Source organism: Vigna umbellata, chromosome 6 (genome assembly GCF_029865625.1).
Source record: "Vigna umbellata cultivar VRB3 chromosome 6, Vumbellata_1.0, whole genome shotgun sequence".
NCBI classification, from domain to species: Eukaryota; Viridiplantae; Streptophyta; class Magnoliopsida; order Fabales; family Fabaceae; genus Vigna; species Vigna umbellata.
Window position 1 is genome coordinate 35,437,812 of NC_142170.1, and position 128,380 is coordinate 35,566,191.

The window sequence follows — 128,380 nt, forward strand, 5'->3', positions numbered from 1 at the left end:
GGATGATTAGGAACTGGTATTGATACAATGCTGTGATAATTTTGAATGCTTAGAAGAAATGAATTCTGTTAAATAATTTATTAGGAAATAACCATGTGAATCATTGAAGTTTATAACCTATGAAGAGAACTAAGGTAGTCAAAATCTGAATTTTGTATTCCAGGCTGTTAGGATCAATTTAGATAACTTGGGTAAGTTAATTGTGACTCATTAGGAGTGTTAAAAGTGTTAAAAATAATTTATAAATGGTAGATTCATAATTGAGTACCTAAGTTCATGAAATTGAGGGTTTAGAGTTTAAATCAACATTAAATCACTAGATAATAAGATTAGGAAGTATTAGAATCAGTTATACAAGTTTTTGTCGTCATATAGATCAAGTTTGGAGTGTTAGAAACTCATTAAAGTGTCTAAGATGCACCAAAACCAGAAAAATCACGTTGCTGTCAAAAACTGATAAGAATAATCGATTATCTCACTTGATAACCGATTATTTTAGTCACAGAGTTGTATCATCTTCAAAACTCTCGCAAATAATCGATTATCACATATGATACTCGATTATTGTCGCCGGAAAATCATTCAGGACAGTTTTGGGTGGTTTTCGGGGTTTCGGATGTCCGTTTTGGACGTTCTTTAGGTCGTTCTTTAGGTCGTTCTAGGGGGTTTTGATCCTTCCGGAGCTATTGGTGAGGGTCTCCAAGCTGTTTGAATTACTTAAGTATTGAAAATTAAAAGTCCTAAAGAAATTTGTGTTAATAAGTGATGGTTTTGTGAAAGTATGTAATGTATGAGTTGTTTTTATGACATGGTTGATGTTGTATGATGGTGTATGGGTTTGGTATGAGACCATATAGTAAGAATGCACTTGAATGACTATGAAAGTTTATGTTTGATGAATCAAAGTGGTTTATGAGGTACATTATTGATCCAAGAGGAATATCATGTGATTTAAAGTGGTCGGATTGAATATGAAATTAAGATCTCTCGGTGGGATCAGTTAGTGTATTGAATGAATGTGAGAGGCTTCCATATGGGGGTTATCCCTAACACTCCAACGGTCTTTCATTCTCACTTAGAGAGGATTGACGCGTGTGGTGGGAGGTCCTAGGGTATGCGCTACCACTGAAGGTCTATTCCGCAGTAACGGACTAGCCTTGTGTATGGTCGGATGGAACCCCTCGGCAATGGCTTTGCAAAGCAGTAGGGGCCATCACAAGTGCACAAGCCGCCCCAGCTCTACATACATTCTATGTCCGGACGTGTCTAGGAGTCTTAACATGATGGGATGCTTGCTTTAATGAGGTTTGTGAAATAAATATTTATGTTTATGATGACTTACATGTTTATGTGTGTATGGATGTTCTTGGAAATGCTAGGTTGAATTGAAATTATCTGTATGTTTGTTTGAGACCTAGCTCACCCTTGCATTGTATGTGTTTGTCTTCTCCCTTGCGATGATCATCCAATCCTTTGGATGTAAGCAGTAGGTAATGATGTACCATTGGAGCAAACTTTGGAGGTTGAAGAAGACCCAGTCCCTAATACTTAGGCCCTCTACTAGTTCTTAGTTGATTAACGTATTATTTTGAAAAACTCCTAGCTTTTATTTTATATAGTTCAACACTTTTAGAAAACTTTTTAGGTCTCTTTAAAATTTCAATAGCCTTGTATTTTAGAGAACTTTGAAAACTTGTACTCAAGTTTGATTTTCGTTTTAATTCTCTATATCTTTTGGATGACTGTATACATATTTAAATACTATTATCTCTATCTCTGCTTTTACATATTATAATAGCTAAATCCTATTATATTATATGTGTATATGATATTTTGGGATGTCACAAATTATACATCACATTGTTTTTTATGAAAAGTAAATTTTTATGATAAATATATTTTGAAATGATTGGATCAAGGAAAATTCGACTAAGATAAGGGAATTTTGGTATTTTAAAAATTATAATTCTATTTTCTTTTCTATAAAAATATTAAGTGTAAAAAAGTGGAGCGCAATTAGAAGCAGGGGAAAAAGTGGAAAATAAAAATATAGGGGGTGAAATCATGTAAGAGTGGGGTGCAGGGCAAAACGTTGGGTCATCTTCAAAATTGAAACCCACGAGGATTTCTTTCTTCATCATCTCCATCCCCACGAGCCAGCCATCGCCGCACGTCCCACTTCCGGTCGGCGCCGTCGGCGGAAACGCCGGCAACCATCAGAGGCGTCGCCGGCGCAGTGGCTCTTTCTTATCTTCGCGGGCATTGCGGCGTCAGCCCCAATATTAGAGGCTCCTCCCTAGCAAGAGCCAACACCGGCAGCGGTGATCGCCACCGGTGTCGTCGCCGATGACGGGCGACACTTGTCCTCTCTTTCTCCTTCGTCGATTCCTTTCTTTTAAGATGCATCGCAAAACCTAAATCAGAATCAGGCAACCCCTACGACTCCACACTAGCCCGCCAGAAGCCCAGCCACAGCCGCGACCCTGCCGCCAGAAAATGGAGATTGGTGTTGAGTGGTTGAAGATGATGGTGGACGGTACAGTGGTGAGTTTTCGTTTTGGTTCAGTGTAGGTAGAATATGAGCTTGTGTGTGGGTGCTGGAAATTGGTCTTTGTTCTTGGTGATTGGTTCTTATTTCTGTGGCTTTGTGCAGTGCAGGTTGAGGATGATGGTGTCATGCTTGAGTTGGGATGGAGGTTCTAATGGATGAATGGAGTGATTCTGTTGGTGAAGATGAAGATACTGGTTCTGTAGTTTTTCCTTTCTGTTGTGTTTTTCTGGTGAGTATTAAAGAAAGTTGATGTGTTGTCATTGAATTTAATAATAGCTTATAACTTAAATTTCTTATATTTTCTATTTCTACTTCACGTTTTTTATTTTTTTTGCGTTTGCTACATAATTGGGCCGAAGGCCCAAACAAAAAAATACCCTAACCCACACTGTGCCATACATAAATTCTCTCCAGTGCAGCAATTAGGTTTCATATATATTCTCTCCTTTCGCAGCAGTTGGGTTTCTGCTCTGCGTCTACCATCAATGGTATCGTCTTTTTTCTTCTACTCTGTGTAGGTGTGATATGAATCTGATTCTGATGGTGTTTGGATTTTGCATGAGTGCAGGGGAAGGGAACAGGGAGTTTCGGTAAGAGGAGGAACAAGACCCACACCCTCTGTGTCAGATGCGGCCGTCGCAGCTTCCACCTCCAGAAGAGTCGCTGTGCTGCGTGTGCTTTCCCAGCAGCACGCACTAGAAAATGTAACTCTTTTACTTTTTAAATTTAGGGTTTGTGTTAAAGATTTGGTCTTAATTGGTCGATGGTTTCAGATAACTGGAGCGTCAAGGCCATTAGGAGAAAGACCACTGGAACTGGAAGAATGAGGTATCTGCGTCACGTGCCTCGCAGATTCAAGAGCGGCTTCAGAGAGGGTATAATCGGTTAATTATTTGAGTGTTTAATTTTGGGTGTTGTTTTAGGGATTTTGCTAACGTTGTGATTTTGAATCAGGTACCGAAGCTGCACCCAGGAAGAGAGGAGCGGCTACCACTGCCTAAGCTGTCGAAGGTAGCAATTTTTCTGGATCAGTGAATTGTAGGAGTTTTTAGGCTTCCATGTTGTTCGAAACCCTGAGAAACAATATTTCTGTCGTTTTGATCTCATTTCATATATATGGATTTGTATTTCAACTTGATTATGGTAAGGAGATTTTGATTTGATAGTTATTTTACGTCTATACTTTAGTTTTCAATTCAGGCCTTAATTTTGAATTTGTTGTTGGCAAAATTAATTATTTTATGCTAACAAGGCTAATAAGATAGTTTGCATTACAGCACTGACTTATATTTTGCATACTACAGGAGAATTTTAGAATTTTAGAGTAGAATATACATTATTAGTTTATTGGTTTGGGGTTTTATGTTATTTGAATAGGCTTGCCATCCAAGCCAGCTAGAATAATTTCAACAATGAAGAAATGCAAGACATGTCGCACCTGATAATTCGGGTGGGAAATGACAAAACCATGAATGTTCAAAATTCTTTGCAACTTTCTGTCCTGGTAATGTTTCCTTCATAGAAGAAGAGTATGAGAATATTCAATTTTGCGATATATATAATGTAATGATAAGTGATAGTCAAGATGACTCAAAAAAAGAAATATTTGCCTTAGTTATAGGGATATTTGTTATTTTTGCTTCTCTATTGAAAAGTTTACTCTTGACAAGTCTTGTTGGACACAATTAAGGAAAATGCATTATTACTAAATTTTATGGGTTGCTTGACTTGATAATTATGGCATCATGTCCACCATAACCAACAAGCATTATTTTCTTTTTAAATTCGTCTCTCTATCCTTTTCTTGAAATATTTGTACTCAACTTTTTTAATATTCATTGTTTGACATTCTCTTTCCTATAAAATTGTAGTTTTCATTCATAATTTCCTGAAATAAAGATGATAAACGTCTAAAGATGGGATTACCTCATGTCTTTTCTGTATTTCCTTACCAAACTACGCTTACCGTATAAGGGATTATTAGGTTTTTTACGACCATCGTCAATATTGATGTTAAATAGGTCGTTTTACTCTAATATTGTGATGATTTTTTTTTTCGTTTCCTATTTTATATTATTTTTTGATGATAAAAATTGAAAGAAAGTACGGCAATTTTTTCTTTTAAATTAAAGAAAGTATAAAAATAACAGTGTTAAGGGATCCGAGTTTTGCCTTCCTAAAGTTATGCCTAGACAATTGTACTTATTTAAACATTCAAGTTATGTGAGCATATCATATCTGAATTGTTCGAATTTCGAATTATCATGCTTTTACAAATATTACAAATATCTCCAATTTTTCCTATATCCTTGCACATTAAATTTTTAGTGACATGCTACAGAAGTGGCAATATATAGATTCTGTAGCTTTATAAATTTAATGAAGTTTAGAAGAAAATATTCGCGGTTTGTTATGACTAATTAATCAGCTGTCACGACTTTTATATTTTATCCAAGGCTATGTAAATGGTTGCTAACATAGCATTCTAACGAGCCACGCAAATGATACTGTGCATTGAAAGAAATTTCAGTTAGTTTTTCTGCGTCTCCACACATTTCTTCCTACATTTTCACATTCCAAAAGTAATTTCAAAACTATTAGGATGATGTTTTCATTTTCGTTTTCCAATTTAAAATTTTTCACTTTTGTCTCATTTTTCAAATTCATTTTAACGGTGTTGTAATAGCTCATGTCCCAAATAAATAATTATGAAATTTGAATTTATCCCCTTCTTGACGTTAAGCCCAAGTGCCCAACACCTCCCTATATTTCTCCCTACATTCCTATATTAAATAAAATCCCCATTTTGAAAAACTCCGATTTTGTAAAATCCGTACGCCATTTTATTTTTGCTTAAAGAAATTTTTGAAATCTAAAAGCCAAAAGTTGTCCAAAATAACTTCCGAAATGTTTAATTTGTAATTTAATTTTTTCTTAATAAAGTTTTGCTTTTGAATTGCATCAATTCAGAAGTTATTTATTCTTTGAGATTCACCATTTCGAAAGCCATTTTTTTGAGAAAAAAACTATTTGCATGTCGTACACTCTAGAAGCCATTTTCAAAAGTTATTCTTCACTTTCAAATTAAAAACACTGAGAAGGAAAAAGTGGGATGTCTTTCTATATGGGGTGCAGAAAGAAATAGATGAACGAAGAAAGTGTCATCTATATGCGTGTACATTATATTTCGAGGGTTACTCTCTACACCACCTCACATTGCTCCCTGCACTACCACATCTTTTTAAAATTTCAAAATTATCTTTTATATTTTAAAATATCCTACACTCCCACCATTTTTCTTAAATGGATGTCATCCGTTGAAGAAAATTCTTCAACGGATGTGCCATATCCGTTGAGGTTTTTGTTTTTTTTTTAGTTTTTAGTTTTTCAATATATTATATTTTAAATTAATATATAATATTATTTAATTTTTTTAAAATTATTACTTAATTATTTATAAATTAATTTTATTTTATTTAATAAAATAATAATTATTAATTTAATTTATGTATTATTATTTAAATAATAATTAAAATATTTTTTACAAATCTATTAAAACGGATGTGGTGACATCTTTTAAGTTTTTTTTGTAGCTTTTAGTTTTTTAATTTATTGTATTTTAAATTAATATATAAATATTATTTAATTTTTTTGAAAATTATTATTTAATTATTTATAAATTAATTTTATTTTATTTTATAAAATAATAATTATTAATTTAATTTATGTATTATTATTTAAATAATAATTAAAATATTTTTTAAAAATTTATTAAAACGGTTGTGCTACATCGAATGTTGCCGTTGAAGTTTTTTTTTCTTTTTAGTTTTTAGTTTTTTAATTTATTGTATTTTAAATTAATATATAAATATTATTTAATTTTTTTAAAATTATTACTTAATTATTTTTAAATTAATATTATTTTATTTAATAAAATAATTATTATTAATTTAATTTATGTATTATTATTTAACTAATAATTATTTTTTAAAAAAAACTATTAAACGGATGTGTCACATCGGTTGAAGTTTTCTTTTTTTTTTTAAATAAAAAAATAAAATAAAATATAAAATATGTAAACGGATGTCTACATGCGTTGAAGGCGAAACGGATGTTGACATCCGTTTTATAAGAACAAATTAGATATGAAGTGGTGCCGAGAACATTTGATGGTAGTGGAGGGAGCAACACTCTTATATTTGACATTTGGTATTTTCTTTTGTTTTCTTCAGTCCAATTATATAGCGATTCCATTAATAAATCGACTTTTACCTGGTGCACCTTTACAAATTTATCCGTGCATCCCTTTTATTTTTCAATGTAATCACTTTGTCATTTGTAAAAGTAACTAATACATATTTTGAAATTAATTTTTTAAAATTGAATTTTCAGAGCAAACTTTCTAAACCGTATTTACTGTTATTGGGGATTAATTTTTGGAAACATCCCCACACGAATTAAATATTCTAGAATAACTCTATAGATGAAGTTCTATAACCAAAATTTTCATGAATTTTAGCTAATAAAAATTATGATATAAAGGAATATACTATATAGTACAATGTTAATGTTATATTATTTGGGTGTTGCTCCCTCCACCACCACAGCCTTCTCCCTCTACCTCTCCTTTACTATTTTGCCCCTCAGTAAAATTTTATTTTTAGAATTATTGTTTTTTAATTTTACTCATTTATAACATATTTCACTGATAACCTACATAGTTCCTTGTATGAGTAAAATATTTTTCTGCAAAGCTCAGTGATCGTGAAAAGAATTATCAAGCAATCTTCCTCTTGCTTTCGGTGCAGTACGTGGTGCAGTGCGTTTGTGGTGTAATGTGCTTGTCGTGGTTCCTCTCCAGGTACGTAGTCATAATCCTTCCAATAATTCTAAACCCTAAACCCTAAACCCTTCCAATAATCCTTCCAATAATCTTTCCAATAATCCTTTAACCCTAAAACGTAAAATGAAAACGAAGCCTAAACGGATGACATCCTTCAACGGATGTCAACATCCGTTTAAGGCAAAACGGATGTCGACATCCGTTTCGCCTTAAACGGATGTTGACATCCGTTGAAGGATGTCATCCGTTTAAGCTTTGTTTTAATTTTATGTTTCTGTTATTATTTTATTAGATATTTTAATATTTTGATTTATTATTTTTGAATATCTTTTTAATGTATTTTAATAATGTATATTTATATTAGTTTATATTTAAATATTAAAATATTAAAATAATAAAAATAAAAAATTTTAACTTTAAGGATATAATTGGAATTAAAGATAATTAGGGAGGTGGAGGGAGAAGGCTGTGGAGGTAGAGGGAGCAACACCCATATTATTTTCTATGGATTAATTATGCACATGTTCGGCCTCAAGGCCCAATGTAGTTGCTTGTTAAAGTTATCCATCCAGACAACTAACAGCCCATAAACAAGAGATCTTAGGGTGTTGCTCCCTTCACCACCACCCCTTCTTTCTCCACCACCCCATTTCTGTTTTACTCCTCTCTTTATTTTTTCATTCCTATTTTATCCTTAGTAAAATTTTAGGATTAATATTTTTTAACCTTTACTCACTCCAATCCTCTACATGTATGCAGCGGCAACTCTTCTTCCTCTTTATCGTTCGTCCCCTCATTGTTTCATTGTGCTCTTTTTCACGTTTCACTTCTTCCTCTCATTCTTTAATTGTGATAGAATTGTGGTATCAGAGTGTGGTGAACTTTCATTAGCTGGTGTGCTTAGTGAGAGATTGCAAGTGGTGGTGGAAGCAATTGATTAGCCGTGCCAACATCAGTGTGTGGTGGTGCTTGAAGGATTCGTCGTGAATGTGCGTAATAAATCCTAAAAAAATAAGCGTATAATCTTTAAACGAATGTAAACATCCCTCAGCGGATGTCAACATCCGTTTAAGGAAAAACGAATGTCGATATCCGCTTTGCCTTAAACGGATGTTGACATCCGTTGACGGATACTCACATCCGTTTAAAGTTACATGTTTATTTTCCAGTTTATTTTTATTAGTTTATTTTTTTATATTAATTTTGGAGATATTTTAGTAGTGTAATTTATATGTTTTGACGTATTATTTTTGAATATATTTTTGATGTATTTTAATAATGTATGTTTGAAGATCTTTATTGTTATTAGTTTATATTTACATTTTTCTTTGTATTTTGCAGTTATATATAATTAGATTTTTGTTTTAATGTTTTTGTATAATATATATTTTTTATATATGATTTTTGTATTCTTTAACAATTTTATAATTATATAAAAAATTATTTATTAGTTTAATTATATGAAATATATAATTTGCGGGGGGGGGGGGGGGGTGAGAATCTGAAAAGAGAAAGAAGGAGAGTTGGGAGGTGGGGCTGAGTGAAAAGTAAAAATGGATAAAAAGATAGGGTTTGAGTTTAAAGTAAATAAATAGGGTTAAAAGTAAAAAAGATTATTTTTGTAATTAAAATTTTTTTGCAAAAGGTTGGGGAGGTGGAAGGAGAAGTGGTGGTGGTGGAGGGAGCAACACCCGATACCTTAAAGGATCCAATCTTATGAAGGAATGCAAATTAGGAAATTTCATTCTGCACCTCCCACGTTTTCTTCCTTCATCCCTAGTCTTAATGAAATGATTTAGTTACTCCTTATTTAAAAAAATTGTACTCCGTGTTGTCTTAAAATTTGTATTACAGATTATGTGATCCGGAATATAAACTTGAATTACATATTATATAATTCATAATGTAAATTTATTTAGATTATACCATCTTTGTATTTTGAATCTTGAATTATCTTTTTAATTTATATTACTAACTATATAATTCGAAATATAAATTTGTATAAATTTGCATTACGAACTATACAATTCATAATGTATTTGCATTCTGAATTGTTTTTCAAATTTATAGATTGTACAATTCAAAATCTAAACTTATATTACATGACATTTCTATAAATTTGCTTTACAAGTTAGATAATTCAGAATGTACTTTTCATTTCAGATTATTTTTCAAACTTGAGTTATGAATTGTTGAATCTCAAATGTAAATTTATATTACAAATTCTACAATTCAAAAATGTAATTTAAATTCTAAATTGATTTCAAAATTTGTATTATTGATTATGCAATACCAAATATAAATTTGTATTACAGATTGTGTAATCTGAAATATCTAAGAACTATACAATTTAAAATTATAATTTCAATAAGGATATAATTGGATTTAAAAAATATGAGAGTGCAGGAAAAAAAACACGGGGTAGAGTAAGAAATTACCTGCAAGTTATTTATTGATAAAGATTTTTATGTGATGGTGGAAAATAAGAAAGAAAGAGGATTTTCTTCAAGGTGCATTTGTGATCGTGATTTAAAACTTATCCTTCCATTATTAATTATTAATAGCAAACTTAATACTTAGTTTTTAAAAACTTTATATTATGTTGTTTGCGTTTTAACTATTCTTTTGTTGCATGTTAATTATTTATCTCTCCGTTTAGTTTCAGTTTAGTAATTTTTTGTCAAATAATCGGTTCAAATGACTAAAGATGTTACAATTTGTGGCACTGTCTGCTATTGAATAAAAATTATTAATTAAATTGAAAACTAAAATGCAAATAAAATACTAAAATGAAATTAAAAAAATATAGAATATGCTTTCGTGAAAATGTAAAATTAAATGACCAAACTATCGATTTTACTTTTTCACATTGTGATTGCGAAATTGAACCAACAACTCATTTGTATGTATGTTATAAAAGTGTAGTTTAACAAAAGTAATATATCCAAATCAGTGTTGTCCTAAAGTAAATAGTTCATCATGGTTTCATATGTAATTGAATTACTAATAATTATACTTTTGTTAACTTTACTTTTATCTTAAACGAAAAGACTAAGTTATTAGTTGGATAACTTCAAATTAATTTAATTATGGCCACTTTGCCAATCAAATTCTGAGTAAATAGACTATGAAATGAATTTATTGGGCAAAGAAAGTGGTGGAAAAACAAGAACACAGATAGAAGATATGTACATGAAAGGAAGAAAGAGAGAGGCATCTTAACTTTATACTTGCTTCTACAGTTGCCAAAACTTTTTCGTGGTCCTTAAAGTATAACTCCCTTTTCCAACTATTGGCAACTTGTATGTATAATTTCCTTTAGGGTAAACCATAACCAATTACAACTCCCACTTACTACACTGTCGTTTTCTCTCTCACACTCACACACACCCAAAATATGCATTATTCCATCATCTGCTTTCATGCCAACTAGGTGCAGTGCCACACATTGATTTTACTATCAGATTCTAAGTTTTTATATGTAAATTTGCTTTCTCAATCTGTTTTGAATTGATCAATTAGTTAATATACATATAATTAATCTGTATTTGTTAGTTTTCAACAAGAGGGAGTTCAAAAAATCAGAACTGTATAGAACTGTATAGACAGACATGTTGAGCCTTGCTGTAAATTTTAAATCAACTAATAATAGAGTAAATTTGGATGAGTATGTTTTCTATGAGTGAGATTGTTTGTCTGATGTGGTTGTTATTAATTATACATACAGCTCCATGGATGTTGACAGATAGAGATGGAAGATGAGTGGGGATCCATTTTCATTTATCACATACTCTCACAATCACTGGAAATAAAAATCAGAGTAAGTGGATGCCTTGATGGTCTAAGCAGTGACCTCACACACAAAAATGGGACAAAATAATCAATCAAATGTATGTACCTGGAAGACCAAAATTGACAGGCCTTGCTTTGCTCACACAACACATTGTGTATAGAAATCTACAAAACATATAAGAAATAATGGAAAGAACAATCTACAAACAAAAGTTCAGGCAAATTTTGTACCAAAAAAGGTCGAGGCAAATTCCAGTTGACACATAATGATAAGCTGCTGATTCTTTCCCTCCATCACTAGCTAGGCATTATTTTAACTTGTAATTGGTGCCTTTTTCCGAAAGTTTTGCTACCCTTAAAAAAATTAAATAAAGGTCTCAAAAGGGTCTGTGTTTATACCTTTATTTTTTTATTTTTTTGAAAAGGAACTGATTAAAAAGAATGTTGGAAAAGTATAGTTCCTCCCAAACAGATAAAGTACCAAACCAATTTCATGGTTGAGATTCTTGACAGTGACACCCTCCTTTGCTCAACTTGCCAAAGTCATAATCACGAGTTTAAAGAAAAGATGTTACTGGACCCACCTTTGGAATGATTGGGAGCTTCAGGAAAACATAGAAAAAAGCCTCTTCTATTGAACTTAACCATCTAGGGTTTCAGAATTACAACCATTATTCACTGCAATTTTGTCTCCTCCTTCTCAGTGCTTTAACTTTTTCCCTTTTTCCTTTCTCTCCTCATTCTTTACCTCTGACCTAATGCTAACAGTATATCGTACATCCCATTTTGGACCTGTATATTTGAAACAAATCTCAATTCTTTATTAGGGTTTAGGATACTGCTATGTACTTATGTTTTGACTGATTTTTATAATTACATGTAGCATAAAAATTATTGTGAGACTAACCATGTAAAATTCCTATCACTTTATGCAGAGGTTTTGTAAGAAGGAGTCATGGTAAAAAATTAAAAAGAAATACGAAAGTCTATCCAAAATGAAGTACAAAGAGAAAAAAAAAAAACATATACAGTGTAATTTACAGAACAGAGCTTTCTGCCCCTTTCCTTCGTAAAGCAATGTTACTATCCTTGTCTCGGTTATATTTAACGTTGTCAGATCTGCTACCTTCCTTTGTGAACTGCTGCTGTTCTTTTTCCCATGAAAAGACAAGAGCGGTTTTATCTTGATGTTAAAGGAAACGGTGGACCATGTTGTACGATTCATATTTAAAATTTAGGTTAGCTTTCGAAGAATAGAAATTGGTTTCGAAATGCAGCTATATATAGTATGTAGAAAATGGCGAGTGATGGAATTTATTGGTGAATGTTGGGCTGAACTGAAGGTCAAGTTGCAATCTTGCTTCCCACTCCAAAAGATGGGAACCGTTTTAATATTGCGAAAGATTTTACAATGCTACTAGTTTTACATTTTTTGAATTTGAAACAAAATGCAAAAGTTTAACATGTGAACAGTTTGGGGGGCCGTGGTCACATTTACAAGTGGGACACACCCTTTGATTGTCCTCTGAGCCATGCGCAATCAATCCATTAGGGTACACCAACACGTTGCATTGGGATGTAGATTGTTATAACACATGTGCAGATGTTCTTGCATCAGTGAGTATTGCGAAGACCAATGATTTTTCTCATTGGATTTTTGTTCTGCCCTTGTTGGATTTTTCCTTTCCTTTTGCTAGGCTGTGCTTCATTTTCATGTGATGCTGGTAAAAGGGATCGATTTGGTCACCATCAATTGTCAGCCATGCAATTGTGATACTGGTAAAAGCCCTTATATAAATGTAAAAATAACAGAAGAGGAGCATCTTGTGATGTGAAGAAATGAGAGGATATTGTATTATTTAATTTATTTATGTGAGTGCATTTGATGCTTGATAGATACATGTCAGTGGAGCAATAAATAAGAGGAAGATGTGATGGAAAGTTTATATAGAGAAGAAGCATGGCGTTATCATAAATTGCATTGAAGCAGTGGTGTATTTGTCTGCATGTATGGATCCATGGTTGATATGAAGAGTGGTGGAATGAATGAGTGAATGATAATAATGATGGTATCTTGGATCACGAGCCTGCGTAGGTGGATTTGATTGTTTTTGAGAGAGCAGAGAGAGATTGTTCATATTTAGTTAGACTCAGAATATGTGTGGAGAGGTTGAAGCTCAGGCTCACCCTCTATCTATCTATCTATCACTGCCATTGTCCTTTTCTAGGACTGCACATTGTTCTGTACTTTTGTCTCTTCCACCATGCATGCACCATCACCTCACACCACCCAATGTCTTATGTGAAATACCTTTCCAGTGATTCTTCCTACACTTCACTGCCTTCATTCTGTACCCCCAATTTTACCATTTTACCCTTTATTAACAAAAAGTTAAAAATTAATACCGCACTTCGAAGTGCGTTTTAATTAATTTTTTTCTAACCGCACTTCGAAGTGGGTTTTTTATAATTAATTGTTTCTTTGCTAACCGCACTTCGAAGTGCGTTTCCTATTTTAATTAATTGTTTCTTTCCTAACCGCACTTCGAAGTGCGTTTCCTATTTTAATTAATTGTTTCCTAACCGCACTTCGAAGTGCGTTTTAATTAATTGTTGCACTTTAAATCCAAAATAATATTTAACATTACATATAATAATTATTATTTAATTCAATAAACAATTTAATAATTATTTCAATTTCATAAAAAATTAAAAAACTTAAATAAAATTAAATACATAATAAATAATATATTAAGAAAAAAATAATATGTTGAAAAATAACAAATTCAACAAAATTTAACAAACAAATAAAATAATTCAAAATATATTAAAACAAAACATTTTATTTAACAACTAACATAAAAAATTAAATTTATTATACTAACCTAATAAAAATAAAACCTAATAAAATAAATATATACTAACCTAATAAAAAAATTAAAAAACTAAACCCTAAAAATCTAACGCACTTCGAAGTGCGGTTTGTCTCAGCCGCAGATCGAAATGCGGTGGGTTTGTGCTTTTCGCTTTTGGAGGTGCAGGAGGAAGTTGCCGCAGTTCGAAATGCGGTGTGCAGGAGGAAATTGTCGCAGTTCGAAATGCGGTTTCTCTGTGAAGGGTATCATTGGAATTAAAATATGTTTTGGAGGTGCAGGAAGAAGACCGTGAGGTGCAGGGAGAATCACTCATACCTTTCACAACCCCATCAAAACGAATGCATGCAGCTTCATTACTTACTCAGATACCTTCCACTTTCTCACTTACTTTTATTATCTTCTATATTTTTTAACAAATTCATACTTTCTTTTTTTCCCTCTTAAATTTTTTCTATAATATTTGGATTAATGAGTTTTATTTGTATGTATAACTATTTAAAAAAAATAATCAGTTTGGTTTGAGGGTAAATAAAACTTGTAACCATGCTTATTATAAAACAATAACCATCGATTGAGATATATATATGAATTAAAGCAATTAAAATTATTCAAAATACAATAAAGAATGCATTGTATTCGATTAAAATACAATTTAAATATAACTTTTTATACTCTTTCTTATTATATAACAGTAGTTTAAGATTTTTTTTATCAAAATCATGAAAACAAAATAACATAAAAGATTAGTCTCTAGAGAAAAAAATAATAATCTAGTTGGTGATTAAAAAAAAAAAGAAAACAAAAAGTGCGTAAATGTTTGAAAAGTGGCGTCACCGGCATGGCAAGTTGCGAACTTGATTGTAAACTTGCCTGTTGCATGCGTGGTGTGACTGGGCTATGGACAAAGAAGAAAAAAGAAATCATTAATTAAATATTATTATTGTTATACATGTTTTAAAATTATTGAAAATATTATATGTGAAACCTCATAAAATAGTATTTTAGAGGTGATGGTAGTCTAAAAATAGTGAGACTCGATTATTTTAATATTAAATAATTTTATTATAAATAGTTTTGTTATAAACAAGTTTCATTATTTTAAAACGTACCATTCTCTAAAAGCTACTTTTCTAGAGTTCTTTACCATTTTTCTAACCTTTCTCACTCTTGGATCATCTGTTCGACGATCAGGAACTGCCTAGACGATCCTTGCGTCAAGGGCAACAATCTCTACCGATCAATTTCTTGTTTTGAGCCAGTAAGTTGTTTCCTCTTTTTCCTCCATACGTTCTTGAACTATGATCATGCGACGAATTTTGTTTGCATGTATCTATTAGCTTTTCTCTTCAATTCTTAGCTAAAATTAGGTTCTAAGGTTGATTTTCTATCACCAATTGGTGATTTGTAGGGTTTTCTAGAGTTGCCTTGCGGTGCAAGCATATGTTGGAGTTGCGTTGAGCTGTGTTGTTGACCAGAGGTAAGGGAAGCTAGAGTTTCTTTAATTTATGTTAATTGTGCATGTTAGAGAATGTATGAATATTGAAATATTTGAGTAAAATTATGTTCTATGATTTGGAAGTATAGAAATCAATTATGTGGTGGATGTTTTGTGTGATGATGATATATGTATGCTATGTGGAATCCGTTATATGTGTTTTGATGTTGGATTGTGTATTGATAAAGTGAAGTTTAATGATGGAATTATTTGGAAGCAAGTGTTAATCTTGGTTATAGGTTTTTGGTTAAAAATGAGGTCTTAGGAAGTGAAAATTGTGAGAGAAGTCTTGTGAACTGGTTTGAAGTATGTGAAGTCTGTTTTGAGTGTGTGGTGAGTGGTTAAGATGTTTAAAATGGATGAATTTGTGGGGAAAAGGTGTAATGATAGATAAGGTAGAGTTATACTTGGTTTAGATTTCATTTTGAGGAAATGGAGTACTGAAAATGAGAATTAGGGGATAGAGGTTCAAATGGTCAGTTGTAATAGTTTAATTAAGTCAATTGTGACTTGTTTGAAGTCTTACCTTGCTGAAAAATGTGTCAAAAGTGATAAATCATGAATTGAGTCCTTAGGTTGTTGAATTGTAAGTTTTGGGGTAGAAATTGGTTCATAAACACTTTAGATTGATGTTATGAAGGTTTAGAATCACTTAGTCAAGTCTAATTAGGTATATAAAATAATCTAGAGGTGTTAGAAGTTGGGAAAATAGATAGAATTGGTAATTGGGGTTTGAGTTGTATAATTCTGCAGATGCTCTCTGCCAGGGCATTCGCACAGCAAATAGACGCGTTGTGAGAATGGTTTGAGAGGGTTGTTCTTTGTTTGATGATCCACATGGCGAATTGGGGCGCTATGCGAGAAATTTAGGGTCTGATTCAATTAGGAGTTTATTAGCATAACGAGTTTAATTGTTGTGCGAATGATTATGAGGAGTGGGTCTCTGTTTGAGGATTCACACAACAAGTTGGGTCGCTGTGCAAGAAACTTTTAGATTCGCTCTGCGAATGTGTGCGCTGTGCGAATGATCCAGGTTTAGTTCACTCTTTTCTTTTAGTCTTAAGTTGTTTTAAATGAATTGTTGAGTGCAATATGAAATATGTTTAAGTTTGTCTTACATTACATAATTGGTTATTGTCACGAGTTATGTTGTAAAGTGAAAGTATGTGATTTCAAAGTATGGTTGATGGACGTAATTCCATGATCCTCACGGAGAGATTATATGGTGGTGCCCTATGTTGTGATCCAAAGTGAATTCTCTTATTGAGATTCAAGTATGTTTAGAATGAATGCAGGAGCTCAGTCTTGGGGGTTACCTTGAAACTCCAATGGTCTTTCATTCTCAAGTAGAGAGGATTGATCCATGTCGTGAGGAGTAGCAGGAGGTCCTAGTCTTGGGTGCTTCCAGTATGATCCAAGGTGAGTGATAACGGACTAACCTCGTGAGTGTGGTAGGGTGAAACCCATTGACAATGGCTTTGCAAAGCAGTAGAAGTCACTACGAGTGCACGACCCGCCATAGCTCGACAATCATTCTAAGTCCAGACAATCCATTCATAATAAGTGTTTTGCATAAAGGGTTTGATGATTGTGTAGTGATATGTGGTTGTATATAACATGTTTTAAATGAGTTTATATATATATATATATATATATATATATATATATATATATATATATATATATATATTGTTTCTCAATTGTAAACTAGCTTACCCTTGTATTTTCTGTGGTCTGTCTTTGTTTGTGATTTTTCTATTGCGATGATCACCTTAATGGTATGAGCTTAGGGATACAATCTTTCAGTTGACTTAGCGGGAGGTTGAGAGTGAAGCTTGCAGAGTAGGTTCTACTCTTATTCTTCAGGTGAAAAATTTTATTCTTTGAAAGATATGTAGTTTTGTTATATCATTGTTAATATAAGGTTTATTTTAGTAGTTTATATTACTAAATTGGATGTTACATTATAAATACAAATACTTCGAGTTAGAGATGCGTTATCGATTGATGCATAGTTTATCAAATTTAAATCTACTCCATTCCAATAATGCAACTATTTTATTATTATTATTATTATTTTTTATTATTATTATTTTAGTTGTCCATTCTTGCCAATCTAGACAATGTTGAATTTATTGCAGGCTTTTATAATGAGTGTACCTTGGTTTGGCAGTGGCAGTCCAAAATGTGCAAATTGCTTTCCGTCCACATTAGTGAACATTCAAAATGATATTTGAAATTGTTGATAGCGATTTTTTTGTTAATTAATTATATAGTATCACTTAGATTTTAGTCAACAAATAAGAATTTTAATACAAAAAGTCATCCGAGAGCTATCTAATCGAACCAATAGTTGATTAGTTTTCTATTAAAAGTTACTAAGTTATATTTCAATGTTAATGAAATTCTAAAACTTGAAATAAATGTTTGGCATTATTATTTTCTACATTGAATTCAAATTTAAAAAAAATAATTTTATTCAAGCAACAGAAATAGATGTTAATTACCATTAAAAAAGCAATGTAATTAATAATTAGCAGAGTAGCCTAAATTGAAAGTTTCGAAGTGAACGTGACATTTATAGAATTCGTAGAAATTGAGTTGCTGTTCTTACATTACATTAATTTGGTACGATTTTAGGGTCCTTTGTAAAGTATAAAGAAGATATTTTTACATAGTAGCTATACTATTTGAGTTTGGGTCAATGGATTTGAGTAACGTGCAAGTGAGGCTAAATCTTTAATGTAGCAATAACTCAGAAGAAGGCCAAAATACTGTAGAATCACAAATTCTACTGTAGTGTAAACGAGCAACAATTAATACTGAGTTACAACCTTAATTAACTTACAAGGTTTTTACCTTTAAGGTTACATAATCAAGGTATGCTTTCTTAAACTTTTTTTTTTCTTTGCAATAATCACTGTGATGGTAATTAATTGTAAGGCACACTTCCCTATCATCGTATGTCATAAATTCATCTTATATCATAAAAAATTAAATCATTTGAAAAATCATTCTATTTCAAAACAAAGATTTTTTAAATTTTAGGTTTGGCTAATTTTCTTTTGGGTATTTCTATTTGAGATGTTAACGTTGATATTCTTGTTGTCGTCGTCTTCTTTATCAAGGAATGAGTATGCTTACAATAACATTTTGAAGCTCATATAAACAAAAGTTGATTTTTTTATGTTTTTTTATTATATCTTTAAAATACATTAATTTTTTTAATATATCTGATACAACAAATAGAAAAAAAAAAACAGCAAAGTCTCAACTTACAAAAGTTGTAAATAAAATAATAAATTTGGATATCAATATATATATATATATATATATATATATATATATATATATATATATATTACAATTTTTGGTTATTTATAATATTTAAAAAAATTTCTCTTGATTAAATACGTATTCTTCTTAATTTGATATGAGTATACATTGATCCAAATCTTGAAAATCCTTAGTGTAAAGTTTTATATATGACAGATTTTTGTAATGAACAAACAGTTAATTTTAAAATATTTTTCATTGATTGATTGGGAAATTATACGTTTGTTTTCCTCCCATTAATATACCTAATTTCTATATTACGGATTCTTCCTAAATTTTCAAACAACTTGTGAATTTTTTTATAGGATAAATAGTCGATTAGTTTTTAAATAGATGAAACACTTTTAATTTAGTCCATAAATGTATAATGTTTTTGCAATTATGTCCAATGATTAAGTTTACTAATATTATTTTGTCATTAAAATATATTTTTAAAGGTCAATTCGATAATAAAATTAAAATTAATTATTAATAAATTATAATACTATAAACCATTTTTTTTACAAATTGAACAAATTAAATTAATTTTTGTTATTCTTTCAAGAACTAAATTATTAGAATCTCACACACTTAATAACTAGATTAATGTTTTACCTTTGTTTATAACCAGTAGAATCTCATCAGCCTAAAATTAAGTCTTTTAAGTTTTAGGAGTAAAAGTTGAGATCGGACCAGAAAATAAAGAGAAAAAGAATATTTAAAGCGAAAAGGAAGTAAAGTGTTTGATATCATCTTTGCCTTCCAATTGCTTGCAAAAGATGAAGTTTACATTCTGTTGCTTTCATGTTCTTTAGCAGATGCCTTACATTACTTTTTCTTTTTCTTCGTTTTAATGAGCCTTGTTTCACTTTAAGTACAAGATACGAGATTCTTATCACACCTTCAATTAACATTTCCGATTAATAAAATTTGTTCTAATAAACATTGAATTTGTATATTTCTTTTACAAAAAATAAAATTTTAAACTTAGTTTAATCTTATAAAATTAGTTTATAAAAAAAATTATATACTATAAAATTATTTTATTTTTAATTTTGACCAAACAAATAATTCGACAATTAATAATACAATAACAAACAATAAATTTTATTAAAATAGACTTTAATTCGTAATTTTGATATCATGATAAAATATAAATTTTAAATTTAAACTAGCTTTATATAATAATTTAAAAAATAAAATTTACACTCGTTTACCTATCAAAAAATCTTCTTATTTATTGCTTGTTGATTTACCTCTTTTTCTACCATAAAATATTAGTTTGTAATGAATTATCACAATTCCATCCACACGAGCTAACAAGTTGCCTTTCTTGTTTACAATTATTTTTTTTCATTATTTTTATAATTCTACCCATATGGTGTTACAGTGGGGGATTAGGGATTCACACCTTAATCAATGGATTATCCACAGTTTTTGATCTTAAAAAAAAACTTTCACGTGTACTTGAACTGATAAAAAGTTATTAAATGTTATTATAATGTTAGGAGGTCCAAGATAAGTTAATTAATGTGAAAACTTGTCGTTTACCCGAAACACAGTGCAAGGATGAAGGATTCTGCAATCGATATGCAAGTAGCGCGCATGACCATGTAAGGATGTTAAAGTTTATGAGCATTAAATTTATCGGTAATAAATTGGTAGAACAAGTTGGGAAAAGTTGCGAGTGGTTGATAAGGAACAAGGTGGTTGGTGCATGTTGTATCCGCTGTCGTTGGTGTTGCTGAGGAAAATTTGTTGTGTTGTGAATGTGTGAAGAAGCATTGGTTATTTAATTTGGAAGAAAAAGCGTAATGAGCATGTTGTCGTTCCTTTTAGTGAAATCACACATTTCTTAATAGTGAAGCTGCAAACTACAGATAGGAAAGAAGGCAAAAAAGCTGTTAGATGTCATTATCAAAGGCTTAAAAAGGTGTGGGTAGAAGAGATGGCAATCGAGAGTTACCTCTCTATCATCCATGACCTTAATTATATCTCACCACTACCACAGCGTAGCGTAGCGTAGCGTAGCATAGCATAGCGTACCATCCTTCAATAGACTCATTAAACAACTTGGAAGAGCTTGTGAGTATATATCACTGAGGAGAAAGTTGATGAGTTGGTTGAACTTGAGTTGGGGTTCGTAACAAAACACACATTTGTTTGTGTTTGTGGGGCTAAAAAACGACCAAAACAACTTTAATCTCTTGTCTGACCACACTCTGCCTCGCTTTGCAGAAGCATCAGCAAGCTCTCATAGGCCACACAGGTACCGTTTTCTTTTTCTCTCCCTCACTCTGCTTCCACCTATTCTATTCTATTCTTTCTTCCAACCCCATGTGACATCTCCTTAGCTCAAATCAAAAGCTGGATCACTCACACACTTCAATGTCCTATTGTAGTTTGTGTTTTTACCCTCTCAGTACGACCACTTCAAGTCATTGAAACTTTAAATAAATCTGCATACCCTTCACAAAATTTTGGGATGCTCACGTAAACAAACTCCAACAATCTTCTAATTTACTCTGTCCTTTTACTCCCCAAGCTCTGTCTAGATAAAAACCAGACACGTGAGTGAGTCACCAAGAAAGCCTTTAGCTATTAGCTTTTCTCTTCTAGTGTATGTTTCAATCCGTTTTGCTTGTGTTATCCGATAGGGAATCTAATGAGGTTGCAATTGCAGGTTTTGGTATTTTTGGGATCAGCAGCAGTGGCAGAAGCAGGACACTCTCCGTAGCTGCTGATGAAGGCTCAACAAGTAACCAGTTTTAGGAGTGTCAGGAACTAAACAGAACCAAAGCGTACTACAGTACTACCATGCGAAGTACCAACCTCAACAAAAACCTACAAGAAATCCATTACGAGTGTAAAAGGAAAGGAATCTGAATCTCGGGCTGTAGACACGAGAATCAAAAAGGGAGAGGACGTATTTTGAGCGTATAAAGTAGGGGTGTCAATTGTCTTCATCAGGTTGTGGAAACTTCAAAGGGGAGTAGCTATGCAGAAGACAGAGTAGAGAAGCCGAGGAATGGGGATGAAGAGCACTGGGGGAGAGATTGTTCAGGTCCAAGGAGGGCACATTGTTCGGTCCACAGGTAGAAAAGATAGGCACAGTAAGGTTTACACTGCAAAGGGTCCTCGTGATCGCAGGGTTAGGCTCTCAGCGCACACGGCAATTCAGTTCTACGATGTTCAGGATCGTTTAGGGTATGACAGACCGAGCAAGGCCGTGGACTGGCTCATAAAGAAGGCCAAGAATGCCATTGACAAGCTCGCTGAGCTTCCTCCGTGGCACCCTACTGCCAACGCTGCAGATGCAGAGAACAACCATACCAATGCAGGGTCTAGTGACATGGCCATTGCAGAACAATCAGAGTCTTCTGGTTACAATTTTCAGCTGCAACGGCAATTAGGTGAGGACCATGATAACCACCATTCAGTTTTCATCCCTGCACCTATTGACACTGATGCAATAGCCTTCTTTCCCACAACCACTGCCACCTCCTCCATCAATTTCCCAACCTACCCTCCTGACATAATCTCAAGAACCAACAACTCCACTGAGGATCTTGGCCTTTCTCTCCACTCCTTCCAAGACCCTGGCCTGATTCATGGCCAGTCCCAAGCAGATGCAAACCAAACACAAACACCTTCCAATCACCAAGCCCTCTTTTCTGGCTCAACTCAAGTGGGGTTTGAAGCCAATTACCCCAGGATTCTGACTTGGAACAGTGATGCAGGCACGGATATGAACAGAACTGGGTTCATGGTCAACTCATCAGCGCTTCTAGGCCAAGGTGTTTCTGCTGCATATTCCCAAAGGGGGACCCTTCAGTCCAGTTTCTCACCATCACTTCGTCCTTGGAGTGACATTCCCATGGCTTCTTCCTCAGAACATCACAAGTCACAGCCAATTCAACAGGCTTCCATCTTTGGCAGCAGGTTTCTGTCTGATGCATTGCCAGGGTTCTGCATCCCAGCTAGAATTCAAGGCGAGGATGGGAGCCACGGTGTAGGTCCCGACAAGACATCATCTTCTTCTCCTAATTCTCATCATCGAACACAAACGTGAACTGCCCAATGCTGCACCGTTCCTTATTTATCAAGTACTTTGCTGATTATCCATTTCTCTTTTCTTGGACAGTTATGGTAAACATTCAGAGAAAGAAAAAGGAAAGGGTAAAGGGACCACTTTATGTGATTTGTGCTAACATGTCATCTTTTTGTTTTTAATGGAAGAAAGAATGAAAACCGATCAAAGTCATTTCCCATGCAAAGCTGCAAATTGAGTAACAGAGTTATTGCCTCACTGACTATTATTCCTTTTTAAATTCATCTCATGGATCTTGCTATGCAGGAGCATTGTATACCAGACTTGAGAAAACGTGGGAAGATTAAGATGGAAACGTTTTGAATGATCTACACAAGTTGTCTGGTTGGGTTCAGCTTTTTTATGGCTTTCATTCCCCTCCTTATTGGAGCCATCACGTTGGTGCTTTATATATCTTTTGACAAAAAAGATATTTATGTATTATGCATTATTTCTACGTGACACTTTGCTGAATTTATATCACTTTAAGTTGGATTTCCTGGTTTGTAACTGATATGGCCTCGTTAATGTCAAGAATAGCATAGTTCATCTGATATAAAGTGAACAGAAGAGGTTTATGTCGATTTTTGGTGAACCCCACTTCAAGAAAAACTTAAATCGAGTATGGTTTTGATGCAGTAATTCTCCTCTGTCTAAGAAAGATAATTTACTTTCCTTTTTTCACCAACTACATTTAAAGGAACTCTTAAGTAGTCAAAAACACTTTCCCGAATCATGTAGCTTTATATTTCTGCATCTCCTTCAATTTCAACTAAAACCATCAAGAGGGAACTACATATGGCTTGTAATTCCTAATACAATAGGCAAAACTTGAAGTAAAGTAAATTTCTTATGGCAATTATATAAAATGTTTGCTTGCTTGATTTTGTCTGAGTCGGTTATTGCTTTGTGTTTATTACAAATGCAGACAACTCTTGTATGCACAAACAAAATTCAGCTTAGATTCCAAAACATAAACCCTCAATCCAAATCATACTATAAAGACCCCTATGACAAAAACAACAAGTCTTTTATCCCCAAAAGCATTTAAGATCCTACCTGTTAAAAGCAAACACAAAGACAACGTCTTCTTCAACTTTAGAGCCAACACAGTAGCAGCCAACATAAAAACAGAGAAGCCAAAATCACCTACCTCACAACATATCACCCTAGCAACCTCTAACAAAATCTCTGTCCCTAAATTAGCTTAATCAATTGCAGAAGATCTAAAAACTAACATCATGTTCACAATGAAGCACTTTTTCCTATAAACATTCAAGCCAAAACCCGCATGTTATCTTTTTGGTACCTAAAAAATATTAACTTGACATTGCTTCGATCGTAAAACTACTTACTGTCATTACCAAAAAGTAGTCTTTATGCTAATGTGTTTCGTTGCATAGGTAGCTTTGCCGTGTGGATGCTTAAGAGGCCTTTAATAGGCTACATAAGCACTTAATGTGCTAAATTAGGCTCTATTAAATGGATTTTTTGATAGATTAGAGGATGAGAAAGAGAGCATCGCAGTGAGATTTTCCAAAGTCAAATATAATAATTGCGTACACAACTTTGACAGATGAAAGTAATGCCACGTCAATGTGCGAAATTCCTCTGCATTCTTTCTTTCTTAGCTTCGTAGTCATGGATGGCATAAACTAATTATGGATAAATAATGAGTGTAGTTTATGTTTCATTTTTAAGTATAATAAGAACAAAAGAAATTATCGTCTTGTGATAACAACTTTAATTATATTAATATTTTGTTAATGATTAATATATAGTTAATGATGTGTTTAGTATCTAGTTTGTTTTATGTGTTTATTGCAGGAAAAATTAACATTAACAAATAATTAATCTGGAAGAAAATATTAAAGATTTTAAACTTATTAAAAAAAAGAATGAAAAACCTTCTCCAATCAAACTTATTAATATGTGATAATTACTAAACTGTGTTTATCCAACTATTAATGGATTTCAATCAAAATTAGTAAAATTAATGCTTTCATTAATATTGTAATTTATTTTCTTATTATACTGAAGAGAAAATATATCAATACTTATTTTATTAAAGTAATTATATACACTAATTATTTATGTATGGAATATTGCAATTACTTTTATGAGCCAGCCATATAAACTATTTATATATTTCTTAGAGTTTCCTAATCAAACTATTTGAAATCTAATTAGATAAATGTTAAAAGAGTCAGAAAGTGAAATAAATTTGAAAGTAGGGGTTTCAGACTTTAAATAGCTATGTATTGTTTGGGTAGTTTTAATGTTATTGGTCTTATTAATTAATCTCATAACATCGATTTGGAAGATAAGAACTTCTTATATATATTTTTTATGTTGAGGTATATATAATTTATATATTTTTAGTCTAAGACAATATATTAATTGATAATTTGATATCAATTTAATAAGAAATAAATTTAATAAATATTAAATTCTATTAACTTTAATGATGATTTAATGTTATTAATAAGTAAACTTTAAATTTAATTTAATTTTAGAAAACAGAAAAAATAAAAATAAAAATAAAAATGAGAGATTGAGTCACATGATTTAAATGCTGATCCTATCTAGCTAGAATCTTAATTATGATAACTTCACCTAAAGAAGCATGAATCTGTTACCCTATAAGATTATAGGACGGCAGAAGACAAACAACTTGCTGCCACGTTTTGTCACAATTTTGTATTACTCTCAAGTTCTTCATTAGTATAACACATGGAGGCGTGGGTTATAGATAGATTAATATGACTTTTAATGTAATTATTAAGATAATAAATTGTAATTATACTCATTCATTTTCATATAAACTTCTGAAACCTCAATTAAATTTCTCACATAAATCATTACAATTATATATTACTATGTTGTAATAATATTTATGCTTTTCTAAATGCGTGCCGATCTTAAAATAAGAATATCATATTATATTCCTATATAAAAACATATATTATCCCATATAAATGTGAGTATCTTGTAGTCAGACATTTTATATTCATATATGATTAGACACTAGTGTATTTAGGAAACATAACTTATGTCCCGTTTATAGGGATATGAAATATTTACAGAATGTTTGTATGCAGGGATTGTCAAAGGTGAACATATTAGAAAGAAATTTAGAAAAATGAGGAATTAAATATGAATAAAAACATGAAAAATAAAATAACTTTTGGTTCTCAAACTTATTTTATAAATGAATTAATACAAAACTCACAGGAAAAGAAATCTATGTTCTGAATGTGTCACATAATTTCTTAGCAAATTAGCAAAAAATTTCCCTATTAGTGTTAACACTCTGAATCAACGAGGAGTTAATATGATATCATGTAGTGTTGTCGATTAATTGGTTCTTTTCAACAATGAATAATCTATAGCTATGGCATGGAGTAAAAAGAAGGTGTCGTCTGTGATTATTTTTTTACATTTGTTATCTGTAACTCCAGGTAAATCAAATTATGTTGGTGTGAATGATTTATAAGTATTAGATGGAGTGCTTATTAGGTGAAATAAACCATGCTTAATAGTCTCTCTGCTACTTCTCCAATACAATACATTAATACAAAGTTACTTTAAATATTTGAAGAGACAACTACTGCAACCTGTCAAAAGTCTCTCCCTCGACTTTTCCTGTATAAAATTAATTTGTAATCTTAAATCTATTTTTAACTCTAAATAATTTAAGCTCCAAGATAGAAAGTCATTATCTTTTAACCACTTATTCTTCAGTATATATATAAAAGATTTTATCCAATATTAAAAGCTTTCAACTAAGGGAAATTTATTTTCTGTTTGAGTGCTCATTATCTTCTAAATGGACAAGAGTTGCATCGATAGAAAACATATTATTATTTAAATTAGTCAAATTAGAAGATAGTTAATGTTATAATGAATAAACATAATTAATGTACTTTGGTAGAACGTGTTATTTAATTATATTACTGTTTATGAACTCTTACTTAGATAGATATAAACTACACTACCTAATCTCATGTTAATCTTGAAGTCATAATTTTTTCCTTAGCTTAATTGTGACCATTATAGTTTATCAATCTTGCTTATAGGAATGTGTTCCAACTTATGTATGGGTCAAATATATGTCGACTTAATGTGTCGACATATACTCGACTTAACAAGTCAACATGTACTCGATCAGTAGCAGGTCGACATGTACTCGATCAGGAACAAGTCTTATATCATTATACTCGAAATATACTTAGATGTGTATAATACACTCTAGAATAAAAGTTCCAAATATTTTTTTTATCTTTTCATTGTTTTTAAATAATTATTTTAATTTTAACTTACTTTGAAACATATTACTTACTTTAAAAAAAGAATAATGAATATAATGTCGTAATAATAAGTTAAGTGTATAATGCAAGACATGGATACAAGAGATCATTGAAAGGATATAGAATTGAATGCAACAATTAATGATGTTACTAAAGGTGGAGTTAGTGCAATGAGTTTTCATAAGTTATCACACTAATGCAACAAAGACTTTTTATTTTAGTTAAAAAAGACATTTTATGCTGGTTTTGGAACCGGCATAGATAAAGACAAATAAGAAAGTTTTTACTTTCTATGCTAGTTGTAGAGCTGTCAAAATAGGTTAAAACTTGCGGATCAACTCGACTCACCACGAGTTTGGACCGGGTTGAGTTTGCAAAAAATGAAATTCTTTTATACGGGTCAATTTTCAACCCGGCTCACTTAGAACCCGGTTCACCCGTGGTGAGCCGGGTTGGACCCGTGGTGAGCCGGGCTGACTCACCAACCCACCTAGTTTAACTTAATTATTTATTATTTTTGTGTTTTAATATTATTAGTTAACATTTTTTTATTATATTATAAATGGGAATAACGAAAAAAGATGTTTCAAGAGAAAAAAATATTACAAATTTATCTATTCAAGTTTCTAATCTTATAAATGGATAAATGATACAAAAATTATTAATATTATAAACTTATTTATTCGCTTTTTGGGTTTGTTTTTGGATTATATTTGAGTTGTATCTTAATTTTTTATTTTAAATATTCTTTGGAGTTTAACATCATTTTAGAGTAAAATTATTTAAATTTGAATTACAAAAAAATTTTAATTTTTTTATTTAAGAAAAAACTTGTAATTAAGTGAGCCAACCTGTTTAACCCACCAACCCATGATGGGTCGAGCCGAGTTCAAACTTTTTCGGCTCACTAATAAATGAGCCAGATTAAGTTGACTCACTAAATGACCAACCCGTGGTGGGCCGGATTGGGTGACCCATTTTAACAACACTATTGGTTAGGCTACAACCCACATATAAAGTATTACTTTAATTCTATTCCTATATTCTCCAAGAAACCCCAACTCCACCATAAACGACACGCTATACCCCGACCTCATGCTCATTGTCGCTATCATTCACTCCCTACTTCGCTTTCTCTGCCTCTTTGTTTACATCCTTGAGGTCTGTGTTCTCACCACCACTTTTTTTTCCTTCAATACCACTATCGTTGTACACTTCTCCTCCAATGAGTTTTGGGACTTTGGCACCAACATAGCAAACACATTTTGATATTGTCCCAATAAACATCAATAACAAATTATGGTTTAAGGCTAACCAGAGTGAGAGCAACCTCTACGAGAACAAAAACAACCACTCATGATAGGAAGAAAGCAAGAATGACAACCAAGTACAACGAGAGGGAAAAGACAAAAGTTAATGCAAGCAAGAATAGTGGCGCGAGGAGGAGAGAAGTGTGAGGAAAGAGAGTAGTGCGAGGGAGGAGAGTAATGCGAGTATAACAATGAAGTGTAGTGCAAGGAGGAGAAGAGGGAAAAAGAAAAGTAAAATTCTATACCAACCATAGTAAATAACTGACACAATATCTATTTTTAAAAATTTAAAATAATATAGATGCTCACTTCCTATTTCGATTATAGGTATAATCGACATAGAAAGTCTTTTAATTTCTTACAAATTTGTTACTGTTCTCACTTTCTATGTTTGTTCAAGTATAATTGGCATAAAAAGTCTTCTACTTTATTATGAAATTGCTACCATGCCCACTTTCTATGTTGATTATAGTGATAACTGACATAGAAAAATTTATTATATTTACAATTCTGCACCATGTCACTTATTAAGTTAGGTGGATTATAACCAGCATAATAAGTCATTATAAAAAACTATTTTTGCACTAATGTTAGTAACATGTTTTGGACCCACCACAATTTAGTTAAATTATTGAATGCATATTTAGCATTGTATTATTGATAAACAACACTTACAAAACAGATAAATATAGGATATTTGTACTTAAGATAGTAGGTGTGTTGCCCACATCATTGATTGATTTTTGTGTTACTATCTAATGAACGAGAAACAAATTTCATTTGAACTCTATAAAGATCTAAAGGATATTTTCATATGGATGTGTTCATTTATGTCATTGTTAGTAACAAAGACATATCTTGTGACTTCCTACCTTCTATTTTAGTTCCACATGAATAAGAATATTAAAACTCTTTTATGGATGTATGAAGAATTGTGATGGATTATGCATATTATGATTCATTGTTGAGTAAAAAAAAAGTTTTAAAATTGTTTAGTTGTTATAACCGTTATTTTGTGACCTAAAGTGATTTTACAGAGGGAAATATTTTTTTAGATATAGGTAAGAAATATTATAATCTTTGGAAAATGCAACCTGAAATAAGTATGTATGTTCATGTTGATGAATTTTTGTTAATATAAATGTAAAAGTTTTAGAATGTATTTCTAAAATATATTTAGAATACATTTTCAAATAAAAAATTAATTATAAATTGCATAATTTAAAATTTAATTAAAAAATATATTTGAAAATGTATAATTAAAAAAAATTATATTACCAAATTCGAAAAACATACATAAAAAAAGCAAATGGAAAAGATAAGCAGCCAATGGGTTGAATAGTAACTCTCAAATTAAAAAAGATGAGAGGGCGAGGGGGTTGTGGGCTGCTACATGGAAGAAGAAGAATGTGCTAGAGAGAAAAAGAAAACGTGAGCTTTATTTATTTTCATTAAGGGTAGAAAGATCTTTATACAACCCATATGGGTGCAGCTGGAAAACATGTGGGTGCGGAAAAAACTTCCATTAAACTTTTTTATGTTATGTGGGCTTGAGGCCTTTTATATGTTTATTTCAATATTTATACCGTCGTCTATAAACTAGTATATGCTTAAATTAGTTATAGTCCATGCATTACATAAATAATAGGTTTCTTTTACCAAACTGATGCAATTTTATATCGTTTTGAAAATGGAACAATTTTAAAATTTTGTGCATTTAAGTAAATTATGCTTGGAAGTACAATTTCAAAAATGAAGAAATTATACTTCCAAAACCATAAATTTGGGGGAAGACAAATTTTTAAAATTGAAATCATATTCAGAAGCACATATTTATTTATTTATTTATTTTAGAAATAGGGTCTAAAATCATAATATCTATATATTTAATATTTCTTTTTTAAAATTGTGCATGATAACACGCTTTTGTTTTGTTGTTTTAATTGCTTTTGTGTTTTTCTTTTCAGAAAAAAGTCATTAAAAATGGTTTCCACTAAAACTTTGGACTAAATAACATTTCGCTACAATTTCTTTTCTACAACTCTTTGATTTTTTTTGAAATAAACTAATTGATTTTTTATTTTGAAAAACTTATTTTAAAAAATTATATGTGATTTTCTATTTTAATTTTCTATTTTTATTTAATTTATTTTACATAATTTTGCATAGTATAGTTATTTATTTTAATAATGGTATTAATTTAATATAATTTTTGAGAAGGTTTAATTATGTTTTGGATTCTTAATAAATTTGAAAACTTTTAATTGAGTTTCTATTAAATTTTTGTAGTATATTGAATCTTCAAAATTTTTAATATTTTCAATTGAGTATATGCAGTTAAATGTTTATGTTAACTTTGAAACTGATAATTATCTTACAATTTCACTCTGTTTAGATGTCACCTAATAATATTTTATCTCAATAGATGAGGACGATTCCAAGATTTATTGTATTTAGCGAAAATTGTTTTTAAATTTAAATAAAACTTATAAAATTATAATATTCAAAATAAAAAATAATGAAATAATGAAATAAATATAAAATTGTTAAATATAAGAGTGTTTCTTCCTATACCTTACTAAGTTCATCCTGTACCTCCAAATTTTTTTAATTCCAAGTGTACCCTGTCAGCAGCGTCAGTCAGTATTTTTTGTTTTATAAAAAAGATGAACCATTTTAAAACCTTCCACTACCGTATCTCATGCTTCAAACCCTACACCCCCTTTCTAAAACACTCTTCTTTTGTCTACGTCCTCATGTGCCACATTTGAAAACACCTTCTTAAAACACCTTCAATTGCACATGAAGTTTTATCTTTCCCTATGAACAACACAAACACAATCATGATACACCATTAGGTCCATTGATTAGCACAAACTAGTTAAGAAAACTCAAACACTATATGCAAGCACTAGTAAAAAAAATTTATTTTAACGCGCTATATACGCCTCGATTTTACTGAAACCGAAGCGTATAAAAGCGCGGTGGCAATTTTGTAAATTCTGAGTGATTATATGCCTCGGTTATTTTTGAACCGGTGCCTATGTCTTTTACTGTCTCGGGTAAAAGGACAACCAAAGCATAAAAGTCATGTCACTTCACCACTGCCAAGGAGTTTTTTTTTTCTGACAAAGCACTATTACCTCGGTTCAACTCAGAACCGAGGCATAATATGCGTTATTGCTTCATGTAGAGGCCCAACCGAAGCATAATGGGCTGCCCCTTTAGGTTAAAATCTGAAAAATCTGAAAAGGCTTTTATCTTTCTCTCTCGCATGGGATTTTCTCTCGCACGCCTCTCTCATCTTTGCCTCTCCGTCGAGCCACCAAGATGGTCTGTGCCTCCCTCCGCCGGTGCTTCTTCCAAGGACTCCACGGTGCCTCCAGTTCTCTCGCTGCTGCCGCTTATTCCTCCGACAACTGACACCGGTGCCTCCAGTTCTCACTACGGCTCCAGTTCTCTTTGCTCTTCCTCCGATTCTTACTCAAATCCTCCCGCCAGACCCTCCCAACCCATCATCATCCAACCAGTTTCCTACCCTGTCAAGCCCAAATCCCCGCCGCTAGAACCCTCGCCGGAATCCTCACCACCACCTGCCGAACTGCAATCCCTCTGCCCGCCGTCGGACTCGCAACGCGCATGGAGGCCAGATCTGTGGTCATCGTGAGCCTTCAATGCCAGATCTGTGGTCATCGTGAGCCTCCAATGCCAGATTTGTGGTCATCATGAGCCTCCGGCCACCATCGCGTGTTTCTCCCCCAACGGCGAGTGGGTCGCCTCCGCCGACGCCTCCGGTACCGTCACGATCTGGAGCACGTGAAACGATCTCCGACCGCATCAACCACCTTTAGTGGTCCCCCGACGGCCTCCGAATCATTGCCTGCGGCGAAGGCCTAGAATCTTCTCGAAACTTCTCTGTGTGTGTGTGATATTATGTTTGACTTCGCTTATACGTGTGTTGTTGTTGTTACTGAAACATGCTTTGAGTTCTTACTATGCTATGAACCCCCAAAATGAAGCCTTGAGTTCTTTGTATGCTTTCTGTGTTGTTGTTCTTACTGAAACAGGCTTATTGTTGGTTGACAGTGAAGAGATGATGGCTAAGCTTTGGGAACGTTAGAAGATCATTTCACAGTGAATAAATTAAAAAAAAAAACAAGTTACCGCCTCGGTTACCTAAAAACCGAGGCATAATTCATTCTTTTCTGACTCAGTTGATAACCAAGGCATAAAACCAATGTCTTATTACCTCGTCCGAATATGCTTCGGTTGTAAAACCGGTGCGTATAAACAAAACCAACCGGTACCATATCCTCGTAATGCGGTAGTGAAGCTAAAAAGAACCACATACAAAGAAAAAAAATGAATGAATCGAGAAAAGAGGTAGAAAACTAACCTACTCTATTGAACAAATTGGTTGAACATGAGTGAAGAGCTTGCCACGAGAATCACCTTTGCGGTCCTCAATCTTCAAATAGATAAACGAATAATAAGAAAACCTAAAGAGAAAGAAAATAACTTTAAGAAAAAAAGTTTTTAGAATAATAATGTATTTTAAAATAATGAAACTATTTATAAAAAAATTATTTATATTTTAAACTTTTAATATTAAAATAATTGAATTTAATGTACTAAATATATTATCTTAAATGTACTAAATATACTGTCAATTTAATGACATAATTTTCTAACCTCTTAATTAATATATATATATATATATATATGGGGTTTGCTAACGCGCGTACGCCTGTTTTTCAGTTGGTACATTTTAACAATGTGTACCGGGTTTTAGTAGACAAAAATATCCTTATATACCATGGATTCTAAGTTTTAAGGTTAAGGGTATTTTCATAATTTTCATTCTCAAAACTAAAAAAAAAAAAAACCCAAACCCTTACTCACCTCTCTCATTTCTCTCATTCTCTTTCATCTTTCTCACTCCAATATTTTCTCTGTCATCCCTACTGTAGCCCCAATTGAAAAGATCAGAAACATCCTACTGTAGCCCCAATTGAAAAAATCAGAAACACTTGCCGTTAAACAATCTTACAAAAAAATGATTTTATAATGAGTTTTGATCTTATAATTTTTGTCTTATCTAATTTTAGCTAATTTTCACAAGCATAAAGGAATTGGTAATTGACCTGGAAAAAATCAGAAATACTTGAGTTTTTATTTTATAATTTTTGTCTCATCTAATTTTATCTAATTTTCACAAGCATAATGACATCAAAGGAATTGGTAATTGGCCTCAGAAACACTCGTCGCTAAACAATTTCTTACAAAAAATGACTTTATAATGAGTTTTCATTTTATAATTTTTGTCGTATATAATTTCATCTAATTTTCATAAGCATAATGACATCCGAAAGAATTGGTAATTGGCCTGGAGGGGTTTTTTAGAGATGATGATTCAACATATGCAGATGATGAAATTAGAGAAATTAGTGAAGATGGTGAAATTGAAGAAATCTTGAATGAACCTTTGCTTGAAGGTGAATATGTCAATGACTCAACTCTTTACAAAGGCAAATTGTTTAAAGGCAAGTGTTTCTGATTTTTTCAAGTGGGGCTACAGTAGGGATGACAGAGAAAAGGTTGGAGTGAGAGAGATGAAAGAGAAAGCATTGAGAGGAATGAGAGAGATCAGTAAGGGTTTAGGGGTTCTTTATTTTTTAAGTTTTGAGAATGAAAATTATAAAAATACCATTAACCTTAAAACTTAGAATCCATGATATATAAGGGTATTTTTGTTTACTAAAATCCGGTACACATTGCTAAAATGTACCAACTGAAAAACAGGCGTACGCGCGTTAGCAAACCCCTATATATATATATATATATATAATGAATTAATTGTCTTAGGAAAACGATTTGTTTTTAATACATATTAAGTCAACAAATTAAATCTGTTTTAGTTGACATTCCAAAAATACCAAGTACTATATGCAAACGTTTTCTGCACGGAGTTGGTAATATATTTTGATGAAACAAAAATTTAATCAATGTAACCTTGGATATTTCAACAACTATTTGTTGAATTAGCTGTTAATTTTCAAATATTATATAAATATAGTTGAATACACGGCACAATAGTCCATTTTGATCACTCTTTCCCTATTAAAAAGAGGATTCAACACGTTTCAGCCTTTTGAAAATATATTATTAATTAAAGTATTCAGTTAAAACTTAAATAAAAAAAGGAAAAAGTTTCCAAAGGTTTAACCTTAATAACCTTAATTTGTGTTTTCCATAAGTGATATTTAAATTATATAATATAATCCAAATAACTAACGGAATCTTGATTTTATTTATTTATTTGATTTTTTTTCTAATTATAAAATAATACAAGCTGTGTTTTCTTTGCCTTATGTTGTCAAACTCTTTAAACTATTGTACGACGATTTACATAAAGTATTACGTTATTTACTAACTTTGTTTTAAAAAAATATTTTAAAATTTATCATACAATTAAAATTCTATCAGTATAAATCATGCATAAAAAATATATTAATCTAATAGGGTTTAATTATGTTTTGAGTTATGATAAATTTAATAACCTAGATTAGAACCTCTTGTATCTTTTACCATATACTTTATTTTACTTCACTAGCTTGAATGGTTATTAGAGCTACAAGATAACATTAATCTGAACTCCCACTTTAATGCGTACATTAATTAAACTAAATATTAATCCTCCTTGAATTAGTACCAACCATCATCATACAAATCACATACACAAATAATCCTTGCAACAACTTATAGGATCCAATAAAACATTCAAACAAAGTGAACATAGACATGGTTGAAACTCTGCTAGTCTCGCTTAACGAGGGTATCACTCACTTAGTGAGTAGTGCTTGGAGGTCCACTCTCCTAGCGGCAAGACTTCTCATCAATGAGTATATCCTTGCCCAAAGACTACACAATTGAGTAAATCATCCAAAGAAGAGTTGACACACCTAGCGACAACCGAGTCAATAAACTCTCTTACTCTAGACTCACTCAATGAGTATATCCTTGTCCAAAGACTACACAATCAATGACTCTATGACCTTGTCATCACCCAGTGACGCAACCTCTTGTCTAACGAGTCTACATAAATTTTCATAACATAATTCTATAAATATATGTTATTCCACCAATACCACTTTAGTCCAACAACACATACCAAGATAAAGACAAACCATTTCGAATTATACAACATACATTAACTTAAACATCACAATTCCAATGACATCAAGACAATATTTTCAAATTTCATCATACAACTCAGATTATGCAATTTAGGACCATAACCCCTCATGCAACCGATAAAACTCATCACACAACTCATTCAATAACGAAAATCACAATACAATCATACAATTAGTAACTTCAACATTTATATAATTTAGGAATATTGTGTGACCCAACCCAAACAACTCTAAAAATACCAAAACGTCTCTAGCTCTACATGATGCTCTATCTTCACATAGAAACATCACAAAAATGATCAGGATATCACTTATTAGTAAAAACTCATATTGATGACTTAAACAATATATGCAACCAAAAGAATGACAACATGCAACAACAAAACATATTGGACCAAGCGAAAAGGCGTAGAAAACTAACTTTTGTTATGAGAGAAACTGATCGGTCCAACTTGAATAGCTAGTTAGGAGGATCTCTCCAACTATCTCAAATCTTCAAACAGATAAACATACAGAAAAAATTCGTAAAGAGAAGTTAGAGAAATTTTGATGAGAAATTTCTAGAGAAATAATATGTTTTAAAATAATGAAAGTCATTTATAAAAAAAACTTTTTACTAAATATTTTTAATATTAAAATAATTAAGTATCTCTGTTTTCAAATTACTATCAATTCTAATATATCATTTTCTTGATCTTTACAATAAAAATGTAAAATATGTAACTACATAATTAAGAAATGTAAAATTATAAAATTATGAAATTATAAAATTACAAATTAAAAAATTATGAAACTAAACAAATTATGAAATAAAAAAATTATAGAATTATTAAATTAAAAAATTAAAAAATTATGAAATTAAAAAATTATAGAATTATAAAATTATAGGATTATAAAATTTTAAAATTAAAAAAATATAAAATTATAAAATTATCCAATTAGAAAATTTTAAAATTTTAAAATTATAATGCAATAAAGTTATAAAATCATACAAATTATAAAATTATCGCCTAGTGAGTTTACATAATTTTGCAGAACATAATTATGCTGATATTTATCATTCTAGTCCTGCAAATCAGTTCAACAACAATCACATATGTCAAAACATATCAACCATCAAATTATACACTATTCAATTGTTTAATTCATCCCAATTGCACTATCAACATGATAACATACCAAATACCAAAATACAATTCATGTAAACCAAATGAAATTCTAACTCAACTCCATTTGTCATATTTCATTAGATAAATAATCACATAAACCAAATATTATACAAGCATACAATTAACAATTACAAATTATCCATTTAAACATCATGCAATTAGTTTCTCTTGCTTGAAAGACAGACCAAACACTCTAGAATTCCTAAAACCACCTCCAGACACACATGAAGCTCTATACTCCTTTGAACAACATAAACATGATCATGACACAATTAGGACCACTGATCAACATAGAACTCAAACCCTACATGCGAACCAAAATGGTCCACATGCACAAAAAGAACATACAAACAAATAAAATGGGCAGAAAACTAATTTACTCTATTGGTGAAGCTGATCAGACATAAGTGGAAAGTTCGTCTCAAATATCACCTTAGCTGTCTTTAATCTTTAAAACAGATAAACGTAGATAAGGAAATATAGAGAAGGAAAAGAGTTCTAAATTTTTTTTTAGAAAAAATAAAAATTCATTTATAAAAAACTCTATTTATACTTTAAACTTTTAAGAATAAAATAGTTAAATATCACTATTTTAAACACACTATTAATTCTAAAACACAATTTTTATTATATTAAAAGTCTGGTGCATAATTTTCTTAAAATATGTATTTTAAAAGTCTAATTTGTTTAATTATATTTTTAATTAAGATGAAACACATTGCATTGAGCAACTTAGCATTTATCTACAAATAATAAATGGCCCAATAAATTGCATTAACTTGTACAAAGAAAATTTAAATAACATCTTTCTGGTCCTATAAATTTGATTTTTTTTTTCAATTTTCACAATGATTACTGTCTTTAAATTTTAAAATATTTAACTTCTTGTTTATTCTTAAAGTTACTTTTGTAATAATGTTGAACTTGTTTTAAAGACTAAAATTGAATTTTTTAATCAAGGTGAAAAAATATAATACGTTATAAATCAAAAGGTAATAAGAAAGAAAATTAAAGTTAAATTTGCAGAACTAAAATTATTTTATAAAAACAAACTTTTGTTTTTCTGTCAGTTTCAAAGACTTTAAATAGTCATAAAAGATGACTCAGTGCAAAGGTAGTTTATGTTATGTGTCCTGGCTTTGACTTTAAGATTCAAATATTCGTAAATTGGAGTACTAATTTCTAAGAAAATCACAAATGTTCTAACACGTGGAATAATGTGTACGTAGCCGTATTCCCACACACATAATCTTTTGGTCCACCACCTAAAGTAATTAAAGAAGAAAAAAACTTAAAATCTTATGGGTGTTACTCCCTCCACCACCACATTTTCTCCCTCCACCTCCCCAATCCTATTACATAATTTTTGAATTACAAAACTAACCTTTTATAATTACAAAAATAACCTTTTTACTTTTTAATCCTAATTATTTACTTTAACCCTAAAATCTATCTTTCTACCCCTTCTCACCCACCTCTCAACCCTCTCAGATTCTCACCCAAACTCCATCACATCCGTTTCTCATCTTCCATTTTTCCTCCATATATGTTTTCTTCCTCCTTCAGCGATTCGGTGGTGTATACTAATAACAATAAAGATCCTCAAAAATACATTATTAAAATACATCAAAATATATTCAAAAATAATATATCTAAAAAAATAAATTATATTATTTAAATATCTTCAAAATTAATATAAAAAAAACTGTAAAATATAAATCGTATAATCTTTAAACGGATGTCAACATCCGTTTAAGGGAAAACGGATGTCAACATCCCTTTAAGGGAAAACGAATGTCGACATCCGTTTTCCCTTAAATGGATGTTGACATCCGTTGACGGATGCTCACATCCGTTTAAAGATTATACAGTTTATATTTTAGGGTTTTATTACGCACCTTCACGCCTCTGAACCTTTCACGCCAACCAGCACCTTGAAGCACCACAACACTCACGGCTGAAGATGAATTGCTTTTCCCACTTTCAATCTTACTAAACACAAAGTCCACCACACTCTCACGTCACAATTCTATAAAAGAGAGAAGAAGTGAAACATGAGAGACAACCCAAGGGTAGTGAAACGTAAGAGACAACCTGGGAAAAATAATAAAGAGAAAGATGGAAGAATGATAAAGAGAATGAATGTCCACGTGAGATTTTAAATAATATTAACCTGAAATTTTAATAAGGGTAAAATAAGAATAAAAAAATAAAGAAAAGGGTAAAAGGGGAATGGGGTGGTGGAGGAAGCAAGTTGTGGTGGTGGAGGGAGTAACACCCAAATCTTATTTGGGTAGGTTTGGGATATATATAATTATAAAAATTACTACGTAGTTTACATTTTATAAGAATTAAATAATTTAAAATTCTCAAATTTAATCGTTTTAAAATTATTTGAAATTGGAAATTTTCTAAAGATTAAAACCTCTTCAAACCAAAAATTTGGATTTTGACGTTGAAATATTAAGAAAGGTTTTTTATGTATTCACGCGTATTATTAACTAAGTGTGAAATATGTTTAGCGTTCATACTTCAAAATAATACGTACAAGATTTTACGTTAGCTTTATCTTTTTTCCTTTTTTCTTTTTCTAAATTTGCGGCAGTCAACTTTCACAAGAACCCCTCCCTCCATTTTCCCTCATCCTTTTCTAATTAAACAGTATATATTTAATATTTAAAAATCAATAAATAAGTTTAATGAACAGTGGTTTTGTTCTTACAGTTACAGTTACATTTACCTAACGTTCTCTACACTCCCATTCCCATCGTTTTACTTTTTACCCTAAAGGGAGCAGCAATGTCAACGTTCAACAGTCAAAAGCCTTGACGAAATGTGAGTTTCTTGTTAGTTACAACCTTGGACTTTTGTAGCCACACAAGAGAAGAAGAAAGTAAAATATCCAATAGGAAAACACCATTTTTTTCCAACTGCAACACAACACCACCAACTCATTGTTCTTACAAAGTTCTCATATATAAATACCCAACCCAAAACACATTCTTCTCTTCAATGTTCATCACCAACACCTTCTCTTTCTTTCTCACACAGCCATGAGTTACTTCGACAACGATCACGACCGCAGTCCGTTTTTCCAGAACCACAATGACTTCAACCGGAGGATACTAATCACCGCCATAGTTTCCCTATCAGTCGTGCTAGTTTTAGTGTTTGCTCTTCACATCTACGCAAGGTTTTTTCTGCGCCGTCAAACTCGCCGCCGAAGCACCATATACCAACTCAGTCTCAACGTGGCTCACGCGCAAGCCCAACCGCCAATCGCCGGCCTCGACCCTGCAGTCATCACCGCTCTCCCCACCTTCCCCTTCAAACAACAGAACGACGCCGTTGAGTGCGCCGTCTGCTTGAGCGTTCTCGAAGACGGAGAACATGTCAGACTCCTTCCTAATTGCAAGCATAGCTTCCACGTCGGCTGCATCGACAAGTGGCTCGCCTCACACTCCACGTGTCCCATTTGTCGATCCAAAGCGGAACCGCTCCGACTTGAACCGGTCCAGCGCGAGGATCCCACCCGGTTGGCTCTTCCCACCGCCCCGGTATTGTTCGAAAACGTGGAAGGAACGTCCGACGGTGGTAATGGGTCGCCTAAAATCAACGGCTCCAATTCTAGGTTGAGTTCATTTCGAAGAATTCTCAGCAGAGAGAGATCGTTGAGGAGACTCCAACCTTCTGCGCATGATGATGTTGAACAGGACTTAGAGAGACAGTGATAGATTCATTATTGAGGTACTACCATGTACGTACATATGTATGTATTTGTTTTTTTTTTTCTTTTTTGATACTTTTTTTTTGTTCATTCATTTTCTCAACATAATACAGCTTGCATAAAATTGTCAAGGTTTGGAAATATGAGTGATTTTTTTAATGAATAATTTTGCAGATGAGAGTCATATACGAGTGATTTGGTTGTTTATTGTCTTATTATATATATTAAATTAATTAATAAACTTTGTAAAAAGGATTTGGTGTTTGGTAAGCCGAATTAGCGTGGGAGATATAATATTGGTAGATTAGGTGTAGTCCATGTGGGCTGATTAGAAAATTAAGATTAATTAATTTATTAATTAGTGATTTTTGTGTTTGTTTTGTTTCTACCGGTGCCTTATTACTACCATAGTCATATGTTTCGGTGGGAAGTCAAAAATCAAGATCCTCAGTATTTGGGATTCTTGTTGACTTGTTCCTATAAATGTAACTGCACAAACCTAGTCGTAATAGAATAACAATTCATACATTTGATTTTTTCTAAATGAAATTTAAATATCTTTAACTAAAATTGAAATACGATTGTAAGTTATTTTTTTTAATATGATTTTCACTTTAGAGAGTATGATTTTTTTTCAAAATTTTATAGACTTAAAGTAACATAATCTATTTCAATACTTAGTTTGTTGGTATAAATATTAAAGCATATATTTATGATTATAAGAATGCCATCATTTTAATTAAAAACATATATATAAAACAAAGCTTAATAAATTTTTTTATTTATAATTTTATGATAAAGAATTTAAGATTTCAAGAAGAAAAATTTTCATTGAATACTTGAAAAAAAGAAGAAGAAAATAGTTTATATATATATGTATGAATATTTATGTATGTTTACATATTTATGTGCCCCTTAACCATTTATTTGTAGTTCCATTCCTGATTTCAAGGTCTGCAGTAAGTAGGGTATCACTTATAAACCCAACAATTCTTCAAAAACTTGTTGGCTAAACTTTTAAACAGTAAAAAATCATTTATATAAGAAGGTTGACGATCTCAATTTATTCTTAACTTTTATAATTAATAATTATTTCAAAACTAATAACGCACATCATAATTTTTAATTGTTTGACAATGTTAATACTTCTATTATATATATGGATTTTTGTCTATTAAATTCATTGGATTTTAAGATGATGAAACCTTTCAGATATAATACTTCTCATTCTCATTATACTTAATGTTGACAAATAAATTTATTAGTTTGAAACTATTTTATCGATTCTAAAATTGTAATATATGAAATAAAAAAGTTGGATAAAGTTTTAAGAGAAGAAAACTATCTATGAAGAGAGAGGTTATCCCTGTGCCTCAACATCATCCGCCTCCTTTCTTTTTTTATTTACAATTCTACCCTTTTAGAAAGAATATTTTATTATAAAAAAGTTGACCTATTTAATGATTAAATTGAAGTAACAGCCCTACACTCCTTCCTAACTGAGTTCAGTCTTACCTTCAGATTATTTTGTAAGCCCTACACTCCTTCCTAACTGAGTTCAGTCTTACCTTCAGATTATTTTGTAAACCCTACACCCCTTCATCCCTTCCTCCTCCTTGTCTCTCCTTGCATCTCCTTGTCGCATTTCATTTTAAGCTCACATTTTTGTCCTTCCGCATTCCTCTTCTCCTCCCTCATCATCAACTTCATTTATTTTTAAGTTCTTCTAATACAACAGTGTGGATTTTCTTCTTCTCAGAAAGTTAACTTTAAGGGCAGATTTCCTTAAGGTCATTGTATGATGCATTGAGTGTGATAAAATATGTGCTTGTTTCATTTTTATCTCTCTGTTTCGTATTTGATCTCTTTAATTCGTTTTTGATGGGAGAAATTAAGGCCTTAACCGCACTTGAAATTGCGAACGCCGCACATGGAACTGCGGCCGCCGTACATGGAAGTGTGATTGGGAGGGATGAGAACCACACTTGGAGTTGCGGTTGACGGTCGCCGCAGTTGGACCTGTGGTAGGGTTTCGTGTATTACTTTATTTTCTTTTATTATATTTAATTAAATTTGTTTAAAATTTATAAATTATATTTCTTTTATTATTTATTATTTAGATTTTTGATATTTATTTATAGTATTAAATTTTTGTTTAAAAAATATGTGTATGAAATATTATGTTAGGATATTTAATTTATTTTGGTTAATATTTTATATAGTTTTTTGTTAATATTTTATATTTATATATTTTTAAAATTTTATTTTTAGTTATATTTTATGATTAAATAATATTGAATATGTTTTTGAAATATCTTTTCATTTTTATTTGTTTGTTATTTTATTTTAAAGTCAAAAAAATAAAAAGAGGGAAGGAGTGCATGTAGAACAACAAAATGATATTTAGGGTTACTGGTGATTACGAAATCATTAACTTATTATTAATTTTTATTGATTTAATAAATAATTTAATGAATAAAGGGCAAATGTGTAAAATGAGAGATACAGAAAGAAATGGATGAGGTGTAGGGAAGATGCTCCTAAGAAGATGTCATAAAACCAATAAGTTTATCTTTCAAACAGTTACCTTAGATAATTTGTGAATACTAATTGGATATAAAACTATTTTCTAAATTCAATATAAATCACTAAACACAAGTTTTAAAGCGAGCAGTAGAGCATAACCTATAAATCATCTTCTTCTTCTTTTTGTTAAAATCAATAAGATGTTTAATTAATTTATGACATTAAAATTATAAAATAAGAAAGAAAAAAAAAACATAATATGTTTTTAAAATTCTAATCCTAAATAAGCAATTATAATTAATTTAAACATAATCATGTTTCGTAAAAGATGCTTATTTTTCTCATACTAAGAAAACCTCTCCGCCATCTTCCTCCCTTCACCCGTTAACCTTAGAACCTTCACATCATCACATATTTATAAATCAAACTATTAAACAAAGCGAGTAAACGAGTTCCATAAGAAAAAATAAATGTGTTTCGACCGAATCCGTGAGGACCCTGTTAAAACACACAAGTTTGTTGGGCGGACGATAACGAACGGTGAAGGCTGGCGAACGCTTCCTCACTAACTGATGCAGATCGGGCGAACGTTTCTGAATCCCACGAGCTGAAGAAGGCCGGACATGCATGTGGCAGGCGACACAGTGGCGGACTGACGCTACTCCACGCTCTAAGTTGGAGGCCGGACGGGTTTGTCCCTATGCGCTCCCAGTGGGTGGTTCTCCTACTCCAAGACGGGTGGTCGGGTACCTGTCAAAGGCACTCCAACGCTCAAGTCAGTAATATGACATAGAAATATGTGATGCATGTGTTGCATCGTAAGGAAAGTTTTTTTTGGAACCCATACCTGAACCTTTATTTATACTGATTGTAATGGACTTTTACCTTAAATGGGCCTGATAACGACCCTTTTACCTTTAGTGGGCCTGATGATGATCCAATCACACCCTTTAACCATGTAGGTTAGGAAGGATGGCCGGCCAGGGATGTTAACCTAGGTGGGCGGCCATCTGGTTTTGCTGTCCGGTCGCATTGGACGTTCGGCCCGGGTGCTTGGTCCGGGTGGACGCTCGGTCCTGTTTGGGTGGACGTTCGGTCCTGGTGCTCAGCCCGGGGGGCGCTCGGTCCTGTTTGGGTGGACGTTCGGCCTTGGTGCTCGGCCAGGGTGGACGCTCGGTCCATGACTACGGAGTACCGGTCGGTACATTGGCAGGCGGCAGTGTTAACCGCTCGCGGATGTCTTTCCGTACGGCGCCCGATCCTGCTGGTACATAAATGGGCGTCCGCATTGACACCTTCTCGACAATCAGGAGGATGACATGGGCGGCCGGTCCGTTTGGCGACGTGTGTGTCTTTCCGTACGGCGTCCGGTCCTACTGGTACATAAGTCCCCCAAGCCCGAGCATAATTCTATTATGTGGAGGGGTTCTCTTAGACGGTTCTCATTAAAGGGAACGAGATCCCAGCCGTGCTTTTCCTTTTTAGGTCCTTTGTGCTTGTTTGTAAGTAGACGGGAGAGTACCAGTCATGCCTATTCAAGCTATTCGAAGCTGAGGATTTAGACCGAGATGTTGAGGCCCTTGGGCGTGGCCGCCCTGTTGAACGTTCGGTTTATTAGTGGTCGACCTAGGAGGGTGGTTGGGTCCCTGTGCAGTCGGACGTTTGCTTGGACGTTCACATTGAATGGTCAGTCCTGTTCGGTTAAATGGGTGAACGTTCGGCCTTGGTGCTCGACCTGGAAGGACGTTTGGTCCCATTATATTGGACGCTCGATCCTGTTTGCTTAAATGGGTGGACGTTCGGCCTTGGCGCTCGTCCAGGGAGGACGTTCTTGTGTTATCCGCTCGCTCGCTCTATGCCGGGAGGACCTGTCGGTACAAAATGCATTATAATAAAATAAAAATATAATTATTGAAATTTAAATTGCTTAGAACAAGTGTCAAAGTATTGACCGCAAATAACTATATTCGAAAATTAAAAGAAAACCACACTATAAGTCATTAATTGTAGATAGAAAATAACCTTAATGTATGTGTATCTATTGTTACTCATAACTCGAATAATCTCAAACTGATTGTCAAATATATCCATTTAAGATTCAATTAATTATTCAAACAGTTAGTAATAAGATTTAATAAAATTAGATCGAAATTAAACTGTTTTTAATAAGAAATATATGAAAAAACTTATAAAAAAGTTAAAGATATGATTTTTGAAACTTTTAATATTACACTTATTATAACATTAAATGCTAATGGTTCGGATAAAAAACTAACTTAAACACATAAGAGTATCTTTAATTGGTAATTGATACTACGGATCATTTGGAGCAAATGAATTTGGAACAAATAAATAGTAAGAAAAAGAATTGAAGGGTAAGAAAGATTGTTTGAAGTGAACAATAAATCTTATACACCCGAAATATTTTCAATTATTTTTTTAGTGTATAATTGTTATGTAATAAATTATAATTTTTTTTATTTAAGTATGAGGAACAAATATTTTTTTATATTTAAATTTTATTATTATTTAAATTATTTTAAAATTTCCTTTTAATTTAGATATTTTTTAATCATAAAAATTTATTTATATTATTTTATTAAAGATTATCGGAGTAGACAATAAAATCAACTTAGCACATATTTTTAATATCCAAATCGTGAGATATATTTCAACTTAATATAGACACGAAGAGTCAGAGAATAACCATAAGTAATATAAAGAACTTAAGTTAAATTAATATTAATATAAAAAATTGAAATTAACAATTTTAATTTATTAAATATCTTAATTTTTAACAAAAGTTATTGAATTTTAAAAAGAAAAGTCGGTGGTATACTTGAAAACAGAAACTTAAACATAAAAAAATATAAAATAAATTTTGAAAACCATAGTCACTTAAAATATCTATCCATAACTCAGTTCAATTGTATCAGTACGAGTAAAACTAACCTCTGCATATTGCATTTCAGAACAGAAGAATCATAGGACACAAAAATGGACTAATTTTCCTCCCAGAAACAGAGACCATAGTTCATAACACAACCTTACATTTACTCCCTTTGATTTAAATTAAGTACAAACGCTGATTTCAAAATAGATAGATCTCTATCCTTAAACAATGGGTAAGGATGAAACTATGGAGAATAAATGAGCGGCGATAACAAATGGCCAAAACCACCACCTCCGAACAACTCCACCGCACCCACTCGTGTCTTCACCGGGCATCGATCCCGTCGATGACGCGGATCCCGAGAGGCTTCCGTTGTTCACTATCGAACTGCATCACATTCAAAACAAGCCTTAAACTTTCAGAATCCAAAATTTTGAAAAACAGAAAAGAAAAAACTGAGCCCAATTGATCAGTGCTTCTGCTACCTTACCTAGAAGGGAACTTGCAATTACCGAAACCTGAAAAATTAAAATAGAAAAAGATGAGAATTTTTTGGAGGGGATTTGAAATTTAAGTAGTGAAGGATAAAAAGGATAAAAGGGGTGGAGGTGAGAACTGACTGGGGTTCAAGGAGGTGATGGCGGCATTGTTGCCGAAGTTACAATTCTCTTCGGCGATCTCGTGTTTTCGGAAATAATCATTGAAAGCGTACGACGCCGTATTCTGCACGCTGGAAGGGTCGAAGCAGGGTCCTCCTCCCTGGATCGATCCGCAATCGACCCCGCCGGCGCCGCAGGCCCACTCAACAGCCGACTGCAGCGCCGCGTCCTCCGCGTTGTTCTTGGCCACGCACCACACCTCCCGCGACGGTGTGTCGCCGCCGACAAAGCCGCATAGAAGGAGAAGAAGAAAGAAGTGACACGGAGGAAAAGGTTCTGTCTTGCGCATATTATTGTCGTGATGAACAGTGAATTCAATTCAACTGAATCAGTGAGGGATACCTTGTCGAATTTGATGTCACAAAATCAAACGTCAATCGTTGCAACTTGCATTTGCAAAAAATAAAAATAAAAAAATCTGTAACTTCTGGAGTTTTGCTGGATTTAAATTCGTCAATTATGTCAATTGAGATTATTTTCAACTTGTGTTAGTCAAGATTCTTTTTCGACCAATATCAATTAGAGTTATTTTTGTATAACATAGGATAGAGTTATTTATTGAGTAATATTCCACTCAATGTGAGGGTGATTACATTTTGCGGTTTATTGTTTGGAAAATTTTTTAATAATTTTTTTTACAACATAATATAATTTATTGTTAAAAAATTGTTAAAAGAGATCGTTAACGTATCATCATGGTCCTTATTGTTTTTATTCAAATAAACATGATCTATTTTTTTATTTACATTTGATAATTTTTTTGTTATTATAAATCATTGTTATTTCTTATTAAAAAACACAATAGTTTTTTATACTAATGTAAAAAAAAACTATTTTATTAACCAATGTTGCTAGAGTTGAGTTAATTTGTCTAAGAGGAAGTGTTATAATTGAGATGAAGTATAGATATTTTATTATTTAAGTTAAAAGTTCATGGATAGAAAAAATTAACCACTCAAACTTCATTTAAAAAGAATAATAATTTCTTTTTTTTCTTCTTTCTAGATTTTTTAAAAACTACTTTAGATATCTTAGATGGAGAGTAAAACACTTTTATCCTATCATAAATCCTTTTTGAGTTCTTTTCTCTTTTTAAAAGTTTTTTTTTCTTAAGTTGGTTTTACAGGAGAAGTTGCCTATTTAAAGTTAGAGCTTTGCATGTGAGGTTAGGACAAAGATGAATCTTTGTTAGTCTCAAAAATGAGATGTCTAGATTGATCATCAAAGTAGCTTATATACATGTTTAACCTTTTTCTTGAAAGTAGTGAAGTCAAAAACTTAATTTTGATTAACATTAGTAAAAAAATTAATGTAAAAACTAACCACCAATGTTTTATAATTAAAATGCAAAACTTGACGTCGGTTATGTAGTGGACAAATGTCTATTAAGCACTTGTCGTCAGATCTTTTCAATATGCTTTCAAAGGATGTTGATGATTCTAAATTCATCATCAAAGGACGTCAATCCTTCTAATATCCGACATCAACACGTTTAATTTTTTTTAAAAATTTAATGTGAAAACATTTTTTTTAATTGTTTCTTCGCATTCTCTCTTCCCACATCTGGTTAGCCGTTGCGGCAACTTAACCGAGCCTGGAAGATCTATGACTTGGTTGTCAGATGTTATAATCCAATGTATTATTGCGAGGATCACTTTAGTGATTTCTAATCTTTAAATAGATTAACAGACTATAAAAAAACTTAAAAGAGAAAAGAGAACTCTAAAAAAAATATTTTTATAAAAATAATTTTTAAAAATAATGAAACTCAATTATAAAAAATTTATTTTTATTTCAAATTTTTAATATTAAAATAATTAAGTCTTATTATTTTAAACAAATTATCAATTAAAAACATTTTTTTTCTAGATTGTTATACAGTGTGAATAAAAACACATTATATTATATATATATATATATATATATATATAATATATATATATATGCAATATTTATAAAGTATTTTATTATTAAAAAAATATTTCATAAATATTAATTATGGAATATTTCATAAATATTACATATACTATAAAAAAATTAATTTATATATTTTTTTAATAATAAAATATTTCATAAATATTATATATATATATATATATATATATATATATATATATATTTCTTTTGTTCATCTTTTTATATAATGGAAAATAGAGTTGACTTCACTAGTAAAAAAAAAGGTTTTCTAACACGGCTAATAGGTCTCAGTTTGCACAAACCCGAAGCAAATATAAATGCGGTGGCAGTATTACAATTTGAGCGAACTTATAGACCTCGGTTCAACAGGAACCGAGACATAATAACAATATTAACGGTTAGAAACTATCAAAAGCATATAATTTGCGTATAGCACTGGTTGGAGGAAGGAATCGAGACAGTAAAAGTTAATTACTTCAGTTAAAGGAATAACTGAGGCAAGTTACCCTACCTACTACTGCACACTTACCCTACCTACTGTTGCTCTTCTCTCTACTGCATCAAAAAATACTTCTCCACTTTTCTTCTCTCTCGCTGCATCCACATCCAAGAAAAAGTTCTCCACTTTTCTTCTCTCTCGTTGCAACCAAGCGACCCGCTGCATCCAAGCGCTCCATCATCGTCCCCACCACAGGTCGCCGATAGGTGGTCGTCGTCGCTACAGTGTTCTCGCAACGCAAGATCTAGATGTTGGTGCTGCCATCCAACCACTGCCTCTCCATCGCGCCTCCCCGTTGTTGCCTCACTGCTGCTCCCTCCCGCTACATCCACAATGTCACCGCCGCGGCCTCCCCGTTGTTGTCTCGCCGTCGCATGGTCAAGACAGTGTTGCCGCCGTCCGTCGAGCTCCCTCTGGTCATTGGCGGCCTACTTTATCCGGGCGAGCCTCTCGTCACCAACTTCATCCATTGGGGAGCCACGAAGCCCACAGTCGAGTGTGGGGAGGCTCGAGGTGGGGCTGAAAGCACCGTAGTGATCGCGAAAAGTAGGGCTGATGTTGACAACGTCAAGGAATGGGGCTTGAACCACTGGACCTCGGTGCGGATCGGCGGCAAGTAGAGAACCACCCGAGGACGGAGGCGTGAGGGTGGAGGGCGGAGGGGATGACAACACCAGGGAATTCATGGAAGGCGGGGGAGGAGAGGAAACCGATGACGATGGCGAGGGTTTTCTTGCTTCCTACTGATAATTTTTTGGGTTTTCTTGTGTGCTTCTATCCTCTGACATTCAGATTCAGATTCAGCCTCAGAAATTGAAATAGCACAGTTATCAATTGAGAATCTCACTTATTTGCTACCATATTATTTCACTTTCACTTTGTTAATTTCCTGATAATTGAAAACAAATGTGCAATTACCATTTCATTTGCAACCTGATAAAGTAAATCAGGCAAACCGTATGAATCGGGTCCTAAAATTTGAAAAAAAAAATGCTAATGCCTCGGTTATCTAAGAACCGAGGCATAATCCTATCTTGTTTTATCTCGGTCCGTGACCGAGGCATAAAGCCTACCCTTTTTATCTCGGTTGCAGAACTGATGCCTATAATCAAAATTAACCGGTGTCTTTTCTTATTATTGTATTAGGGCTTGTGGAAACAAATTGTATAAATAACAGATTTTTTACTGTTTGAATAGTTTTAGAAATTTATTACTTCAATGACGTTTTCATCAATGTACATAGAATTATACTGTGGCAAAAATAGTGGATGATTTTGGGATCATGTTAAAGTAACATATGCTCATGTTTTTGCTGTAGAAGCATGTATATCTAACTTTTTCACAATCAAATCTTAAGCATGTAATACAATACATTATTTGCGTCATTTTCTTACCACAGTTAAAGAAACACGGAATTTCGATATCTGGGAACAACCACTATTCTTCAAAGGCGTGGACTTCAGAACATGTAAAAAAGAAGAAGAAAAAGATAGGCTATCTTGCTTTTCTGATGTCTTCAATGAGAAAAGAACAGAGTTGAGGCCCGTTTTCTTTATCAGACGCAAACTGTACAGTGCCTAAGACTCTCTAAGCCATTCAGCATGGATCTTTCTTACTCATTGTTATTGACTACTAACTGTATGACAAATTGACCCAGTGAAAGATTTTTTTTTCTCACAAATATTCTTTTCAAAATCATCTTGTTTAAGACACGGCTGAATATAATCAGTTACTTATAAATATGTATTTAATTGGGCTGTTACATATTACAAGCAAATTATAATACTTAGCTTATCTCATATTTTTCTTTACAAGTTAGCATACATTATCATCTTATTAAAATGGATAAATATTTATGGAATTAGAAAGGTGGTATTCATTATAAGAAACTTTCAACAATGGTTTCAGCGTAAACTAAAACAGTCAGTTTTATCAATTGCACTATTGAAGAAGAGGGTTTCATTCTGCACCTCCAAGCATTTCATACTGCATCTCTGAGCTTTTTAGAATGTCATTTTATCCTTGTTTAAAACATAATTAATATTTAAACCATTTAAATGGTCAAAGATTCCCTGCACTAGTCAGTTTTTATTCTTCATGGTGTGGGCACTTTTTATTCTTCACGGTGCTTTCAAATCTCACTCTCACTTTCACTCTTTCTCATTTTCGAAGAAACCCTTGCATCTCATTTTCCAGACACAATTTTCGCATCTCATTTCAGTGGAGCACACACACAGTACAATTCCTCTTCTTTGTCTTCTTTATTGGTTGGACGCACAATCCAGGCGGCACACACAAACGCCACACCATCACTGCTTCCATAGGTTCGTGTGCGGTAACACTAATCTAAAAGGTTTATATTTTAATTGTTTTGAGATGAAATGGAATACTTTTATCGATAACAATCATTATTCAAATTAAATTATAATTAATAAACAAAGTGTTCGTGTATGGGTCGAATTACCTGAGTCTGTGTGTCATCCGCTGTCTCCGTTCGGTCTTTTCGCTATCCTTTCTTTCGCTGTTCAAAGTCTGTCCGTCCTGGAAGGGTACCTATTAAAGGTGCTCTCATGCTTAAGTCAGTAAAGATTCGATCGGTTGTTTAAGTACTGCAAATAAATGCGTAATTAATGAATCTGCCTACCTCTTACCTTTGACCTGTATTTATAACTTTGCTCATGGGCCTAGGATTAGCAAGGCTTTAATCACGGCCCAATCCAGAGCCCAATTCTCCAATCAGTGCTTTACCTTAATCACATCTGCAGACCTACCTGTCATGACTGTCCGGCCTGCGTGCTCCAGTCCTGCCGATCGTCCCATGTGTGTCGTCCGGTACACAAAGTATTTAATTAAATTATTTATTTCAATCTCTTTTTTTACGATTTTAAACGTAATCTAAACTTAACATTTGGAGTATTCTATTAAATAGCCCAACGAAAAACTCGACCATACTTATATACCACATTTGGTATTTTACAATTGTATTTTTGTCGTACTGAGATTTTGTATAGAATAAACAATCATTTATTTCATAATAAGAAATAACGTAAATATTATATGTTAATCCGATATCCACGTCCGAATATGTGATAATAGGGTATCCACGTATGATTTTGGTGCATTCGGATACTCTTATCCGATACTTTCATTTTCAGTTTTTTATTCAAAATTAATTTTATTAATTTTAATACATTCATAAATTATTTATATTAATTAGAAATTATATAATACATTATAAACTCATACATAAAATTAAAAAAAATTAAACTAATATAAGAAGTATTAAAAAAAAATTAAGCTAATATAAGAAGTATATAATGTTCATAGGTACAAAATATGAATATAATAAAAGTCATGTATCGGATATCTAAATCTGAAGCTTTCGTAAATCGGATGTCCACATCCGAGTCCCCTGCATCGGTGTTCCACAACTGATAAGTTCAATTTCGATTTTACATTTCATGCATGCAAATAGATTAATGGAAATAAAATACCAATGCAACCAACAAGTCTAACTATGCACACAGATTAAAAAAAAATACTAACCTCCCTCTTCAACAAGAACACAAAGAAGAATGAGCTAACACACCGAGTGCACCACCACAAAGCAAGTCAAGCACTCCAAGCCGCACTCGAATAAACCTTCTGAAATACTTTAGACAACTCCCACTCACAATATGAGCTGCAAAGTAAAAAGCTCAAGAGGAAAAATATTATGAAAGAGCTGTAGTTCAAAGGTGTAGGGAGTGTATGTTTTTTTTTATAAAGATGAAATGGGGTGTAGGGATGGGGATGCAATAGGGGTGCAGGAGTGAAGGGGTGTCCAAGTGCAGCAGGAATGCATGTTTGATGATTGGAGGAAAATGAAGGTGGAGTCAATGGTGCACACAAAAATTCTCAATAATAAAAAAATTAAACTTTTAAATCACTTATTAATTAAGGGCATTTTAGGAAATTGAATGTGCATAATAAAATGCTTGGAGGTACCGGATGAAACACTCATTGAAGAAAACTGATTAGCAGGATTTAATACGTCTTTTGTTCGTCGGGTCATATCCGAAGTCCAGACTTTAATTTGAAAAGGGCTCCATAAACATAGATAACTGTTACTTAGATCGAATTAAGTGACGAATGTCATCATAGAATCATTTGATTAATTAGATGGAGATATTATTTTTCTTAAAAATTATAATTATCTCAATTTAATTTTAAAATAACACAATTTTAATAAAAAATAATTTAATGTTTTAAATATATCAATTAAGTCATAATAAAATGTCTAAATTAATTTACAATATAAAAATAAAATTTACTTTGGTCATAATATAATTACAAGAGTGACTGTCCATTTAAGTTTGAGTAAATTTATTATTGGACATATATAAAAGTAAGATTATTTAAATAAGATTAAATTTAAATGAAAGTTAATTCGATCTAATTAGGCTTATATAATAATTTGGTTCATATTTGTGTTGAATTTGATCAATTTAATTTTAATATTCATTTTTTTAGTTATAATTTTTGTTAATTTTTTTTAATTTAACTATTTTTTTAATATTATTTAAATAATTAATCAATAGTGAATTATTATGATATATGTCAATTCATGGTTTTGTGTTTTTTTATATTTTTAAACTTTTTTAATTTTATAAAAATGTTCATATGTCAATCGAGCATCACACCACATATTATTAGCGGTGTCAGGTACAGTGTAGTGTGATATGTTAGTATCTTTTATTTTTTATATATATGTTATTTTTTTTAATTAAGTCATAATTATTTCTTTAAAATGAAATAATTCTGTTCTTTCTAAATTGAGAGAAAAATTTTATTTTTATATAAATATTATAATAATATTTTATTAAAATCATGTTTGTATTAAATATTTCTAATTTAAAGTTATAATTAAAATAAAATTAGGATGAAAATTTTAAAACTGATATTACTAGTTTAAAATATCAAAACTTTAAAATCACATTATTAAAAATCACATCAACTAAAATAAAAAAATCATACAATATTATATTAATCGATTATAAAATTATATTTAAAATAACAAATTTTTGATTTTCTTTTCTGTCTTTTTATCACAATAGCATAAAATATTAATTAGAGATGTCGTACGACATTATATTAATCAATTATAAAATAAATTTGTAAAATTTAAATATATATATATATATATATATATTTATATATTTTTTGAAAATTATTTTTAAATTTTTTTTTATGTTTCTTTTATCACAATAATAATTACACTGATTTCTTATAATATTGTAAAATGTATTAATATTAATATTTATTTTGATTCAATATTTTATATGGTTTCTAACCTCTTAGAATTTAAGTTTAGTCATTACTTTTAAAATTTTTATTTTAATTTTAAATCAGCTCTAATTGTAAATCAAAAATATAAATATTTATGTAAAAATTTAATTTGGTTTCAATATAGAGAAGGAATAAAATTGATTCATTTAAAAAAAAATAGAGATTGAATTGAACAAAAATAATGAATACATGGACCAAAATGAATATATGAAACTAACATGTGGCATTGTTATTGTCACGTGACACGATGTTGGATTGACACATGGACATATTTTTTAAATTAAAAAAATGAAAAATAAAAAATGAAACAAAAACAAAAACAAAAAGTGACATACAATTCTCGTTAATTATTTAAACGGTGCTAGCAAATAAGATTGTATCGAACAAAATTGACGAAAATTATAACCAAATTGAATAAAACTCAACGAAAATAGAAATCAAAATAGTATTTGTTTATTTAGCTTAAAATGATTGAAACTATTTTATGATAATATTTCAGTTTTAGTATAGAAACTTATGAATCGACATAAATATGGATTTTAAGTGACAAAAATAGTCGTGTTCGCGAGTTTACGCATATAAAATCTATATAGTTAGTATACACGAATATTTATTACTCGCGAGTAGTGAATATTTTAGTACTCATTTATAAATGGATGGGATACAATATCGTACTTCATGGACCTGCAAATTTGGACTACCTGCAAAAGATTAAAATTAATTTTAATTTTAATTTATATTTTATTAAGTTAAATTTAATTAAAATTAAAATTAAATTATATTTTATTAGGTTAAGTTTAATTAAAATTAAATTTTAATTTAATTTGTATCTTATTTTATATTTTTTTATTTTATTTTAAAAATTTATTAAATATTTCTCTTAAATATATGTAAATATTGTGTTTTAAAATATCTATATATTTTAAATTAGTTTTTTTGTCGGATAGTCGAATAGTGAATAAACAATATTCATACTTAATCCGAATTATTATCATCCTAACACAAACTAGCACCAATTCACCTCGGTATATAACATCATCAATCATACGCAGATCAATTTGATTAAGTAAAATGATGAGATTTTTGTATCACTAAAAACATTTAAAAGATGACCTAAATGAGTTATTTATTTTATTATGATCTTTTAATATCCAGTAATTTAAAAAACTATATATAATATACACTAAGGTCAATAGAATAAATATTTAGCTGTTCAATCTTTGATAATTCTGGTGGGATTCCGTCTTGAACTCACAGACAATAGGGTTGATTATCGTTCATGCTTGAACAAGTCATTTCCGAAGCTCCCTCTCATAATAATTTATACTTTATTTGCTTTACTGAAAAGTTAACTATATTTTCGTATCAATAAATTAGTAAAACATTAGACAATATGGATAAGCTCATAAAAACGAGATTGCCTTGCATATTTCGACACAACTGTAAACAAAATTTATATTCATCTTTATCAAATATTACCACTAAAAATAAGATTAATTTATAATATATAAATAAATTACTTTTAAATTTTTTAAAATAATCGACTCGACTTCATGATTTGTTGAATATGAATCTTGTTAAAATATGACAAATATTCTATTAGAAAATACTATGCAATCAAATATTGTGTTAGTTATAATTTAGGTATAATCATGCAAATGTCATTTTTTAATACTTATATATATATATATGGTACACTTTTGAAATAATGCATCAGAATTATTCTTTAAACTTTTTAATACAATATCAGAGTCAAACACTGATATCCTCTACAATATAGGAATCCATGTTTTTTTTTCATTGAATATTTCTGATAGCTCTTTTCGATAAAAATCAATCAGAGAAACATGATTCTAAGACTTCCGCAGCTTCCAAGAGTTATATTTCTATTGGTGCCAGATTTGTGACCAAGTCACGTATATCTAACTCTGCTCTTAATCTTTTTGTTGTTACTAAGGGTAGTGAGTGGATAGATAATTGTTACCGGAAATAACCAAGATGAGATTTCTAATTTACAATAATATCTTGCATCTGAATTTGATATGAAACAACTTGGAAACCTCAAATATTTTTTGGGTATTGAAGTAGCTAGATCAAAACATAGTATTTTCCTGTGTCAAAGAAAATATACTATTGATTTACTATCAGAAACTGGACTGCTTGGGAGTAAACTAGTTGATACCCCAATTGAACAAAATCATAAATTCTTTCAATGCTTAAATTCAGCAAGATAGAGGCAAATACCAAAGGCTGGTAGAAAAATTAATTTATTTGTCCCATACACATCCAAATATCACCTATGCAGTGAATGTTGTTAGTCAATTTATGTATGACTCACGAAAGCTTCATATGGATGTTGTTGAGAGGATTTTGAGATATTTGAAGTTCACTCCTGGAAAAGAAATTTTGTTCTCAAATCATGGAAACTTAAAGGTAAAAGGGAGTAACTTGGAGGAGTAAAAAAAAGCCTGTAGTAGTAAGATCTAGTGCTGAAGGAGAATTCAAAGACACAACACTAGTTGTATGTGAAATTTTGTGGATTAAAAATGTGCTATCAGATTTGGGCTTTAAACCAAATTAATCTTTAAGTTTGTATGTGATAATAAGTCGACTATAGCAATTGTTCACAATCCTGTGAAACATGATAGAACAAAGCATGTGGAGATGGATAGACATTTCATCAAAGAAAAGCTTGAAGCTGGAATAATTTACTTTCCCTTTGTAAGATCAAAATTGCATATGACTGATATTCTCACTAAAGAGTGTTAAAGAGAGTGTTTAATGAGTCTCTATTCAAATTGGGGATATGTGATATTCATACACCAACTTGAATGAGAATATTAAGATATGTCAAATATTCCATTAACAAATATTAGACAATCAAATATTATGTTATTTATAATTTAGGTATTATTATAATTTGTGCATTCATTTAATAGATGAGAAATTATAGGATTTTTGTATATATATATGATACACTATTATTTGAAATAATATTTCAAAATTATTCTTTAAACATTTTAATAAATCTTTTCAATTCTATAAATCGATCAAAACAGTGAAACTCACATACAAGGACCACCCATTAGTTGGCCACCACCCCCATATACTAGTATTAAAAAACTGTGCAAGTGTGGATGGTTTTACCACTTTCGTGAGTGAAATTGATCGCTAAATCTTTCTACCTGCTGGAAATAAATTTATATTTGAAGACTGAAATGGTAGAGAGAGATGTGGATGATGTATTATTAAAAGAAAATGAGATGTAATAATGAATACTAGAAGTAGAGGGTGATGTTGTAGTTGTTTGATGAGTTTGAGGCATGCATATGCATATGGGTTTGTCTTGTGGTTGTGGTAGAACAGTAAGCTAGATGCTAGAATAGTAAATGATGAGATGAGAAATGGACCGTACTGTAGAGCTCAAAGACCAACAGTAGTTAAGCATGTTCACAGCCACCTAATGTACCCAAAATTCTATAACGTTTTAAACGTACTAACAACCATCACATTGGTTTAATTTTAAAAGTTATAGCACATGGCCTTCAATTCACTCACTGGACCATTTCTAATTTCATCACTGCCAAAATGTCACATTCATGCCAGTATAAATGTCATAACATACAAGCCAAAAAGAAAATAGTCCATGTCAATTCCTTATAAATATGTATTAAATCTACTTCTAGGGAAGACAATCTGTACATTTGCATTTCGACTCTGCATCAACTCCCCCCTATATGCATCTTCTTGCTTTCCTATTCCTGGAAAAAATATCCTGCTTCAACTAGATTCGTCTTCCTGGATTAGCTTCCAATAACCTACATTAATGTCACATCATACAAATTTTTCCCACAAATTTTGTTACTCACTCAGGCTTCTTTTTTCTTATTGTCTTAAATTCAACTCAAATTTGAATAATTGTTTAAGAATCTTAAAGTTAATTTAAATCTCACATTAAATTAAAATAAGAATGATTAAATATCATATTAATATAATGTCATAACGAGTCAACTCGACTTCCCATAAATTAATTTACAATGTGTTAAGCTAAAATTGAGTTATTTGACACACATAAATTAATTTCAATTTACAATGAGTTAAGCTAAAAATGATTTACTTTTATCCAGTTCACCTTTGGTGATAAATTTTTTTTATAATTCAACTTGACTTATCAGATGCTAGAGGCTAGTGAATTAATTGTTAAGTATGACTCAACTCATTAATGAATGTATTTATTTATTTTATTATACATTATTTTCTATAGTTGTTGAAAATTATAATAATTTATCTAATTTGACAAACAAATAAATTAAATATTCGAACTATTTAAATATTATTAAACATTATTTTACTATTTAAAAAATTAAATTGTCAATCTACACAATTAGAAGTAGTGAATAATTATAAAAAAATAAATTGTGAAAAAATGGTAAAAAGACTAGTAAAGAGTTATTGTTGGTAGCTTATGATCAAACTCACCTTCAATCCGTAAACTCATTTAATTCACGAATTATGTGAGCAGGTCTAAATTAACCCATACTTAAAAAACTCAATTTATACCAACCCAATCTCACATTAACATGTAATAAATATTTGGTAAGTCAAACTCACTCGCATGTTAAAATCCATTTTGACTCATAAATTTATTATTTTAATCTTCTAAATTAAAAGTGAAATCATTTTTTACATATTGATGAACTTAGATTATATTAAAGTTGTCTCTATTTGATGAATCATATAAAAACTCATAAATGATATCAAAATGAAAATGATTGATTTGTGTTGACAGTGGTAAAATATTTATTTTCATTGCCAAGATATATTACCAAGAGCACCTTTGGATTCTTTCCCTATCAAAATGTATGGTACGATTTTTAATATTTGAGCAAAGTACACATTAGCTATTCATGGATTTGACACAAGTACATCGAGTAGTATATGAATAAAGAATACTGATAAATCTTTTATATTAAGATTTAGAGTTAATCACCATTGCTAATTAAGACTTTCTCTTTATTTTCTCGGTAGAGTCCATAGATCACAGTAATAAACAGCATTTTTTTGACAAACAAAGTACAAAAGAAAAGGAAAAAAGGTATAGCTTTGCAAACATAGAAAAAGAGAATAAGAAATGGATAAAAAAACATTGTGAGATGAGATTGAGATAACATACATGCACTTTCTCCAATGCAATTTCACTCACAATGTTTTACCTTTTGGCATAGGTGTGACGTAATTCAATCTCATAACACAGAAAGTTGTGAAACAGTGAAAGCAGAAAAACTACACTATTATATATATACATGAAAAATTGTGTGAAGTGAGTATTTACATTATGGGTTTCAGAAAATAATTAAGTGAAATAATAAAAAAGATAAGATAAGAGAAAGTAGAGAGGCAAAGCAGAAAAGCCATGACAGAGATATACAGGTTGATTAATTTGATGCATGATCCATGGGCAGTTGTGTTTGTTTTGGAAGATGCATCGAAAAAGAAGAAGGAAAATAGAAAAGAATGATAGAGAAGAAATAAAGAAGTGAAAGGAATGATGAAGATATACCACACTCCTATCTATCAAGTTAAAGCAGACAGACACAACTGTTTCTTCCACCCTCTCTTTTGATGCCACTGCTGCACATGTGGATCCCCTGCATTCTAATCATGCAAGCTTTCAGTGGTCCCCTCCTTTTAAAGTAAACACATCACGTGCCTGCGCTGTTTCACACCAGAAGCCTACCACCACTCACTCACTCACTCACTCACTCAAACTTCATCAATTCTCTAATCAAAATACTCAATGCACAACAAAAATTTAACCTTTCCTTTCTCCCATGCATCTCTCTCTTTATGTAAACAACCACACTCTCATCTCATAAATCTTCTTCAAACGTTCAGAAGTTGTACTTCCTTTTCTCTTTGAACATCACATAATGGTAATGGACCTGATTCTGCTGCATTTTCCATCTTCTTCAGCCTCTGCTGCTGATAAACTTGCCTCAGTCTCTCTATCTCCCTCTTCAGTGCCTCTTGATGAGCTGCGTTTGTATCATTTCTATCATTAATCAGTTAAACAATTTTAACTACTTGGAGACATCACACATGATCGGACACAGACTTAAATACGCGTGCACACGAAAAGCTTTCGCTAAAATCAATATAACTCTTGCACTTTCATAATTGGTCTTTCTCTCGCAACTACGTTAATAAAATAATTACCACTCTCTCTCTCTCTTTCCTTTACATTCTTAAAACAAATGTTTTTTCTTTTCCTCTTGGTTTTAAAACAAACACAAAGTTATACAGTAAGTTCATATTAACTTCCATGTTTCTCGAACCAATTTGATAACAAAATATGTTTTCAGAAACCAGAACTGCAGTTTCCAGTGATGGTACTGTTTCTCTTTAAACCACATTTCTCTGTTTCTCTCTCTTGGTATTAAATAGAGTTTTGAGAGAAAAGAGAGAGAGAATAAGATCACATGCATGAAGCAAGTATCAAGACAAGTAAAGCCACGAGGTTAGGTTCACTTGGCAAAATGAGCTTCTTGTGGACAAATACACTTTTCCAAACTATGAGGAATTTTTATTTCACTTACATGGAAAAAGTAAATGGAGAGCACATTGGATCAGACAAATAGCATGGATTCTAAATGCCATAAAGTAATAATTAATGCTTCCATCAACCTCATCTTTTAACAGGGTTGTTAGTTATGTCATCCATAATAAAAATTAGACTTTTAATTAAAGAAAAGTAATTACCATCTTTAAAGATCTTGTCTTGAGCAAGGGCAGCGATCCTTTGCTTGAGAGCACTGTTGTCCACATTTAGAAGCAAACGTTGGTGATCCAAAAATGCAACCCTTGGAGACAGCACTGAAACTTCAGCCTTCATTTGTCAACGGATTGGGAAAGGGTCAATATTTTATCTTCGTGAATGCTATTTCAACCACACGTATTAAAAAATGCTTCTCATAACAATAGAAAAATGTGAAATAAAATAAGTGGCAGGTGATGAAAACAATTAAGAAAAAAAGTGAATTTTTAATATAAAAATATTGAAGAAAAATTATGTTATTTATTATTATGGCATATAAAAAATTAACAAAAAAGTATTTATTGTGGCTATGAGGAAAAAAACAAAGATTTTTTTAATAAAGGCAAAGATTTTTTTATCAGCACCAAGCAAAGATTTATTGTAGTCACATCACGTTACGTCGCAAACCTGTAATGAAGTTGCACTTCTCTCAAGCTCTGATATGTATTGCAGCTTCCTCACTCGCGATCTTTGTGCAGATTGTCTATTAGCCAAGATTCTGATGCAAGACGACAATTAGAAACAGAACTCCAAAAATACAAAAATTCTAATTCATGGTTCATTTTCAGTTTCCCAAAAAGAACGAAACATTTTACAGAAGCCAATGGAAAAGAAAAAACACCGCTTAATTTTGCGAATCAATTCTCAAGTATAAGAATCATTTATCCACCTCAAAATTAGAATAGACATTCACCGCTTTCTTTCAAGAAAAAAATTGGTAGACATCTCTTTAGAAACTCCAGAAGAAAATAATAAAAAAGAAATAAATAATTGATATGACTGGTCGTACGATAAAGAGGAAAATAATACGAGAGATGAGAACAAGTTTGATTACTATCTGGGTGGTGAAAGACTAATTACTCGAAGAATTATTCTGGTAACATGAAGTTCAGCAAAATTTGTATGAGAAAAACAGACTGAAATTCTGTGTAATGGTTTAAAACTGGAGGAAGAAAAAATATGAATGGTTAATGAGAATAGTAGACGTACCTTTTGACTCTCTTGGGGTCACTAATTCTCTCATTGGAAGAAGAAGTATTGGTGTCATTTGGAGGCTGCGCAATTTCCTGCATGCATTGGCTTTCAACCTCGGCTGCTTCATTTTTCAGTTGGTGGTGGTGCTCCTCTTCCTCCTTCTGCAGCTTCCTCTCCTTCCGGCTGCTCTCTTTCTCATCATGGAAGAAGTTCTGATCGGAAGGGCTAGAAGGGTTAGAGGAGGACAAGGTAGTCGGTGGTGGCAAGGGGACCCCAGAGAGCACTACTTCATCCGTGAACATGGACATGAATTGTTCATCATCAAACCTGTCAAACTCATTGCCATTGCCATTACTATTGTTATGGTTGTTGTTCTCACCACACCTCATCGGTGCGTCCAAGTAGGTGATGGAGTCGCTCACCGACCGCCTGTGAGCGCCGCGGCGGGCGGAGGAGAAGTCGAGGAACTCGTCCACCCAAGAAGGGTTTTGATTTTGATGGGTGGTGGTGGTGGTGTCGTTGATAAGAGGTGGCAATGGCATCTTCTGGTGTTGAGAAGAGAAGTCCGGCCAACCCGGTGACAGGTTTGGGATCTTTGGAGGCAATTGCGCCATTTGAAACACACACACACACACCAAACCAGAAAGAAAGTGTTACCACAGATTAACCTCGGATGTTAATGTTGTTGCAGTTGTACATGTCCCTATGAAAAATATGCACATTATTGTATCTGTATATTGCATATGACATCATGCAGCAGAAGAAGAAGAGAGAGAAGAAATGAAACAAGGCTTTAACACATCTCTTTTATAAATATATATGCACGTTCCCAGCAAGCACAGGGGAATGTTGTTAGAGGTAAGAAAGGCACACGAACAAAAAACAACACAATCATGAACTTTCTTAAGTTTTGAAAATTAAAAAAAAAAGAAAAAGGTATAATTTTGAATAGTTATATTTTGTTCTGGGGTTTAAAAATGGGAAAAAAATCTCTGGGGTATCTGTATGTATGTGTTTGTGCAGTGGGGTCACATGGGGATGGGAAGGGATTGGACAGCTATGAACAGCTGGGAGGAGGGGTTGGGTTTGAACGGTGTTACTGGAAAGTCGCCAGTGGTTTAATAAGTAGTGGGAATCAGCCACCACGTGCCCTTGTGTCCGTCTTTTTAGTGGATGGATGCCCTTATTTTTCTTTATCTTTTTCACCAAAATATATATTTCGTTAAGGTATTTTGTATTAGCATGATGATGAATGAAAAGATATATTGTCTAGTTGAGGGGTTAGTGATAGAAAGAAAAGGCCATGTGCATGAGATTATTTAATAATGTTGCAGTGCTTATAATGCAACGTGTCTCATTAATCATTTCGTTAAAAGGTAATTAAGATAAGAAAAAGATGAAGGATCATGTTATCTTATGCTCCCATGTGAATTGTTTCCACGCACTATCCTTTCTTTCCTTTGTCCCCAAACCATTCTCACATGTAGGGTATATGCCTCTTCTCTCTCTCTTTCTCTCTCTCTCTCTCTCAACATCTAATTCTATGTGTTTTTATTCATTTATGAAATAAACATACCATAATACACATTTATCATTTATAATCGTAAGAGTAAAATATTTAAAAAAATTATTTTTTTATATTTTTAAAAAAACCAGAAAATAAAATGTAAAAAAAAAATAAATTAATATAAAAAAAATTATGTTTCAAATATCATTTTTGTTTCTTTCCCGATATCTTCTTCTTTTGAAATTAATTAATTAGTTTTTAATTAAATAAAAAAGTATTTATCAAAGCTTAATATGATTAGAACTATCTTAATGGATGAACTTTATATTATTAATACAATATATATGGTTCTTTATTAGGCCTTGCCTTCCCCTCCTACCTTAATCATTATCTCAATCCTATACTTTTATTTTTTTTTTTTGGTCATACCCCACCCTACAAATTAATACTATGTGCTTACTATATACCTACAAGTTATAATAATAGACTTCACACATGCATTTATGCCCTTAACCACTTCATAGCATTGCAATTCAAGCTAAGTGATAAAGATAACAAATGCACCCTAAGAAATTTATTGCATCGTAAAAAGTTTGGTACTAAATTAGTTTATGTTAGTTTATGTTAGTATATTTTGTTTATTAAATTATTGTATAGGGATAGAAGTTCTCTAATATATAGTATGACACAATTTTAAAGGTATGAAAAATTTGTTGCCTTATATTAAAAATTGATATGTACTGTAAATATATATCCATCGTTAATATAATATCCATATTAATTATATATATAGATAAAACTATAGTGATAAAAATAATCCTAACATCCAACATTTTTCCATCAATAACTTTCTTTGTATGTATATAGTTCTATTTCATCTTTATTTATCAAAACGAGTAAAATTGTAAGGATTAATACGACTGTAAAAAAGTCTAACTGAACCGAGTCAGACATTTGAAATTTAAGTTTGACTAATGAAAATAGATTGTTCAAAATTGAGTCTTTTATTTTTATTATAAGTTAAAATTTACATTTTTTTTTAAAAATAACACAAGTTTGATTCGCTATTTAGTAAAATTATTACTTCTTTATTTTTTTTCTTCTACAGCTGATCAAATTCTGTTAAATTATGGTTTTAATTTAGTAAGTTTAGTATTTAATAAAAAGTTTAATATTTAGATGATAGCATGCAAATAAAAATACCTATTTATGTACAAGAGAGCCTAACATTGTGTTTGGATATATGCGTGAGTTCTGCTTACATATTTTATGTGTTTTACCCAATATCAACCCAGAAAACTTTTAATTATTTACGATTTTATTACTGTATATATTTATATGGAATTATTTTGGTCAACCAACGTAAAATGATGTCATTATTACCATATTTTACACTAATATGTTAATGTACATATAATAATGTTTGTGAATATAAATCTATTTGACATGTACGTAAACAATTTTTTAAGATAGATTTTCAATGAAATTGAACCATATGTTTTTATGTATCTACAATTGCAATTGGATTGTATGAAATTTAACTGTGATAGTTGCATTCCTTTCATACTCCACTTTAATCATTACAATAAAATATAAATTTTAAATATTTATGTCAACTAAATTGTAACGTTATTTTAGAATCGATTAAGTCATTGTTACGTTAATCTTTGAAAATGAAAAGTCAAGAAAATGTAAAATTACTTTTAAATTGTTTATTTAAAAATATATTTATATTAGCATTAGTTTAACACACTAATTAAATTAAAATAAATATTAAAATTAAATAAAATTAGTATGACTTATTAAATGATAATTTTATTTATTTTTAATTATGTAATTAATGTTACTTAATAAACGATAATTAAAATAAATATTAGAAATGAATAAATTAGTGTGACATAAGGGATTTAACTAAACTAAGTTAATTGATAAATAAAAAAATATTAAAAATAAATAATATTAGTGTCGTTAATTTTATTTTATTTATAGTATTTACTTTTATTTAAGCTAGAGTCGACATTAAATTATATATTAATTCTAAATTTGTGTGTTTCTTTGCAATTAATATGAACTATAAATAATGTGTGTATAATCACACTTATTTTTTTTATTTATATTAATAAATTTTCTCGCACTTATCTTTAGAGACCCAATTTGGAAAAAAAAATAAGAAAGATATTTATTTGAAAAAACTCAACAAAAATAAAGAACACGAAAGTGGTTTAACCGTTATTATATTAGCGTTCGCACAACACACTATTGTTTGAAGTTCACCTGTTTAGCGTCTATGTTGGAACGGAAAATTGAAGCTCTAACATTAATTTTCCCTCAGTTACGTTAACTTTTGGCTAGTTTGCTTGTAATGAAAAGATACTTGGATGTGAAGTTAATTTTTTAATTCATATAATTATAAAAGCTTGGTTTACTAAAAGGTGTAAAATGAAAAAGATATATTTAATTTATAACGATAGTATGGTAGATAGAGAGATCCAATAAATATAATTAATTGTAGGTAGAAAGATCTCGAAAAAAAAATTGATGAACTAAAATTACTTAATTTAAAACTATAGATACTTAACTTCAGAAATCAATTCATAGCTAATATAAATTTTAAAGAATACAAGTTATCCTTAATTGACTAAAACTTCTAGAAACTAGCTTATTATCTAAATTTAAATGATTAAAAGTACTTTATTTGTTCACTTATTTATATATATATATATGTTTGCTAATGCGCGTAAACCTGTTTTTCAGTTAGTACATTTTAGTATTGTGTACCGGATTTTAGTAGACAAAAATACCTTTATATATCATGGATTCTAAGTTTTATTAATAATTTTCATTCTAAAAAAAAAAAGAAACCTCCAAACCTTTACTCACCCATCTTATTCCTCTCAACCCTTTTCTCTTTCATCTCTCTCACTCCAACCTTTTCTCTGTCATCCTTACTGTAATCCCAGTAAGAAATCAGGAAACACTTGTCGTTAAACAATTTGTCTTTGTAAAGAGTTGAGTTATTGACATATTTACCTTCAGGCAAATGTCATTATGCTTTTGAAAATTAGATAAAATTATATACGGCAAAAGTATAAAATGAAAACTCATTATAAAATCATTTTTGTAGAAAATTGTTTAACAGCAAGTATTTCTGATTTTTTTCCACGTCAATTACCAATTCCTTTATATGCTTGTGAAAATTGGATAAAATCAGATAAGACAAAAATTATAAAATGAAAACTCATTATAAAATTAGTTTTTATTAAGATTGTTTAACCGCCCGTGTTTCTGACTTTTTTCAGTTGGGGCTACAATAGGATGACAGAGAAAATGTTGGAGTAAGAGAGATGAAAAAGAAAGGGTTGAGAGGAATGAGGGACGTGAGCAAGGGTTTGGGATTTCTTTTTTTTTGAGAATGAAAATTATTAAAATACCTTAACTTTAAAACTTAGAATCCATGATATATAAGGGTATTTTTGTCTACTAAAACCCGGTACACATTGCTAAAATGTACCAACTGAAAAACACGCGCGCAAACCCCATATATATATATATATATATATATATATATAATATATATATATATATATATATATATATATATATATATATATATATATATATATATTATATATATTATAATATGAATTTAAGTCTAATTCAATTTTATAAAATAGGTTTGTAAAGTAAAGTTTACCTCCATTTAATATTATAAATTAGTCTTATTTTTAGTTGAGTGAGACTTTCAATAATTATCTCATGAAGTATTTAAATTATTATATCTAAATTAAAGTTTAAAACTTTATCACCTTAAAAGACTTCTAAGGAGGATGGAAGGAGAATGTCTACATAACTTATAACTTCAAAGCACTATGCATACAAAAACGATGTATTCTCATTCCTGCAGAAATTGCAAGGCTCTTGGGAGAGCTACTCTGCACATCACTATGAGGAAGAAGGCTCGAATTTTCTGATGAAGAAAACTTCGAAGCAACTTTGGACTTTACTACATCAACATCACTCTTCCAACTTCTGGATCACATGTAAAAGGGTGTTGCTGAGAAATCCCAGATATAGATAGGATATATAAGAATCTAAGTGCGATTTGAGTTTCATACTAAGTAAATATATAAAATATTAAATAGCATATATTAAAAATAAATATAAGTTCATTATTTTAAGCTTTTAAATTGAAATTAGGATTACAACTTCTTATATAGGTTTACTCGTAATAATTCATTAATGTCTGATATACAAGAACATGTCATGAAAGACGTTTCCAAGTTTTATAGATTCTGAAGCTTGAGTTTTTTTACAACATTTTCCTGCAGAGCTTGTTTAACTTTTAAATTTGTTTCTCAATCAAGATTTATGGTTCAATAAGCAAATTATATCGTCATAACTTGATGAAAGTAAAGATTAGATCAGCAGAGAAAGATTCATGCTTTACAATTTTACAATGTCTCCAACTTTCAAATCCTTTCGTTTAGAACAAAAACACCTTCTATGTGATGCATTTTTCTGTTCTTCATATCTATATCCTGATATCACAAGCCTATATACGAGACTTAAAATAATTAATTGGAGCATAACAAAACAATCGAGAGAAATGTAGAATTGTCTGGTAAGGAAAAGTTGACAAAAACAGATACAAAATGAGAAATACTAAAGGCAAACTCTTAAAAATTCTTTTGCAGCAATTGAAGTGACAATTATTATGTCACTGACACATTTTTTATGAAATGCTTAGCACTTGAGTATCTTCAGTAGGCATATTTCACAAATGTTTAAAAGGAAAGACAATTAGCTCCATCAGAGGAATACATTCGTGAAACAGTTGTTTTCAAAACTTCATGTAGAGGATTTATTACATTTCCTGCATGCAATAAAAAACATCAAAGAAATATCACTTTTTTCCTTTCTGTTGGTAACAAAAACAAGACAATTATATAAATAGATATCCATTTCCAAACTTGCTGATTTAAAACAAAAAGAAATCTATAAAGAATACTACACGACTTCTGCTTAAGTCTGAGAATACTGAAGATGAGTTATGCCCCTTGCCCAACTTCTGTTTCAAGTCCAACTACATTAAATCTATTATCATAATTTCTTATTGGAAAAAGAAACTTCAATAATCTGAAAGCATTGTTTCATATCTCTCAACTTAGTCAGTATCTGAATTCATAACAGCTACGCTCTAATTTTCAGTATAGTAAAAGATAGGAAGCGAGCATTGGAAAAGGGTATGAAGTTGATATCCAACCCCTCAAAAGTCATAAAAGAATTCTTGAAACAACTTCATATGCTCTGGTGGTAGGGGGATTGCCAAATACAAACTGCCATCATTTCCTGAGCTTGGAGTTGAGTGTTAGCCCCTCGTGCGGAATCCACCCAGGTCTCATGAAGATTGGTCTCCCCAACCAAAGTCAGCAGCATCATAGATTGGATACTTAACCCAGCCATTGATACCAACATTTGGACTCCCAAAAGTATGTGGTCCATGAACCAGAGCACTTGGATCAAGCTGTAGCTGTAGATAGTTAAGAGCTCACCTCAAATATTCGTTGTCCATTCTCATTATTGCATTGTGGATTTTGTTTGCAGCATACCATGTAAGTTTTGATACCAGATCCCCTACCACTGCTGTGGGAATAGTGGAGATGAGATTGCCAAGGTAACCAGGAGGAAGAGGAGGTTGCAGCCTTGACCTTCCATCAATTGGAATATAGAGTCTGCTTTCTTGCTCATCGAGAAAGCCTCTTGCTTTGCACACACTTCTCCATATATGTGCTGCCAACATCTCATAAGTGGTATAGTTGATTGTGTTGCCATCTTCTTTGGACTTGGCCTTGAGGATGTTGAGTTGGTCACCACACACTTTTAAAATAGAAGCAACCACATTAGTGTTGGTGGTGGTAGTAGCAGTGGTGGTGCTAATGACGGGTCATGAGAGCTGGTATTCATGGTGAGGAAAGGTTGAGGTAGGTCCCTGGCACGAAGTAGGATCCTGTCAATAAATGGAGGAACAGAAATGTCGATGCCACGAGCCGCATTGGACCATGCATTGATGAAGAGAAGACCCGATGCTCCATCTGCTACAGGTGTTGCGTATCAACACCTAACGAGACCCCTCCAAATTTGAAATATGTTACCTGAATACATGAAGTGTAGTGCAGTAAATATGAGTTTTATGTTATCCTTGAAAAAGAGAAAGAAAAGGCACGCACCTGTAATACCACTATCGGATATGTTTCAATGCCAGCAGAATAATCCACCGCGGGAATAAGGTTACGATGGTGAAAGGTGTGAGTGAAGTTGTCCATGGCAACGGTTGCATGAGCCTCAACGAAAAGTACACCCTGACCGTCACAATAAATCTCCACGCAGTGGTCTTCACTGTGACGGGCGACCATTGGGTAGAAAAGGACGAGGGTTTTACTGAGAACTTCTTTCAGAATGTTGGCATTGAAGAAACTGGAAGCCCCGTTTGATCTGTATAAATAGACGCTGGGATTGAGGTAATTCCTCACCAACAAATCTATGAGTTCCACAACACCTTCCGCAGTGTCGCCTCCGCAGGTTGCGCCATTATCGACTCCTTCACACCAATAGTCATCAATCTCAGCTGACAACTGCATGCCACCATTTTCATGCAAAACCAATACATTATATATAGCCATAATATCCCTGGCTACAAATATCATAATTCAATCAATGCTCTCACCAACTTAAACTTTCAACCAACTTTCTAAATCAGTACTACTTGTTATTTATGATCTCCATTGTGGCACATGGTTTTGAAATGTGTTATACGATATCTTCTTATTTAGAACGCAACAGTTGATATTGTAAATTGGAATGATTATCTTGGGTAGATGTAAAAAGTTGTTTTTAGTTATTGTTGTTGTTGAATATGTTTCTGGATTTCCTAAGATTTTATTCCCATTACTTTTCTTTTCTTCGTCATATTTTCTTTTCACTCAAATGATACAATGCATATAGATTATCGTATTAGCAACTTGAAATTCATCTTGTATTTAAGCTTTCATAAAATTCTCTTGAATTACAGTCTGACACGTTGCCTCCATCGTCAAGATATAATGTCATTAAGTATTAGAAATTCATTTTCCCCATATTTATTAGTACTACTATTTGCAACTGCGGAGAAGTAATGGCTAAAAGACACAGAAAAAGGAGCTAACGAGCGAGCAGAAGTTAATCACCGCCCAACCCACAACTCTGCTGCATCTTTATTACCCAGCATCTCAACTCTATATGTAGACCCCATTTCACACCTAGGACTATTTTCTTAATTTCTACTTGCGCTAACATGGAGGTGGAGGCCTGCATTCAATGTGAAAAAAAAAATACAGGACAAGGTAGATCCCCGGCACAGAGCAGTGTCCTGGCGATGAATGGAGGGAAGGAAACAGTACTGGTTTGTGAAGAATTCATGGGAAATAACGAGGGTGAATCTGGCTATATTAGGATGAAGTGTGATACAAAGGATAAAGATGATGCTTGTGGCATTGCCATGCAGGCTAGCTACCCTGTCCAGCATTAAGCAGTATATCATGGAGGCTAATTGACTTGCAATACAATAATTATGGTTGTCGAAGGAATGAAATATGTGTCAGTTCAAAAAAGTATAGCACTAGGAAAAAAGAACTTAGCTCCACAATACAATAATTTCAAAACAGAAATAAAAATACAAGAAAAGCGAAGTTAAAAACTTACAAATGCCCTTCACGTCCTCTATAGTCTTCTTCTCTCATTGCGCATTGCGTGGAACCCTTTCCTGTCCCCAAGATCCATCTTAGTAATCAACCTACCTGTAAACCAGTAAGCCCAACAAAGGACCACCCAGTACCAGTGATAAGAATAAGTTTTAAGCGTTGGAGCCAGGCGAAAGTGAAGTTAAGCCATATTGAAGTCAAAAATTGAACATTCTGCGAAAAAAAAGAAGAAACTGGAACAATGCAGCACAAATTAAGAGGACAATGGATGCGTATACGTATGAAGGATGGATGGTGGTTTGGATGACTAGATATGTCAATAAAAAGTCAAACGAAGATGAGAAAGTGAGAGAACTTTCCGCGCAGCTGAAAGAAATGAACGCAAATGCTATGGCGATAATGTTGTCCAAAATAAGGAAGAAATAATTGTTTTTTTATGCCCATAATCCATTGTGACATATAATTGATCATTGAAAACCATAATCTATTATAAGTGTCGTAATCAATCATTAAACACCATAATCGATTATGGGAGTATTCCTTTCTCGCTTTTTTTATTATAATAATAATAATTAATTAAAAGATGATATCAATTTAATAAATAACAATAAATAAAATTATTAATAACAAAAAAAAAACTCTAATTTCTTTCCAACCAAACAATTTTTTTTCACTTATTTCTTACCACTTTCTCTTTCTTTCATTTTTTTTCTCCCTTTCTACCAAACGAAGCATTAGTTACCCTGTGACTGATTTCAATATTCTAGTGGGGTACAGAATAACCGAGTTATAATTTGGCTAAGTAGGAATATTAATTCCACAATTCAAACAAAAAACCAAGTTCTACAGAATATGCTCACCCCTTTCCATGCTTTGACTTCATAGATTATACACCCAAATGTTTTACAAATTCAAGATCCTCGTGCTGCATTGCTCTGCCACAAACCGTGAGATGATCTTCCAGCAATGTCATTGAGAAAAGAACACTGACACCATAAAAGTCACAAGTCTTTGCAAGTCACTCTATCGGCATTAAGCATTGTACTTGCGCCTCTAAATTTAACAGCTAAGATTTAAGTGCTGCAAATCTATGTCTCAACGCACAAGCTATCTTCCACTCATTGATACTGACCAAACCTTCAATAATCTTCTGTCTGACCGCTATATATGGTATGAAACCTCTTTCTGTCATCCCTGTTGCAACCTTTGCAGCCAAAACATACTCACATTTCTCCAAGCACCCTTCAATCACTAACTCATAACTCTCAAATCCAACGGAGTTACCCTCTTTCTCCAGGAACTCAATAATCTCAACAGCATTCCATGTCTCCCTGTTTGCCCGTAATGCTGCCAATAATTTCACTAGTATTCCCTGTCCTGGGGTTAAACCATATTGCACCACCATTTGTTTCAACAAATCCTGTGCCTCTGCAGTCTTTCTCACTCTGCTCATTGCACCAATTACCGTGCCATAACTATTTGAATCTGGAATGCATCCAGCCCCACCCATGCCATTAAGGACTTTAACAGCTTCCGGTAGTTGGTCAACAGCACAGAGAGATGATAGTAGATAATTACAAGTTCCACAATCAGGAGTATACCCAATTGTTTGCATCTGAAGTAAAATATCATCAACAGATTGGGACAGACATCGCCGCTCCAACCAAGCTGATGAGAGGAGAACACGAGTTTGAAGAACAGGAACGCAACCAGATCGTAGAGTCCGTTGTAGGATAGCAAGTGCAAGGGGGAAAGGATGGGAGCTTTGAAGAGTGTAAGAAAGAAGATAGGAATAAGCTAGCTGAGGCTTGGAACGTGGTCTGATAGGTATAAAAGATTGCAAAATTTCATCAACAATTTGTACTTGTACGTTCTGAGGAAATGAAGAAAAGAAAGAAAAAGGATTTGAATTTTGGCACGACTCCAAGGAAATGAAAAGGTCAGGAATTTTAACATAGTTTTTCGCTTCTACTTCCTCTCTCACAGCCTGCCCAAGATTTTGCAATGAAGACACTGAATGAGCTGAAGGACATTGGCTCAGAAAAGGCCGGAAGTGAAGAAGAAACCTATGCTGCACTGTTGCTCTTATTACCATTCTGGATCAACTAATATAGTGTCGGAGCACCTTCTGGCATGAGAGAAATGAAACCTGAGGAAATTAGCAGAAGAATACTTATCACTTTAATAGGGAAAAAGGGTGTGAGGAAAAAACAAATTGATAGATGTGGCTAAGCATTCACAAAATAAAATATAAATAACTTTTTCAGTATGCTTTACAGAGCAGTGCCTTTACACTGGGGGCATGAAACAAGGTTTCACTAGAAACTACCAACTCAACATTAAGGGCGGTTAAAGAAAGAAGTGAAATTATTAAACCACAAAATTGTGGCTAGTCATCCTCACATCATGACCAAAAAGCCAACATATCTGTGTATCAATGTATAGAATCCAAGATGAAATTAACGGATATAAACATACAATGTAACGATTAACAATAAACATATAACTAGGTTCAAAATAGCTCTCCTTGGAACATGGAACTGAAATAAATTAGCTAAACGTAACAATATCAGACAACAATAAAGTATTTAAGGGTGTTGCAAAGGAGGATCGGGTTGGATACCCGTATGTATAACAAGTTGTAAATGGTAAGTACAAGGATGTATGAAGTAGTCAAAGATGACATGATGGTAGTTATAAAAATGGCAATAATGTCAGCAAAGAATGTGAGTAAATGATTTAAAAAATAGACCTTTTATTAAAGGAAAACATAAAGTAAAAAAAAATCAACATCTTCATGCCAACCAAAATTTCATAATCTCATAATGAGTTTCAAACAGGGATTAACACAACCATAAAATTCATAACTTAGTATTACTTGTAATGAGCTTCTAAGAGTCTACGAGGTCAATGGGCTTTGTTGGGGCCCAAAAAGTTAACATGTGCAATCATTTTATCGAATAACTTGCACTCAAGTACAATCAACAAGCTTCAGTCCTGACCAAGTGAACCATCCCAATATTTGAATTCATCTTAACACTAGCAATTGTTTTCAAGCATTTCAATGAGTTACTTTTCTAAAGGAAAACAGGAAGGAAACAACACCTACAAATGTTTTGCCTTAGAGTTAAGTTTTTGAAAAGGAATACAACATTTACTTGCAGGAACTATTCCTAAAATACCATATTATATTTTGTGACATTTGCAGCTATATAAGTGTGTATTAATCTGGTTAATGGACATGTTTAAAGGATTGGAACTTGCCGTAACCGAAATCACGACAGTACAGCGAACTAAAAAAAGGTTTAAAAACGAGTTTGAAATCCTCACTATAGTTTATTCTAAAAGGCTATAGAAAATCATAAAGATAAATCAAGGTTTGTGTTAAACTGCTCTTTAGATGCTTAAATAGATCATTTTCACAACTATTGCCAATGAAAACTACTATTCCTTGACTTAATAAAGTCTTTCTGCTATAGCTCCAAAATGCAATCGGTAGCACAAAATTCTAGATGGCTGACATCTCTGGTAATTTTATATAATCAAATGGCCTCAAATTATTCTATGTTTTAATTTTAATAAAGAATAAACTTTATTATAATGACAATCAAGCCACATTATAGCATTAAACAAGCCTTTATTAACTTTATTGATGGCTTGAAATTGTTATTCTTGTCATCAAGCTTACAAAGGAAACTGATTTTTTCATCTGAGAGAACAGGAACACGATCAGAACACCCATCAATTCAGAGCCATTCCTCTTAAACCTCAGCATGAAACCAGAAATACAAAGTAATTCAACTCCTGGGTCTGCTTATTTTTATTAAACTAATGCATCTCAGTCTGATGGATAACAAAGAGATTCAGATTATGGATTCATTCAACTGGAGAAAATATTAACAGAAACAAGGGAAATAAGGGCCAGCATAACCACCCATAATAAGATGGTAAGATCAAGTGATCAATAAACTATAGTCTACTGACCTAATTCACTATTTTGGCAACTACAGGGTTCAAATGGGTAATTAAAGTCATAAATTGTAAACTTCTTGGATTTAAAACTGATTCAATAAAACAGTTCACTTTGGTATAACACACAATTGCATTCCACCTTCTTATTTACTGCTCCTACAAGTGGAGAGTATTTACAGAGAAGTTCATAAAAAAAATGAAGAATGAAGAATCAAGAGAATTACTTAAGAGCGAGGCAGATGTAAGAACTAGAGGATCAGATCCCTGAACCCCTTCATTGCCCCCTTCATTGCCAAGTTCTGTAATTGTCTCAAACACTTGACTGACTGAAAGAACTGCTCCATCTATGAAAACCAGGACAGCACGGCCTTTCTTTGCACCATCCTACAATAATCAAAACTTAAATTTAAAACATTGAAAGTTAAAGATGTTCACATCTTTCTATCCTCACATAGACAGCAAAATATTTTAGCATGAAAGAGAAATAAAAAGAATACAAAACCAGCTATGAAATAATCAAATGGACATACATACACTTTAACCGAAACAACACAACTATGAAACAATATCCACCCGCAAACTTGGAGAAACAAAACCAGCCATAGGATACAAGCCAAACAGAATATTAGTTCAAGCAATGTACTTCAGTACATTCTGCTCAGCAATGAAGTTAAACTTCCAGATATCTGCACAAAGTAGTACCTAATAATAACATTTTACTAAGCCAAACAACAAATCTAAAAGCACTCATATCAGAGACAGTTTCTTTGTCCTAATAATTTTCACATGCTAATGAAGTTTACATTTATAGTGCCCAGATAATTTCAGCAGCCAAATAGGATTTAACACTCTGCCCTACAGCTACACGGCCTATCCAATGTAAAACTAAGTCAGTAATAGGTTCCAGTCATTACACACATATCATATACATAACGTACAAGCAATGAGACCAATGAAACCCAAAACAGATTTGCACCACTTCAATTTCTAACCCAAACAGAGCTGTACCATTTCCGTTTTGCGTCCTATATTCATCCGACGCCTTAATTTCGAAGCTAAAACCACACATTCTTATAGTAATTAAAATATTCTTTTACAATATGAGGAACATTTTAATAGATTAAATTCAGTTCATTTTTAATAGATTAATCTTGGTACTTATATGAAAGAATTATCTCAAACTATTTTCATAGAATCAAATTATGAATATTTGTCTATGAAAGCTAAACTACAAGGATGGAAAGAGCAAAAACATCGCATCTACTGCCAACTGAATTCCGTCAAAACACTAATTACTATACTACCTCCAATCACAACACCACTTGATTCCAAATGGAAAATGAGATCAAAAATCAAATAATATATAGTTCAACACTTATTCAAAACGCAGATCACTTTGACGCACCTTAGGTTCAAGATTTCAGCTCGCCAAAAATCCTTCTCCTCCACTTAAAATGCTTAATCACGAAGAACTAATTGGGAACCCAAACCAAAATATTAATCAGCACATGAGGCTTCAATCAACAATGTTGGAAATGGGGCTTCAATCACTTACCTGGACGCTTCAAAAATCCACCTAGTACGAAATAAAACCCTTCGCCTCGCAAAGTCCAGGTTTTGCCACTCACTGGCCTCCCAATCGTGCCTCCCAACCACCACTCCGTCGCAGAGAAGGGAGCTGCATCGGTGTTCGCAGAGAAAGGGGCGACTCGCCCTACACTCTTCTTCGAACCCTGGCGTCGTTCGCATACATAGGCAGCGAACCTTTAATGGCGGCAGCCTTCAACGGCGGCGAGCGCAGTCTGATGGGATCCGAAGAAAATTGTGATTAAGCAAATAGGACCGCAGTTAACTGTTCTCAAAATAAAATAAGTTCAGTATTTTTGAACTATAAACTAGTTTTAGTAAAATTAGTTTTAGTAAAATTAGTTTGAGTTTTTTAAGTATAAAAAAAGTATGGATAAACTATAGTGTAGGTTTTTTAAATTAACTGTGCCGAGCACCTGGGAAACTCGCTTGACCTATGTCACATATGCTATGATTCTAGTGGAAGTAGGATAACCCTCACTAAAGAGAAAAATTTAGGACATTGACCCTAAGACTTTGTTTATTTAAATGGAGTGAGAAGAGAGTGATTCAATGAATTTAAGAAGATTTGAAGATAAATTTTGTTGTTGTTTATTTGAGTGGATGTGGAGGTAAGTAAGAGTGGATTTGAAAATAAAGTTTGGAAGAATTAGTATAGGATTTGATTGATGCGATAGATTAAAAAAATTTACTTCGAAATCCACTCTTACTTACTTCCAAATTCACTCAAATTGTACCGTATGGACCGGTCGGCGTACCGTATGGGCCGACCGACCAGGCAGCAATCCCGAGACTCAACCAGCGTTTCTCCCATCTTACCCTTAATAGCATGGGAGGGCGGTCGCTCGCGTAGAAATTCACTTCACACGCTATCATCTGACCGACCGTTCAATACCGGACGACCTATAAGCCAAGTGGTTAAGGTAAAGGATTAAGGTAAATAAGGATTAGAGTTATTGGGCTGGAGTTGGGCCGTGATTAACTTTCACAAATCCCAAGCCCATAGCAAAAAACTATAAATACAGGTTAGAGGTGAGTGGTAGCTAGGTTGCATTCACTGCGCATTTATTACTGTTTCATAGAAATCGCCATGAGTTTTCGTACTGACTTTGGCATCGGAGAATCTTTGACAGGTTCCCTCCGGACGGGCACGAGTGGACAGAGGAGTCGGACGCGAGACCGGACGACAGGCAGACAAGAAGACAAGTTGTGGAGGCCTTTGGTAACTTAGTCTCCAAATAACCGAAACACAAATAAACAACAACAAAAAATTATCTTTCAAATCCATTCAATCACCCTCCCCAAATTCATTCAAATGAACAAAGTGTAAAGTCGATTAGCTTAGAACACAGCTCGATAGTGTGGTCGAAAGGAGGGAGAAGGTAGTGATGCGAGTAGAGGCATGCAAGTGGTCTTTTCCTAAGTTTAAGTCTTGGGGCCTTATGTATTATATGTGTCTGTATTATATGTGTCGATCAGTACATATAACACGACAATCGTTTGGGTAGGAAGGAAATCGATGGATCATTATTAGAATTAGTTAAATATCTAATTAATCTAAATAGGTTAGTAATTAGGTTTAAAGAAAATTGAGATATAATTAGGTTGATCCTAATAAAAAAAATCAATAAAAAAACTAGAAATACATATAAAAAGTATGATTATTGGGACTTTTATTGTGACATTAAATGCTTTATGGATCCAACTTGGACTGACTTTAATATGAGAACACTTGTAACATGTATCCATGATTTGTTGGTGAATAGATTACTCCAACACAGAAAGAACTACATTGAAATACACAATACAAAAATTATTTTAAGTGAAATTTCACCTCTACACCTGAAACACCTCCAATTAACTCCACTACCTTATTTTGAATGTCTTTCCTTCACTATCACTTTTCTCTGTTATAACTTGATTCCCATTAAATCCATTACCGTAATCAACATTGAACCTAAAGTCTTAATCTGTATTTGAACTTGTTGCTCAATCGTCATTGAGTCTAGCATCATAAAATCCTCTAACCTTAGCATAAGACTAAAATACCTTATTCCGAAATGACCCAATTGTCATTTGTACCTCACACCACAAAAGTAATGAAATCATTTTAATAAATATAATATATTATGTACTATTGATGTAATTTTTATCTGATTAACTAAGCAACATCTGTTAGGTTCGTTAATCAAGAACCTAATGTACTCACTTCTCTTCACTCAAACACAACACAAGAGTACTGAAAACAATGATTCTTCATTCATCAAACAGTCAAAGATACAATGCAGAGAGCTTAACCTCTCCCGATCAGGATACACGTTCCTGACAACCAATAGTATTTACTTCGCTAACCCCTCAACCTACCCTCTCAGCCCCTATATACAAACCTCCTAACTACCCACTCTAACTGCCTTGGCAGTTAGGTTGTGCCGGTATGTGTACCTGTTTTCCTTCTACTATATACCAGTAGAGGCCTATCAATACCCCCCTCGCCTAAAACAACCTTGTCCCCAAGGTTGAATTCAGGATACTGTTCCTGAATGGTAGCCACATCTTCCCAGGTCGCTCCCTCATGGCCTCCTTCTTGCCACTCTATCAGGACTTGGGGGACTGCAACTTCACCCAACTACCGTTGCCTCCTGTCCAAAATTCGCACAGGCCAAAACATGGGCCCCTCGACTTGCAGCTCCCTCGACAATTCCTTTTCCACTCTGTGCTCCCCCACCGCTTTCTTTAACTGAGACACGTGAAAGATCGGATGAATCCTAGCTGTCTCGGGCAACTGTAGACGAAAAGCAACCTTGCCCACCTGTTGTAACACCTAGAAAGGCCCAAAATAACGTGCTGCAAGTTTAGGATGTAAACGTGTTGGCATGGAAGTCTGCCTGTGGGGCCTGATCCGCAAATAAACCCAGTCGCCCACCTGAATATCCGCTTCCCTCCTCTTTTTATTTTCCTGGTGTACCATAGCCTCCTGCGCTTGCTTAAGATGTTGCTGCAATTGCCGCAGCGCTTCATCACGATTAATCAAATCCTGCGCCACCGTTTCAACAGTTGTTTCCCCTGGAATAAATCGACTCAACGCTGGTGGGGAACGTCCATACACAATCTCAAAAGGGGAACATCTCGCTGCAGCCTGATAATTGGTATTGTACCAGTACTCTGCCCAAGGTAAAACCGTCTTCCATCCCCTGGGTTCTCGGAACAAAAACACCTCAAATACCCCTCAAGAATCCTATTCACCACCTTTGTTTGACCATCCGTTTCTGGATGGTATGCTGTACTCATTTTGAGCTGGGTACCCTGCAGTTTAAAGAGTTCCCTCCAGAATATACTGAGAAATAGAGGGTCCTTATCACTTACAATCGATGTAGGAATCCCATGTAGTCGGACTACCTCTTGAGTGAACGTCTCTGCCACTGTACGTGCTGAATAAGGATGTCTCAACGCGAAAGCCAAAAAAAAAAAAAAAAAAGTGGCCATACTTACTCAATCTATCTACCACCACTAAGATAGCGTCAAAGCCTGAGACTTTGGGCAGCTTAACAATAAAATCTAGGCTCACCTCCTCCCAAATAGCCTGCGGAATGGGCAGTGGTTTGTAATAGCCCTTGGGGTGATGCAGCCAGATACTTATGTTGTTGGCAGATCACGCACCGCAGCCACAATTCGGTCACCGTTTTTTCATTCCCACCCAATATAAGGATTGAGCGATTTCTCCTATATGTTTCGAAATACTCCCGAATGTCCCCAGTGTTGTCACGTGAAATTCAGCTAACAATCTAGGATCCAGCTGGATTGGCCGACAAAACCAAACCTCCCCTTATAATGCAAGCGGTCATTCTCCAATGTATGGCCGCGTGTGTATTCGGATCCCTTCTTACATCTTCGATGATTCTGAGTGTGTCATCCGCCTCTACTTCCTTCAAAACGTCTTGGAAATCATGCCAATAAGGTCGGGATATAGTGCTCATCTCTAGCTCCTCCACATCCCCTTCACCCTTTCTAGACAAGGCATCCGCGACTTTATTTGCACTCCCCGGTTTGTACACTATGTCAAAATCATAGCCATCAATTTGGCTATCCCAATTTGCTGACTATAAGTTGTAATCCTCTGCTCCAACAGATATTTAAGGCTGCGCTGATTGTATGCACCACAAACTTTCTCCCCAACAGATACGGCCTCAGTGTTGAATGCCATCACCAAAGCCATTAATTCCTTTCATAAATGGATTTTGTCAGAGATCCTGTTGACAAAGCTCGGCTAAAAAACGCAATGGGCTTCCGGTTTTGCATCAAGACCGCACCAACACCTCCCCTGAAGCATCGCACTCAAGGTGAAACTCTTGAGTAAAATCAGGTAGTACTAAACTGGTGCAGATGTGATAGCGGCCTTCAGGGCTGCCATGGCTGTTTCGGCTTTCTCCGTCCACTCATACTTCCCTTTTTTAACAACTCAGTTAATGGTCTGGCTAGTCCCCATATCTCTGCACAAATCTTCTATAGTACCGGTCAAACCCAAGAAGCCTCTCAAAGCTTTCAAGTTTTTCGGTGCTCCCCATTCTACGATTGCCTTAATTTTATCTTGGTCCATTCCACCCCCTGCTCCGAAATCTGATGACCCAGATAATGGACCCGTCGCTTCCAAACTCACATTTCTTTGGATTTGCAACCCACCCGTGCTGTTCCAGTAGCTGCAACACCATCTTCAAATGCGTCAGATGTTCGTTCCAAGTGGAGCTGTAAACCAGAATATCGTCGAAGAAGACGAGCACCCACTTCCTCAAATAAACTGCCATTAAATCATTCATCGCACTTTGGAAGGTGGTCGGCGCATTTGTTAGCCCAAATGGCATCACCAGAACTCGAAGTGGCCTTGGTGGTTCGAAGCCGTCTTCGAGATACCGCGACGCCCATCCTTATCTGATGATAGCCGGCCTTCAAATCCAGTTTGGAGAAATATCTGGCCCCCTTGAGTTCATCCAGCAATTCCTCAATAACTGGGATCGAAAATTTATCCGGAACCGTGGCTTTGTTCAGAGCCCAGTAATCCACACAAAACCGCCAGCTCCCGTCCTTCTTCTTTACCAAAATGACTGGACTTGAGTACGGGCTCTGACTGGGTCTTATAATACCCGCTTTCAGCATGTCTGCAACTTGCTTCTCAATCTCTTCTTTCATTAGATATGGATATCTATATGGCCGGACATTTATAGGATTTGTTCCTTCTTTCAGTACTATTTTAAGCTCCAAATTACGACTAGGAGGCAACCCTTCTCTCTCCTGGAACACGCGTCCGTGGGCTTGCAGAACAGCTCGTAATTCCACTACCTGTGTCGCTGTCAAATCGCGCGCCACCTCACCCCCTGTTTCCTGTTCCATTACACCTAACTCCCATACGAGCACCCATGAGTCACCATCCATTATCTTCCATAATTCTCTGGGTTCCACCAGTTGTCGAGATAAGGTGGGGTCCCCCCGAATAGTTATCTTCTCGTTCCCCACTCCAAACCTCGTCGACATCTCCCTCCAATTGATCACCACTTCTCCTAGTTTAGCCAACCAGGCAATTCCCAAGACGACTTCCACACCCCCCAATTCAAACACATACAACTCTTCTTCCACCGTAGTGACGCCCAAACTTATTCGAACTTTCTCGCATCTCCCCCTTGTCACTTTCTTATGCCCATCACCCAAACTTACAGTATACGATGGCGTATCCATCACTGGCAGCTCCAACTCCTCAACCACTCTCCAGCTAATGAAGTTGTGACAGGCCCCACTGTCAATGAGGATCACTACTCATTTTTCCTGGATTAATCCTGTCAACTTCATCGTCTTTGGCGGCGTTAACCCCTCCGCGGAACATGCCGAGAGCTCCATCGATTTCGTCTCCTCGCCTGCGACTTCCTCCGATTCTTCCCCTCGTCCTCCGCCAACAATAAGACCCTCAGGTTTTTCTCTGAGCACCGATGACCTGGAGTGAAAGGGCCCTCACATTGGAAACATCTCCCTTCTGCCCTCCTTTTCAGGTACTCCGGGTATGGTAAGTTTCGTACCATTCTGCCTCCTCCTCCGCCTCCGATAATCGTATTCCCCCTCACGTTGGTGTTACTGGCCATTGACGACCCCTCCTGTCTGCTAGCTCCTCCTCCCTCTACCCCACTGGACCGACTTGCAGAGTTACTATCCCCGTCTCCCCTAACGATCGTTGAAGAAGCTCGTACACTCATCGGATTCACCCTTCCTCCGTGCCAGACTACACCCCGTGCGCGGTTCATTGCGTCTTCCACGTCCCTCGCAACCCTTACCGCAATCATGAAACCTTGGGGATCTTGGATTCGCACTTGCCCTTTTATCTCTTCCTGTAACCCAGCTAGGAAGAACCCCAATATCAACTCCTCCGATAACCCCTGGGTCTGTCCCAATAGCATCTCAAAGCTCCTAACGTATTCCTCCACCGTGCCTCCTTGCCTTAATGTGGCTAATTGTTCGTATACGGTGCCCCTAAACCCACCTCCAAAGCGGTTAATCAGTCCCGCCTTCAGACCCGTCCAAGAACGGTTCTTGGTCTTTTCTCTCCAATATTTGAACCAGTAACTCGCGCTCCCCTCCATACTGATGTACGCCAGTTCTACCTTATCTTCCTCTGCCACCTTTTGAATATCAAAGAATCGTTCTGCCCGGTTAATCCAGCTATGTGGTTCCACTCCTTCAAACGAAGGTAACTCGACCCTTTTTCGCCAGTTTTGGGGAATTCCCCCGTTGTCGTACCTTACTTGGTTCTCATTCACTGAACTGCTGCTTCCATCCGAGCCACCCCCTTGATTATTGTGGCCTCCACCCATCCCTTTTATCAGTTGCTGTATATCGCGCCTGATCGCCACTGTCTCCTCTTTGATTCCCTCCACCGTCATCTCCAAATTGTCCAGTCTTCCCTCCGTCTGGCTTCCCATGGATGATTCCTCTCCTCCTTGTATCCGGCAGGTCGGACCAAATGTTAGGTTCGTTAATCAAGAACCTAATGTACTCACTTCTCTTCACTCAAACACAACACAAGAGTACTGAAAACAATGATTCTTCATTCATCAAACAGTCAAAGATACAATGCAGAGAGCTTAACCTCTCCCGATCAGGATACACATTCCTGACAACCAATAGTATTTACTTCGCTAACCCCTCAACCTACCCTCTCAGCCCCTATATACAAACCTCCTAACTACCCACTCTAACTGCCTTGGCAGTTAGGTTGTGTGGCGGTATGTGTACCGGTTTTCCTTCTACTATATACCAGTAGAGGCCTATCAACATCTGATATTGGGGAAGTGACTCAAAAACTGTTGTCCTTTATGTTCATTCAAATATGCTTTAATTTTCTTTTGTCGTTTAAAATAATATATAATAACAATTGTCCTTGATAATTTTATTTTTGATTACTTATCTGGATTCCTGTAATTATATAGGTTGTTGATTGTTAAACTTTTGGTGGCTGTTTGTGTTACTTTATAATGACAGTCATGGAAGTAATCATAGAGGCATGTTCTTGAAATGAGGCAAATTAATAAGCTTTATAATTTGCTATCATCTGTCTAATCAAAAAGAAAAAATGTTATGCTTTTCTAAATGGAGAAATTACTAATACCCACAAAATCGTGAATCATATCAACTTTGATCAAATAAGACCTCACGGATGACTATAAACATATTACTAAAAGTTCAATATAAATGTTATTATAATTTGTTGTAGCTGAAATTAACTTTGTTTATTTGATTTATACAGAGAGTTTTACTCATTCAATACAATATAGTGCAATTAAGTTTTAAGAGAATAAAAACAAGCATGTTACTATACATAAAGTACAAATTCAATAGAATATCAAATTTTACAGTTTCTTTTTATATCAGTTTACAAACTTACATGAAACATTGAATCTTGTGTACAAAAGGTCTCCATTCAATAATTTCAATGAAGTAAAATTCTTATTATTCTTTAAAAGGCTAGATAACCTGTTACACAGCTATCCTGAAACTGGGTTGATTAGTAGTACACTTGTTTACAAGCAGATAGTTATTCCCAAATGTCAAATTGGATCACTTAACTCAGAAAGGCAAATTCATTTGTAGAATTTTTTTTCCTTAATTTAGGTTTTGATTTTTAAAACTGTATAAAAGTATTTTATTATACTGCCAAAATTCTACTATATTTGAATCTAATAAATAACAATTGCTGTTTACAGACTAATGATTCCAAATATTGCTTTGCAGATTGAAAGCTTAAATTTTCAGCTGGGACATGATTTGTCCCTTTTTATTATGGCAGATATATGTGCTGAGGTTGTCATGAGAAATATTAAAAAGTAATGTAGTTACCCTGCAAAACAGGGTTGAACTAAGTTTTTTTCATACTAAATCGTCATGTTAAAGCCCTGGTTATTGGAGCTGTTGCTTAAGGAAACTCTATTCACATGATGATGCATTCAACATGTTAAAGCTAACTTCAAGTGAGTTGGTCAGACGCGCATGAAAATTAAGCAAAAGAGTAAAAAATCACAAACTCCAAGACATAGGAGAATGTGAAAAGAAAGGCAAACCAAGAGGGAAAAAAGGTTGTAGAATCAAATGGTATTGTAGTTTTGCATTACTGAGGTTTACATTTGACTACCAGATACAGCTTTTACTTGGCAGTGATAGGAATCGTTCTCTTTTATTTTTGGAAAAAGAAAAGAAAAATCCTAGTTGCTTACAAATGAATGAAATCACAGTTGGTGCTCAATTATACTGCGCTGAATTACATATTATTAATGAATACATAGAATTATTAAAAGTCAAAAAGTTTGCTTTGCTGATGAAAATAAGAACACATTGGTGGGTCTTCAATAGTACTAACCACCCAATAAAGATGTGGATAGATCCACCAAGGCCAAGAACAGAACGTTGATTCATCATTTGATCAGTGTCAGGGTGACTTGGAAAATCAATAATTTTTTCCATACTATAGTGTCAAACTCATCCACCCACTTCCACTTTGTCCAATATTTGGAGTCTGTGTCGCTTTACGGCACCATAGTGCAACTTCATACCATGCTTTTGGTTTGGTAATGTCCAAACTTTCAGTTTTTACCATCTACTTTTCTTTTTCACCAATTGTAATTAATGATTCTCATTTGGAACATTATTTCTGCTGTAGCCATTACCCCAGCAATGCCTATCTTCTTTTGTTCTTTACAATAAAATATTTATCAGCTTTATTAACTATTCAAGTATCCAAAACATGACTAACAACTTTTAATGAAGTTTTTTTTATTGAACTACGTTTTTTTATCTTTGAAAATATGAGTGCATTCCATTCAGACTAACGTAATGTTGATAATGAATGCTTATGTTCTAAATACTAATTATTCACTCTCTCCCTTGTACAATACTTAACCAACAAACACCACTACTGCACCAAACAACTCTTTTGCTGCTCTGGCCTTCCCCTTAAAGAAACAGAAAGCCAAATGCAATAATGGACAAGATAAAAGAGGGTCACTAAAGTTGGTGCTGAGGGACTTGGCTTATTAAATGCTGATCATCCCTCCATTTCTTTTCAAAATTCAAATTGACCCTTCTAACCTTCTCACCCTTCTTTCTAACCATTTCTCTGCATTGTTTCATTTTTAGTTCCAATTCCTCAATTGAAAGAAGCTAAGCAACTCAAAGTCATGAGAGCAATGGAATGCTAAAGGGAGATTTCATGTGATGTGAGGTGAGGAAACCACAGGAACTTGAAAATGAGTACTGCAAGATTCATCAAGTGTGTTACTGTGGGAGATGGAGCCGTGGGAAAAACCTGTATGCTCATCTCTTACACCAGCAACACTTTTCCCACGGTATGGCAATGCATGATTTTTAGCTGTTTGAATGTCCTGTGCTTGGTCAATAGAAAAGTTCACTTTTTCTTTCTGCAAAAAAAACCAGGACTATGTGCCTACAGTGTTTGACAACTTCAGTGCAAATGTGGTGGTTGATGGAAGCACAATTAACCTGGGATTATGGGACACTGCTGGTATGTAACAAAACTTCTAGTTACTATATCACCAAGCAGTTGTATACTTTTACTGTAATGTGCATAGTTTACATATTTTGGTGAAAAGAAGGTTTTGTTCACTAAAAGTAGATATTGATGAAATTAAACTCCTTAATTCCTGATATAGCTACTGTTTTTCCATCCCTTACTCATTTACTGTAGCTTCATAAATTCAGGACAGGAGGACTACAACAGGCTTAGGCCTTTGAGCTATAGAGGAGCTGATGTGTTTTTGCTGGCATTTTCCCTCCTCAGTAGAGCCAGCTATGAAAATATCTCTAAGAAGGTTCTTCTACAAGCCTCTTAATTCTCCCTCTGTGATGACACATTTACACCTACTGACACATAACATCACAAATGTGTCTGTGAACTGTGATATGGTATAATTCTTGCCAATAGAATCTGACACTAGACCCATTTTATGCAGTGGATTCCTGAGCTGAGACATTATGCCCCAACTGTGCCAATTGTACTTGTGGGAACCAAACTTGGTATCAGCTAATACTATGAAAATTAATTCATATTTTGGTATTATTTAAGCTACATACAAGTTCATCTGTGCAATCATCTCTTAGTTAAGGTGATCTTATAATTTGCTGCAGACTTGAGGGAAGACAGGCAGTATTTGATTGATCATCCCGGAGCCACACCTATAACTACTGTCCAGGCAAGTCACTCATGTTCTATGTTCTAACAAAGACCATTTTCTTGTCCGTGGCACAGAATTTTTGTTTTTTTTTTCTGGTTTTGTTTTCAGTACACCTGAATGCTGTAAATGTTTAGCAGGGAGAAGAGCTGAAGAAGGCGATTGGTGCTGCTGTGTACATAGAATGCAGCTCAAAGACTCAGCAGGTTCTGATTTTTCAGTGCTTATAGATAGACAAAATTTTAGATACATTCTAAGCAAATTGCATTAAAAGGGTCCTCTTGCAGATTCAATATAAAATCGTACCAAATTGTTTAACTTACGGGATAATCGGTTAAGTTATCATAGGGAGATTGTTATAGCAGAACATGTACCAATTATAGTTTCAATATTGACCACATTAGGATATTCAAAACCAATTTGTCCACAGCATTTATTTTAGCCACTTTTGCACCATCTAACCAAGGACAAATATCTAGTCATCAACATATACTATGTAACTAATGGAGACAATACAATGTTTTAACAAATATATATATATATATATATATATATATATATATATATATATATATATATATATATATATCTCTGTGTGTGTGTGTAGAGGCTTAAACGGTAGAAAAGTGGTTCCACAAACAAAAGAGTATCAACTTCATTTTAATAGATCATTTAACCTAAAAAAGTCTCTATCAATGATAAAATGTATATATATACAGTGCAAACATTTTTTAACGTAACTGTATAGTAACCATAGCACTTTAGTCATTTTGCTGCAGATGTCAGACCACTCTTGTGAATTATTTTTGTTTTCTAAAATTTGTTTGTGAAATATCTTTCTCCAAGACATTGAATTTGGTAAACAATACACAGCATCATTTGTCTGATAGTGTATGGCATTATTAAAGTTAATTAATAATGTATCAACTTGTGCAACATGCTTGAAAGAAAGTACACAATTTTAGCCTAATCTGATGTCTATGCTGCAACATTTCAGAATGTGAAGGCTGTGTTTGATGCTGCAATCAAGGTTGTTTTACAGCCACCAAAGCCAAAGAAAAAACGAAAGAAGAACAGATCCTGCGTTTTCCTTTAATCGGAGTACATGTTTGATTTGCATCTGTAACATTCGTGTAACCTTCTTCTAAGTTTTCCTTTCTCTCTTTCTGCATTGACCTTTTGAAACAAATGTATTCCACCCTCTACCCTCTTTCCGTTTTCTCATATATTTTCTTGTTGGTGGATCCAAATGATGATCCAATGCACTCTACATATACAATTAAAGATAAATTTTGTGATGAGAAAGTATAATAATAGCATTAATCATCACTGCTGCGCCGCTCAACTTGTTTGTTTTTCTTAGCACTGTTCTCTCCTCTAACTTATGGTTAAACTTCCTATCATGACTTTTGTCGTTAACCGTTAATCAAATCCTTCACCAGCTGCAATAACCATAGTTGTGTACTACCTTTGTCATTTATGTTTAACCGGGACCAAAAAGTTAAGTAGCTAGAATCATTATTGATTTTCAAGTCTGAATTCACATAAAAAGCAATAACATCATGTCAAGTTATTGCTGTGATTGTTCCTTCTTAGTTATCAGTTATCTATATTGATTGAACTACTTATATATATATATATATATATAGGGAGGACCAGGTGCAAGCAAAGTCTACTTTGGTCTGGTTGGCATTGGTGTCTTGTACATCCTACATTAATTCATCATCAAAAGCTTACTTATTTAGGTACTAAAATGTCTATTACTTCTATCTTCATCATTCTTGTTCCCCACAAAAAGCAACCTCACTCACCAACTTATTTCACAACACATCAAAATGCAAGAGAATAATATATACATGCACACCAACTTGAAAACAATCCAACTTTTATATTATCAACTTTATCATCATTATTTTTTTCTTTCTATCATTGTATCATGAAATACAATATGAAATAGCAAAAAGAAATTTCAACTATACTCCTCAAATTTTTGAATTGTTATTTTACTTATTATTATTATTTATGATTTTTGTTTATCATGAATTGAATAGTCTTAATATTTGAAGACATAGGTTACTTTCTAGTTTATTTATAAAATATTGGCATTAAAATATCTAGATATATAAGATTTATCTATCTTTTGCATTAGTTTTTTGTATGGATGATGTCATTAACAAAGTTAATCCGCTAACATGACATACAAAATAACATATTGGTTGTCACCTTGTGAAATCAAATTGAGAATAAAATATCAAATGATATCTCACTCAATGTATCACATAAAAATACCTAACTCTTTTACAAATATTGAAATATATAAATCTTAATTACTCTAAGCTACAAAATTTTAAATGCTGATATATGGAGAATGAGCGGTGAAAATGATAGGGCCTGCATCATTATTTTTCATTTTCTTGTCTCTCTCATTTATTTTATACAAAAGTAAAAATATAATCTTTTTGAAAGAGCGTACTAACATCCAAGCGCCTGTAGCTCAGTGGATAGAGCGTCTGTTTCCTAAGCAGAAAGTCGTAGGTTCGACCCCTACCTGGCGCGATTTAATTTTATGTTTATAAATTGATTTTATTTTATTAACAATAAGGAATATATTAAATTATATTTTTATCCACGTAAATAAAAAATATTATAATAACTTTTACGTCTAAAAGAATCAGACTCTAACAAATATGATTGGTGTAACCAAAAGAATAAGCAGAAAAATGTTGTTCTCTCTGGCTGGATCAACATTGCGGAAAAGTGATTGTGACGAACTTGGATTTCAACTTGGAAGCAGGTTTTCGTGACACATCAATGGCTTAGCTAAGCTTTCTTTTTCGTCTTGAATGTGAAATGAAAATGATGAATATTTTATGATGAATCAATACCGTAGAATAGTAGTATTTTGAATTCAAAAGTTACGACCGATTCATGAAAGAAAAGTATAACACTATTATTATGCGATCAGATGGATAAAGTTTCTCCTTCTACGCGTCACAAAATGTTGCAGAAGTTTTCTATAGCTATGAACCTGAACTTAGATACGTAAATGGATTTACTTTTATATTAAAAAGAACGTATTAAAATAATATTATTTGTTTTTAATCGGTTTAATAGAGATACTAAATGTTTCAGTAGAGATGTGGAGGCCGAGATATAAACCTAACAAAACTGAACTGCTTCTCTTTACGTTGTCTGTCACAATGCTTCCTTCCTCTCTTTATGTTCTGTTCCTTGGGAAAAGGTGGGCTGGGTACCTACAAAGGCACTCCGACGCTCAAGTCAGAAAAGGGGTCACCTGAATCTTTTGGTTCAAAGTGATCAAGAAGAAGAGTAATTTCTCTCTCTTAATTTCTCTAAGGGGAAAACGTACCTTTTTTCTGGTGTGCTTTGTATATTTAAAACAGGAAAATAAACCGTTTACCTGGAAATCCGGACAGTTTACCGAAGTGGACTACTTGAAAGTTGTAACTGCTAGGTCGTGTTTGATACTGAGTCAAATACTTGCGTGATTCGTGGCGTGATTCGTGGCGTGAGCTAATATTTGTAACTGCTTATTCTTAACTGCTGAACCGTTTACTATGATATCGTTCACTATATGTCGACCACTGTTTGTGTCGACATAAACATATGAAACGTCGTGCGAGCGATACATGTCGGGACATCGTTGCTGGCTTGTCGACTACCAGTATGTCGACTACCAGTATGTCGACCTCAACAAAATGGGTGTCGACCTCAACAAACGATTGACGTTAAGAAGTGTTCGCTACTCCTGCGATCGTGACATTGCGATCGTAAGATGGGTCAACAATCTATCGTCCGTGGTACCCGTCGACCGTTGGTGAATTTAGGTATACACTAGATAATACGGTACTATGAAATTTATTAAGTCTTTTTAATTATAGAATTTGAAAATATTAATATTAACATTTCATAATAACATATATTTATTATATTAATAAAGATTTTAAACTTTATTACTGAACAACAAAAAATATCAACAAAATCTCTTAAAACTATCACTAAAAATTTGTCATCTGTTTGTTATTTTTCATTTGTTTTGGTAATAGTTAAATTTGTGTTAATAAACGGAATAACAAAAATTTATAAATCATCGAATCTATTATCATTAAAGCAGATTTTTTTTTTTTCAGTTTTAACCTGTAGTGAAAATATTGACTTTAATGAATGGGATATTTTTTGAACTAGTGAAATTCATGAAACTGATCTAAAAGAAGTAAAAGTCGATATACATATAAGTTTCAATCATTATATTTTAAAAAAATAAACAGTATTTTAAAACTCGGACTAGTTATTGACTAGATCAAAAGTTTGAGATAGTAAATTAATAATTATCTTAGTATTTTAGAAAAAATCAAAATATTAGCAATTGCCAAAGTGATCAATAACTAATATACATTATTTTTAACTTATTAACTAATCTAAATATGTAAACTAATTTTAGTTTAAGAAAAAACTTATTTTATTCTTCTCTCTTAAAACTATTTATGAAATAGTTTAATTAAACCTACCTTGGAGATGAAAATTTCAGAGACATATCCTTATTCCATACATATTTATCAATTTGTATATACTATATTAATATATTAATTAATAAAAAGTTATTATTTATGTGCCTTGAACTTTCGATAACTTTTCAATGGTCTTTTCAATCAATATAATTAATTAATTAATGATATTCTCGGACTTAATAATTTAATGCATTCTAATTTCTAAACTTTGTTATTTATTACCATTTTAGTGAGACTGAATTAAAATAAAATAAAAATAAAAATAAATGACAGATGAATAATTAATTGAACTGATGAACAGGAAAGGGTAATATATTTATTTTTATTTTGAACATTAACTTTAACTCATGTATTTTAACCTTAGAATTAGAGTCAAAGATTAATTATACTTTCAAATAATTTAATATTTATAAAAAAAGGTAAGTGAAATAATGATATATAATTTTTTAAATTTTTTTTTTGTAAATGATAGAGACTACAAAAATGGTTACATTAGTCTGTTTATAACCTTTAGTCCACTAAAAACGTAATGTCAGGACAAACTCAAATTAGAGATTTGTGAGTTCACCATTGGTCCACTGAATTTAATTATAATAATAATAATGATAATAACTATATATACTAAAAATATATTTAATTATATAAATATTTTTTATCTCTTAAAGAGTACCTCTAGTTTGTATACACATTAAAAACATGTTTAATCACGTGAATACTTTTTATCTCTTAATTAATACTTCTAGAATTATGATTTGAGAGAATTTTTATTTTTACTTATGTTAAACTATTCAATTATTATTATAACTTGTAAATGTTCAAAACTTAAATTGCAATTTGTTAAATATTTAGTTCCTTCAAACAACACAATACAGAATTTATAATTATTTTTTTAAATTATAGTTTTTTATGTTAATTATAATAAATTAATTTTAAAACTATACATATTAATATAAACGTATATGCAATAGGATTTGGGAGTCAACCAACCTGTTAATGGTACGAGCCTTCATGATATGGCGAAAAGAACAACAATCTTTTTCATCCAAAAACAAAACTCTATTCTCAAAAATATTACTTATATTTATCAAAAACATTATTATTTAGAAACTTAACTTAAATATATCTTTTTTTAATATTTTGAGATGTTTTTAAAAAGTAAAATCATAATTGAAGTGTGAGTTTTAAAACATACACTTTAATAATATTATCTAAACTGACACGGTTTTTTTATTAAAATAGATAAGTATGGTAATTACAAAAATAACTTTAATAATATTATCTAAATTGATATGTTTTTTTATTAAAATAGATAAATATGTTCCAAAATTACAATAATAGGTAAATTTTAAAATAATTATTGAAAAACAAGTTATATGAGATAGAATAACTTGAAATGAAGAAGTTGTATATTTTTAGATGATTTTTTCTGTGTGTATCATTCAACATGCGGTCAACTTGGAACTCGATAGACAAGTGAAGAGCTCGGTAAACATATGTGAAGAGTTTAGTTAAGCATATGAAAAGCTCGGTGAAAATAATTAGAGGACTTACAATTTTAATTTCAATAAAAAGTTGTTTAAGAATAAAATATTTTTTTAATTTTTATAAAACAATTCTACTAAGTTCATCACATGTTCCATCGACCTCTTCACATACTTCACTAAAATTTTCATATTTCTTTTTTAAGTTTCATGAGATCATTTCAATTACAAAATGTGTTTCAATTAAACTTATGATAATTCGGTTATATATATTGTACTTAGACAACTTTTTATTAAAATTAGAAGTTATCAGTTCTTCAACGACTTCTGAGTTGAGAATGTATTGATTGAAACAAAAATCATATAAATGTAATACTCCATCAATTGAAATCGTGTGAAGACATCATAGCTGGTATTTTCATAATTTTTATAAAATTTAAATAGTCCGTAATTTTATATATTAAAAAAAAAACTAAACCAACACTAACGCTGGCTTTAAAGATGAAAAATATGTTTTATTAATGTATTCATAGAAAAATTGACATATATTATAATAGTAATTTTACTAATGAGTTAAATATTTTCATACAGTCTATTATTTCTTTAATTTAAGTAAAATCTTTAGCAACAAAATTAATATTTGTGTAAACTTTTAGAAATTTACAAGTCTCTCTTCCTTATATTTTACTTAAAAAAAAAGTGATTTGCAACTAATGACTTTCTTTCCTCGAGATAAAGAAGTAAGAATCCAGGTCTTGTTTTCCTCCAAAGCCTACACTTCAACCACAATGCTCTTTTTTCCAACAAGATGGAGTTATGCCATCCTCATAATATCAGTGTGAACGAAGGTCATAAAACTATTTTATATCAAAAAATATGGTAATTTTAAATTGAAAGGTGATTTTATTATTATTATTATATTACTATTATTATAATATTGAAGAAAAACGTAGGAAAGTAGGAGAAGAGTCATTTTGAATACTTCTCCCTCCAACAGCCAAAGCCTACCTTCCTCGTACACGCTACACATACACCTCTCTCTCTCTCTCCATCCGTGTCTGCTATAACCACAATGCTCAGCAATTTACAACATATAATAAACTCACCCGTTTACTCCCTGAAATCAATTTCCTTTCTTTCACCCTCCATTGCTTTTCCTTCACCCAAACTCAATGGGTGCCGACGAAGACTATGACTACTTGTTCAAGCTCGTCCTCATCGGTGATTCTGCCGTTGGAAAGTCCAACCTCTTATCTCGATTCACGCGAAACGAGTTCAGCTTGGAGACCAAATCCACCATCGGCGTCGAATTCGCCACCCGCAGTGTCCCCGTCGATAGCAAACTCGTCAAGGCTCAAATCTGGGACACCGCCGGCCAAGAAAGGTCTCACCTTTTGCGCTTTCTCGATATGCATGTCATTCTTGCTTTGATTTAATCTTGATGGGTTGTCTTAGTTTTGCATTTGAATAGTTGGATCTTTGTGGGGTTCTTGGTTTTGATCGTGTGATCAGGTCACTGATCGAAGAACTGAGGCCTGATTTGACTGTGTGCTGTAATATATGGTTGCTGTTGGTCAGGGAAGGTTTTCAAGACGTGAAAAAGTTTTAGTTTGTTCAATTTGTCAGGGTTTCTTTGTCTGACAGGATCTGTTGTTCTATCTACGAAACATGCATAGATTTGGATTGGGATCACGTGTCTCTTTCTTTATCTTTTCAATTGAAAAATAACACCTTTTTCTCCGGAATTGCTGGATATTTATTTACATAACGCGAAGCATATCGAGAGTGGACAACTCACATTCCTAATGTGTATTGCAATGCTGATTTATCTTGATGAAATATTAGTGATCCGATCTTGATCCAACAATTCTAAAATTGCCATATGTGTGAATGCGTGCAAAATTCTCTGCAAAAATCTAGAACGACAATATTTTCTCATTGAAAAGGAGACAAGTGATTTGATTTCCACGTGTTGTTAATCTTTGTATATAAAATCTTTGTTGAAATGAAGAGATGCAGAGTCCTCTGTCATTGACCAGTTAAATGCAGGGTCCTCTATTATTTTAGGAGCACGAAGTTCTAATTTAATCAAATACATAATTAAGTGATTCTTAGCAGATTACTTAAATTTACTACTGGTATAAGAAGTGCGATTTAACAACATTCTTTAGTATATTTTCATCTGCCAAATACTGCAATTGAATTTGGTCAACACATTGTACAAAAGTCTTAGACTGATAAACTTGCAATGTTTTTATTTTCAAATCTACCACGTTGTACTTGCTAATCTAAACTCCATAAATCTGTATATATGACTATTCCTGAACCTTACATTTCCTATGATTTGTGACTGGTAAATGAAAACTAAAAGTCCTTTTTCTGTTTACCTTACCACAGATATCGTGCTATTACAAGTGCATATTACCGAGGAGCAGTTGGTGCTTTGGTTGTGTACGATGTAACTCGACACGTGACGTTTGAGAACGTTGAGAGATGGTTGAAGGAGCTTAGGGACCACACAGAAGCATATGTTGTGGTGATGCTGGTGGGAAACAAGGCAGATCTTCGACATTTGCGTGCAGTGTCAACTGATGAAGCCAAAGAATATGCAGAAAAAGAGAAGATATTCTTCATGGAAACCTCTGCCCTTGAGTCCTTGAATGTGGACAGTGCTTTTACAGAAGTGCTGACTCAGATATACAATGTTGTGAGTAGGAAAACACTTGAGACAGTGGATGAATCTCATGCAACATCCTTGCCCAAAGGGGAAACCATTGTTCTTGGAACCAAAGAGGATGTTTCAGCTGTTAAAAAGAGTGGATGCTGTTCCACATAGTTTGTTTGATATACAAAAGGCGTTGATTATGCACTATAACAGGATGTTCTGTCGACCCATTGTTTTATTTTCTTCAATTTTTGGTTGCTCACGCATACTATTCACATCAACAGCCCTTCATTTTGATCATAATACAGGTTTTCTATATTCAAATATCTTCCTTCTTCTGTCTTATTTATCTGGACATGGTGATCGATAAAGAAAACAGAGTTACATGATCAAAAAATAATACAGGTTTAAACTGTTTGATAGTCCTTGAAAATTTGGTGAATTTTAACTTTGGTTTTTAATATTTTTTATTGATAAAAGTTAAAAAAAAATTAAATATGATTTCAGTTCTCAAATTATTATAAAAATTATATTTCTTCTTTGCACTAAATTATAAAATATTAAATTAAATTATTAAATATTTTGTTTATGTATTTTATGAAAATCACACAAAATGTCTTTTTTCAAAATTATATTATAAATATAATTGCAAAAATATTAAAATAGAATACCAAATAAAAATAAAGTGTTTTACTAATTTTAAAGTATGAGGATAAGAGTAAGATAAATATTATCATTTTGTATTTGATTTAAACAGTCAGATATTACTCATAATGATACTAATATCTTATTAATATGAGTATTCTCCATTAACATTTAAACAAATTTGAATAATATCTACGAATATAAGTTTATTTGTCATTTATTTATTTTATTAAAAGTATAAATGAGGTATAAGTGAGTGTATGTTGTAATATAAAAGGGAGTGTGTAATTTAAAGGAAGGTAAGCTCAATTTTCCATTTTTTTTAAGATGAAGAAGAAAAGGAAAAGGAAAAAGAAGCAAGAAACGAAGAAGAAGAAGAATATTTTAAGAACTGTTATCTCAGTTTCACTTTCTATGTGTCAAAGGATACAGATTCGCTTTTTTTTCTTCTAAGTTGTATTATCTTGGTAGAATCTTTTCAAAATAACATTAAACTATTTTTCTTCCTGTTACTGTAGTAGAACATCTTTCCTTAGGACAACAATTTTTTTTTCTCTTGTTTGCTTGAATCTCCAAAACTTTATATGCATTTATTTTTGTTGAATTTGACCTAAAGAAAAACTTCATGAACCATTAGAATATCTAAGAGTCCATCTTATATCAATATGTCTTCAAGTTACATACCCTATTGGGTTAGTTATAGTTTTGGGTTACCACACATTAAACATATTTGTTCAAATCTCAAGTTGGCATGTTAGAATCAATAATTATATTTAAAGTATTGATAGACTTTAAAACATATAATTTTCTCAAGATTTTTGTCTTAAAAAGTATATCAAATGATTAAAGGAGAAATGTGTATGTGAATTATATATGATCATGATTATTAAGCAATGTGAGACTATTAGAGTATAAAAAAATATTTAATATCTTAAGTTGATTTGTGTCTAAGAGGTATGTCCTAATATTTCCAATTTATTAAGTAGAATCTACATTTAAAAATGTTGTTTAGAGTCTCAACCTCCATAATGGTGAGACTTTCATATTGCATGGCGAGAGTAATAAATTTTATGAATTGGACATCTTCATCTTCATATCCTTCATAGTTGGTACGTATAAATTATCATATCTCCATAATAATTTTCAACTTATATGAATTGTTTATTTATTTTTAGAAAAAGCATATAACATTTGACTTTGTTGAGTAACTACATGAATGTTGTAGTATTCTTGTAACTATTCTACATCGAGTCTCAATACAATAATAGCACATTTTGTTATGATGTTCCATGAATTATAGAGTGTGAGTTTAATGTACATATGCACTTTAATCATCCACTAGGAATAATCCTCTCATATAACATGGAGACATTGTGAGTGAGACTTCTTCTTAACTATGATGTATCTTTTAAAATTGCTATGCTAGATATTTTCCTCTCTTAGAATTTTGCACTTCTTGTCACTTAGTCTCTTTTAATTATGTGAGATATTTTAAAAAACATTCTTAAAGCTTTCTTTTTGGATTGATCCTAATTGGGAGAAAATATCAAAGAACAATACAAACAATATTAAATGCTCATTTATGATATTTAAAACAGTGCATTATCAAGTAATATTGTTTCTGAGTTTTTCTTTCAAAAGTATCATTGAATTTCATTGATTTAAGTTGTATGAAGTTACCTAGCTTACGTGGTCGAAAATTTGACATATTTAAGGAAGATATTCTGTGTTTATATTGGAAAGCTAAATGGGAAAATTCGAAACTCAATGACAAGATGTGCATAAGTAAAAAAAATAAAAAATAGCGACCTGTGTAATTAAGTAAAGGAAGTATGCATTTAGTTCAATGCGAAATTATGTTAGTGTTCATTCATTTCACGCCATTAAATCATTTAAAATTAGAGAAAACTCTCAGAGAGATATAAAATGCTCTAAAATTAAAAATACAATAAAATTCACATAAATGCAAGAGTTTAAAATGTTTGTGATAAAACTCAATTCAAATCTAAACTATATAGAAGTTTAGCTAACAATCTATTCTTTATTAAATAATTACAGTGGAAAGTTAATTACTTGAGAATTATTTTATATTAGTTAGAGGTGCTGAAATCAAAAAGATGAAGAGGCAACTTGAGGACTTGCGTAGAAGGTTTAGACAATAATTTTAATGACATAACATTATTTTTAAACTGTCTATGTCTCGCATGACACCACTTTTACCAATGCGTTGGTGCATGAGGGTAGTCTCTATCTATTTCAATATTTTACTCATCAGAAATAGAAGAAGCTAAACCTACTTCAGAATAAATCAAAACCACTTCATTTAATCATAACAAAGATAATACCAAAAGTAGCGTGTAAAGTTTGATATTTTACATTTATAGATATGGATAATCATCACTCAGTACTAGCGTGACGTCAGGATTTTGTTTGAATGCAAAAAATCAAAAAAGACTTCAGAAACTCAAACAGGACTTTGGTTGACAAAGATTAACAATGTTGATGAAAATGGCAGACAATTGGACGGCTAAAAAAATGGCAATGACTTCTGACAATGACCTCACGATTTTACAATAAAAAAAATGCAATGACATACTAAGGAAACAATCAACATCATAAAAATAACTGTGGGCTTCATCTACAATTTCCAACTTAAAATGCAGCAGCAGTAGTCACTGACTGTTTAATCTATTATTGGTGATCACCTATGGTTTAGGTACACTTTTCCAGTTTTCACTGGGTGGAAAATCTCATGTGTAAAGCATTTATAGGAACTAAAAAAACAAGGTAGTGTGTCTAACTAATGAATGAACGGACCTTGGCTGAAATAACATTCAATCTGAAACAAATACAACACAACAGTAAAAAACGATGGGACCTCCTGTAAAACATATGCTCAAAGTACAGAAGGCATGTCTTTCAGAACAGTAAGAAAAAAAGTTTAGCCAGAAATTGAAAATATGGGTATGAATTCTACACTGTGTTGGCACGTGTTAAAGAGGGCCAAACACCAACAGAAGAACTTGGGTGTTAAAAGCCTACAAATTTGGCTATTGGTTGGGACGTTATGTGTTGAAAATCTGCAACCTGGTCAGTTTTCGTCTTCGGTGATTTGAGATGCCTTGTGAAAATTGATGTCAGTTCCAGAGAGACAAAGAGCACTGAATTGGTATAGAGAACTCGTCTCTGTAGTAAAATGTGTTCGTCTTCGTCCTCGGAAAAGAANTATGCATCTTCTTGCTTTCCTATTCCTGGAAAAAATATCCTGCTTCAACTAGATTCGTCTTCCTGGATTAGCTTCCAATAACCTACATTAATGTCACATCATACAAATTTTTCCCACAAATTTTGTTACTCACTCAGGCTTCTTTTTTCTTATGTCTTAAATTCAACTCAAATTTGAATAATTGTTTAAGAATCTTAAAGTTAATTTAAATCTCACATTAAATTAAAATAAGAATGATTAAATATCATATTAATATAATGTCATAACGAGTCAACTCGACTTCCCATAAATTAATTTACAATGTGTTAAGCTAAAATTGAGTTATTTGACACACATAAATTAATTTCAATTTACAATGAGTTAAGCTAAAAATGATTTACTTTTATCCAGTTCACCTTTGGTGATAAATTTTTTTTTATAATTCAACTTGACTTATCAGATGCTAGAGGCTAGTGAATTAATTGTTAAGTATGACTCAACTCATTAATGAATGTATTTATTTATTTTATTATACATTATTTTCTATAGTTGTTGAAAATTATAATAATTTATCTAATTTGACAAACAAATAAATTAAATATTCGAACTATTTAAATATTATTAAACATTATTTTACTATTTAAAAAATTAAATTGTCAATCTACACAATTAGAAGTAGTGAATAATTATAAAAAAATAAATTGTGAAAAAATGGTAAAAAGACTAGTAAAGAGTATTGTTGGTAGCTTATGATCAAACTCACCTTCAATCCGTAAACTCATTTAATTCACGAATTATGTGAGCAGGTCTAAATTAACCCATACTTAAAAAACTCAATTTATACCAACCCAATCTCACATTAACATGTAATAAATATTTGGTAAGTCAAACTCACTCGCATGTTAAAATCCATTTGACTCATAAATTTATTATTTTAATCTTCTAAATTAAAAGTGAAATCATTTTTTACATATTGATGAACTTAGATTATATTAAAGTTGTCTCTATTTGATGAATCATATAAAAACTCATAAATGATATCAAAATGAAAATGATTGATTTGTGTTGACAGTGGTAAAATATTTATTTTCATTGCCAAGATATATTACCAAGAGCACCTTTGGATTCTTTCCCTATCAAAATGTATGGTACGATTTTTAATATTTGAGCAAAGTACACATTAGCTATTCATGGATTTGACACAAGTACATCGAGTAGTATATGAATAAAGAATACTGATAAATCTTTTATATTAAGATTTAGAGTTAATCACCATTGCTAATTAAGACTTTCTCTTTATTTTCTCGGTAGAGTCCATAGATCACAGTAATAAACAGCATTTTTTTGACAAACAAAGTACAAAAGAAAAGGAAAAAGGTATAGCTTTGCAAACATAGAAAAAGAGAATAAGAAATGGATAAAAAAACATTGTGAGATGAGATTGAGATAACATACATGCACTTTCTCCAATGCAATTTCACTCACAATGTTTACCTTTTGGCATAGGTGTGACGTAATTCAATCTCATAACACAGAAAGTTGTGAAACAGTGAAAGCAGAAAAACTACACTATTATATATATACATGAAAAATTGTGTGAAGTGAGTATTTACATTATGGGTTTCAGAAAATAATTAAGTGAAATAATAAAAAGATAAGATAAGAGAAAGTAGAGAGGCAAAGCAGAAAAGCCATGACAGAGATATACAGGTTGATTAATTTGATGCATGATCCATGGGCAGTTGTGTTTGTTTTGGAAGATGCATCGAAAAAGAAGAAGGAAAATAGAAAAGAATGATAGAGAAGAAATAAAGAAGTGAAAGGAATGATGAAGATATACCACACTCCTATCTATCAAGTTAAAGCAGACAGACACAACTGTTTCTTCCACCCTCTCTTTTGATGCCACTGCTGCACATGTGGATCCCCTGCATTCTAATCATGCAAGCTTTCAGTGGTCCCCTCCTTTTAAAGTAAACACATCACGTGCCTGCGCTGTTTCACACCAGAAGCCTACCACCACTCACTCACTCACTCACTCACTCAAACTTCATCAATTCTCTAATCAAAATACTCAATGCACAACAAAAATTTAACCTTTCCTTTCTCCCATGCATCTCTCTCTTTATGTAAACAACCACACTCTCATCTCATAAATCTTCTTCAAACGTTCAGAAGTTGTACTTCCTTTTCTCTTTGAACATCACATAATGGTAATGGACCTGATTCTGCTGCATTTTCCATCTTCTTCAGCCTCTGCTGCTGATAAACTTGCCTCAGTCTCTCTATCTCCCTCTTCAGTGCCTCTTGATGAGCTGCGTTTGTATCATTTCTATCATTAATCAGTTAAACAATTTAACTACTTGGAGACATCACACATGATCGGACACAGACTTAAATACGCGTTTTTCGCTGTCACATCGCGATGCACACGAAAAGCTTTCGCTAAAATCAATATAACTCTTGCACTTTCATAATTGGTCTTTCTCTCGCAACTACGTTAATAAAATAATTACCACTCTCTCTCTCTCTTTCCTTTACATTCTTAAAACAAATGTTTTTTCTTTTCCTCTTGGTTTTAAAACAAACACAAAGTTATACAGTAAGTTCATATTAACTTCCATGTTTCTCGAACCAATTTGATAACAAAATATGTTTTCAGAAACCAGAACTGCAGTTTCCAGTGATGGTACTGTTTCTCTTTAAACCACATTTCTCTGTTTCTCTCTCTTGGTATTAAATAGAGTTTTGAGAGAAAAGAGAGAGAGAATAAGATCACATGCATGAAGCAAGTATCAAGACAAGTAAAGCCACGAGGTTAGGTTCACTTGGCAAAATGAGCTTCTTGTGGACAAATACACTTTTCCAAACTATGAGGAATTTTTATTTCACTTACATGGAAAAAGTAAATGGAGAGCACATTGGATCAGACAAATAGCATGGATTCTAAATGCCATAAAGTAATAATTAATGCTTCCATCAACCTCATCTTTTAACAGGGTTGTTAGTTATGTCATCCATAATAAAAATTAGACTTTTAATTAAAGAAAAGTAATTACCATCTTTAAAGATCTTGTCTTGAGCAAGGGCAGCGATCCTTTGCTTGAGAGCACTGTTGTCCACATTTAGAAGCAAACGTTGGTGATCCAAAAATGCAACCCTTGGAGACAGCACTGAAACTTCAGCCTTCATTTGTCAACGGATTGGGAAAGGGTCAATATTTTATCTTCGTGAATGCTATTTCAACCACACGTATTAAAAAATGCTTCTCATAACAATAGAAAAATGTGAAATAAAATAAGTGGCAGGTGATGAAAACAATTAAGAAAAAAAGTGAATTTTTAATATAAAAATATTGAAGAAAAATTATGTTATTTATTATTATGGCATATAAAAATTAACTTTAAAAAAAAGTATTTATTGTGGCTATGAGGAAAAAAACAAAGATTTTTTTAATAAAGGCAAAGATTTTTTTATCAGCACCAAGCAAAGATTTATTGTAGTCACATCACGTTACGTCGCAAACCTGTAATGAAGTTGCACTTCTCTCAAGCTCTGATATGTATTGCAGCTTCCTCACTCGCGATCTTTGTGCAGATTGTCTATTAGCCAAGATTCTGATGCAAGACGACAATTAGAAACAGAACTCCAAAAATACAAAAATTCTAATTCATGGTTCATTTTCAGTTTCCCAAAAAGAACGAAACATTTTACAGAAGCCAATGGAAAAGAAAAAACACCGCTTAATTTTGCGAATCAATTCTCAAGTATAAGAATCATTTATCCACCTCAAAATTAGAATAGACATTCACCGCTTTCTTTCAAGAAAAAAATTGGTAGACATCTCTTTAGAAACTCCAGAAGAAAATAATAAAAAAGAAATAAATAATTGATATGACTGGTCGTACGATAAAGAGGAAAATAATACGAGAGATGAGAACAAGTTTGATTACTATCTGGGTGGTGAAAGACTAATTACTCGAAGAATTATTCTGGTAACATGAAGTTCAGCAAAATTTGTATGAGAAAAACAGACTGAAATTCTGTGTAATGGTTTAAAACTGGAGGAAGAAAAAATATGAATGGTTAATGAGAATAGTAGACGTACCTTTTGACTCTCTTGGGGTCACTAATTCTCTCATTGGAAGAAGAAGTATTGGTGTCATTTGGAGGCTGCGCAATTTCCTGCATGCATTGGCTTTCAACCTCGGCTGCTTCATTTTTCAGTTGGTGGTGGTGCTCCTCTTCCTCCTTCTGCAGCTTCCTCTCCTTCCGGCTGCTCTCTTTCTCATCATGGAAGAAGTTCTGATCGGAAGGGCTAGAAGGGTTAGAGGAGGACAAGGTAGTCGGTGGTGGCAAGGGGACCCCAGAGAGCACTACTTCATCCGTGAACATGGACATGAATTGTTCATCATCAAACCTGTCAAACTCATTGCCATTGCCATTACTATTGTTATGGTTGTTGTTCTCACCACACCTCATCGGTGCGTCCAAGTAGGTGATGGAGTCGCTCACCGACCGCCTGTGAGCGCCGCGGCGGGCGGAGGAGAAGTCGAGGAACTCGTCCACCCAAGAAGGGTTTTGATTTTGATGGGTGGTGGTGGTGGTGTCGTTGATAAGAGGTGGCAATGGCATCTTCTGGTGTTGAGAAGAGAAGTCCGGCCAACCCGGTGACAGGTTTGGGATCTTTGGAGGCAATTGCGCCATTTGAAACACACACACACACACCAAACCAGAAAGAAAGTGTTACCACAGATTAACCTCGGATGTTAATGTTGTTGCAGTTGTACATGTCCCTATGAAAAATATGCACATTATTGTATCTGTATATTGCATATGACATCATGCAGCAGAAGAAGAGAGAGAAGAAATGAAACAAGGCTTTAACACATCTCTTTTATAAATATATATGCACGTTCCCAGCAAGCACAGGGGAATGTTGTTAGAGGTAAGAAAGGCACACGAACAAAAAACAACACAATCATGAACTTTCTTAAGTTTTGAAAATTAAAAAAAAAAGAAAAAGGTATAATTTTGAATAGTTATATTTTGTTCTGGGGTTTAAAAATGGGAAAAAAATCTCTGGGGTATCTGTATGTATGTGTTTGTGCAGTGGGGTCACATGGGGATGGGAAGGGATTGGACAGCTATGAACAGCTGGGAGGAGGGGTTGGGTTTGAACGGTGTTACTGGAAAGTCGCCAGTGGTTTAATAAGTAGTGGGAATCAGCCACCACGTGCCCTTGTGTCCGTCTTTTTAGTGGATGGATGCCCTTATTTTTCTTTATCTTTTTCACCAAAATATATATTTCGTTAAGGTATTTTGTATTAGCATGATGATGAATGAAAAGATATATTGTCTAGTTGAGGGGTTAGTGATAGAAAGAAAAGGCCATGTGCATGAGATTATTTAATAATGTTGCAGTGCTTATAATGCAACGTGTCTCATTAATCATTTCGTTAAAAGGTAATTAAGATAAGAAAAAGATGAAGGATCATGTTATCTTATGCTCCCATGTGAATTGTTTCCACGCACTATCCTTTCTTTCCTTTGTCCCCAAACCATTCTCACATGTAGGGTATATGCCTCTTCTCTCTCTCTTTCTCTCTCTCTCTCTCTCTCAACATCTAATTCTATGTGTTTTTATTCATTTATGAAATAAACATACCATAATACACATTTATCATTTATAATCGTAAGAGTAAAATATTTAAAAAAATTATTTTTTTATATTTTTAAAAAAACCAGAAAATAAAATGTAAAAAAAAAAATAAATTAATATAAAAAAAATTATGTTTCAAATATCATTTTTGTTTCTTTCCCGATATCTTCTTCTTTTGAAATTAATTAATTAGTTTTTAATTAAATAAAAAAGTATTTATCAAAGCTTAATATGATTAGAACTATCTTAATGGATGAACTTTATATTATTAATACAATATATATGGTTCTTTATTAGGCCTTGCCTTCCCCTCCTACCTTAATCATTATCTCAATCCTATACTTTTATTTTTTTTTTTGGTCATACCCCACCCTACAAATTAATACTATGTGCTTACTATATACCTACAAGTTATAATAATAGACTTCACACATGCATTTATGCCCTTAACCACTTCATAGCATTGCAATTCAAGCTAAGTGATAAAGATAACAAATGCACCCTAAGAAATTTATTGCATCGTAAAAAGTTTGGTACTAAATTAGTTTATGTTAGTTTATGTTAGTATATTTTGTTTATTAAATTATTGTATAGGGATAGAAGTTCTCTAATATATAGTATGACACAATTTTAAAGGTATGAAAAATTTGTTGCCTTATATTAAAAATTGATATGTACTGTAAATATATATCCATCGTTAATATAATATCCATATTAATTATATATATATTAGATAAAACTATAGTGATAAAAATAATCCTAACATCCAACATTTTTCCATCAATAACTTTCTTTGTATGTATATAGTTCTATTTCATCTTTATTTATCAAAACGAGTAAAATTGTAAGGATTAATACGACTGTAAAAAAGTCTAACTGAACCGAGTCAGACATTTGAAATTTAAGTTTGACTAATGAAAATAGATTGTTCAAAATTGAGTCTTTTATTTTTATTATAAGTTAAAATTTACATTTTTTTTAAAAATAACACAAGTTTGATTCGCTATTTAGTAAAATTATTACTTCTTTATTTTTTTTCTTCTACAGCTGATCAAATTCTGTTAAATTATGGTTTTAATTTAGTAAGTTTAGTATTTAATAAAAAGTTTAATATTTAGATGATAGCATGCAAATAAAAATACCTATTTATGTACAAGAGAGCCTAACATTGTGTTTGGATATATGCGTGAGTTCTGCTTACATATTTTATGTGTTTTACCCAATATCAACCCAGAAAACTTTTAATTATTTACGATTTTATTACTGTATATATTTATATGGAATTATTTTGGTCAACCAACGTAAAATGATGTCATTATTACCATATTTTACACTAATATGTTAATGTACATATAATAATGTTTGTGAATATAAATCTATTTGACATGTACGTAAACAATTTTTTAAGATAGATTTTCAATGAAATTGAACCATATGTTTTTATGTATCTACAATTGCAATTGGATTGTATGAAATTTAACTGTGATAGTTGCATTCCTTTCATACTCCACTTTAATCATTACAATAAAATATAAATTTTAAATATTTATGTCAACTAAATTGTAACGTTATTTTAGAATCGATTAAGTCATTGTTACGTTAATCTTTGAAAATGAAAAGTCAAGAAAATGTAAAATTACTTTTAAATTGTTTATTTAAAAATATATTTATATTAGCATTAGTTTAACACACTAATTAAATTAAAATAAATATTAAAATTAAATAAAATTAGTATGACTTATTAAATGATAATTTTATTTATTTTTAATTATGTAATTAATGTTACTTAATAAACGATAATTAAAATAAATATTAGAAATGAATAAATTAGTGTGACATAAGGGATTTAACTAAACTAAGTTAATTGATAAATAAAAAAATATTAAAAATAAATAATATTAGTGTCGTTAATTTTATTTTATTTATAGTATTTACTTTTATTTAAGCTAGAGTCGACATTAAATTATATATTAATTCTAAATTTGTGTGTTTCTTTGCAATTAATATGAACTATAAATAATGTGTGTATAATCACACTTATTTTTTTTATTTATATTAATAAATTTTCTCGCACTTATCTTTAGAGACCCAATTTGGAAAAAAAAATAAGAAAGATATTTATTTGAAAAAACTCAACAAAAATAAAGAACACGAAAGTGGTTTAACCGTTATTATATTAGCGTTCGCACAACACACTATTGTTTGAAGTTCACCTGTTTAGCGTCTATGTTGGAACGGAAAATTGAAGCTCTAACATTAATTTTCCCTCAGTTACGTTAACTTTTGGCTAGTTTGCTTGTAATGAAAAGATACTTTGGATGTGAAGTTAATTTTTTAATTCATATAATTATAAAAGCTTGGTTTACTAAAAGGTGTAAAATGAAAAAGATATATGTAATTTATAACGATAGTTAATGGTAGATAGAGAGATCCAATAAATATAATTAATTGTAGGTAGAAAGATCTCGAAAAAAAAAATTGATGAACTAAAATTACTTAATTTAAAACTATAGATACTTAACTTCAGAAATCAATTCATAGCTAATATAAATTTTAAAGAATACAAGTTATCCTTAATTGACTAAAACTTCTAGAAACTAGCTTATTATCTAAATTTAAATGATTAAAAGTACTTTATTTGTTCACTTATTTATATATATATATATATATATATATATATATATATATATATATATATAATATATATATATATATATGGGTTTGTTAACGCGCGTATGTCTGTTTTTCAGTTGGTACGTTTTAGCAATGTGTATCGGGTTTTAGTAGACAAAAATACCCTTATATTTACTCACCCGTCTCATTCCTCTCAACCCTTTTCTCTTTCATCTCTCTCACTCCAACCTTTTCTCTTTCATCTCTCTCACTCCAACCTTTTCTCTGTCATCCCTACTGTAGTCCTAATTTAAAAAATCAGAAACACAATTTGCCTGTGTAAAGAGTTGAGTTATTGACATATTCACCTTGAGGCAAATGTTCATTCAAGATCTATTCAATTTCACCATCTTGACTAACCTCTCTAATTTCATCATCTGCATATGTTGAACCATCATCTCTAATATGCTTTTGAAAATTAGATAAAATTATATACGACAAAAGTTATAAAATGAAAACTCATTATAAAATCATTTTTTGTAAGAAATTGTTTAACAACGAGTGTTTCTGATTTTTTCCAGGCCAATTACCAATTTCTTTGATGTCATTATGCTTGTGAAAATTAGATAAAATTAGATAAGACAAAAATTATAAAACGAAAACTCATTATGTTTAACAACCAGTGTTTCTGATTTTCTTTTAGCTGCTGGGGCTAGCATAGGATGACAGAGAAAATGTTGGAGTGAGAGAGATGAAAAAGAAAGGGTTGAGAGGAATGAGGGACGTGAGCAAGGGTTTAGGGATTTCTTTTTTTTAGTTGAGAATGAAAATTATTAAAATACCTTTAACTTTAAAACTTAGAATCCATGATATATAAGGGTATTTTTGTCTACTAAAACCCGGTACACATTGCTAAAATGTACCAACTGAAAAACAGGTCTACGCGCGTTAGCAAACCCCATATATATATATATATATATATATATATATATATATATATATGTGTATATATATATATATATATGTGTATATATATATATATATGTGTATATATATATATATATGAATTTAAGTCTAATTCAATTTTATAAAATAGGTTTGTAAAGTAAAGTTTACCTCCATTTATATATTATAAATTAGTCTTATTTTTAGTTGAGTGAGACTTTCAATAATTATCTCATGAAGTATTTAAATTATTATATCTAAATTAAAGTTTAAAACTTTATCACCTTAAAAGACTTCTAAGGAGGATGGAAGGAGAATGTCTACATAACTTATAACTTCAAAGCACTATGCATACAAAAACGATGTATTCTCATTCCTGCAGAAATTGCAAGGCTCTTGGGAGAGCTACTCTGCACATCACTATGAGGAAGAAGGCTCGAATTTTCTGATGAAGAAAACTTCGAAGCAACTTTGGACTTTACTACATCAACATCACTCTTCCAACTTCTGGATCACATGTAAAAGGGTGTTGCTGAGAAATCCCAGATATAGATAGGATATATAAGAATCTAAGTGCGATTTGAGTTTCATACTAAGTAAATATATAAAATATTAAATAGCATATATTAAAAATAAATATAAGTTCATTATTTTAAGCTTTTAAATTGAAATTAGGATTACAACTTCTTATATAGGTTTACTCGTAATAATTCATTAATGTCTGATATACAAGAACATGTCATGAAAGACGTTTCCAAGTTTTATAGATTCTGAAGCTTGAGTTTTTTTACAACATTTTCCTGCAGAGCTTGTTTAACTTTTAAATTTGTTTCTCAATCAAGATTTATGGTTCAATAAGCAAATTATATCGTCATAACTTGATGAAAGTAAAGATTAGATCAGCAGAGAAAGATTCATGCTTTACAATTTTACAATGTCTCCAACTTTCAAATCCTTTCGTTTAGAACAAAAACACCTTCTATGTGATGCATTTTTCTGTTCTTCATATCTATATCCTGATATCACAAGCCTATATACGAGACTTAAAATAATTAATTGGAGCATAACAAAACAATCGAGAGAAATGTAGAATTGTCTGGTAAGGAAAAGTTGACAAAAACAGATACAAAATGAGAAATACTAAAGGCAAACTCTTAAAAATTCTTTTGCAGCAATTGAAGTGACAATTATTATGTCACTGACACATTTTTTATGAAATGCTTAGCACTTGAGTATCTTCAGTAGGCATATTTCACAAATGTTTAAAAGGAAAGACAATTAGCTCCATCAGAGGAATACATTCGTGAAACAGTTGTTTTCAAAACTTCATGTAGAGGATTTATTACATTTCCTGCATGCAATAAAAAACATCAAAGAAATATCACTTTTTTCCTTTCTGTTGGTAACAAAAACAAGACAATTATATAAATAGATATCCATTTCCAAACTTGCTGATTTAAAACAAAAAGAAATCTATAAAGAATACTACACGACTTCTGCTTAAGTCTGAGAATACTGAAGATGAGTTATGCCCCTTGCCCAACTTCTGTTTCAAGTCCAACTACATTAAATCTATTATCATAATTTCTTATTGGAAAAAGAAACTTCAATAATCTGAAAGCATTGTTTCATATCTCTCAACTTAGTCAGTATCTGAATTCATAACAGCTACGCTCTAATTTTCAGTATAGTAAAAGATAGGAAGCGAGCATTGGAAAAGGGTATGAAGTTGATATCCAACCCCTCAAAAGTCATAAAAGAATTCTTGAAACAACTTCATATGCTCTGGTGGTAGGGGGATTGCCAAATACAAACTGCCATCATTTCCTGAGCTTGGAGTTGAGTGTTAGCCCCTCGTGCGGAATCCACCCAGGTCTCATGAAGATTGGTCTCCCCAACCAAAGTCAGCAGCATCATAGATTGGATACTTAACCCAGCCATTGATACCAACATTTGGACTCCCAAAAGTATGTGGTCCATGAACCAGAGCACTTGGATCAAGCTGTAGCTGTAGATAGTTAAGAGCTCACCTCAAATATTCGTTGTCCATTCTCATTATTGCATTGTGGATTTTGTTTGCAGCATACCATGTAAGTTTTGATACCAGATCCCCTACCACTGCTGTGGGAATAGTGGAGATGAGATTGCCAAGGTAACCAGGAGGAAGAGGAGGTTGCAGCCTTGACCTTCCATCAATTGGAATATAGAGTCTGCTTTCTTGCTCATCGAGAAAGCCTCTTGCTTTGCACACACTTCTCCATATATGTGCTGCCAACATCTCATAAGTGGTATAGTTGATTGTGTTGCCATCTTCTTTGGACTTGGCCTTGAGGATGTTGAGTTGGTCACCACACACTTTTAAAATAGAAGCAACCACATTAGTGTTGGTGGTGGTAGTAGCAGTGGTGGTGCTAATGACGGGTCATGAGAGCTGGTATTCATGGTGAGGAAAGGTTGAGGTAGGTCCCTGGCACGAAGTAGGATCCTGTCAATAAATGGAGGAACAGAAATGTCGATGCCACGAGCCGCATTGGACCATGCATTGATGAAGAGAAGACCCGATGCTCCATCTGCTACAGGTGTTGCGTATCAACACCTAACGAGACCCCTCCAAATTTGAAATATGTTACCTGAATACATGAAGTGTAGTGCAGTAAATATGAGTTTTATGTTATCCTTGAAAAAGAGAAAGAAAAGGCACGCACCTGTAATACCACTATCGGATATGTTTCAATGCCAGCAGAATAATCCACCGCGGGAATAAGGTTACGATGGTGAAAGGTGTGAGTGAAGTTGTCCATGGCAACGGTTGCATGAGCCTCAACGAAAAGTACACCCTGACCGTCACAATAAATCTCCACGCAGTGGTCTTCACTGTGACGGGCGACCATTGGGTAGAAAAGGACGAGGGTTTTACTGAGAACTTCTTTCAGAATGTTGGCATTGAAGAAACTGGAAGCCCCGTTTGATCTGTATAAATAGACGCTGGGATTGAGGTAATTCCTCACCAACAAATCTATGAGTTCCACAACACCTTCCGCAGTGTCGCCTCCGCAGGTTGCGCCATTATCGACTCCTTCACACCAATAGTCATCAATCTCAGCTGACAACTGCATGCCACCATTTTCATGCAAAACCAATACATTATATATAGCCATAATATCCCTGGCTACAAATATCATAATTCAATCAATGCTCTCACCAACTTAAACTTTCAACCAACTTTCTAAATCAGTACTACTTGTTATTTATGATCTCCATTGTGGCACATGGTTTTGAAATGTGTTATACGATATCTTCTTATTTAGAACGCAACAGTTGATATTGTAAATTGGAATGATTATCTTGGGTAGATGTAAAAAGTTGTTTTTAGTTATTGTTGTTGTTGAATATGTTTCTGGATTTCCTAAGATTTTATTCCCATTACTTTTCTTTTCTTCCGTCATATTTTCTTTTCACTCAAATGATACAATGCATATAGATTATCGTATTAGCAACTTGAAATTCATCTTGTATTTAAGCTTTCATAAAATTCTCTTGAATTACAGTCTGACACGTTGCCTCCATCGTCAAGATATAATGTCATTAAGTATTAGAAATTCATTTTCCCCATATTTATTAGTACTACTATTTGCAACTGCGGAGAAGTAATGGCTAAAAGACACAGAAAAAGGAGCTAACGAGCGAGCAGAAGTTAATCACCGCCCAACCCACAACTCTGCTGCATCTTTATTACCCAGCATCTCAACTCTATATGTAGACCCCATTTCACACCTAGGACTATTTTCTTAATTTCTACTTGCGCTAACATGGAGGTGGAGGCCTGCATTCAATGTGAAAAAAAAAATACAGGACAAGGTAGATCCCCGGCACAGAGCAGTGTCCTGGCGATGAATGGAGGGAAGGAAACAGTACTGGTTTGTGAAGAATTCATGGGAAATAACGAGGGTGAATCTGGCTATATTAGGATGAAGTGTGATACAAAGGATAAAGATGATGCTTGTGGCATTGCCATGCAGGCTAGCTACCCTGTCCAGCATTAAGCAGTATATCATGGAGGCTAATTGACTTGCAATACAATAATTATGGTTGTCGAAGGAATGAAATATGTGTCAGTTCAAAAAAGTATAGCACTAGGAAAAAAGAACTTAGCTCCACAATACAATAATTTCAAAACAGAAATAAAAATACAAGAAAAGCGAAGTTAAAAACTTACAAATGCCCTTCACGTCCTCTATAGTCTTCTTCTCTCATTGCGCATTGCGTGGAACCCTTTCCTGTCCCCAAGATCCATCTTAGTAATCAACCTACCTGTAAACCAGTAAGCCCAACAAAGGACCACCCAGTACCAGTGATAAGAATAAGTTTTAAGCGTTGGAGCCAGGCGAAAGTGAAGTTAAGCCATATTGAAGTCAAAAATTGAACATTCTGCGAAAAAAAAGAAGAAACTGGAACAATGCAGCACAAATTAAGAGGACAATGGATGCGTATACGTATGAAGGATGGATGGTGGTTTGGATGACTAGATATGTCAATAAAAAGTCAAACGAAGATGAGAAAGTGAGAGAACTTTCCGCGCAGCTGAAAGAAATGAACGCAAATGCTATGGCGATAATGTTGTCCAAAATAAGGAAGAAATAATTGTTTTTTTATGCCCATAATCCATTGTGACATATAATTGATCATTGAAAACCATAATCTATTATAAGTGTCGTAATCAATCATTAAACACCATAATCGATTATGGGAGTATTCCTTTCTCGCTTTTTTTATTATAATAATAATAATTAATTAAAAGATGATATCAATTTAATAAATAACAATAAATAAAATTATTAATAACAAAAAAAAAACTCTAATTTCTTTCCAACCAAACAATTTTTTTTCACTTATTTCTTACCACTTTCTCTTTCTTTCATTTTTTTTCTCCCTTTCTACCAAACGAAGCATTAGTTACCCTGTGACTGATTTCAATATTCTAGTGGGGTACAGAATAACCGAGTTATAATTTGGCTAAGTAGGAATATTAATTCCACAATTCAAACAAAAAACCAAGTTCTACAGAATATGCTCACCCCTTTCCATGCTTTGACTTCATAGATTATACACCCAAATGTTTTACAAATTCAAGATCCTCGTGCTGCATTGCTCTGCCACAAACCGTGAGATGATCTTCCAGCAATGTCATTGAGAAAAGAACACTGACACCATAAAAGTCACAAGTCTTTGCAAGTCACTCTATCGGCATTAAGCATTGTACTTGCGCCTCTAAATTTAACAGCTAAGATTTAAGTGCTGCAAATCTATGTCTCAACGCACAAGCTATCTTCCACTCATTGATACTGACCAAACCTTCAATAATCTTCTGTCTGACCGCTATATATGGTATGAAACCTCTTTCTGTCATCCCTGTTGCAACCTTTGCAGCCAAAACATACTCACATTTCTCCAAGCACCCTTCAATCACTAACTCATAACTCTCAAATCCAACGGAGTTACCCTCTTTCTCCAGGAACTCAATAATCTCAACAGCATTCCATGTCTCCCTGTTTGCCCGTAATGCTGCCAATAATTTCACTAGTATTCCCTGTCCTGGGGTTAAACCATATTGCACCACCATTTGTTTCAACAAATCCTGTGCCTCTGCAGTCTTTCTCACTCTGCTCATTGCACCAATTACCGTGCCATAACTATTTGAATCTGGAATGCATCCAGCCCCACCCATGCCATTAAGGACTTTAACAGCTTCCGGTAGTTGGTCAACAGCACAGAGAGATGATAGTAGATAATTACAAGTTCCACAATCAGGAGTATACCCAATTGTTTGCATCTGAAGTAAAATATCATCAACAGATTGGGACAGACATCGCCGCTCCAACCAAGCTGATGAGAGGAGAACACGAGTTTGAAGAACAGGAACGCAACCAGATCGTAGAGTCCGTTGTAGGATAGCAAGTGCAAGGGGGAAAGGATGGGAGCTTTGAAGAGTGTAAGAAAGAAGATAGGAATAAGCTAGCTGAGGCTTGGAACGTGGTCTGATAGGTATAAAAGATTGCAAAATTTCATCAACAATTTGTACTTGTACGTTCTGAGGAAATGAAGAAAAGAAAGAAAAAGGATTTGAATTTTGGCACGACTCCAAGGAAATGAAAAGGTCAGGAATTTTAACATAGTTTTTCGCTTCTACTTCCTCTCTCACAGCCTGCCCAAGATTTTGCAATGAAGACACTGAATGAGCTGAAGGACATTGGCTCAGAAAAGGCCGGAAGTGAAGAAGAAACCTATGCTGCACTGTTGCTCTTATTACCATTCTGGATCAACTAATATAGTGTCGGAGCACCTTCTGGCATGAGAGAAATGAAACCTGAGGAAATTAGCAGAAGAATACTTATCACTTTAATAGGGAAAAAGGGTGTGAGGAAAAAACAAATTGATAGATGTGGCTAAGCATTCACAAAATAAAATATAAATAACTTTTTCAGTATGCTTTACAGAGCAGTGCCTTTACACTGGGGGCATGAAACAAGGTTTCACTAGAAACTACCAACTCAACATTAAGGGCGGTTAAAGAAAGAAGTGAAATTATTAAACCACAAAATTGTGGCTAGTCATCCTCACATCATGACCAAAAAGCCAACATATCTGTGTATCAATGTATAGAATCCAAGATGAAATTAACGGATATAAACATACAATGTAACGATTAACAATAAACATATAACTAGGTTCAAAATAGCTCTCCTTGGAACATGGAACTGAAATAAATTAGCTAAACGTAACAATATCAGACAACAATAAAGTATTTAAGGGTGTTGCAAAGGAGGATCGGGTTGGATACCCGTATGTATAACAAGTTGTAAATGGTAAGTACAAGGATGTATGAAGTAGTCAAAGATGACATGATGGTAGTTATAAAAATGGCAATAATGTCAGCAAAGAATGTGAGTAAATGATTTAAAAAATAGACCTTTTATTAAAGGAAAACATAAAGTAAAAAAAAATCAACATCTTCATGCCAACCAAAATTTCATAATCTCATAATGAGTTTCAAACAGGGATTAACACAACCATAAAATTCATAACTTAGTATTACTTGTAATGAGCTTCTAAGAGTCTACGAGGTCAATGGGCTTTGTTGGGGCCCAAAAAGTTAACATGTGCAATCATTTTATCGAATAACTTGCACTCAAGTACAATCAACAAGCTTCAGTCCTGACCAAGTGAACCATCCCAATATTTGAATTCATCTTAACACTAGCAATTGTTTTCAAGCATTTCAATGAGTTACTTTTCTAAAGGAAAACAGGAAGGAAACAACACCTACAAATGTTTTGCCTTAGAGTTAAGTTTTTGAAAAGGAATACAACATTTACTTGCAGGAACTATTCCTAAAATACCATATTATATTTTGTGACATTTGCAGCTATATAAGTGTGTATTAATCTGGTTAATGGACATGTTTAAAGGATTGGAACTTGCCGTAACCGAAATCACGACAGTACAGCGAACTAAAAAAAGGTTTAAAAACGAGTTTGAAATCCTCACTATAGTTTATTCTAAAAGGCTATAGAAAATCATAAAGATAAATCAAGGTTTGTGTTAAACTGCTCTTTAGATGCTTAAATAGATCATTTTCACAACTATTGCCAATGAAAACTACTATTCCTTGACTTAATAAAGTCTTTCTGCTATAGCTCCAAAATGCAATCGGTAGCACAAAATTCTAGATGGCTGACATCTCTGGTAATTTTATATAATCAAATGGCCTCAAATTATTCTATGTTTTAATTTTAATAAAGAATAAACTTTATTATAATGACAATCAAGCCACATTATAGCATTAAACAAGCCTTTATTAACTTTATTGATGGCTTGAAATTGTTATTCTTGTCATCAAGCTTACAAAGGAAACTGATTTTTTCATCTGAGAGAACAGGAACACGATCAGAACACCCATCAATTCAGAGCCATTCCTCTTAAACCTCAGCATGAAACCAGAAATACAAAGTAATTCAACTCCTGGGTCTGCTTATTTTTATTAAACTAATGCATCTCAGTCTGATGGATAACAAAGAGATTCAGATTATGGATTCATTCAACTGGAGAAAATATTAACAGAAACAAGGGAAATAAGGGCCAGCATAACCACCCATAATAAGATGGTAAGATCAAGTGATCAATAAACTATAGTCTACTGACCTAATTCACTATTTTGGCAACTACAGGGTTCAAATGGGTAATTAAAGTCATAAATTGTAAACTTCTTGGATTTAAAACTGATTCAATAAAACAGTTCACTTTGGTATAACACACAATTGCATTCCACCTTCTTATTTACTGCTCCTACAAGTGGAGAGTATTTACAGAGAAGTTCATAAAAAAAATGAAGAATGAAGAATCAAGAGAATTACTTAAGAGCGAGGCAGATGTAAGAACTAGAGGATCAGATCCCTGAACCCCTTCATTGCCCCCTTCATTGCCAAGTTCTGTAATTGTCTCAAACACTTGACTGACTGAAAGAACTGCTCCATCTATGAAAACCAGGACAGCACGGCCTTTCTTTGCACCATCCTACAATAATCAAAACTTAAATTTAAAACATTGAAAGTTAAAGATGTTCACATCTTTCTATCCTCACATAGACAGCAAAATATTTTAGCATGAAAGAGAAATAAAAAGAATACAAAACCAGCTATGAAATAATCAAATGGACATACATACACTTTAACCGAAACAACACAACTATGAAACAATATCCACCCGCAAACTTGGAGAAACAAAACCAGCCATAGGATACAAGCCAAACAGAATATTAGTTCAAGCAATGTACTTCAGTACATTCTGCTCAGCAATGAAGTTAAACTTCCAGATATCTGCACAAAGTAGTACCTAATAATAACATTTTACTAAGCCAAACAACAAATCTAAAAGCACTCATATCAGAGACAGTTTCTTTGTCCTAATAATTTTCACATGCTAATGAAGTTTACATTTATAGTGCCCAGATAATTTCAGCAGCCAAATAGGATTTAACACTCTGCCCTACAGCTACACGGCCTATCCAATGTAAAACTAAGTCAGTAATAGGTTCCAGTCATTACACACATATCATATACATAACGTACAAGCAATGAGACCAATGAAACCCAAAACAGATTTGCACCACTTCAATTTCTAACCCAAACAGAGCTGTACCATTTCCGTTTTGCGTCCTATATTCATCCGACGCCTTAATTTCGAAGCTAAAACCACACATTCTTATAGTAATTAAAATATTCTTTTACAATATGAGGAACATTTTAATAGATTAAATTCAGTTCATTTTTAATAGATTAATCTTGGTACTTATATGAAAGAATTATCTCAAACTATTTTCATAGAATCAAATTATGAATATTTGTCTATGAAAGCTAAACTACAAGGATGGAAAGAGCAAAAACATCGCATCTACTGCCAACTGAATTCCGTCAAAACACTAATTACTATACTACCTCCAATCACAACACCACTTGATTCCAAATGGAAAATGAGATCAAAAATCAAATAATATATAGTTCAACACTTATTCAAAACGCAGATCACTTTGACGCACCTTAGGTTCAAGATTTCAGCTCGCCAAAAATCCTTCTCCTCCACTTAAAATGCTTAATCACGAAGAACTAATTGGGAACCCAAACCAAAATATTAATCAGCACATGAGGCTTCAATCAACAATGTTGGAAATGGGGCTTCAATCACTTACCTGGACGCTTCAAAAATCCACCTAGTACGAAATAAAACCCTTCGCCTCGCAAAGTCCAGGTTTTGCCACTCACTGGCCTCCCAATCGTGCCTCCCAACCACCACTCCGTCGCAGAGAAGGGAGCTGCATCGGTGTTCGCAGAGAAAGGGGCGACTCGCCCTACACTCTTCTTCGAACCCTGGCGTCGTTCGCATACATAGGCAGCGAACCTTTAATGGCGGCAGCCTTCAACGGCGGCGAGCGCAGTCTGATGGGATCCGAAGAAAATTGTGATTAAGCAAATAGGACCGCAGTTAACTGTTCTCAAAATAAAATAAGTTCAGTATTTTTGAACTATAAACTAGTTTTAGTAAAATTAGTTTTAGTAAAATTAGTTTGAGTTTTTTAAGTATAAAAAAAGTATGGATAAACTATAGTGTAGGTTTTTTAAATTAACTGTGCCGAGCACCTGGGAAACTCGCTTGACCTATGTCACATATGCTATGATTCTAGTGGAAGTAGGATAACCCTCACTAAAGAGAAAAATTTAGGACATTGACCCTAAGACTTTGTTTATTTAAATGGAGTGAGAAGAGAGTGATTCAATGAATTTAAGAAGATTTGAAGATAAATTTTGTTGTTGTTTATTTGAGTGGATGTGGAGGTAAGTAAGAGTGGATTTGAAAATAAAGTTTGGAAGAATTAGTATAGGATTTGATTGATGCGATAGATTAAAAAAATTTACTTCGAAATCCACTCTTACTTACTTCCAAATTCACTCAAATTGTACCGTATGGACCGGTCGGCGTACCGTATGGGCCGACCGACCAGGCAGCAATCCCGAGACTCAACCAGCGTTTCTCCCATCTTACCCTTAATAGCATGGGAGGGCGGTCGCTCGCGTAGAAATTCACTTCACACGCTATCATCTGACCGACCGTTCAATACCGGACGACCTATAAGCCAAGTGGTTAAGGTAAAGGATTAAGGTAAATAAGGATTAGAGTTATTGGGCTGGAGTTGGGCCGTGATTAACTTTCACAAATCCCAAGCCCATAGCAAAAAACTATAAATACAGGTTAGAGGTGAGTGGTAGCTAGGTTGCATTCACTGCGCATTTATTACTGTTTCATAGAAATCGCCATGAGTTTTCGTACTGACTTTGGCATCGGAGAATCTTTGACAGGTTCCCTCCGGACGGGCACGAGTGGACAGAGGAGTCGGACGCGAGACCGGACGACAGGCAGACAAGAAGACAAGTTGTGGAGGCCTTTGGTAACTTAGTCTCCAAATAACCGAAACACAAATAAACAACAACAAAAAATTATCTTTCAAATCCATTCAATCACCCTCCCCAAATTCATTCAAATGAACAAAGTGTAAAGTCGATTAGCTTAGAACACAGCTCGATAGTGTGGTCGAAAGGAGGGAGAAGGTAGTGATGCGAGTAGAGGCATGCAAGTGGTCTTTTCCTAAGTTTAAGTCTTGGGGCCTTATGTATTATATGTGTCTGTATTATATGTGTCGATCAGTACATATAACACGACAATCGTTTGGGTAGGAAGGAAATCGATGGATCATTATTAGAATTAGTTAAATATCTAATTAATCTAAATAGGTTAGTAATTAGGTTTAAAGAAAATTGAGATATAATTAGGTTGATCCTAATAAAAAAAATCAATAAAAAAACTAGAAATACATATAAAAAGTATGATTATTGGGACTTTTATTGTGACATTAAATGCTTTATGGATCCAACTTGGACTGACTTTAATATGAGAACACTTGTAACATGTATCCATGATTTGTTGGTGAATAGATTACTCCAACACAGAAAGAACTACATTGAAATACACAATACAAAAATTATTTTAAGTGAAATTTCACCTCTACACCTGAAACACCTCCAATTAACTCCACTACCTTATTTTGAATGTCTTTCCTTCACTATCACTTTTCTCTGTTATAACTTGATTCCCATTAAATCCATTACCGTAATCAACATTGAACCTAAAGTCTTAATCTGTATTTGAACTTGTTGCTCAATCGTCATTGAGTCTAGCATCATAAAATCCTCTAACCTTAGCATAAGACTAAAATACCTTATTCCGAAATGACCCAATTGTCATTTGTACCTCACACCACAAAAGTAATGAAATCATTTTAATAAATATAATATATTATGTACTATTGATGTAATTTTTATCTGATTAACTAAGCAACATCTGTTAGGTTCGTTAATCAAGAACCTAATGTACTCACTTCTCTTCACTCAAACACAACACAAGAGTACTGAAAACAATGATTCTTCATTCATCAAACAGTCAAAGATACAATGCAGAGAGCTTAACCTCTCCCGATCAGGATACACGTTCCTGACAACCAATAGTATTTACTTCGCTAACCCCTCAACCTACCCTCTCAGCCCCTATATACAAACCTCCTAACTACCCACTCTAACTGCCTTGGCAGTTAGGTTGTGCCGGTATGTGTACCTGTTTTCCTTCTACTATATACCAGTAGAGGCCTATCAATACCCCCCTCGCCTAAAACAACCTTGTCCCCAAGGTTGAATTCAGGATACTGTTCCTGAATGGTAGCCACATCTTCCCAGGTCGCTCCCTCATGGCCTCCTTCTTGCCACTCTATCAGGACTTGGGGGACTGCAACTTCACCCAACTACCGTTGCCTCCTGTCCAAAATTCGCACAGGCCAAAACATGGGCCCCTCGACTTGCAGCTCCCTCGACAATTCCTTTTCCACTCTGTGCTCCCCCACCGCTTTCTTTAACTGAGACACGTGAAAGATCGGATGAATCCTAGCTGTCTCGGGCAACTGTAGACGAAAAGCAACCTTGCCCACCTGTTGTAACACCTAGAAAGGCCCAAAATAACGTGCTGCAAGTTTAGGATGTAAACGTGTTGGCATGGAAGTCTGCCTGTGGGGCCTGATCCGCAAATAAACCCAGTCGCCCACCTGAATATCCGCTTCCCTCCTCTTTTATTTTCCTGGTGTACCATAGCCTCCTGCGCTTGCTTAAGATGTTGCTGCAATTGCCGCAGCGCTTCATCACGATTAATCAAATCCTGCGCCACCGTTTCAACAGTTGTTTCCCCTGGAATAAATCGACTCAACGCTGGTGGGGAACGTCCATACACAATCTCAAAAGGGGAACATCTCGCTGCAGCCTGATAATTGGTATTGTACCAGTACTCTGCCCAAGGTAAAACCGTCTTCCATCCCCTGGGTTCTCGGAACAAAAACACCTCAAATACCCCTCAAGAATCCTATTCACCACCTTTGTTTGACCATCCGTTTCTGGATGGTATGCTGTACTCATTTTGAGCTGGGTACCCTGCAGTTTAAAGAGTTCCCTCCAGAATATACTGAGAAATAGAGGGTCCTTATCACTTACAATCGATGTAGGAATCCCATGTAGTCGGACTACCTCTTGAGTGAACGTCTCTGCCACTGTACGTGCTGAATAAGGATGTCTCAACGCGATAAAGTGGCCATACTTACTCAATCTATCTACCACCACTAAGATAGCGTCAAAGCCGTGAGACTTGGGCAGCTTAACAATAAAATCTAGGCTCACCTCCTCCCAAATAGCCTGCGGAATGGGCAGTGGTTGTAATAGCCCTTGGGGTGATGCAGCCAGATACTTATGTTGTTGGCAGATCACGCACGCAGCCACAAATTCGGTCACCGTTTTTTTCATTCCCACCCAATATAAGGATTGAGCGATTCTCCTATATGTTCGAAATACTCCCGAATGTCCCCCAGTGTTGGTCACGTGAAATTCAGCTAACAATCTAGGAATCCAGCTGGATTTGGCCGACAAAACCAACCTCCCCTTATAATGCAAGCGGTCATTCTCCAATGTATAGGCCGCGTGTGTATTCGGATCCCTTCTTACATCTTCGATGATCCTTCTGAGTGTGTCATCCGCCTCTACTTCCTTCAAAACGTCTTGGAAATCATGCCAATAAGGTCGGGATATAGTGCTCATCTCTAGCTCCTCCACATCCCCTTCACCCTTTCTAGACAAGGCATCCGCGACTTTATTTGCACTCCCCGGTTTGTACACTATGTCAAAATCATAGCCCATCAATTTGGCTATCCAATTCTGCTGACTATAAGTTGTAATCCTCTGCTCCAACAGATATTTAAGGCTGCGCTGATTTGTATGCACCACAAACTTTCTCCCCAACAGATACGGCCTCCAGTGTTGAATGCCCATCACCAAAGCCATTAATTCCTTTTCATAAATGGATTTTGTCAGAGATCCTGTTGACAAAGCTCGGCTAAAAAACGCAATGGGCTTCCGGTTTTGCATCAAGACCGCACCAACACCTCCCCCTGAAGCATCGCACTCAAGGTGAAACTCTTGAGTAAAATCAGGTAGTACTAAAACTGGTGCAGATGTGATAGCGGCCTTCAGGGCTGCCATGGCTGTTCCGGCTTTCTCCGTCCACTCATACTTCCCCTTTTTTAACAACTCAGTTAATGGTCTGGCTAGCTCCCCATATCTCTGCACAAATCTTCTATAGTAACCGGTCAAACCCAAGAAGCCTCTCAAAGCTTTCAAGTTTTTCGGTGCTCCCCATTCTACGATTGCCTTAATTTTATCTTGGTCCATTTCCACCCCCTGCTCCGAAATCTGATGACCCAGATAATGGACCCGTCGCTTTCCAAACTCACATTTCTTTGGATTTGCAACCCACCCGTGCTGTTCCAGTAGCTGCAACACCATCTTCAAATGCGTCAGATGTTCGTTCCAAGTGGAGCTGTAAACCAGAATATCGTCGAAGAAGACGAGCACCCACTTCCTCAAATAAACTGCCATTAAATCATTCATCGCACTTTGGAAGGTGGTCGGCGCATTTGTTAGCCCAAATGGCATCACCAGAAACTCGAAGTGGCCTTGGTGGGTTCGGAAAGCCGTCTTCGAGATATCCGCGACGCCCATCCTTATCTGATGATAGCCGGCCTTCAAATCCAGTTTGGAGAAATATCTGGCCCCCTTGAGTTCATCCAGCAATTCCTCAATAACTGGGATCGAAAATTTATCCGGAACCGTGGCTTTGTTCAGAGCCCAGTAATCCACAAAACCGCCAGCTCCCGTCCTTCTTCTTTACCAAAATGACTGGACTTGAGTACGGGCTCTGACTGGGTCTTATAATACCCGCTTTCAGCATGTCTGCAACTTGCTTCTCAATCTCTTCTTTCATTAGATATGGATATCTATATGGCCGGACATTTATAGGATTTGTTCCTTCTTTCAGTACTATTTTAAGCTCCAAATTACGACTAGGAGGCAACCCTTCTCTCTCCTGGAACACGCGTCCGTGGGCTTGCAGAACAGCTCGTAATTCCACTACCTGTGTCGCTGTCAAATCGCGCGCCACCTCACCCCCTGTTTCCTGTTCCATTACACCTAACTCCCATACGAGCACCCATGAGTCACCATCCATTATCTTCCATAATTCTCTGGGTTCCACCAGTTGTCGAGATAAGGTGGGGTCCCCCCGAATAGTTATCTTCTCGTTCCCCACTCCAAACCTCGTCGACATCTCCCTCCAATTGATCACCACTTCTCCTAGTTTAGCCAACCAGGCAATTCCCAAGACGACTTCCACACCCCCCAATTCAAACACATACAACTCTTCTTCCACCGTAGTGACGCCCAAACTTATTCGAACTTTCTCGCATCTCCCCCTTGTCACTTTCTTATGCCCATCACCCAAACTTACAGTATACGATGGCGTATCCATCACTGGCAGCTCCAACTCCTCAACCACTCTCCGGCTAATGAAGTTGTGACAGGCCCCACTGTCAATGAGGATCACTACTCATTTTTCCTGGATTAATCCTGTCAACTTCATCGTCTTTGGCGGCGTTAACCCCTCCGCGGAACATGCCGAGAGCTCCATCGATTTCGTCTCCTCGCCTGCGACTTCCTCCGATTCTTCCCCCTCGTCCTCCGCCAACAATAAGACCCTCAGGTTTTTCTCTGAGCACCGATGACCTGGAGTGAAAGGGCCCTCACATTGGAAACATCTCCCTTCTGCCCTCCTTTTCAGGTACTCCGGGTATGGTAAGTTTCGTACCATTCTGCCTCCTCCTCCGCCTCCGATAATCGTATTCCCCCTCACGTTGGTGTTACTGGCCATTGACGACCCCTCCTGTCTGCTAGCTCCTCCTCCCTCTACCCCACTGGACCGACTTGCAGAGTTACTATCCCCGTCTCCCCTAACGATCGTTGAAGAAGCTCGTACACTCATCGGATTCACCCTTCCTCCGTGCCAGACTACACCCCGTGCGCGGTTCATTGCGTCTTCCACGTCCCTCGCAACCCTTACCGCAATCATGAAACCTTGGGGATCTTGGATTCGCACTTGCCCTTTTATCTCTTCCTGTAACCCAGCTAGGAAGAACCCCAATATCAACTCCTCCGATAACCCCTGGGTCTGTCCCAATAGCATCTCAAAGCTCCTAACGTATTCCTCCACCGTGCCTCCTTGCCTTAATGTGGCTAATTGTTCGTATACGGTGCCCCTAAACCCACCTCCAAAGCGGTTAATCAGTCCCGCCTTCAGACCCGTCCAAGAACGGTTCTTGGTCTTTTCTCTCCAATATTTGAACCAGTAACTCGCGCTCCCCTCCATACTGATGTACGCCAGTTCTACCTTATCTTCCTCTGCCACCTTTTGAATATCAAAGAATCGTTCTGCCCGGTTAATCCAGCTATGTGGTTCCACTCCTTCAAACGAAGGTAACTCGACCCTTTTTCGCCAGTTTTGGGGAATTCCCCCGTTGTCGTACCTTACTTGGTTCTCATTCACTGAACTGCTGCTTCCATCCGAGCCACCCCCTTGATTATTGTGGCCTCCACCCATCCCTTTTATCAGTTGCTGTATATCGCGCCTGATCGCCACTGTCTCCTCTTTGATTCCCTCCACCGTCATCTCCAAATTGTCCAGTCTTCCCTCCGTCTGGCTTCCCATGGATGATTCCTCTCCTCCTTGTATCCGGCAGGTCGGACCAAATGTTAGGTTCGTTAATCAAGAACCTAATGTACTCACTTCTCTTCACTCAAACACAACACAAGAGTACTGAAAACAATGATTCTTCATTCATCAAACAGTCAAAGATACAATGCAGAGAGCTTAACCTCTCCCGATCAGGATACACATTCCTGACAACCAATAGTATTTACTTCGCTAACCCCTCAACCTACCCTCTCAGCCCCTATATACAAACCTCCTAACTACCCACTCTAACTGCCTTGGCAGTTAGGTTGTGTGGCGGTATGTGTACCGGTTTTCCTTCTACTATAGAGGCCTATCAACATCTGATATTGGGGAAGTGACTCAAAAACTGTTGTCCTTTATGTTCATTCAAATATGCTTTAATTTTCTTTTGTCGTTTAAAATAATATATAATAACAATTGTCCTTGATAATTTTATTTTTGATTACTTATCTGGATTCCTGTAATTATATAGGTTGTTGATTGTTAAACTTTTGGTGGCTGTTTGTGTTACTTTATAATGACAGTCATGGAAGTAATCATAGAGGCATGTTCTTGAAATGAGGCAAATTAATAAGCTTTATAATTTGCTATCATCTGTCTAATCAAAAAGAAAAAATGTTATGCTTTTCTAAATGGAGAAATTACTAATACCCACAAAATCGTGAATCATATCAACTTTGATCAAATAAGACCTCACGGATGACTATAAACATATTACTAAAAGTTCAATATAAATGTTATTATAATTTGTTGTAGCTGAAATTAACTTTGTTTATTTGATTTATACAGAGAGTTTTACTCATTCAATACAATATAGTGCAATTAAGTTTTAAGAGAATAAAAACAAGCATGTTACTATACATAAAGTACAAATTCAATAGAATATCAAATTTTACAGTTTCTTTTTATATCAGTTTACAAACTTACATGAAACATTGAATCTTGTGTACAAAAGGTCTCCATTCAATAATTTCAATGAAGTAAAATTCTTATTATTCTTTAAAAGGCTAGATAACCTGTTACACAGCTATCCTGAAACTGGGTTGATTAGTAGTACACTTGTTTACAAGCAGATAGTTATTCCCAAATGTCAAATTGGATCACTTAACTCAGAAAGGCAAATTCATTTGTAGAATTTTTTTTTCCTTAATTTAGGTTTTGATTTTTAAAACTGTATAAAAGTATTTTATTATACTGCCAAAATTCTACTATATTTGAATCTAATAACAAATGCTGTTTACAGACTAATGATTCCAAATATTGCTTTGCAGATTGAAAGCTTAAATTTTCAGCTGGGACATGATTTGTCCCTTTTTATTATGGCAGATATATGTGCTGAGGTTGTCATGAGAAATATTAAAAAGCAATGTAGTTACCCTGCAAAACAGGGTTGAACTAAGTTTTTTTCATACAAAATCGTCATGTTAAAGCCCTGGTTATTGGAGCTGTTGCTTAAGGAAACTCTATTCACATGATGATGCATTCAACATGTTAAAGCTAACTTCAAGTGAGTTGGTCAGACGCGCATGAAAATTAAGCAAAAGAGTAAAAAATCACAAACTCCAAGACATAGGAGAATGTGAAAAGAAAGGCAAACCAAGAGGGAAAAAAGGTTGTAGAATCAAATGGTATTGTAGTTTTGCATTACTGAGGTTTACATTTGACTACCAGATACAGCTTTTACTTGGCAGTGATAGGAATCGTTCTCTTTTATTTTTGGAAAAAGAAAAGAAAAATCCTAGTTGCTTACAAATGAATGAAATCACAGTTGGTGCTCAATTATACTGCGCTGAATTACATATTATTAATGAATACATAGAATTATTAAAAGTCAAAAAGTTTGCTTTGCTGATGAAAATAAGAACACATTGGTGGGTCTTCAATAGTACTAACCACCCAATAAAGATGTGGATAGATCCACCAAGGCCAAGAACAGAACGTTGATTCATCATTTGATCAGTGTCAGGGTGACTTGGAAAATCAATAATTTTTTCCATACTATAGTGTCAAACTCATCCACCCACTTCCACTTTGTCCAATATTTGGAGTCTGTGTCGCTTTACGGCACCATAGTG

At 33.3% G+C, this 128,380-nt stretch overlaps 10 protein-coding genes, 1 non-coding gene and 3 pseudogenes across 13 annotated transcripts; 6 read left to right on the plus strand and 8 right to left on the minus strand.

Annotated features, from left to right (window-relative positions):
* Window positions 1-2,924: 2,924 nt before the first annotated feature.
* On the plus strand, window positions 2,925-3,720 carry LOC124845057 (large ribosomal subunit protein eL37x-like). Its single transcript, XM_047322091.2, has 4 exons — window positions 2,925-3,039; window positions 3,120-3,255; window positions 3,325-3,426; window positions 3,506-3,720. The coding sequence occupies exons 1-4, from the start codon at window positions 3,037-3,039 to the stop codon at window positions 3,550-3,552; spliced, it is 288 nt and encodes a 95-aa protein (XP_047178047.1). The 5' UTR covers window positions 2,925-3,036; the 3' UTR covers window positions 3,553-3,720.
* A 16,842-nt stretch (window positions 3,721-20,562) lies between these two features.
* Window positions 20,563-23,546, plus strand: LOC148197339 (transcription factor TCP4 pseudogene; annotated as a pseudogene).
* Window positions 23,547-39,848: 16,302 nt separating this feature from the next.
* On the plus strand, window positions 39,849-40,747 carry LOC148197340 (RING-H2 finger protein ATL40-like). The gene has a single exon (XM_088093323.1). The coding sequence runs from the start codon at window positions 40,001-40,003 to the stop codon at window positions 40,676-40,678; it is 678 nt and encodes a 225-aa protein (XP_087949449.1). The 5' UTR covers window positions 39,849-40,000; the 3' UTR covers window positions 40,679-40,747.
* A 5,395-nt stretch (window positions 40,748-46,142) lies between these two features.
* LOC124832607 (PLASMODESMATA CALLOSE-BINDING PROTEIN 5-like) lies at window positions 46,143-47,170 on the minus strand. Its single transcript, XM_047306855.2, has 3 exons — window positions 46,714-47,170; window positions 46,584-46,611; window positions 46,143-46,480 (listed from the first exon to the last, which is right to left on the minus strand). Exons 1-3 carry the CDS (start codon window positions 47,039-47,041, stop codon window positions 46,315-46,317), a joined length of 522 nt encoding a protein of 173 aa, XP_047162811.1. The 5' UTR covers window positions 47,042-47,170; the 3' UTR covers window positions 46,143-46,314.
* Window positions 47,171-59,767: 12,597 nt separating this feature from the next.
* On the minus strand, window positions 59,768-63,064 carry LOC148197341 (basic leucine zipper 34-like). The gene is made up of 4 exons (XM_088093366.1): window positions 62,301-63,064; window positions 61,719-61,809; window positions 61,256-61,382; window positions 59,768-60,531 (listed from the first exon to the last, which is right to left on the minus strand). The coding sequence occupies exons 1-4, from the start codon at window positions 62,897-62,899 to the stop codon at window positions 60,380-60,382; spliced, it is 969 nt and encodes a 322-aa protein (XP_087949492.1). The 5' UTR covers window positions 62,900-63,064; the 3' UTR covers window positions 59,768-60,379.
* Window positions 63,065-68,684: 5,620 nt separating this feature from the next.
* Window positions 68,685-72,435, minus strand: LOC148197342 (shikimate O-hydroxycinnamoyltransferase-like; annotated as a pseudogene).
* LOC148197343 (pentatricopeptide repeat-containing protein At1g06270-like) lies at window positions 71,641-77,408 on the minus strand. Of its 2 annotated transcripts, none has more exons than XM_088092794.1 (4): window positions 77,056-77,406; window positions 76,906-76,972; window positions 75,725-75,884; window positions 71,641-73,677 (listed from the first exon to the last, which is right to left on the minus strand). In XM_088092794.1, exon 4 carries the CDS (start codon window positions 73,621-73,623, stop codon window positions 72,595-72,597), a length of 1,029 nt encoding a protein of 342 aa, XP_087948920.1. In that variant the 5' UTR covers window positions 73,624-73,677; window positions 75,725-75,884; window positions 76,906-76,972; window positions 77,056-77,406; the 3' UTR covers window positions 71,641-72,594. The 2 variants fall into 2 exon arrangements, with proteins under 2 accessions (XP_087948920.1, XP_087948921.1); XM_088092795.1 differs by having other exon boundaries at window positions 72,595-73,656; window positions 77,056-77,408.
* Window positions 77,409-81,890: 4,482 nt separating this feature from the next.
* On the minus strand, window positions 81,891-82,811 carry LOC148197344 (uncharacterized). Its single transcript, XM_088093668.1, has one exon. The coding sequence runs from the start codon at window positions 82,809-82,811 to the stop codon at window positions 81,891-81,893; it is 921 nt and encodes a 306-aa protein (XP_087949794.1).
* Window positions 82,812-86,629: 3,818 nt separating this feature from the next.
* LOC124843937 (rac-like GTP-binding protein RAC2) lies at window positions 86,630-89,140 on the plus strand. The gene is made up of 7 exons (XM_088092718.1): window positions 86,630-86,959; window positions 87,048-87,135; window positions 87,333-87,442; window positions 87,584-87,647; window positions 87,759-87,827; window positions 87,947-88,008; window positions 88,800-89,140. Exons 1-7 carry the CDS (start codon window positions 86,861-86,863, stop codon window positions 88,896-88,898), a joined length of 591 nt encoding a protein of 196 aa, XP_087948844.1. The 5' UTR covers window positions 86,630-86,860; the 3' UTR covers window positions 88,899-89,140.
* A 1,145-nt stretch (window positions 89,141-90,285) lies between these two features.
* On the plus strand, window positions 90,286-90,358 carry TRNAR-CCU (transfer RNA arginine (anticodon CCU)). Its single transcript has one exon. It is a non-coding gene; the product is annotated as a tRNA-Arg (tRNA).
* Window positions 90,359-94,813: 4,455 nt separating this feature from the next.
* Window positions 94,814-96,803, plus strand: LOC148197346 (ras-related protein RABA1f-like). The gene is made up of 2 exons (XM_088092717.1): window positions 94,814-95,196; window positions 96,210-96,803. Exons 1-2 carry the CDS (start codon window positions 94,985-94,987, stop codon window positions 96,646-96,648), a joined length of 651 nt encoding a protein of 216 aa, XP_087948843.1. The 5' UTR covers window positions 94,814-94,984; the 3' UTR covers window positions 96,649-96,803.
* Window positions 96,804-101,997: 5,194 nt separating this feature from the next.
* LOC148197347 (basic leucine zipper 34-like) lies at window positions 101,998-105,473 on the minus strand. Its single transcript, XM_088093716.1, has 4 exons — window positions 104,436-105,473; window positions 103,854-103,944; window positions 103,387-103,513; window positions 101,998-102,642 (listed from the first exon to the last, which is right to left on the minus strand). Exons 1-4 carry the CDS (start codon window positions 105,032-105,034, stop codon window positions 102,491-102,493), a joined length of 969 nt encoding a protein of 322 aa, XP_087949842.1. The 5' UTR covers window positions 105,035-105,473; the 3' UTR covers window positions 101,998-102,490.
* Window positions 105,474-110,917: 5,444 nt separating this feature from the next.
* On the minus strand, window positions 110,918-114,669 carry LOC148197348 (shikimate O-hydroxycinnamoyltransferase-like; annotated as a pseudogene).
* On the minus strand, window positions 113,875-119,642 carry LOC124843936 (pentatricopeptide repeat-containing protein At1g06270). 2 transcript variants are annotated; one of them, XM_047320774.2, is made up of 4 exons: window positions 119,290-119,640; window positions 119,140-119,206; window positions 117,959-118,118; window positions 113,875-115,911 (listed from the first exon to the last, which is right to left on the minus strand). In XM_047320774.2, exon 4 carries the CDS (start codon window positions 115,855-115,857, stop codon window positions 114,829-114,831), a length of 1,029 nt encoding a protein of 342 aa, XP_047176730.1. In that variant the 5' UTR covers window positions 115,858-115,911; window positions 117,959-118,118; window positions 119,140-119,206; window positions 119,290-119,640; the 3' UTR covers window positions 113,875-114,828. The 2 variants fall into 2 exon arrangements, with proteins under 2 accessions (XP_047176730.1, XP_087948908.1); XM_088092782.1 differs by having other exon boundaries at window positions 114,829-115,890; window positions 119,290-119,642.
* Between the last annotated feature and the right edge of the window lie 8,738 nt (window positions 119,643-128,380).

What these genes read in the sequence shown, in the direction of transcription:
- LOC124845057 (XM_047322091.2), top strand. An exon ending in AGCAGCACGCACTAGAAAAT is followed by an intron (nt 3,256 to 3,324) that starts GTAACTCTTTTA and finishes CGATGGTTTCAG; the next exon opens with ATAACTGGAGCGTCAAGGCC. An exon ending in CAAGAGCGGCTTCAGAGAGG is followed by an intron (nt 3,427 to 3,505) that starts GTATAATCGGTT and finishes ATTTTGAATCAG; the next exon opens with GTACCGAAGCTGCACCCAGG.
- LOC148197340 (XM_088093323.1), top strand. Translation starts at nt 40,001, where the DNA reads ATGAGTTACTTCGACAACGATCACGACCGCAGTCCGTTTTTCCAGAAC.
- LOC124832607 (XM_047306855.2), bottom strand. Translation starts at nt 47,041, where the DNA reads ATGCGCAAGACAGAACCTTTTCCTCCGTGTCACTTCTTTCTTCTTCTC. An exon ending in CATCACCTCCTTGAACCCCA is followed by an intron (nt 46,612 to 46,713) that starts GTCAGTTCTCAC and finishes TTAATTTTTCAG; the next exon opens with GTTTCGGTAATTGCAAGTTC. An exon ending in AATTGCAAGTTCCCTTCTAG is followed by an intron (nt 46,481 to 46,583) that starts GTAAGGTAGCAG and finishes AATGTGATGCAG; the next exon opens with TTCGATAGTGAACAACGGAA.
- LOC148197341 (XM_088093366.1), bottom strand. Translation starts at nt 62,899, where the DNA reads ATGGCGCAATTGCCTCCAAAGATCCCAAACCTGTCACCGGGTTGGCCG. An exon ending in GACCCCAAGAGAGTCAAAAG is followed by an intron (nt 61,810 to 62,300) that starts GTACGTCTACTA and finishes GTCTTGCATCAG; the next exon opens with AATCTTGGCTAATAGACAAT. An exon ending in AGACAAGATCTTTAAAGATG is followed by an intron (nt 60,532 to 61,255) that starts GTAATTACTTTT and finishes ATACAAACGCAG; the next exon opens with CTCATCAAGAGGCACTGAAG.
- LOC148197343 (XM_088092794.1), bottom strand. Translation starts at nt 73,623, where the DNA reads ATGGTAATAAGAGCAACAGTGCAGCATAGGTTTCTTCTTCACTTCCGG.
- LOC148197344 (XM_088093668.1), bottom strand. Translation starts at nt 82,811, where the DNA reads ATGGATACGCCATCGTATACTGTAAGTTTGGGTGATGGGCATAAGAAA.
- LOC124843937 (XM_088092718.1), top strand. Translation starts at nt 86,861, where the DNA reads ATGAGTACTGCAAGATTCATCAAGTGTGTTACTGTGGGAGATGGAGCC. An exon ending in GGGATTATGGGACACTGCTG is followed by an intron (nt 87,136 to 87,332) that starts GTATGTAACAAA and finishes TCATAAATTCAG; the next exon opens with GACAGGAGGACTACAACAGG. An exon ending in GCAGCTCAAAGACTCAGCAG is followed by an intron (nt 88,009 to 88,799) that starts GTTCTGATTTTT and finishes GCAACATTTCAG; the next exon opens with AATGTGAAGGCTGTGTTTGA.
- LOC148197346 (XM_088092717.1), top strand. Translation starts at nt 94,985, where the DNA reads ATGGGTGCCGACGAAGACTATGACTACTTGTTCAAGCTCGTCCTCATC. An exon ending in GACACCGCCGGCCAAGAAAG is followed by an intron (nt 95,197 to 96,209) that starts GTCTCACCTTTT and finishes ACCTTACCACAG; the next exon opens with ATATCGTGCTATTACAAGTG.
- LOC148197347 (XM_088093716.1), bottom strand. Translation starts at nt 105,034, where the DNA reads ATGGCGCAATTGCCTCCAAAGATCCCAAACCTGTCACCGGGTTGGCCG. An exon ending in GACCCCAAGAGAGTCAAAAG is followed by an intron (nt 103,945 to 104,435) that starts GTACGTCTACTA and finishes GTCTTGCATCAG; the next exon opens with AATCTTGGCTAATAGACAAT. An exon ending in AGACAAGATCTTTAAAGATG is followed by an intron (nt 102,643 to 103,386) that starts GTAATTACTTTT and finishes ATACAAACGCAG; the next exon opens with CTCATCAAGAGGCACTGAAG.
- LOC124843936 (XM_047320774.2), bottom strand. Translation starts at nt 115,857, where the DNA reads ATGGTAATAAGAGCAACAGTGCAGCATAGGTTTCTTCTTCACTTCCGG.